The sequence below is a fragment of the Ostrea edulis genome, chromosome 9 (genome assembly GCF_947568905.1).
Source record: "Ostrea edulis chromosome 9, xbOstEdul1.1, whole genome shotgun sequence".
Taxonomy (NCBI): domain Eukaryota; kingdom Metazoa; phylum Mollusca; class Bivalvia; order Ostreida; family Ostreidae; genus Ostrea; species Ostrea edulis.
The window spans coordinates 41,056,701-41,177,456 of record NC_079172.1 but is presented as its reverse complement, the minus strand read 5'-3'; the positions used below and the strand labels follow the sequence as shown (position 1 = coordinate 41,177,456).

The window sequence follows — 120,756 nt, the reverse complement described above, 5'->3', positions numbered from 1 at the left end:
ATATCAGGGGAGGGACTTGTAAGTTGTTAGAACTTGTTCCCAATCCTTTTGATTTAATTGATCAATAAAATGTGTTCAAAACAAAATTACAATCAATTAAAGCAGTAAAGATATTCTACTCAATTTTCAACGCATAAAGTATATGACCAGTGAAGCCCCACTCTGGTACCTGATGGGTTAATTGATTTTACGTTTGTTGGTAGAAGGCTGAATGGTCATTACAATCATGCAAATATTTTGCTTCCTTGATGTCCAGGAGTAAAGAAAAATATTTTTTCTCAGGTAGAATGCATTTTTAAAAATATATATATATAGACGGTATACGATCAACATGGCTCTACCCTATGGCATGAAATTTAAACCCAGTGTTCATAAATTAGTTCTGATAGACGGCTCATTGCCTATTACATGTATAGTCATGCAAACATTTTGTCTCCTTAATGTCGAGAAGCAAGTGGGATGTTATCTGATAGAATGCAATATTTGACAAACTTAGTCCCACCCTGGAGCATGAACCCTGGGACCACGAATTTCGGTTTTGATATAGGACTCACTGCTCATTATAACCATATAAACAGTTTGACTGCTTGATGTCTAGCATCTTCGCTAGCCAAGGGTTTACGATCTAAGCGGAGCGGATCGTAAAGTCTTGGCTAGCGATGATGGATGTCTAGAAGGAATGAAGAAAATTTTCCAAGATACAATGCATGTTCAATATAAGATTATCTTAGTTTCACCTTAGGGCCTGAACCCTGAACCTAAGAGTCATGAATTTCACAGTTTTGGTAAAGGATCCAATGCTCATTAAATCATGCCAACATTTTGACTGTTTGAAGTCGAGATTTTCTATGATATAATGCATTTTTTATATTTATATGACCAACTTAGCTCTACCCTGGGACATGAACCCTGAATCCAGGGTAATGAATTTCACGGTTTTGATATAGGGCTCATTCAATCTTATATCAAAATCAGATCCTTTGATCCGCTCACGTAGATCGCTTGTGTAGCTCATTACTCCTTAAAATCATGCCAACAGTTTGATCGTTTAATATAAAAAAGTAAAGAAGATTTTGTAAGATATAATGTATTCTCCCTCTCTCTCTCTCTCTCTCTCTCTCTCTCTCTCTCTCTCTCTCCTTTATAACAGCAGTGGCGGACTAACGAGCGTTACGGAGGTTGCAGCTCCCCTCTCCCCTTTGGTTGAATAGTTTAAACAAATATGGTAATTTTTACCAGTTTTGGGTCTTTAACAAATTTTCTGGATCCACTACTGAATAGTCAGATTCAGTCGATGAATCTGTAGCATACACCAGAATTTTGGTTTTGAAAGTCCGTCATCACATCGCCTAAAAGATATACACGTGCCTTTGGACACGACTATGCCGGTGTTGTATTGTGGTATTTCCCCCTAGCCCCCTCCGCCCTCCCCCGGGAAAATGGAGATATGGTATCCCCCCGGAAAATGACTATATATTGAGTTTATGTTCTCCTACATATCGTAGTACAGTGTATATGACTATATATTAGGATTCCCCCTTTTATACTCAGAGCCCCACCCACCCCACCTCCGGAAAACGTACTACATAGTAGACCCCCCCCCCCCTTTTTTCATTCCGGTTTACGGCGGACCATTTTCCATATACATATTCTTTTCCATCTTTGCTAGCCAAGGGTTTTGCACCGAAAACCCTTGGCCAGCGAAGATGGTTCTTTCCCTTCTGAAATCAATCCTTTTCTGGCTATTCATTTCTTTTATATCCTAACTGGAAAGTTATTTTCCGAATTCCCTTGTTTGGGATTTTTGGAAATATCTGTTATTCAACAAACAATCTTATTCAGTTGAATGTTATGGAAAACAATCATATATTTAGAATGTAAAATTAGAATAACTTGTTCTTGTAAAGCAGCACCTACTCAGGCAACTTAGAATTTGTTAGTTAAATAAATAGGCATTTATCAGGAATCAAAGTTGTCTCTCTTCATTTGATTAAAAGAGTGGAGTAAAACTCTTTTGATTGCCTACCCCTGAGTGGTTAAATTGCCGCTACTAAGGAACCAACTCGCTCTCTTGGTAGACATATGTTTTTTAACGCCTCATTAGGAGAAAGTGTGATTTTACAATTAAATTGGAGGTTTTTGATCATGGGAGGAAACTTTTACCCCGACTGTTCTCGGGTCATTGGTGGATTAATAGATGTGAAATTCTGGGAAAGTTTTGATTTTTAGAATGCACTCCTAAAACTGTTTTAGCTCACCCGAGCTCTGCCTTATTGGTGAAAGCTTTAAATTAATCATGCTATGGGATATGACTTTAATTTTATTTTTATTTTTATAATTTCGTATGTTTTATACTTTCTCAGTAATACATGATATCGTTAAGCACATTTCTAAAATTGATCTCTATGAAAAAAACATTCAAACTATCGGCAACATACATTTTTCGATACTCAGATCTATGTCAGTACTTGTTGTACAATTAAAGCCCGACTGACTTTCCATAATCTGTTAATTTCTGTAAAATCTAAACCAAAATAGTAAAGGGGGATAATCCTGCTATGGGGGAAGATCTACTTTATAGTAGTTTTTACCCCGACTCTTTCTCTCCGTTATCTATTTTGATTATGTTCGTCAACTTGTTTTCCAACTACGGAATAATTTTAGATGGAGGTCGGTCATAATAAAAAATAAAATAAAATAGACCTGCTGGATTTGTGGATGTGATTTTTGTAAGAAGTTCAATTTAAATACTGGCATTGATCAATCTTAAGAACAGTGGCTTGTTTCGAAGACAACATGCATATATAGCTATATTGAGGTTGATTTTTAACCATTTGCTTCCATGAAAGAATTTCTGGAGAATGGCAAACTCTGTGCAGTGTCAATTCTCCGGGACTACTTTCCCCATCGAATAATGATATTGGAATTGTAGCGTAACGGAATATACTGAGCTGACCGGAGCTTGGGAAAATGACTGTTTTCTACATGTATATTATTTGACGCGCTTGTCTTTTTTCGTAACCGCTTACGGAAATAGCCTAGTAGTCACGATTGGAGTTCGGATCTGCTTTACTATGACGTCACAATTGCCGACGACGTCATTGCATTGTCTGACTGTGAAGGATCAACGTTGTCAACCTAAATTAAAACTTGTTTTAAAAAATGCTAGAGGAATTTAAGAAAAGGTGAGTTAATTAAAAGATCTACGTCGTCTCTTTCAAACTTACATGAATTAAAGTAATATACTGAAATACTAATATTGTATTGTAACAATTTGACACATTGTAACATCTTGATTTACATTTCAATATCTCTTTGCAACATGGATTTGGAGAACTATATGTTATCGCCTTAATTAATGCTTCAAGAAAGTCTAACTATAGTCAGCTAGCATATTTGATATAGAAATTGTTATATGCGGTGTAAAAACGTATCGCTCAATATAATTTTACTGTTTTAACTAGTTTGTAAAACAAATATTGATCAACCCAGTTCAGCTGCAAGATACTTATAATTAACTACATCTGCAATAAAATGCATAACATTTAAATCCTTCGTATTACCCAGTTCAAATGAATGCACATCTTAAATTTCCGTACTAACTGAATTATTTCCATTTTCCAGGTTTGCTGGAATTCCAAAATATTCATGGATCGCAATGTTGTTCTGTAAGGTTAGACAACAAGATAGAGAGGACATGTTACGTAAAGAATTTGAAATATGTCGGTCCGACCCAAACTTCAAATTAGACATGAAGACTCAACGAAGATATTACATGTTCTTGAAACCAGAAGGTACTGTACACCATATTACATGTACTAATCACCCTTTTCCCGTTTATTGAAATATATCGACCGGTCGTATTTAGCATAAACACGATTAAAGAAGAACACGGTGACACGGTGGAAATATTTTTAAAAAGAGTTGAAAGTTGTTTTTTAAAATTTAATTTAATTTAATATATATATATATATATATATATATTTTACATGTATATATATTGCAATGAACACAACTGCCTCAAGTAAAGATATATTCAATACAAAGTATAGACAAATTTATTATATTTTGAATACCCACTTTCGCCCCTACCTGAAGTTGAACCCAAATCGCCTAGCAGCGCGTGACCAGCGGGCAAGACCGTTCGACATTCTAGGAACTCTTAATTAAGCATAACAGCTGTAAATGAAGGGTATAGGGGCGGAAGTGGGGGGGGGGGGGGGGTTGTTGTTCCAAAATACAATAGAACTTACAGTAGATCGATTCTTATGTTATGTCATAAGTTAATTTTTTAGCAAACATCTTTATTTTTGTTCTCCTGTGCTGGTATGTCTATTATACAATGAGTTTCCCTAATATCCTCAATTAATTTGTACATATTCATAGATTAACGTTTTTTCATAACTGTTGACATTAAAGTTATATTAGCTCTAAATCTGAAAAAAATTATTTGGTTGTAAAAATGTGCTGCTATGGTTTTCTAGCACAAATATTAATAATCAAAGTTTATTTATAAACCTTATTTCTGCGATTGAAATAGTAAATCACAATTTTGCACCGAAAATTTTCGACACCAAAATGACGGCTAATATTGCTTTAAAACAAGTTTTATTTTGTTTTACGAAAATGCTGTTTTCTGACAAAGACCTATATGTCTTTTTTTTTTTGTATGTCGAACATCTTTTTAAAAAAAAGTGGCAACATACACATTTTCTTTGGTTATTAATTAGATTAAACTATAATGAGTGAACATTTAAACAGCTTTCCCACTTAAGGCAGTTCTGTTCATTAAGAGTTCATTGCAAATATTTCAAATGCAGTCTCTAACTTGTGTGCCCCCCCCCCCTCCCCCTCAATTCAATCCAATTCTTCATTGTCCTTGAGTTATACAACTCATCGGAATACATTTAGTACATGTACACATTATATCTAATTGAGAAGAACAAATTCCATTCTCAATGAGCGTGTGACAGCGTGGCGAGAATGTCCATCGTCTTATCTAGATGGTCGAGTGGTCTAAATAGCGCGCTGATCAGTGCCCCCTCCCCCCCCCTTCTCTCTCACTATATATATATATATATATATATATATATATATATATATATATATATATATATATATATAACTATAATAACTATACATGTAGTCTCTCTCTCTCTCTCTCTCTCTCTCTCTCTCTCTCTCTCTCTCTCTCTCTCTCTCTCTCTCTCTCTCCGTTGATTTATTTGAAAAAAGGAAAGAACATCTTTTTGAAATGAAATGACAATTGTCATGATTTAATCGTTTTCTCTTTCAGAATTTTTAGGTCCAAGGGTCAAAGATCAGACGCCCTCTCAAATTCTGGAGATGTTGGATTGCATATCGGACAGAATGCAGTATTTCTGATCATAACACTTACTGTAATTTTGGACTTGAGCCGGTGTAAAACGATTACGATTTATATATTGTTCCCTTGATAACTGAAATGGACGATGAGAATGCCAAAATTATGATTTTATTGTAGTCTTACAAATTCATGAAAAAATTGCGAATGATATTTAACAGGAGAAATCGTTCTGCTTGTTTGAATTGAAAAAAAAAAAACAACTTAGCGTGAACCATTAATATCACATGGATGCATAGTAACAAGTTGAGAAAATGGGCCACTTTGTAAACAGAGATTCCTTCGATTAGCTCCTCCACCGTAAATCCTGCAGGAATTCCCACAGGAACGTTAATCCCGTCGTGAGTCTGGCGTGTGGAGGGTTGTCGTTATAGTACGATGACTCAAAATGACACCGGCGCACTAGTGTAAATAGAAAAAAATAAATAAAGTGAATAATCTGAATCTTGATTATTAATTTTTTTTTGTCTTCCTGTGTTTGATAACATGATCACGGAAGGGATCGATTCGTTACACATCAAAGGTACTCAAACTATGCAGACCTTCCGTTATGTCAAACATCGAATGCGGTGATACCACATTGTGTTTCCGGAATGCTGAAATCGGACAAGTCATTTACCACCTTTGCATTTCACCTTCATTATTTGTGCACACATTTGTCATACGCATTGTGTATTGAAGGGGGCGTCAAGACAAACAGCGCGTGCCCGTCTGCTCAAGGTTGGGGGTTGAGATCTTTTCAATTTACAGAGGTGATGTCAAGTGTTTTTCTGGGAACTTTATTCTCTTAAACTTATAACAATGTGGAGACGATATACATGCACAGAAAAGTACAAGATATATAGAGAATATTACATGTATATTGAAGGAATGACGGAGTGTTATTCAGAGAGCGTGTCTCTCTCATTTATGATATCAAATTGTCGATCAAATTTTAAACAGTTGATTCTTGTTTGTTACATTGAAAAGTGTTTCATGTTTCCGAACATTTGATTGATAATATTTTGGTAAACACATAATTCTTTCATATTTTATAAATACATCTGTACATATTTATTTTAATACAAAATAATGAAATCCACCCCCATGTTCATTACAAGTGCATAATTTACAAATTCTGTTCTCTCACAACATGAAACCATATACTTTTCTCGATTGATAGTGTTGTATTCCCAGTTCTTGATCTTTCCAATGTTTTTGCATTTGATATATATAATGTTGCAACAACAAAGCATCCAATCGTCCGCTGAAATCTTCAGCACTCTAAATTATTTCCAAGGAATATATATATCATATCTGTTACAGAGAATAAAAATTCTTCGGAAAACATTTAAAATAAGTTTTAAAGACACAAAGCGTAAAAAGAGAACAATTTAAATATTGTGAAGTTTTAAAAGAACGGTAGCTCTTCCATGATCATGATCAAAGTGGCATATAGGCCCGATGGGCCGTGTGTTTGATTTATTTTTATACTGTCTGTTAACATAATGTCTGTGAATATACACATGTCACTATAAATAAATAAACTACTACTACTACTACCACTTGCTTGTTTCAACGGTCACACTCCTCGGATCATCAAATTTACAATTTTGGAAATGGGATACCTGCTCTTTTCAAACATCCATTCAATTTCAATTTAATACCAATATCATTACATAGATATACACTATGTACCAAGTTTGGCCTTTGTTTTATATTTCAGTAATTTAATGCCTCGTGTGAGACCAAAGACTGAAATAAAAAGTTTCATAGTCTATGTCCACTTATCAACTTTAGGTATTGAAAAATTACTCCACCTAAGGTGACAATCTAGAACTATTTGTAAAAACTATTAAAACCAAGTCCGGATTACAAATCTCTAGATGTGAGAGATTTCGAAACACTTGTCTCTGCACATCACAACCGATATTTATAAAGAATGTTACAGATATAGAATTTGATTGTATATTTGTTTGTTTGACGTTTCGTCGAGAGTTTTTCACTTACACTGAGGCAATTTAGACGTATGCTGTAGAAGTGCCGGTTCTTTATCGTACCAACGCCTGTCGCGATCTCCGTTTTTAAGGTAGCTCCACCCTCATGTGACTTATAAATATTAATGGTTGAAAGTGGAAAAACTGTATCAATTTCCACTTAATACAGCTTAATTAATTCAATTAATAACCAAACAAAATGTATATGATGCCACTTTTTTAAGATGTCAGAAATACAAAAACAGAAGTCTAGCTGAACATGAGAAAAGCACACATTTTCGGAAAACAGAATTATAAAAAAAAATAGGGGGGAAAATGTTAAAGTGACAAAATTTTAATGTCAATAGTTTAGAAAAATTACTTATATATAAATATGTATACATGTAAATTAGTTGTGGATATTAGAGAAATCATTGTACAATAGACATAAGGTGGAGGAAATGCCAGCATAGGAGTTATTGCCCTTGACAACATTTTTTCATTATACATAATGGGTTATCTATGGAAAGTATAAACATTTTTTATTTTATCCAATGAATAAAATCCCTCTGCAAGATATATTTCTATCATGCGCAAGGTTTAATACAATAAAGATTTTTGCAAAAACCTATGTCATCACACGAGGATCAATCTACCTTAAGGTAACTCCATACTCGCAGTTTTATCAGACACAAGTTTAAAAAGTGTATCTATTTCCATTTATTAGAGTTAAAACTAATGGATTATCAAATAAAACACATAAGTCATCACACTTTTTAAGATGCGAGATATACATAAACAGAATCATATATCACTGTCAGAAAATTACAATTTTCCTTAAACAGCGTTATCAAAATTTCATTAAAAATGTTTATGACAATATAATAGTATTCATAACAATTTCATGAAACTGTTTCTTCACAAAAATATACAAAATATCTGTAAAAAATAAAGGAAATCTATCGCATAATGGACTTGATAAAGAAATCAATAAAAACAGAGGTATTGCCCTTGGATTCAATATTTCGAAACTGATCCATGATTATTCATCTATAACTTAGACTATTGTAATAGATTATTTTTAACAAGATTTTTTTTAAAAAAAGACTCCAACAAAGTTTATGTTCCAATCATGCATAAATCTAAATAAATAACTGATTTTGCAAAATCTGATGACATCATAAGAGGGTGGAATTACTTTAAGATCATATATCCGAAAGACTGTCTAAATGCTGAGACCGGTCGTGGTGTCCAAAGTACATTGAGAGGAAATCAGTATAAGAAATCTCAAGCAAATTAGGTGGACAACACCTGGTCTCATATAAAGAATACAAAACTGAGTGTAGGACAAACCCTGACTCCCGGCAACAGCTATTGTAGGACTTGGCCTGAATTTCTCAAAAGAAACTAAAGTCGAAATTTGGACTTAAAGGTATTCAATGTATAACGGAAGGGAAATGAACAATTTTGAAGAATTTAAATCAACATACATGTATTTACATTTTCAACTGTTTTCTCTAATATAACACTAGGCCTATTACGAGCAGTACGTATTTATCACTGTATAAATACCTATACGGGGTCCACCGAGGTCACGGATGTGCGTATGAACATTTGTTAAAAGTAGGTTACCGGTACTACTTTTACTAAGGTAATACACATCTAGCCATCGCTTCCGCTTATAACAGAAGTCTATCAATAGATGAAATCAACATCACAAAATGTATTTATGATTATATTTGTATTCCATGCAGTAGACTTTCATCAATGATGAAACATTTTTGTAAAACAATGTCTTACTTATGTATGTCTAAAATTTCGTCTGCTACACTGACTCCTCCACATCCTCTGCGATGTCAGTTCTTTCAGGAGATTCATCTGTGTCCTCTGTCCTGTCTATAAATGATTTGCCGACTGCCGCCCTGTTCTCCATGTTCCTCCACCTCAGTCTTCTGTTAAACTTCAATAACTGCGTCTTCTACTTTCAAATGTGAAAGCGCGCACCAAAAGTGTAACGTTGCGCAACCCCCTATCGCAGTACATTTTTATAAGTTTTTCCAAATTTCCAATTTAGACATGAGGAATTGTTTTAAGTTATACACTCATGAATTGATGTATATGTCTTTGTTGATATACTTGCTTTCAGGGTATTAATAATTAATCGTCATTTGGAACGAAGCGTTATGTAGGGCAACAATGTGAAATGTATGGAAAAGTGTTATTAACACAATTCAGCAATGGTTATCGATTAAAAATGTAAAAATAAGTAATAAGGTATCATTTAAAAAAATATCTATCGGGATATAAAAACAGGTTGGTACCTTCGGGCTTTATGGAATTCGATCACGTGACCAACCCGTATTTATACCCCGATAAATATTTTAATACGATAACTTATTTCTTAAATAAATGTTTATTGTTAGATAATGGTGAAAAGTAAAGTAGATGGAATTCATATGACTGGTAAATGATTATCAGCCGACCTTTTCGCACTTCTGACTTTTTAAAAGTTATCTGCCCTATGTAAAAATAAGAAAAATCTAATTTTCTAAAAATATGTGTGGTAAATGATTAATTTTATTTCATATTTTCATAAAGAGAACGCGTATGTAACTTTCTACCAAAAGATTTATATAAAAATATAATTTCTTTGAAAAATATCTTAATAAAATATGCTCTTCCCATAGAATTTTAAGTTATATTCTAGGTGAAATAAATCTATGGTGGATTACTTTTATTTGATGAACCCTTCAAAACGATACCATGATTACAAAAATCCCACCACCCATTTACTAGATACGAAATATAATCGTTATACATTGATTACCTTAATGAGATTTTGTTCAAATTTTGACTAATGAAGCAAAAGAAACTCAAACTTAAATTTGAGATTTTTTCGAGAAATCCAAGCCAGGGCTTAGGAGGAGTAAGTTTCCCCTTTTGACCGTTCACACTTTCCGTGAGTCCTAAATTTTAATCAGGCGTGGATTTTTTGAGAGAGAAAAAAACCCCAACAACTTAAGTGTGAGTTTTCATTTATTTCAAGAGTCAAAATTTTAGTCAAATTGACTCAAGCTCCCCCCCCCCCGAAAAATTCAGGCCAAGTAAACGACGTAATCCGTAGTCTAAATCAGTATGTAACGAATCTACATGTATCACTCGTGTAACGGCGTGTCATCGTGTAACGTCGTGTCAGAAGATATCGGCAGATTTATTTATTATATTTGATGATGTCATACAATCCAATTGTCGTCTGGTACCAGTGGCGGATTTAAGGGGGGCGCAACCGCCCCCCCCCCCCTAAAATTTTCAAATTTAAGGTAAATTGTGGTGTCTTGTTCAGAGAAATGAACTAAACGATAAAAGAAGCAATAATTTCTTCCACTTCCGGAGAAATAAATGACAAAATCTTTTGATTTCTTGAATTACTTTATTGGGAGAACTTACAATTTGCGTCATTTTATTTATTTCACCTTGTCAAAAATGATAGAAAATAGTACAAATGGTTAAATAGGAGACATATTTCAAGCCCTATAAAATCCAGGAGCTTCCGGGGGCTTCGTGCCCACCAGGGCCTCGCCCTGGACCCACTGGGGTGTCAAGACGCCCCCAGACCCCGTCTCACAAAATGGCGCCCCCGTAACCGCAATTCCTGGATCCACGCCTGGGTACATCTGCACTTTCAGCTACCTGTGATGATTTTGTAGCGGACAGTATGCAGGGTAGTTGTGAGCTAGCTTTTCTAGCAATGTGGTAGAGTCTCTTGATCACACAAGTTAAGCAACGGCGTGCCTGGGTGACGGCTACTTGTTACAATTTTAAAAATGCTCTGTAGCCTTATTAGTATAGTACCATACATTCTGACCTATGATAGGCGCTCAAGGTCATTTACAATTCGTTAGTGTGCCGGAATAGGCCTATCATGACACAAGACCTGAGTTTTGTTTCACCCTCAATCAACCAAAGGTGTGGTCCTACATTACAAAGAGCAGGTTGGAAAATACTGCATATACATGTACAGTCTGAAATTGTTATGATACTATAATAAAAATTATATAAAGTGAAGAAAGAGTAATTCAACAGATGAACATTATATCACAAGCCCAAGTTTTAACCTAATGAGATTAGTAAAGCTACCTAAAGTGTTTTTTCTTAACAACAGATAGAACAGCTCGGTTCTGTCGCGGTCTAGAATCGAACGCGGAAGTGTCGTAAAAACCCCGGTAAGCAGCAGGTGCTCTATCAATCTTTAATTTGAATGTGATTTAAATCTGTGATTTCTAGAAATGTGAAGTGTAATGTACTTCGATCCACTTGATTCTGGCAATTCATCACCTTTATACATTGAAGTATGTCTATTTTCTTTCCTTTTCTTAATGGACTCGATAATTGAAGCGGTAGGATTTAGCGTTTTTATGCGAAAGGACGGATCTTTCTACGAGGGCGAGTCAATAAGTAACCAGGCTAACTTATTTCTGGTTGAGATCCACCTCTTCTTTTTCAATGTACATGTAATTGCCCTGTAGTGTGATGCACTTAGACCAACGGTGTTCAAGTGCCATCAGCCTAAAACTGCAAAAGTCAGGGTCCCTTTCCATTGACCCAGTCCTCAACTGCTATCACGACTTCTTCGTCAGACCAAAAATGATGTCTACGGATATCCTTTTTCAAGTTTGGGAATAGGAAGAAGTTGCTAGGAGCTAGATCAGGAAAATGTTCAGGATATGGTATTAATTAATTCATGCCCGTTTTGCTCTACAGCATCCATTGCAACTTTGCAAGTGAGGACTCTCGCGTTGTCCTGTAAACAGCAAAACACCTTTAGAGAGTTTATCTCAGCGTTTTTCACGGATGGTTATCAGCTGGTCTAGCAAGTTTGCATAGTACACTCCAGTTATTGTACTTCTCTTGGGTAAAAAGTCTAACATAATAACGCCTTTTGTGTCCCAAAATACTGTGGCCATCACCTTGGCAGCGTCTTCAACTTCTTTGGCCCCAGGCCCTACCCACTGACGACTCTTTATTTACTGGCTCATAATAATGAACCTAAGTCTCATCTTCAGTCATTGGACGCAAAAGAAATTCATCTTTTGACCTAAAACGCTTCAAAAGGCGCTGCATACTGATAATCTGGTTGCCATTTGCTCATCGCTAAGGGATTGGGGACCCAACGGACTGTTAGCTCGCGCATACCTAAACGATCATGTAAGATTGTTGAAACGCTACCATGTGAAATGCCTAATGCCTGCGCTATTTCTTCCACCTGAATTCGCCTATCAGAGTATACCAGATCCCGAACTTTCTTACACATTTCTTCGTCGGTTGCATCCAGTAGGCATCCAGACCTGGCTTCATCTTCTAAAGACGTTCTAACGCGTTTGAATTCCCCTACCCAGAATTTAACCTGAGCGTAAGATGGTACAGAAGACCCACAAACATCGGCTAACTCGCCGTGTATTTCGTCTCCTGTTTTACCTTTTAAATACAATTGCAATTACCAAATTATAGCACGGTACTCAACTTTAAATGAAAAGCATGCCTTTGCATCACTAGCCATGTTTGACATTCAATATCATATTAAAGAATGACTCGATACGCGTGCAATTTTGTACCCAGGTATAAAACATGTATTGAAACAAGGCATGAAAATCGTGACCGTCTCGGTCAATCGGAAATGGGATAGGCTGGTTACTTGTTGACTCGCCCTCGTATACATGTATTAGGAGAGAGACTAGTAAGTTGTTAGAATCCTTCTGATCTATTCAATAAAATACTAGTACATGTATGCTGAAGACAAGACATGTCTGAATGATATGTTGACTACTTGCATTCTCCAGGATCAAATGATTAAAAAATGCGAAGTCTATTTCATCTTCGGGACTTCAAGAAATCTACGCATGCGCATCTCTCAATTATCTCTTTGCTTTAAAAGGAGGTTAATGATAAGAGAGGGGAGGGGCATTTCGAACAAGAAAATGAAATCCTCTGTTTTCATCACATCATTTATTATTTCAACAAATACAACGTATAAAAGTAATAATTTCGTACACTGAAAAATCGCTGTTCTACAGCTAGGAAATAAAAAACCCCAAAAATATTCGAGCCAGCTCGACATTTTTTTCTGGAGAACATTGTTTCATATTGAAATAGTCCACATCTTAAAAAAACCACAATAATAAATAAATATGTCTTTGGTAAGCCAAAGTGACCATGAACTCAAACAGGTTTGCAACCATTTTCTTTCGGAGAACACCTTTTGTCCTTGAAAAAGCTAACTGGAGAAAAACAAAATATCTTTGGCACAGGTTTGTGAATGCAGATTCAGTCTGTTGTTCATTCGTAAGCTGACATCAGGATTCTCTGGGCAGGAAGTATCGCTATAGAAGCTTGAATGTACCTCTGGCACTTTATCTCACGGCAAACCGTCCCAACCTTGTAAGAAAAGAAAGTAAATGAGAAATTAAGATTGTCAATGGAGACTAATTTCACTATTACCACAGATAAATATCTTGTCAAGCAGGCACATTAAATTCAAGACTAGCACATTTCCATCAGAATTTGATGCGAAAGACGACCATTTACAGTGAAAGGTAAATGTCAATGTCATTAACAGACGATCGAGATTGAGGGAAGACAAATAGAGAAGTAAGCCCTAATAAATGCCAAGGCTACACTGCGGGGGAGGTGACAAGAGGCTGTCAACTAAACCAACAAAGCTGGCTATTTAAAGCGGCTGGAAGCTTAAGGGTCATCAAGTAAACAGCTCTCACACCCCGGAATGTAGTGGACACTCTGGTAAGGTGAGCAGCGCAGTAGTGACGCTTTGCCTTCGTAAAAGTGAAGTCGTCATAACAATCCAAAGTTCAATAAAAATCAGATCGAGGGTGTTATTCCTTTTCACTTTATTTGTTTTTCTTTCGAGAATTACATTGACGAGCTCATGTCATATTTCATATCGGAATTTGACGTAAAAGGTCATTTTTTTCCGTCGCTCATCGTAGGTTGGTGATGTGTATTTAAACAATATTTTGGGTATGCGCGTAGTAAGAAATGTCAATAGCATTCACGTGTATTGAAATCAAATAAATATAAAATGGAAACATTATATGGTATTGACATAAATTTTAAAAAGGGGGAAAATATCGAACTTCATTCTGACGTAGTCAAGAAGTGTTTTACTCTTATGTAACAGATAATGCATCGCATACTCAGCTAAAATTTGTTACCACAAAATGAAACAGCAAATAGTAACACGCGTTCTATTTCGTGTTATTAAAACTTAAATTATACAACGGTTTACATTGGATGTAAAAATCCTCGATGCCGTGGGAAAAACTAATTATTTAATTGTATTGCCAAATATATTATTTTAGATTCTTTTAGAAAGAAAAAAAAATAATTATTTCGCTTTTAAAAAAAAAAGATATTTCATCATCTTGATGGTTCAAATAGAGAAATATAAGGAAATGCAAATCGTAGAGAGAACGCTTAAGCTTTTCTGGCAACTCACTGTAATTTGTATATCGTTAATACAGTGATTCTGTACATTTAGATATTTTAAGAAATATATATCATAGTCAGTGAAATCAAATATCAAGACTTGGAGTATTTCTTTAAAGAAGATAATATTAAAATATACTAGTTTTCAATCATCATGAGATAAAAATAATACAAGTTATAGTAAATAGCGCACCGGTCCTCAACTCAAGCACAGAGAGACTTACAACCAGAAAGCACACAAATACATAAGAACTGTTACACCTACATAATTAAGTGCTTTAACCGACTCTGACAAGAGACATTCAGAGTTAAGCTATTTAACAAGACACAAGAGACCGTTCATTAAGCGGGGATTAAATCATTCACATCTTACATATTCTATTGAACCAAATGAATAAGCAAGTGATAGTGTGAAAATCCAGCAATTAGATTACTTTAGTGTTGTAGGGATTTTTATTTTACTAATTAGTCAACGTTAAATAACATTATGCGTAGCTTATCATATATATATATATATATATATATATATATATATCTTATCTTATCTTATATATATATATATATATATATATATATATATAAAACAGAAATCAATTGTATTTTTGAAATGGCCGTCAATGATATTTGAAAGAACGGCATCAGTTTGTTTGAATTACTATATTTGCAGTTTTAACATAATATTAATATGAAAACTTAAAACTGATTGTGTAATATTGATTGATTAAAATCTGACTGTGTAATGTTAACTAAAAACCAACTGCGCAACAATAGCAGAAAACTAACTGTGCATTAACTTAAAACCTACAGGAAGAAACGCACGACGCCTAACATCGCATAGAATGGAAAATCTCGTCGAAGTGTGAAACAATATATATATATATATATATATATATATATATATATATATATATATATATATATATATATATAAAATATTAAATAAAATATGACAACACGTTGTAAAACGTAACCGCTACGTTTTACTACGTGTTGTCATATTTTATTTAATATTTTACCTATCGATTACCGGACACTGAGGCAATTTTTCACATTTGGATATATATATATATATTAGCAATTTTATCAGTTTTTCATTTTTAATTTTCATATCATTTATTTAATTGTCTATATATATTAGCAATTTTGTCATTTTTTTTAATTTTTTTTATTTTTAAAATTTCATATCATTTATTTAGTTTTCATTTTCCTCAAGTACTATTGGAATCTTTGATATTTGAAATGGTTACTATCTTGAATTTAAAAACGTGTTTATTTTTTAGGACATGTTGGGATAATTTTAACTATGACTTAAAGGCAGAGTATGGCACACCTTTGTTCGGGATGTTTCTAGAGCACTGTCCAAGCTTTAGGGTCATGTCCCATCGTATTGCGACTTTCTCATGGTATTAATATTTTACGGAAATTTAACTTGTATATCAATTTTATCTATAGAAATATACACATGAAAATCTTTGTCAAGTTATCTGTACTGTTTAATGAATTTATTACGATGCATCTCCCTGAACGAATTCGGACAGAAATTCTATGTACGCTTAGTATTCATCCATGTGTTTCTAGCCTTTCCCACAATATATCCAAAATCTTTATATGGATTTGAAGGAAATGCTGGGAAAAGATAAAACTTGGACCTAGGACACATTTTCAGACAGATATTTGGTTACCAGGACTTTTTTTCGTCATCAGTGTTGGCGGAATGGTGTGCTTTTTAAGAATGTTTTCTAGTTTTAAAAATGACCAATCTTTTCATCGTTATTCATGTTCCTGGTAGCATCTGTAGAAGTTACAGAAGTGTCCTGTATATAAAAAGTTAATGTCCCATTCTTTAAAAATCATTTAAGATCTACATACGCTACATACCATTTATTCCACACTCGCCGAAATTCTCTTGCGTCTTTCATTAAATGTAACAAGTGCTTGATGTTTTTCGGAGCACTCATGGCTGTCAGGGGGCCTCGTTCTTTAGAATTGTTGTTCGACACACTTCTCTTGTAAGTCGGTCTGTCTCCTCTTTCTATGCAAACCTCAGAACAGAAAATGTCAATAAAGCAGCACGAGAATCGAAAACCGCCATGTCTTTTGATGGCTTTCAGTTTTTTCAGGGATTTTGATAAAACAGCAACTTGCAAACAAGCAACAATTAACAGAGTCAGTTTCCAGGATCTCATGATGTGTTTTTATAAGGTACCCCAAAACGTTCAGTAGAGCTGAAGTTCACTTCCTATATATAAAGCTCATATAACAATTTTCAGTATTTATACTTTTAAGCCTACATTTTCTTTTTCAAATGTCTTTTTATGGTATAGTGGGCGGAGTTTAAGGCAGCATGTCAAATTTTCATTGGAGAACAAATACTACGAAACGTGTGCTCTTGAATACCTCTCAAATTGTCAAATCAATTCCTCTTATCAGAAACGATTAAGCAAACTAACGCTAAGAGTTACGATACGTTTCTGTAAAGGTAATATCAAAACGTCAAACGAGCCAACGAATCACTTTCACTCTCTCCTACCAAGAATTTTATTTGACCTTCAATGAAATATTTCAAATATTGCGGGGGTGCGAGAGAGATATAAAGATTTACGATGCCTTAATTTGTTTGGGTTTAGCGATACCAATCATTTGGTTATTAGTTACTAGGGTGCTGTTTCTGGGTGTTCCCCCGCTGTTTATGTGAGTGAATTACTCTCATGACGGTTAGCTGCTACAAATATGTCTGCATCTGGTGGAAGGAAAGTTCGTTCTCTTTTAGAGGGTTACATATGTCTCCCCGAAACCTATCATTATGTTAAAAGGGCATTAGTTGTCATTTTGTCGCCAAAAATTGAATTCAATCATCTATATCATATATTTCAATAATAACACCAGATTTAAAATTGTTTCAAACACCTTTAAACGTCAAAACAGGCACATGAATTATGTGTAATTTTGATGATTAGATAATTATTGTCTTGCAATACAATAATTCTTCCTTTTATATATATTTCTTTACACGAAAATCGGTTATATAACATAGTTTTATTAGGTTTCTCTGGTTTTGTACAAAATAAATGGTTTTATATATATTCCTATGCCATCGAGAGATTTTGAGGGGAAAAGGTTGCCATCACTTTCACAGCTAACGCGCCCCTTTTAAAGACATTAGCTTCCTAATCCATCTTACCATTACAGAATTATTCAACCTAAATACGATCGAACTTCAGGGGCAGTGTTTGCTCTTTGATTCATTACTATGTGTACATTGGGAACACATTTCTGAGACTACAAGAAAAAAGTGTCATACACGTGGTCGATCACACGCTTGAATGTAAAGACTCCTAGTTATGGGGATTTTTTTCAAAGGGTTGATGAAGTTATTTCACGTGATTTTTAACAGTAGAGAATTTTCATTCCGACACATTATCTGTAAATCAATGGATGCATTATAAATATTGAAAAATAGCAAATGATTAAACGTCCAGGTTGAATGCATTATGGTGCTATAAAAGCATTGGAAGTGGGGGGGGGGGGGGGGGGGGGGGGGGGTCTAGTATAATCCCCGGAGCTGATGTTACAGAAATGACCTCCATACGTTCACTGTTTTTATATAATCTCCTATACTACAAACAAATTAGGCAGTTATTAAGAATATTCATATCTTTATCAGGAACACTTTGAATTAATTAGTCAGTAAGTAATTCATTACAATGGCGTGTTTTACAGAAACTTACACCATTTTACAAATTACATATAGAAATTAACACTCGGACCAAATTGACCTACGTTGTATATGTAATGTCTTTGAGAGTCAATGTATAGAAATAAGAACATCTACATATATGTATATTATAGGATTAAACATTCTTTTTGAAGAATTTATCGATGTGTAAACTCCGGACATTTTACTCACAAACTGAATAAAAGTGCGAAAATGTTTGATTCTTATAATTCCAATTCATTCACTTTATTAACGATTGCAAAAATTTGAATAGTTTCCCCACACCATGTTATTTGTTTTCAGGCATGTATGAATACATCGTGTTTTCGGATTTATTGATGTATAAACTCTTGTTCAGTTTTATTTTTGTCCAATCAAAACAATTGTAATAAATAACATTGGAATTATGCTAATGTAGATTTTAAAAAATTCGTAGATTTCTCCGTTGCTAGATTTTGTTTGAATTATCTATTTAAACTGTCTGTCTTGGATAATTTATGGTTATGTTCACAAAATAGGGAATTATCTATTGTATTTTACGAAAGAAATCCATTCTTGAACTTCTATGTAAATAACAGTGTAGCAATTTTTCTTTTGCTCCTATTTCGTTTTGGTCACATTAACATACATTCAGTCCCCGATTGACTCATATTTATATCGACCTATTTCAATGTTCAGTGACGGAACCCGCATCTGAATATGGCGATAGCTGATTTCACGTTGTTAGGGAGGCCTAGTTCAGCATATTTTTCGACATTAGTTTGAAAATGCTTTGAAGATTTCGGAATCGATAATTGCTGGTGTAATTTGGCGTCGGTGTCTTCCAGATCACAAGTAGTGTTGCGTCATATCCATGAGTCCATTATAGCTTTAATGTGAGAGGTCCCGTTTCACTGAGTCCATTATAGCTTTAATGTGAGAGGTCCCGTTTCACTGAGTCCATTATAGCTTTAATGTGAGAGGTCCTGTTTCACTGAGTCCATGACAGCTTTAATGTGAGAGGTCCCGTTTGAGTGACTTCCCCGGGTGCTACCCCAGTAGAAAACCTTTTTGATAATTCGTTGCTCGTCCATCGTCATCAATGGTTCCAGATACGCATCATGTTTAATTGATGTTTGCCAACAAATTCCTCCTTGAACCCCTATTAGCGGAGTGGAATTAAACGATGAACGCTATGGAAATATCGCATTGTTCTATTTTGGACCATTTCCACACATGGTATTTTGCATAACCCCATAACCCACCACAATATTCTAGAACCAGTGCAACACAATTAATATGAAACAGTTATGGTATAGTTTTCATGTTTTAAATCCAACCTCATTCATGGAATGCAATTTTGATATTATGTATCCCAATGTTCGCCTTCCGGATTTCGCAAGGTTTTCAACGTTGTTTTTAAAGTCAAAATTCAAATGCATGTATGTCTCCCAAGATATTTATAAGACGTTTAAAAAACCAAATGTTTATCTCGTAAGCAAACTGTATAGTGATTTCAATTCGGGTTTTCCTAACATGGACGATTTTTGATTTGTCAGGGTTTCTTTGAATGCACCAATTCTTACACCAAGATCAGTTTAAAACATTAAAGCAGTGTCATCTGGCTGCATTAGAATGCTCAAATTATATTTGTCTATCTGGACTTCTTTGTGTCGTGCTTTTCCAATGAGCAGCCGGATTGTTTATTTAGAGAGCGAATTAAGTGGGAGAGAAATTGTCGCCCTGCCTCACTCCTCAGTGTATTACATGTACAACCGAACCAGTTCGTGTATCGTTCGCATAAATGGATACTTATGTACGGTTATGCGTTTTTGTATAAATATTTGATCGCATATTATAAATTACCACCAATTTCACTGCATAAAGTCTGTATTCTAAATACCCCATGTCAACCGAATTAAAAGCTTTTAGCTTTTGTTAGTAAATAAATGCCACAAAAGTATATATCTATTTTTGGTCACATTGTAAACACATGATCTATCTTCACAGAAAACAATTTGTTCCTCCACAAGGAGCCCATAATTAGAGGTATGTCTATCACAAGTCTTGTGTTTAGATCAGAACTGTAAATTTTAGTAAACTTTAGCTACCACGCACTGCAAATTGACATATCGGCAGTTCAAAGGTACTTTGATAACATCCTCAGATTTAAGGACATCATATGGTAAATCATCTACTCCTGACGATCTGCCGTTATCTAAAAATATTTTAACTACTTTTCTAATTTCCCCAATATCGATCTGTCCATTCAATTCATCATTCGCTTACTAAATATAAAGAGGATCAAACATGTGTCGTTCCATATGTTGTTTTTGATCCATTATGTTGATTTTGAAATAGGAGTCAAAACTTTCAGTGTTTTTGGATTTAATGTCTATACAAAGTTTGGATCTTCTGTTAATTCGCCGTTGATTAAAAAAACCCCAACAACACTCATCTGGTATCTGGTATCCACCGTTTGATAAGATAACAACATTTTCACGGGTTATTGGGTATAGGAGGTAACAGAATCAATGTTTATAACTACTGGGTGGTTCCTTCTATACTTTCTTTCATAAAAAACTGATACTTTCATTTATTTTGTGCAATATGTGACTACATGATTAAAACACCCCATCACCACTTTATCAAACAAATCTATCTGTCCTTTAAAAACAATATATAGACAGTTTGATTTAGATATGACATCCTTTACACCTATGTAATTCTTTAACAAAATATGGTCGTATTGTACCAAATAAATTCGTGTACATAGCTTTACAATTCTGAATTTATCTTTATTTATATATAATTATGCAAAGTAAGCACATTTATAAAATTTTAACAAATATCTTTAATTAGAAAACTATTAAAAGTGTCTGTGTTGAATTATTCTACATTTTCTTTAATTAACTATTGTATTTTCCCGCCAAAATCATGGTGAGCGATTGGTTTATACATGACACATGACATGGACCGGTAGGCAGGTTTGACTAGATTTCTTGGAGAGAAGATAGTTTGTCCCGTGCCATTTGATAGAAAGGTAGTAGTAATACAATAGGAGTTTGGTTGACTTAATGTGTTCAGCATTTGGGTATGTTTGATTTTAATTTATTTTGCGGTATTTATTTGGAGATTCATTTAGTATTTTTAGCCAGTTTTTTTTTTTATAGCTAACAATTTGCATGTTCAATTTTATTAGCATAATACACATGTAAAAGATGTGAAACATCAAAACGGCCTAAAGTCTGTAATGGTAAGTTAAATACTTTTATCGTAATTAGTGTAATTATAAAGTGTAAATAATTTTAATTTAATAGCTTTTAAATTCTAATAGTTACAAAAGTTCAGCAGAGATTACTTTATGAATTAAATTGATAAGTGTTTCAGCTATTTCTCTATTGAGAAAATCCGTATAGATACGCGTTATGAAGATTAATAATTATATTATGATGTTTACTGCAATTTAAACACTTGCTGTGTCTTGTATATGTCGTGCTTATTCAATGTTTTGCCATTACCTTACTTTGTATTACATTCCTATATAAAATATATTGCTGAGTGAACCATCAACCTGTGTTGTCGTTAATATCACGCAACCAAAGTCTACAGTATGATCGTAAATAAATGTAAACTTTTGGTGAGAACAGAAATTTCACATGGTACTTATACTTCTGGGCGTTTATTTCCGTGAACAGTCGCGTACATGTCGACATGTAACCAAGTGATTCATCATACTCCTAATGAAGAATGACACTATCGTCGGAAACCCACGGTCAGTCACACTTCTTTTACCTCCCGTGGGACACAACGCCGACATTTTCGCTGGAAGTTGTGTCTCGGCTTCTTTACCATTCTTTATTGCGATATTCAACCGATGTAAAAGCCCCCTATTTCCAGTGTTCGGGAGCATAGAAAAACATGGCTTTTAAAACAAAGATTTTGATAAGTTACAAAGCTTTCAGCGAGATATTTTACAAGGTCTTTTGTCGGTTTATTTTGAAATTAATTCTATTCAAAATATAAACATAGCTTAACAACTTATCTCTTTCTTCCTTCATCTAGTCCACTTTCGTGACCATTGATTCGTTGAGTTTGCATACCCGATTTGATTTATTCGTACAAAGGCTGCACGCAAATGATGCGTCTGTTGGGTGAACGTTGAGGCACTCTAGAGCATAGCTGTACTGTTCAAGTGAAGTTTTTGACGACAGAGCCCTGTAACGCTGGTCTTTGATAGTGGCACAACAAAACGCACACACTTTCAAGGGCGCCGCCATTACCGAATACCGATAACACTTAGAGTTTCGGGAATACTTACGGCGATTCCCATTGGTCCTCGATAGGTCACGTAAGGCCATGTATTTTAATGAGTTATGCGAATATACCGGCGTTGTGTCCCACGGGAGGTAAAAGAAGTGCGACCGACTGTAGGTTTGGGACGATGAAATGACACTGATTGACTAAATTCATTCGTCGCTGTGATAATTGTCCGTCTCTCTCTCTCTCTCTCTCTCTCTCTCTCTCTCTCTCTCTATCTCTCTCTCTCTCTCTCTGTGTGTGTGTGTTTGTGTGTGTGTGTGTGTGAGTGATGCACGCATATGACTAGATAAATCCTAGGGATGACTTGTCGCTTCTTCAGGGCAAACGAAAACGTTTAACTAATAAGGATACAAATGAAGGACCGGGCGAATATGGACCTAGCTCTGGACGTACCAGAGATGAGATCACTTGTCCAGGCGGAATAAGCACCCCCTGTTAAACTATCACACCCGGTGTGAGTTCTATAAGATAAGTCGTACGTTAAATTATATTTACCGCTAAACAAATTAGATTTAAGCGAGTCAACCAATAACAAATAAGAAACTTGATTAAATTACTGTTTTAAGTGAAAGAATCCGAAGCGATAAAATAATGGTATGATTTGAAAACTCCAGGCCGAAACGAAGTTAGATGAGTTGTTAGTTGTATTACTATTTTAGAAAATAAAATTACCTGAAAGAATTCCGAACAATATTTAGAAACAAAAGGTTGATACTCAAGACCGAAACGAAGTAAAATCAGCTGTACGCTAAATTACAGTGTACTGTTTAGGGGAGGGGGGGGGGGGTGTTACGTGAAAGAATCCGAAACAATACATTAAAGGTACGAATTGAAAACTCAAGGTCAACACCAAAGATGCACATATTGTTTTATTGATGTCAAGTTGTACTTGCACGCAAATCATTGTTGTAAAAGATAATATTTGAAGACTTGTTTTTTGTGTTGTCAAAGACTAAACAATTTCCCGTGGTTTGTCAATAAAACAATAAAATACTTCCTTTGTTGTCTCATCGGGTGATGAAGGTAGCTAGCATTGCAGAAAAAAAATTATAACCCGTGTAAACGGGTTATGTAATTTTTTCTGCAATGATTGCTACCTAAACTAGATTTAAGTAATAAAATGTCATATGGTTGACCCATTCACTACGTTAAACGGAACAGCCAATGCGCTATTTGACCTTGATGACGCTTCATATTTGTTAATAATTACACAAACAGGTGGTACTGAAAAGCCAGATCGAACTAGTTTGCAACAAACAGCATTCATTGTCACAGATGAAAGCAATGTCAATTTCAAAAGAAATATAAGAGAGGGATTCAGTGAATGTAAATATTCTCTGTTGAAGCGTCTTTAATGCTTTAAGGGCAGCGAAATACTCATTGCATGCATAACCTACACATCTGTTCTGTTATGAAGTTCGTAGCAAACTTTACCTTCAATATTTTGATATATAGGCTTCATAGAACTAATATATGGCTAGACGCTTCGTTGTGGTTGCTAAGTGAATCACTGCGTGGTGAAAATGTCTGTATTTTTCAGCATTTATGTACATTTTGATAAACGAAGATTAGGCTTAGTAATTTTTGCATTAAATTATGAAAAACGTCAATTTTTTGGGAAGTGTAGTTTTGATTTCTACAATGAAGGAGAATTAGGAAATTAAAAAAAAGAAGAAAATATGGGGTCGCAATACTTGTTATTGAGCTACAGTGTTCTAAACATGACCTTTTTGCACTTAAAAATTTATTCAATTAAAATTGATTTGCCTGTTGGTGTCAACACATCATGTACAACATAAATCAATCATTACATAAAATAGATACTTAATCATATCTTCTGACACTGCAGCTAAAAAAGTGTATTAAAAAAACCTAGTGTATATATGTCGGTTTGGTCAATAAGGTTAACCAAACAAAATTAATGTAGGACTAATGCAAAAATACCTACGTCCATTTGTAGTACTGAATAGAAGAACTTTTGAATATCTTTTGTGCATTTGAATTATATGCTAAGAAAGGCCTCTCTGAATATCTTTTGTGCATTTGAATTATATGCTAAGAAATGTCCCTCTACCTGAATAGGAGTTCGTATTTAGTGTAGGTAAACGTGTACTGGCTAAGGTGACAGGGTATAAACGGTAAGTTAAACTGTTTGTCAATATTTACCTGTTCAGGTAAGTCCTTTGTGTATAGTGTGATAAATTGAAAAGAGAGATGAATACATTTATTAATAAAGTCACTTAATTCCCCTCCCCCTTCCCCTATGGAATACCTGGAAAAAAATTATGGTTACACTTTTTAAAAAATCCAACACAATACTCACAGCATGGTGATGACAGCAAAACTGTATCATACAGATATACTGCGTAATTTATTTTCAATGGAAAACGCATTTAACCCTGGTCTTCCAATTTCTAGGGAAAATAAATAAATAATTGTAAAAGCGATAGAAATAATGAGCTAGTAATCAAAAACACATGTGCACCTACACGGTATCTACAATCTAAAGGAAAGTTAAAGACCTGATAAACTCCCCTTATTGCACATTGAACTACTCGAAAATATTCTGCATCAACCAAAGCCTGCAGTGGAGGTAAGCTGGGCAATTTATTGGTTTGATAAGCTGGAGATTTTGTTTCTCTCGGATCTAAATTCTCTACGGGTTAAATTCTGTGTACAGTTTGTGTGGGTGTCGAGTCCTGTACACAACAATCATTTCTGCCTCTCGGGTTCTTTTATCCATCGTAATTTTCGGGTATTAAAGGCTGGTTTTTTTTTAATGCAGCAAATAATGCCAGCTTTCTGTGCCTCCCTTTGTCACAATAAACCAAGTAATTGTTTTAGAAACGTTAAAAGTGTGTGTAATATCTATCAGATTCAAAAGTTTAGATACCGATACACAGTGAATATTAATTGCATTACAAGCCTTTAATTATTATTTGATTTTTCAAATCATTTTCGATTTTATGGCAAACTTGTGTCTTGTGGCTTATTCATTAACAGTTGGCATATTTTGCAAGTAAATCTAAACAAACTGCAAGATTGACGTAAATTCAATTTCTTTCAATACAATTTTTGCAATATAATTTTTTCCCAGCAGTATTCAGTTCTGAAAATGTTAAATGAAATGGTAAAAAAAAATTGGTAAACGTGTAGGATTTATCAATGATTACACGTATCCATTGTAATTGACGAGGGGAAATGAAAAATGCTTTATTAGATCACAGAAAATTCCAAATGCAAAAACATATTCATATATTGTATAAAAATACATTTGATTCAAATATATAAGAAATTTCAAAGAAAATGTCTTGTTAGCTACAAAGCACCGTGCCACTAGTGGGTACTTGCAATGAATACGCGGATCCAGAATTTCCCCCAGTAATGTTTTTCAGGGAGGAGTCATACTAGGGACTAACACTTAGTATCTTAGAATTGAAACTACATAAAATAAGTATATATATGTATTTCATCCATCTCAAAGGAAGGGGAGGGGTGTCTTGCAATGTCAGTACTTCAGAAAGTGTAGTCCACACTAAGATGAGGGTTAGCCCATTCGAGGGTGAAATTTGTTTCCTATAAATAACAAGTTCTAAATTTCCTCTCATGTGAGCAGGAGGAAATGTATTATACAATAAAAAGACAAACTGTGTTCACACAACGGTAAATGTTTACCTAAAATCTAGGACATAATTATGATAAGAGTTCTTGTTCAAAGCTTGCTGAAAAATTAATTAGATGCACGTGTAGCGCACTGATTTTCAAAAAAATGGATAAAATCATAACCAATTACTTCATGATCAAATGATTTAGAATCAAAATCGCAACTGAAGATATCGAATAACTGGTGTATATTGTCAACACAAACTGTCAACTAATGAAAACTTTGAACGTCCTTACATGTAGGGAGTCACGTGATAAAGAAAATCTTAGGATGGCCATTCTAACAAACAAAAACATGGAGGGAGAGCTCGGGATGGCCCCTAAAGGACGCAAATTTGATAATTTTCTTTCCAAATGATATAAGAATCTTTGGGAAAGGTATTTGTTTCTGTCAGAAGATGACTATAAATGACATTTTAAAGAGATGGTACTGAAGTGCGGTTCCATTCTTAAGAATCGTCTATTAGATATTTAAATATTGATAAGGATGTTACTACTTGCGATCATGGTAGGGTTCTTTCAAAGTGCACACCTTTGTATAACGACCATTGTGAGGTTTTAGATTATCAATCCTTATGCAAAGTTGAATGTCTTCAAGATAACATTAAACTTGTTTTCAATCCATCGTCTACCGTTACAATGCAAACAAACCTTTAATGTTATAAAGCGATACATTTCGTCATTCATAGTGGTTCTGTAATTCATGGCGTATCCTAGAGTGCGCAACCATTCTAATTTTCTGGAAAAGATGATTCGTTAATTCTTCAGTCATTTCTTCTTAATTTACTTTTTATCGTATCCCAAGATGCCAGATATTTTGCGTATATAAGGTACTACACTGTACTGTACATTTGGGCGAAGAAAAATAATTTCAGCAGACGTTACATTCGAGCGATATTTCAAACTTACGTAAACATTGTACAACAGATGAGCAGATTTTTTTTTTTTAAATTACTGTCGATATGTGACTGAGAGAAGAAGTTTTATGTTATTCGAGCGAATTTATTGAAAATTTTATTGGCATTTGAGCGGACAGAGTTTTAAGACATGTGCACATGTTTTTGAAAACGATGTGTACATTTGAATTAAAGAGGGTTATTTTTAGTAACATTCATCCTTTAAATTGACAATCGTATCTTATACAGATATCTCATTTTTCATCCGCTTAAAAGTCAATATTGTATTCATTTTTAGGATATTCAATTGTCCTGTACTATTCAAAGTTCATAAGTATGGCCACGTGCATTAATTAGGCCATTCGCTCTTTCGTTCCATCACGTTTAGTAGAGCGAAGATGCGAAAGGAAGACATTGCATGTATGAAGGAACAAAACCTCGAAGACAACGGAACAAATGTCGCTCCTTTACCTTGCCCTTTCGCATATTCGGAAGTTGTCGATACGCATGCGTGAAATCGGTAAAAATGGAGTACTATGATTCATGATTCATATATTTTTTTTTACTACAATTTAACACTTTTGTGTATTTTTATACACAAATTTGTAAATATCAAATTTTGAATTCACTTGTTTTAAAATAATTAAGCGATCACAGGGATCAGTGCATTATCATATACATATGTGTAATGTACAAATCGATTAAACTGAGAACATTACTGAACAAATTTTCTGCCTGGAAACGTTGCATTTTATTCCGATATTGTTTATGGATAACATTAATGTCTTTAAGCATTAGTGTAGCCCAGATAAAAGAACTTAACGATTAAATTATCTATATTGATCATATATCGACCCTCAACCCCCCAACCCCCCCCCCCCCCCCCCCCGTAATGGCGCGAAAAAGGGCGTAGGAGCGAGAAAGTGGAGCAGAGAATGAGAGCGGAGTTGAATGAGCGACATTGTTTCGTTCCGTAGGCCGTGAGATTTTGCCCCTTCGGCTTAAGTGCAAAGGAGCAAATAATCTGAGCAGTACATTATAGTTCAGTCATTTTGTGTGCATTGTGTGATTTATAAACACAATTAATTTATTATTCATTATTTTTATATATTTATATTGTTAAACGATGCATCAGACACGTGACACTTGACACTAAACAATAACGGACTGAAGCACTAGAGTGCTTAATATACTACATATGTCTTCGTTATTTGTTGAAATTTGATGTGACACCGTCATTTTATCATTCATTCATCCAAAAATATCTAATCTTCCGCTAATGAAACACCAACCAATAGTTTGCATTGTAATTTCATTTCACACCGCATGAATATTACATATTACGATATCATTATCGTTACTCCCAAGAACGTTTATGATTTCGTGACCATATATCAATAAAAGAGTTGTAAATCAAGTCTTTCTTTGGTATCATTAGTACTAAGTAGGTCTTTTGTACAATTTGCGAAAATCGAGGATTACGTGTGTGTGTGTGTGTGTGTGTGTGTGTGTGTGTGGTAATAAATGCCTTGCGTAATTTTGTGATGGCGGACTTTCTAGCAACCTATACTCTGCCTCCGTCTACGGTGACGCATCGTCGCAAACCACGGTTTTGAGTCCACTCACGCTCCCTCATGGAGAGAATCGATTAGAAGCACCCGTGGGTAACCGACGATGGCGTTGACGGTGAACAAGACGTGCATATGATCATGCTGCCAAAGAACAAGGTCACACTTATCATAGTCAAGGTGAGAAGGTCGAAATTATTCCCGGAAGTGTGGAATCCTGGGGTTGGTTGTATATTGTTTAACATCCTTCTTGAGAATTATTCCCAGGGGATCTCCCTGTTTGAAAATCAAAGTGTAAAATCAATATTATCATTATTTACGGAATCAATAATATTTCTACCCTCCAAATTTTGATCTGTTGGACATTTTATCTGCCACATTTCTAGTTTGTTCCCTCTCATTTCATTTTAATCGAAGTAGTACATTATATGTGTTTCGTCACGTACTGCCAGTCCTCTCAAAGTTTACTGCCTCTTGACATTTTCTAATTTAGTCTATATCGCGATATCATTTTTATCTGTTTAAACTCCCTTCTCAAGATTCCATTCATTCAGGATTACCCCCATTCTAATATTCGGGTGACACCAACCGAAATAGCTTCGCGTACCACATTCCACGTTACCTATTGATGGACCTTAATTATTTTGAAATCGTCTTTCGACACAGCTGAAAGACTGAAGAAACGTTGGTTTACTTTTAATATGATAATATTGGTTTTTGCAAAATCTGTATTCAGTTAAACCTTGCGCATGATAGAAATATATCGTTTAAAGGAATTTTAGTTACTGGATAAAATAAAGAATCGAGTAATATGTTAATACTGAAAAAGTTTATATTTTCCATAAAAAAGTCAATTATTTTCTTATATTTTTTTTATCAAGGGCAATAACTCCTACACTACGTTGGTATGTCTAAATTATACAATGATTTTCTTGATATCCACAATTAATTCATACGGATTTATGAATTAAGATTTTGCATTTGTTGACATTAAAGATGTGTCATTTTAATAGCTTTTTAATCTATGGCATTTTGTTTTGTTTTTTGTTTACATTTTGTTTAATTGACGATTTGTGCGATTTTCTGATGTTGATATAAATACTATATATAGCATACCTGTCCACCTGTTGACCTGTCGACCTGCTGACCAGTATACCTGTCTACATGCTGACCAGCATACCTGTCAACTTGTTCCATGTCCATCTAATCACTTTGCCATTTGATGATAATGAATGTTACAAGAAAAATTAGATTATTATTTTTACCAATATCTACATTTAAAATAAAATGATTTTCATTATCATGTTCTAAGTTTAATCCATCATTCATGTCTTGTATATCAATGTCTTAATAGAAATATCAAAACATCAAAATCAATTCATTGCACATACTAAATAAATATATCAAAAATCGTATAAATCACATATAAAAAATTAGTGCGCAATGCATGGAACTACTTTACCGTATAATATATTTGGACCCTTCTGTTAAGGTATGTCTGACATCTTTAAAAAGTGGCAACATACATTTTCTTTGGTTATTGATTAAATCAATCTATACTAAGTGAAAATTAATACAGTTTCATCACTTTGAGCCATTAATATTGATAAATCACACGAGAATGGAGCTACCTTCAATGCTAATAATCATTTCTTGTATATAATCTCTAATTCGTTTCTTCTAAAACAGGTGATTATATATACGCCCCTTTCTTCTGTTCACAGGTGTCCCTGCTCTTAACTACTTAAGTATGATTTGGACCGGAAGAGAGAAAAAGAGGAGAACGCACTATGATTAACTACGTTTTAAACACGTTGTTCAGCATAAAAACTTAGAAAATGAACAGACTGAGGTAAATTTTCAAACATTTTTTTAAAAATATGTCTTTACGTTCCAACATGATTCAAATGAATATGAAAAAAAGCTTGACGAATGTAGGATGTTAAACAGAACAACGATTCACGATGACATCACGATGTCACATTCAACAATGACGTAGATATCGTACTAATCCAACCAATACGGAAGTTCCGAGTTCCCCAAGAGTTATTTCCCTTTGTCGAACTCTTCCGTAAATTATGACGTAAAATATGATGACAGTGGGTACATTTGCTAATTACTATCGTTGTATTATTTCTTAAAAGATGATATCCAGAGTTTCTGAGACCATCCTATCTCAGGGAAAAGGCAACTTTAGTGAGTTTATGAGTATTGATAACAAAATGGCTCAAACAAATATTGTTAATTGCCATCTTTTTTGATAAAAGCGTCACTCATGTAGAAGAGGAAACGAATAATGATTTTATAGCCAATCTGATGATCTTATTCAAACAGATTATGCTTGATATGGCCAGAATATACATACCAGTAATTGATATAAACAAAAGTTACGCTTTTATTACATTAATCGTACGTAATCGTTATGTACAATGCCAGTCTACGATATAATGTATACATTGTGTACCCACCATACGTCATAAAATGAGAAAGAGTTCGACAAAGGGAAATAATTTTTGTGTAACTCGGAACTTGCGTATTACGTTGAAACAAAGCAGCCATGATTATCTTTAGAGCCGTAACAACTTGCTCACGGACAAACACAGATAATTCTATTAAATGAGATATTACAAAGATCCCAACCTAACATCACATCAAAATAAGCATTATCTGAATGATTGTTATTCATTTATATTGTTATAATTAATCATACCTTATAGCTGTAAACGTCCCCCTTCCGAGAGCCCTTACTTGATAATATAAACATATTGCATATCTATCATTGACATAATTGTGATTGTGATAATACACAACGTAGTATAGACAGATTTTCATTTGGCAGAACGCACGTGTGCGCGTTATCAGTGCAATAGATGTTTAAAAAAAATAAACATTTTAAAAGCTTAACGAAATCACAAAAATGAAGTTTTGAACATCTGTTTCTAAAATTCAAACCTAATTTCATGTGTGACATCACACAACCAAACTACCCCATTACGTGCTGAAAAGCAGCCATCACTGTTTCGTCACATCGACAGACAAACAGAAAATTCTAGAAATTTTGATTTTCTCTAAAATCGCAGATCTATGTGAGAGAATGTGAATATTTAACAGTATCTTATTCTGCAAACTTTCATAAAAAAGGATTAGAGCATAAAGTTAATGCGAGTTTTCCCTTCATAAAAAAGTTAAATGAATATGAAATGTAGGCTGTGCTACTACGTATTAGTTATGTAAAAATTACATAGGAAATGATTTTAAGAAGTACAGATTATAAGCAATTAATACACTACTTGACTTTTTATTATTTGAAATTTCAACAAAGATATACAGGGAAAAGTAATGACTCACATAATTCTCATAAGAAATATTCAGATGATTTTCACGCAAAATATTTTGCAGGAAAATAATCTGGTCATGACCAATTTTGCAATATTTGTATATTGGTTTCAAGTCTGGATTGGGATAGTAACTGATGATAAGAGAATCTGATGTTATAGATAATGGATTTATCAGTTCTGTGTGTTTAAAACATGGAAAGGTACAATGTGATATTTAATAAGGTTTGATTTCCCCTTCGTTTCTTCGCAGTTCAATATTATAGGGTTATTGAACTTATATTGGTGAATATTGGCACGAATTGGCTTTCAAAATGCACGAGCTTGCGAGTGCATTTTGACAGCCAACGAGTGTCAATATTCACCTATATAAGTTCAATAACCCTTTTATTATATAGCTAAAGTGTTTATTGTTAAATTATATCCCTTTTCACTCAAAATACTCCAAAATAGACGAGAATTCATCAATATTGGCATCTAAGGTGAGGGTGTGCAATATCGGCATGCATTTCTTAACTGTTCAATATGTAACCCGTCATTAATGCATGAAGCAAACTGATTTTGTGAATGGGGACAATATAATTTATGTACAGTAAAACATTTGCTTAAGTAAATATCAAATACCGGCTCTGTCAGATTCGGAGGACCGCCGTCTGCCATTTTGGCTTGTTTACGTCGTACAGTAACGTCAATATTGAACGCTCATACTCGGAATGTTTCGGGCGCATACAATTTACGCAATGCAAAGTTAGCGTTCAATAAATTCTCAGGATATTGAACGCTAACATTCTCTAGATTTTACACAGATTTTATAATAGACTATTTATTAGCTATATAATAAAGCATAAATATTGCAACATTTGATATATGAACATAGCACGCACGATTTTTACATGAAAATCACCAAAATGTATATATACGTCGTATAATAGAATACTATATGCGAAAAAAAATTACATGAAAATCGCATTCTTGAATTGAATATTATGTGATTTCCTTCTAACTATGTCGCACGATATTTGCACGAGTTTCGAAAGAAATGGAACAAGCATGGAAATCATGCAGACACCTTTTCTTGTGTAAAACACGGAATAAATGTTATGATAAATATCATACTTGCAAAAACACATAGAATTTTTTTTTTTTTTTTTTTTTTTTTTTATATTTATAAAAATTCAATGTTAAAGAAATGTGCTAGAAAGAGGAAAGGAAAACTCAGAAAATCTAGAGACATGTGAAGTTATAATCTGTTCACGTTCAATAATTTTTGCTGATATCTTGGTTCTTCTGAGAACTATATAAAATTTATATTAATGTTCTCATCTGAAATGAATTCAACAATACAACGACCTTAAACTGCAATTACTTCAACGAATTCCATGATAACTTGATTTGTAGAGGATCGAGAAATGGTAAACATTTTCCGTATGGTGACCAAACATATCACGAGGGGATTCGGTCTGTGACGGCGATTTAACATATCACGAGGGGATTCGGTCTGTGACGGCGATTTAACATATCACGAGGGGATTCGGTCTGTGACGGCGATTTAACATATCACGAGGGGATTCGGTCTGTGACGGCGATTTAACATATCACGAGGGGATTCAGTCTGTGACGGCGATTTAACATATCACGAGGGGATTCGGTCTGTGACGGCGATTTAACATATCACGAGGGGATTCGGTCTGTGACGGCGATTTAACATATCACGAGGGGATTCAGTCTGTGACGGCGATTTTCCTGGCTATAAGTGAATTAAGTGGAATCTTTTCTTTTGCATTTTCCATGATTAAAAATTTCATTTGATTTATTACAAGTGCATAAAGATGTATGTTCCGCGAGATTTCGAAGACACGTCATTCCAAAAACTATGGAACTTGCTCCTTCTAGAGGGAATATTATTTTTTTTACCTTCCACACTTGTAGGCTGTATAGTGGTTCCAAAAGTCGATATGTGTTATGTGAAGAAATACATGGATGCACATATGTTCTAAGTGGACCTTTAAGGTAGCATTAGGGCAACGCGATTCCTCATCTAACATAAGAAAAGAAGATTTCTTCGGATCATTATAAAAGTTGAATTTGATAACGGAGAACGAATGAAAACTTACCGATGAAAAAGAATTAAATTTTACAATGATTTTAAGTTAAGGTAACGTTTCAGACATGCTAGAAAGTGGAACTACGTGACCCGACTACCGTCAGACAGACAGTAATTTGTACAGCTCCCACACACCAGCCTATTTTTTCAATATGTCGCATTTTCTGTAACGTCAGAAGTTGACGGAAGTCAATTGACTTCTGTCTGAACCTAACACGCCCATGATATCTAAGATAAAACTAATCAATACAAATCAGATTGTTATCCTAACAGAAAGTATGATGCCACGGGTACCCGATGTTTAGTGACGTAATTATTGTGCTTCTTGTCATGATAAAATTGCAGTTCCTAAGTGTTCGTATTCTTTTTTTTTTTTTTTCTTTTTTTTTTTTTATTACCCATCGAAGTAGAATCGATTTAAAATAGAGTTATCTAACTTTCCATGGCGACGCTGACTGAGGTCATGTGATAGGAAAACAAAAGTGAGCTCAGCTGATCAGGAGGGCGGAAGGTACACATGTACTTGGAATTTAAAGTACAACAACAAATTTCTTTTCTTCTGGTAAAATGAAATCGAATATTTCTCCAAATGTTGGTAAATAAGTAATACTAAGCTTGTTAAACGTAAATATATACATTGGACGGCCTATGTGTTATACTGTCCAACACACAGTGATACATGTTAATTATGACACATATTTATATTTATAACTCGAAATCCTGAAACATTAGAAAGTACAATCATAGGCAAATTCAAAGAAACAAATGTTGAATATTTAAACAAACATATATAGCATGCGTACAGAATATTAGATTTATGCAAATGGAGGGCAATCTCCAATGTATTTAATTAAACAGAAATATTGCAATTTTAATTTTATCTTCCTCAAATATTCATTAATTCTACCTCACCTGAGCCATAAGTACCGTGATGTAGATGCGAGTCTACTACACAAGTGTGAGCCCATTTTGTAGGTCCGTTGTCTGTCGTCCGCGTCTTTACACGATTTTATCATCTTCTGCAGTTCTAAACACGCAGTCAATTTCAACCAAATTTGGCACAACATATCCTTGAGTGAAGGGGATTCAAGTTTGTTCAGATGAAGAGCCATTTTTCTTCCCAAGGGGAAATAATCAAGAAAAGGCAAAAATAGGATGGGTCGGTTATTTAAGAATCACATGACCAGAAAAGATGGAACCTACGTGAACACTTTCCAAAATAGTGAAGATTAATGTTTTTTCCCCTTCAAATCATGGTTACTGGGCAGGGGTAGGGTGGGGCTACGATAGGGGGTTAGATATTTACAAGGAATATATATAGGGAAAGTCTTCCAAAATTTTCTCAAGAACAACAAAGCCATTACTAGTCATATCAATATGCAAGCATCCTCAGTGAGTAAAACAATGAATAATTAGAAGTTTTCAAAGTCTAGGGAACAAGAACTTTGGTGAAAATATTAGATCAATCTACATGAAACTTTAACTTCGTCTGTAAGCCATCAATATGAAGAGATCTATAAAGAATTAGCGCATTATCTACCAGCACAGCAAAATTAGCCCGGAAAACTATAACGGAATGACAGAATGGCGGACGGATAGGCCAGACCATATTATGGCGGGGGCCAAAAAAAATGTACCATTGAAAACATATTGGAATCAATCCCCAAACTCATCCTTTTTCATATTCTGAGTGATAAATTTTACTGTAACATAACATCTGATTATACCTATACCGCATACATTGGAAACACTGTACACTACTATATTCTAATCGATATAAATTGTACATAGGATTGGTTGGGGTGGGTGGGGTGGGGGTAAAATGGTGATCTATTTCTACTTCTGATTTACAAGCTGTACAATTAAGACTCCACGTTCCATTGTATCCGTAGTATCACTTCGCTCTGCATACATTGTTAAGAAAAAAATAAATAAACCGCCGTCGGCATACTTCATGAGGTGCATTAATTAGTGCTGCATGTAAAGTATGCTGGCATGAAGCATTGCAGTTCACACTCTCATGTGTTTTCAAAAATGACGCGCATTGTTCACAACTGCACTGCATTCGTTTGCAAATAGCTATCATTACAATTTTCGCAAAGATGTAAATATGACATAACAGTAGATCCGTCAATCTCCACGCGATATCAAGTGTGGTCAGTTTACCCTTCTCGCTAGGAGATTTCTGTCATGGGAGGTGATGGAAGGGATTTTTTGAAAATGGTATTTATAACACGAAAAAGTTAATCTAGAACCTTCTAAGCTTCAGGGGTGCGATTCATATTCTTCTTACGAAAGTGCACATTGATTAATTATGACTCATGTCTGCAACAGATATGCATGTACTGATAAATGGTGAAAGTATGATGAAAGTACTCCCTGCAAGAAAAGAATTCTGTGACTGAGGTGACGTGTATTCTAGACGACAGTTACATGTCGAGATTCCCTTCAGATAACTCCTAGTACAAGACTCGTAGGGTTCTGGTAAAAGAAATGTTTAGAAGCAAGTATCCAGTGATGAAGTATCTCTCCTGGTATTAGTGCGAAGGTGTAAAAGTTGTCACTAGTCAATTATGCTGTTTTACCAGAAATTAGGTTACAGAAGTAACGCGCACTTAGCTATAATTGGTGTACATCGTACTCTGCTCACCACGTACTATGTAGTTGTGTACTTTTGTGCATTCCCCCCTTATGTCCTTGTATTTCAAAATGACGCCAAAGTCTAACTGACCTCATTTCTTCAATTAATTTTCCAATACTCTGCCACACCTCAGTAGCACATAGAAAATATTCCTCCTCATGTCGGGAACAGAAACACCTATCAATTGACTTTTTTCTGAATGTTGAACACTGATGTACAAGACACATGCATTTTCTTAAAACTTCAATCAACTAAAAGGATGAGACAAATCGTATAAAATATGGCCTCTCTATTATCAATATTTACAAAAGAGAAAAAACCTTTCACACACCCCATGCTCGTCGTAAGAGGCGACTACATGAGGCGGTCCTTCGAATGAGACTGCAAAATCCGAGGCCCCGTGTCACAACTGGTGTGGGCACTATAAAGATCCCTCCCTGCTCAAAGGTCGTAAGCGCCGAGCATAGGCTTTAATTTTGCAGTCATTCACCGGCAATGGTAATGTCTCCATACGAGGGAAAAATTATCGAGTGGGACCTTAAACAATATACAATCAATCAATTCTTTCTTGGACATGAAAAGGTGTAATGTGAAAAAACTACGACCACCACTGAAAAATTAACATTGTGTAAAGCCCCTTTCACACATTCATGGATCAGGAGCTGGTCGACACCGAATGCAAAATTCTAGCATCTCTGGGTTCTGTGACGTCGCAATGCCGGTGTCAACACGGCCTAATCACGATGCAGACACGGAAAACGCCAGTTTCGCTACGGATAAGCACGGTAGCTACCCGTACGTCCCCGGAAAAAAATTCGGGCTGCGTTCAAGATCGTAGCGGCTACGTAGGCTCGGTAGCGCTATGATCTTGAACGATGTGCTAGGCTAGCTCTATGTAGGGATAACGAACGTTAATTCATACAGTGCGTTCAATATACCTAGATATTAAGCCTAGCCGCTACGATCTTGAACGCAGCCCCGGTCGGTGCCGGCGTGATCACGGAGCGTACGGAATATCACGGTTTCTGCCGGTCCATCCAAGTTTGTTTCACGCGGATGTCCTCGGATTATCACGGTCTTTCTTCCCTGTATTTATCGTGAATGTCTGTGTAGTCATGCTGATGAGCTTAAAGCCAATAAACAATACAATACAATACTTCGGTGGCTCCACTGACTTTTCGGTAGATACACGGACTTCTCGGTTGATACACGGACTTCTCGGTAGATACACGGACTTCTCGGTAGATACACGGACCTCTCGGTTGAAACACGGACTTCTCGGTAGATACACGGACTTCTCGGTTGATACACGGACTTCTCGGTTGATACACGGACTTCTGGGTAGATACACGGACTTCTCGGTAGATACACGGACTTCTCGGTAGATACACGGACCTCTCGGTTGATACACGGACCTCTCGGTTGGTACACGGACTTCTCGATTGATACACGGACTTCTCGGTAGATACACGGACTTCTCGGTTGATACACGGACTTTTCGGTAGATACACGGACCTCTCGGTAGATACAGGGACTTCTCGGTTAATACACGGACTTCTGGGTAGATACACGGACCTCTCGGTTGATATACGGACTTCTCGGTAAATACACGGACTTCTGGGTAGATACACGGATTTCTCGGTAGATACACGGACTTCTCGATTGATACACGGACCTCTCGGTTGATACACGGACCTCTCGGTTGATATACGGGCCTCTCGGTAGATACACGGACTTCTGGGTAGATACACGGATTTCTCGGTTGATACACGTACTTCTCGGTAGATACACGGACTTTTCGGTTGATACACGGACCTCTCGGTTGATATACGGGCCTCTCGGTAGATACACGGACTTCTGGGTAGATACAGGGACTTCTCGGTTGATACACGGACTTCTCGATTGATACACGGACCTCTCGGTTGATACACGGACCTCTCGGTTGATATACGGGCCTCTCGGTAGATACACGGACTTCTGGGTAGATACACGGATTTCTCGGTAGATACACGGACTTCTCGGTAGATACACGGACTTCTCGGTAGATACACGGACTTCTCGATTGATACACGGACTTCTCGGTTGATACACGGAAGTACAAGTACCTACACAGATCAATATGGCGGATTTTCTTCCGGGATAATCCAGGGTAAAATTAACATTTTAAATTTTCCCCGGTTTGGCTTGACCAAGCCGGATGGTCCCGAACGACGCCGGATGCATATATAATGACCCCAATGGAAATAAGCATTCGAGCTTTCATGGGTTATCCTTGGTATATATGTTTGTATTGTTTGTATGTATGTATATACCGAATAAACATTTTGTTTGTACACGGTGATGGCGGATTGTCACGGACTATCATAGATTGACAATCCGGGATGATCCGGCGTCTCATCCGTAAATGTGTGAAAGGGACTTATGTAATTATGTCATAATATGTAAAATATCGACATCATCAAGAACTTGCATGCATACAATTAATTATAGAAGAAGATGTCAACCTAGTTTCCTTCCTCTGAAAGATGTACATGTGAAATAGGAAATTATATGTCATTAGAAATGTGAAAGGTATGAAGGTTTATAAAAAGATGTTCGACTCACGCATAAGAATTAACATTCCACCTCGCTGGACTAGATTTAATGCTAAAGGTGTTTTTATTCCCGCTCATATACTCATAAATTTTATTTCTTTTTCATTGCAAACTGAATATAAGTGTGACCTTTGACAGTATATAAGTGTGACCTTTGGTATGCAGCTTTTCTTCTGCAGACGATAACTGATCAAGGAAGCACGGAATATTCTTCTGTCTGTCTGCATATAAAAAATAGAACCCTACGAACATGATTGTGAAAACAACAATTTTCTTAATTTACCATTTCGTGATCTAGAATTACAACTCTTGCAGCAAAGAACATAGGAAAAAGTATAATGGGATATAATTGATTATGTAAAGTTTACATCTGGTAATGTCTTCAAAAGAGAATTTATGATATCAGTTGTGCTTACGGTTTATTTATTAGTATTTATTCACATAAATACTAATATATCTTCTGATATTGTTTGATTATTTCTCGAAATAAAAATGCTTGATGCTGGGAATCATAGGAGATTGTTTTATCTATAGCATTTCGATGATCCACATCATTGAAATAACGGACGGTTTTCATTGGTGAATAATATCCCTGCCTCGTTGCCATAGTATTTAACGCGACAACGCTAAGCAGAATTCTAACAGAAAACTTGCTTCCGCATTTCTTTGTACCTCATTTATCTGCCAAATTATTTTCCTACAACTGATAGGAGAGAGAATCAAGATGAGCAGCGACCCACAGCCTGATATGCCCGAGGGGTACCTTGGTGCCCAGGAGCGATTTAATGAACTTGGACTTAGCATTTTGTCACACCCTGACCCTGTAGTTATCGCAAGGGACAATCATTTTGAACTGAAACTAAAATACCGAGGACCTATCAAAGTTACACATCAACTGCAATGCTGCAAGGATGAAAAGGACTATTCTGAATATGTCTTTACCCAGCTTAAAGATGGGAACGTGCAGTTCTTGATTCATTTTCCGCTACCCGGCTGGTACAAGCTACAAGTCTATGCTCTTCCACTGTCGGACCCCAGCAAGTCATTGCCAAATGTGTACAATTATCTTCTTCATTGTACAAAGGCATTAAATGCCGCTTTTCCATTTCCAAAGCAGTATGTGCAGTGGAAGGATGGCTGTTACCTCCATGAGCCGCTGAATCTTTGCGAGTCCACTAGACTAACGCACGTCAAATGGCGTGTACTGGTTCCACATGCAAAACAAGTGGCGGTGGTCGTTGACGAGGAATGGCATCATTTGGAAAACAAAGGAGGCCCTATTTTTGAAGGATCATGTAATCTTAACCAATATCGAGGAAAGGACAAAAAAGTTACACTCAACGCAAATTTCGGGGACGATGACAGCAAATATTCCACTTTGTTAGAGTACCATATCAAGTAGACAGTTGATGTTCAACGAAAAACCTAGTATACATATTGAGAAACAAACTAGTTTGCTTTATTTATATATATAAATAGATGGATACATACTCGTATATATTTGGAGTGCAGTGTTTCAAAAGCTAGCGGATATACTGATCATCACAGCTCTAAGAAGCCTGCTTTATACAGTAAGTAACCTATCTTAGGCAAATCGAAAATTGCGAAGTTCTGCTTTCTAAATAGCATTGTCTTTGAATCCACTTCTGTGACATCAAGAAACTGTTCTAGTAACATGTAACTGTATGTAACTGTTCTAATAATATTTGACTGTATGAAACTGTTCTAATACTATTTGACTGAATGAAACTGTTCTAATAGCACATGACTGTAAGAAACTGTTCTAGTAACACGTGCCTGTAAAAAAAAAACGTCCGTGGAAAACTGACTTCACGAAACTGTTCTAGGAACACTGAATGTACAAAACTGTTCTAGGTACACTGAATGTACGAAACTGTTCTAGGAACACTGAATGTACGAAACCGTTCCTAGTAACACGTGACTATAAAACTATACCAGTAACATGACTATACGAAGCTATTTTAATACATGTAACAAGATGTTCTAATGACACGTGACTATATGAAACTGTTCTAATGACACGTGACTGTACGAAACTGTTCTGGTAACGCGCATATATCCAATACACTATGTAGGTGTAAATACATTTGTTTCCATAATTTTAGATTAAGATATATAATATGCCACGAATCCATCATTTAAAAAGGGACAGGTAAAACATAATTAAGATAATTCGATATGCCAGGTGTACATGTATGTAGGAATATAAATAAAGTCATGTTCCCTAGTATAGGTTGATTTTATATGTCACACACCTTTTGACAAAATTAAAAATTTTTTTTTTAATTTTAATTATTTGTTCTTCTTTCCCTGTAGAAAAGAAAATACTGAAATAAAACTCACACTGAACGCTGCGTATGTGAAATTCTCAAAAAATGTGTTCAACACTTCATTCTTGCTCTGCAAGAGAATTTTTGTTTAAAGTGCCCATTGACCTTTAGAAAGTTTGAATTTTTCAAAGAATGAACGGAGCGAAAAATCAGGGTAACTGGTTTTATCAAAAGAATTTCTGTAAATCTACGATTTTAAAGATAATAAAAATTATCGTATTGAATCGGTCGCGATAACACTCATTCAATCCACATTAAAGAGTCATAAAATAGATAGCTGAAATATGTCTGTATGTAAACACACACAAACAGATGTAAAAGACGTTTTTACATTGATCACGTATCGATTTCCCTGATACAGAATCATATTAAGAGGGATCAAAACCGTGATTACCTCTTAGAGGCGAGATGCGGTTTTTTTTTTACTTCAGAAATCTTTTATCACTTGTAAATATAGCTCTCAGACCTTCCGGAAATTGATCAGCGCCGCAAGTGGTCATTCATCTGTTGAACAATCTCTCCAACAAATCTTTGAGAAAATACAAACCTTTTTTCATCAACGTCAGAACGAAAGATAAAGAAAAACTTTCAAATGTTCAGTGACTAGGGCAAGGCAACTCCCAATAGATAGGAAAATATAAAAATACACTATCTTATCCTTGGTGTTGAGGGGGTAGGGTGGATTCCACTAATTAACAGGACGATATTTCGTAAGCTCAGTTTTAGACAAACGTGAGCTGTTTTCAAAGTGCAATATACACCTTCAGACTGATTAGCACCAAATTTGGCACCGAGTTGGGGGAGACTTGCATTGCAATGGAGGATATCACGGATCGTACAATGTCTGGTTGTCGCTTGATCTGAGCTGTCACGGAGAACCTTGTTCTAGCGAGATTCTTGATTTTTATCAATATCCAAACTACGTTGTGTATCCTGCCAGGAAACACTTATATTTTCTTTGGAGAAGAGCAAAATTGTCAAAACAATTACTTTACAGTTCATATGAAAAAAGTCAGGATAAGTATATACAGCTATCTGCTGACTTCCGTGACGTAATAATCTGGTTCCCCTTGCATCAGCGAGAACCAGATTTACAATATGTATAGATGTACATGTAGGTACCCGATCCCACTTCTGGTATGTCCAAGGGTCCGTGTTTGCCCAGCTCTTGGCTTTGTGTTAAGATTTGTGGGATTTATGAGATTGATCAATGTTCGTTTTCTTCACCTTTTTCCATTGTGATAATTACTAGGGTTTGGCAGGATACGGAACAAAGCGTGCATTTAATCTGTCTCGACCTAAGCAAGAAGTTTGAAAACTCCATATCAATCACTTTTCACTTTTCTCTCAAAGTGTTGCTAGAGAGATAAGATACTTTTTTTCTCATTTCAAACTCCTCGAACTTATGCAACGAAGATAGAAAAAATCGTAACTGTCACTTTTACTTTCATTTTAACATTCCAAAATTGTTTTTGTCATTCAAAAACATGCGGACAAATGACATCGGAATGAAGCAAGCGCTTTTGCTTTTAGAGATAGCAGTGATTGCAATCAGTCAGCAAAAGCGTCAACATAAATTGAATGAACAGCTTGTTTTTATGCACTATATACGTACATCCTTCATGACATGGTATGAAATGTATGCATGTCATTACTAAACCCCGGCTCTAGATATCTGGAATCTTGAAGAACAGAATTAGATTCCAAGTAACTTCTAAGTAGAGGTTGCAAACTTTGCAATAATCTGACAGTTCATTCGTATTTAGACAGGTGAAAACATCATGGCAAACAATCAAATATGCTCGTCCAATTATCAGAGCACAGAAAATTAACTCTTAAGAGGGAAGCTAGCTACTGGCCTTCAACGAACACGTGCTCGATCGTTCACTCCAATAAAATCATATTTGATTATTTCCAATTAATCCTTCCGAGTGTCTTTTGTTTCCTCCTGTCAATCATTATTTCGTATATCAAGATATATCTTGTTTATGTTTGTTTGAAATATTTTTATTCTCTCTCTCTCTCTCTCTCTCTCTCTCTCTCTCTCTCTCTCTCTCTCTCTCTCTCTCAATATCTCAATATCGATGCTAGATATGTAATCAAGTTTGTTTTTTTCTTTTTCAGATTCCTGTTTCTACAGAAAATGTTAGACGCAATGCTTTAATGAATGCTGCAGAAGAAAATTCAAGTTTCATCCGCTATCGTTTATGTACATATAACTAGTAGCTGCAATAAATGATAAATGTGTTTTTACTTTTCCATGTTGATGCAGTATCACGTCCTGTAAATATCCACATGTTGAATTCATTTGTGGATACAGATCCCAATATCAACACTCTACCGATATATATACAAGTATATTAAGTAGACTTTTTAAAGGATTATGTCGACTTGACTAGTCTAAATGGCAATATGACTACATCCCTGTACATAACTAAACGGCTACATGAATTACTGGGTCTACATAACTAAATGATTACATGTCTGTACCTAACTAAATGTCTACATAACTAAATGATTACATGTCTGTACCTAACTAAATGTCTACATAACTAAATGATTACATGTCTGTACCTAAGTAAATGTCTATATAACTAAATGATTACATGTCTGTACCTAACTAAATGTCTATATAACTAAATGATTACATGTCTGTACCTAACTAAATGTCTACATAACTAAATGATTACATGTCTGTACCTAACTAAATGTCTACATAACTAAATGATTACATGTCTGTACCTAACTTAATGTCTATATAACTAAATGATTACATGTCTGTACCTAACTAAATGTCTACATAACTAAATGATTACATGTATGTACCTAACTAAATGTCTACATAACTAAATGATTACATGTCTGTACCTAACTAAATGTCTACATAACTAAATGATTACATGTCTGTACCTAACTAAATGTCTATATAACTAAATGATTACATGTATGTACATAACTAAATGTCTACATAACTCAATGATTACATGTCTGTACCTAACTAAATGTCTATATAACTAAATGATTACATGTCTGTACCTAACTAAATGTCTATATAACTAAATGATTACATGTCTGTACCTAACTAAATGTCTATATAACTAAATGGAAGTCGCTGATTTTATCCTCATGCAGAATATTGTCAAATCCATAACCCCCATTTAGTTAAGTACACCTGCGAGTATAACCCATATTTGTTATGTATAGATTATTAGTTATGGAAACACATTGTCAATTACATATATAGCCATTATGTAGACATATAGCCGTTATGTAGACATATAGCCGTTATGTAGACATATAGCCGTTTAGTTAGTTGTGGAAACACACTATAGTTATATAGACAACACAGTGCGTGGTGTTACTGTAACAGCGATATATATGTCACAGTGGCATACATGTATATATTACAGTGATATATGAATATGATAGGGTGATATATTGTATAGGGCAGTGATATATGATGCGGTGAGGTATATTGTATAGGGCAGTGATATATGATGCGGTGAGGTATATTTTATAGCGCAGTGATATATGATGCGGTGAGGTATATTTTATAGCGCAGTGATATATGATGCGGTGAGGTATATTGTATAGTGCAGTGATATATGATAGGGTGATATATTGTATAGCGCAGTGATATATGATGCGGTGAGGTACATGTATATTGTATAGGGCAGTGATTATGATACGGTGGTATAATGTATAGCGTAGTGATATATTGTATAGTGCAGTGATATATATACATGTATAAATATCACATTGCTAGTGATAGTCGTATACTTGTAGAAACAGACACGGTATGCCGGAAATGCAGACGGTTATATTTCGATCTTTATTGTCAAGATCTGTTATCATTATACTGAAAGTAATTCACCTGAACTAGCAGAGATTTCTTTTTAACTAGCATTATCATGATATCGACAGACTATTACTAGAAAGTGACGCAACAGTGATGCAATTAGCTCGTCGCGGTAATTACGTTTAGTTTATGGTAAATATGAAAGGAATGCTGGGAAGGAGACAATGCATGTCAAGAGAAATCACAGACTGCATGTATGCTGCAGTAATAGGGTTGTCACTTAGTCGACATTTACGTATGTTACTCGGCCAAATCTCAAGCGACTCGGCTGCACCTCTACCCCTCGTCAAAATCGAAGATGTAGCCGAATATAAAAACCATCATCTACACATTTCAAAACTACAGGTGATTATCACCTGACAGGTGAAATATTCACCTGTGAGATAATACTCGAGGAAAAATAATTGTTTATTCCGATTCGTGAATATTGGAACATTAAAACTCACCGTTGTCGCAATATTTACGACCTGAGAGCTACAGAACTGCAGAACTCTAAGATGTTACAAGATCCTACGGTGATTAAAAGAAAGTCTAAAGCAATACATCAGACACTTAAACATCTCCGACTCAAAATTTTATCTGGATAGAATACATTACATCGTGCCAACATATTTTCTACTGATCAGTCTAATTCAGTTAAAAAAAGAATAAATAAAAGAAATCGATGGTGTTAGCTTGCCGTAAAATACGAATTATACGTAAAAATTGCTGCATTGGTGATAGGAATAAAATGTGTTGTATACGATAGACACGCAGCATCGTTTTTCGAGGGAAGAGGGGAGGGGGGGGGGGGGGGAGGAGGGGGGGTCAACTGGAGAAGACGTCGACTTCACAATTGTCTGAAAATTCTTGGCAAGCAAAATAAAACAAAGAAAGCAAAAAAATAAATAAATAAAATGAATAGATAAATAAAAACAAACAAAACCAACAAAAAGCAAACAACCTGCCGAAACCTCAAAATCCTACATATCATACAGTGTACATCATTTGAGGGCTGGGGATGAGAGGTGGAGACAAAAGTTGATTCAATTCATCACCTCAAGCTTACTTTTCAACTACCATTCACAGCTACTGTAAATCAGCCAATGAATCCTACATTCCATGTGTGAATTGTTATAACTTGCGTAAAAATGGTATTGAATTCAATGACAAGACTTTGTTTCATAGCAATTCATACAAGTTTATCTTTTGATAAGAGCTGGGAAGTCAACTATAGGCTTTTTTCACAGGATCACCAATCTCTCTTATATCTTTGTACGAGTCTTCTTGATCGTTCGAACATCCAAAGACAAATTAATTTTCCCCAATTCATTCATTTATTTTCAACATATTTCGTCGGCTTAGTTTTCACATGTTATTGATGTGGGGAATGTAAGCGGAAGTCCACCATTTTATAATGGTGTATCGCTCTCCTTAACATGAGCATCTCGCTTCCGCATACATGTCATAAATACAATACATTAGTGTCTAGTTTCTGTATGTGATCTCTCTCCCTCCCTCTCTCTCTCTCTCTCTCTCTCTCTCTCTCTCTCTCTCTTAATGTAAAGACAAAAATGTACTATATTAAGTAGTTATAGGGACACTCATATAGTTTATACAATATTCCTTTTTCGAATTGTAAAATAAAGTTTTTGAGAGAGAACATTAGTGAGGACATGTCCCCACACTACTTGTCCTCACAGATCTTGCATCTTTCACATTCTGTGGGTCACTTTAATGGGGACGTTACTGTAATGTAGATAGGTTGTCCTCATAGTGCACTTCTGTCCTCACAATGCAGGGCAAACGGTTTCAATTGTCCTCACTTTATACACGTTTTATCAGCCCTTTCTGTCTGTCTATCTACCTGTCTGTCTGTCTCTCTACCTGTCTGTCTGTCTGTCTGTCTCTCTCTCTCTCTCTCATATTAAAGTTGTCAGCCCGGGTTATATTAGTATCTGTATTCAATGAGAGGTCATATATTGTGCATATTACAGAGTGTGTTTTAGAAATGTTGAAATCCATATCATATAAAAATTGGTTTAGGAAATGTTAATGCACAACTTCATTACTTAGGAGTATTACCGATTTTTTAATTGTAAATCCTAAGTACTTTAATACAAGGATTTATGCATTATATTCAGAATTCGGACAAATATCACGAGGAGACCATCAAAATAATGGAAGACGTCAGTAAGACACATACAATTCAACAAACACATATTTACAATCTGCAAACAAAGCCAAAATAGCAACGAAAGCCATCCACACGTTTTACCGCCTGAACTCTTTGCTACAAATTCTTGAACGTTTAAAATGAAGATATGAAAGTAGTATATAGGTGGACCTGCACATGCGATGTGTTTGATATTTCATCGATTATTCATTTGATGAGAGCATTCTGGGAAGACATTCTCGATACATCCGCTGTTTGATCTACGTCATACACTGGTCATAGGGAGAAGCTGAACCAGATGCATGCTAGTCTGCACTCGTTTTCATTCCTTATTGTGAATTGATACATAGAATTAAAAAAACTATTATGCATAGAAAAAGAACGTTCAGTTTGGAAACTGTTTTTAGGTAGAAAAACGTCGCATTGAAAGAGATATTTCTGTAGTATCAGAACATTTTTTTGTTTATTTGGTGAACAAGGTACAACCACGGCTATGACGTTGAACAAAATTTCATGTGGATTTTTTTCATTCTCTTACCTCAAATATTAAATTTATATTTTTATAGATCTAAGCATCTTGAGAAAATCCCGTATGATCTATGACGCAATGCACGATAGTAAAACCCTCTGAGGTTTAATTTCCGCAGTCTTTGTTCTCTATGAAGCCACTGAACAAAACGGTAAAATAAAAACCCTGGATACAAGTCTAATACGTAAAAATAGAAGCAATCGTTCTCCTGTTTTATTATCAACAATTGTCCTCTCTGGTTTGGTTTAGTTTATTGAATTGAAACCTTGAGAAACATCTCATAGGTATGGTACAGTTATATAATAATCAAGTAACGATTTATTAGTGAGTATAACCATGTGAACAGAGATCGATGAATTTATATTAACTATATGTACATTGTACATTAAATCTACAACGCGTGTCGCATTAAGATGCACAATCTGTAGCATCCAGAAAATATTTAGCAAGCTTTAATTGGATTCTCTATGGGATGCCTGTCCTTCAAAAATCTCCCTCTCAAAACTTGTAGGCCAATATATTTTGAGCGTGACGTCGTTTGAAATACACTGATTCCGGAAACACTACATTCCCCCTCGGTATAGAGTCAAGTTCTACTTGTACCTTTAACTTTTAAAATCCTTTTATCTGATGGAAGCGACGTTAGTTTTACAGAAACGAAAATGGCACGTATACTATTACGCATCGTCGGTTACCCACGGGTGCTTCTAATCGACGTTAGTTTTACAGAAACGAAAATGGCACGTATACTATTACGCATCGTCGGTTACCCACGGGTGCTTCTAATCGATTCTCTCCATCATGAACGCGAGTGGACTCAAAACCATGGTTTGCGACGATGAATATTACGCTGTCAATCAACACATTTATTAAATTAGTTTTTGTCCAATGAGAGAATTTCTCACCAAAATATCGTTTTTCTTCTCGATAATATTTCTCCCATGTCTGTTTCCTTTTAACTCCGTAAAAAGTTTAGATGTGGTGTTGACAGTTAAAAGATACCAGCGCTTCCTGCATATCTACATGTATGTGTTTATGAAGTGTTTGGAGATTCTGATTATAAATGATGAATATTTGACCATAGACATTTTTTTTTAAAATGCCGTTATAATATGGAAAACAACAAAATGAATTTAAACAAGGCACCATTGTTTAGTTATCTAATAATAAAAAATAAATCACGAAACCGAGACATCTTCAAGTGAAGCAATAAAAACTACATAAAATCTTAATCATATAGGGAACCGTTGAAAGCTTGAATATATATAAATCACTGCACCCTATATTTCATGCTGCTTAAAAACACACTTTTCGTAGTCTTGTTAGCAAGAACTAGATAATTTGATTGAAAGCAGATATTTGAAAAGTTGAGTACTTGTTAATGATGTTGATTTTTAAAGCTTACGGAGTGGTTAACTTGGAAATTATTTTATCGAGCAGAGTTAATTGTTTTTGCACCTGCCTTTACAGAGAGTAACGATGGAAAAAGAACTATGTCTAGAGGAGGAATTCCATGTTCCTGACTCGTTGCACTGATGATAATGGATGAAATTGGCTGTGTCAGTTCGGGATCTGTTTTCTCAGTCTCAGATAAAAGAAGAAAGAAAACACCTCCCAATTATGAAATGTAGTCACATTTGATTTTATCATTACCTCTTGATTATATACTGGACGGATGTACAAGCTTTCCCTTTCAACATTTCAATCAGACACCTGGAGAAATAAGCCGCCACTCATGATCAATTTTGAGTATTATCTGTTCAATAATTTCGCATAATTATATAATTATTTTCTTCCTCCGTCTTTGGGATTGCTCTTTTAACCGATACCTGTGTAGCGTACATGTTCTTTAGCACGAGTAATTTTCTGAATTGTAAAAAATACTAAATATAGATCGCATGACACTAATCGATGAGTGATATAAAACTACACGTACTATTATCACCTCTAGCTATAAGGCATCAGATTATGAACCGTTTTTGTTATCACAATTCATTTTTATGAAAATAATCTTAACAAGATTTCTGGGTTTGCTTCATACAATCTCAAATCATCTCATCAGCAAGATTCCATGTCAAATTATCTCAATCTTTTTTCCCGTTTAGTAGCTGAAATGGTAGATAAGAAAGTTTGAGTGAAGATCACAGGAACAGTAGTTAGTTTTCAATGATCTAATCTTCACAATTTTACACCGATCTCGACGAAATCTCGCTCCAACAGTACGCATAAATCTATACGTCACAATGCTGTGATCTTGTTGATAGTATCGCGGTTCCAGGTATGCCATAAAATATTCTGCATCTCTGTCTCATCTGAACTTGTAAGCTCCCCCTCCCCCTAAAACACGGATCAATAAGGGAATAAAAAAGATTATCTTTAAGTGACTTTCACTGTTGTCGTCAAATGGCCATTACACAAGGTTGACCAAAATTTAAGTCCTGAGATGTTCGTTATGACAAATCACAAATAGTAGATTCCTAGATACACGAGAGAAATGTATTTTTGCGTTATTTCGTGACAACCCATCACTCACAAAATAGAATTACTAGTCCCAACTAGTCATTTATAAAGTTTTGCAACATATATTGATTAATGTTCATGGCTCTTTTAAAATTGAATTATCAGTTAACGACTTTATTGTTGTATTAGCAAAACTTTAACTACAAGCGAGATGTGTATCACTTTTCTCATAATCAGTTATTACATATAGAAGTATATCGCATCACGGTTGGACATGATGCAGCTCTCTGGTTAATCCTAATTTTACCCGGAGAGCTACAGTTCCGCAACTTTAGTCCTTGTTAGTCCCAAAAAGAATAGAGATAAGTTTGAGAGTAAGTAATGTGTTTCAGGAAAAACAACAACAACAATGTTGTCATTCATTTTTGCAGCATGTAAAATAAGTCCAAATGACATAAGAAAACAGTGATCACAGCTTGAACACTTTATGCTTCTCGATAAATGAAGTCGGCGTCACCTAGAGTGCCAATAAGAGGACAAGTTTTAGCTATATTTCTTGTCAGAAATTTATTTGTGATGATTTTATTTTTCTCTTTCGCTTTTATGAAGTACGTTTAATTAATACGAAATATACATACCGTGTAGTCACGTGGTCTGAAGTGAAAGCATTTGATAATATTATGTTCCTAAAGTGCAGGGTTTGCAACCCCAGTTTAGTTTAATATTGATTTTTTTTTGGCCATTTTTGGAGTTTTTACCCCCCCCCTTTGGACGGAAAAGATTACTAACTTGAGCACCCCCCCCCCCCCCCCGAAAAAATTCTCGGTACGGCACTGTGTTCTGTGTAATGTTCACTTCTCCACGTGAATCCAATTTTATTAGGACAAGTCAAGTAGAAAACATTTGATTGTGACGTGATCATATTTTTGATAGTTAACCCCACTAAAGGAAGGAAAGACCCTTTGAGATACTTAAATTACAGACTGCTTAGTCAGTTGATTACCGTGAGAGACATTCTCACAAGTCAAGGTTTTGTGATTACGTACCCTCCACACACAAAACCCTCACTTGTGAGAGAGAGAGAGAGAGAGAGAGAGAGAGAGAGAGAGAGAGAGAGAGCATTAAATAAAAAAATCATTTGGTTTTCCGTTAACTAAGATCTGACAGAGGTAAAACAAAACGTGTAGTTTTCAGTATTTACACCTGCATACCAGTGGTCATTTTCGGGTCAATCAAATCATCATACTCGTGTCTAATATCTTATCATGTCACCATTCATAGATTTTGCTTTTAATATCCAAAATAACGTCCTAATAGATAACGCCGACATTTGACGAGCTCACGATTCCAACTTTGTAATACGTATGGACCCGTTGAGTGTCCTACTCAAATGATGGTTGGGGGGTGGGGGTGGGTCACGTCCCCTCCCGAAAGGATACGATGATACCAGCAACGCTATTCTTGAAAAACCTATTAAAAGAAATTGTATGCATGAACAATATATAATTATTTTATTCGGTAATTGATAGTTTGTCTGAGATTTAGTGACCGGCTTGTGTACAGTACATGTATATAAAACCATGTTTTACATTGTAACACACCCTTTTAATGTTATTCATTGTAATACACAAGTAATATTATGCATGGATTGAAATGTCATTTAGTCCCCTGCTACCCTTGAAATGCTGAACTTGTTAACTCGGATTATGTTTGGCTATTGAATATTGTTCAACCGCAGTCAAAAATTTTATGTTAGATTATGAGTATGAAAATGATAAAAATCGATCTGTAAAACTTGAACTTTTTTCCAAATGGTCCGATATGTCTTTCATAACATTGATATATCATTATGCATGCTGTTTCTTAAGAAATATAGAAGAAATTAGATAAATCATAAGAAACAATGCTAACGACATTCTTTTTAAATCGATCTACACATTTAATGTAAAAATCACAGATAACTGTTCTCTCTCTCTCTCTCTCTCTCTCTCTCTCTCTCTGAATGTCAACTACATGTAATATCGAATTTGGTTTCAATATTTACGTTTATGACAAGGTGCTTATATCAGATACAGACAAAACTTCTATTACATCTATGCATCTGCTCCTTAGCACCATACATGTATAGGTTTCTATCGAATCAAGTGTTTTATGCTTGAGTATGCACTGTTTTGCATTCTGTATAAGGTATATACGTCAAAAGGTTGTATGTATGGGGGGTTGGGGGTTGGGTTGAAAACGAAGAATGTACGGGGTAATTCGTATAAAATCAATATTTTGAAATATACATATAAAGTTTTAGATCAGTGCTTTCAAAAAAAAAATATGCACCACAGGATATATGGTTTATTATAGACACAGGATTGGTTAATGTAAACATTTTTCGTTATAAACATTTGGTCCAGTTTCTGGGGGGGGGGGGGGGGGGGGGGGGGGAGGGGGGGGGGAGCAAACGCCACACTAACTGAGGAAATGAAGAAGAAACTGAGACAAAAATGAATATTGGTATTTTTTTCTCAAGACAAATGACGCGTGTAATGCTTCAATTATGATTTCATAACATTTCTCTAATGGTTCTCTTTAGAAAATTATATTTTCTACTCGATGTTTGAATTGTTCTTTTATTACTTATGAGCTAAACAGGTTGATTAATTCTGCTGCAATTCAATATTTAGAGTTGTTTAAAATTTTAACAGCTATCATGTCATGTACAAAATATCAAGGGCTACGTATATAATTGTTCAAGAAAATAACCTTGGGGATGCTTGGAAATTTCGGGTGTGATTGATTACTCCTTTGGAACTACAGAACGAGCATTTTATCAAATAATTAGAGAGAATGAAATATATGAATTTGACAAAAAATAAAGCAAAACTTCAGTATGCATCTCTCTTTGAAGATTGTACAGTGAAAGCACAGATTAGGATGACGATTTTAATATATCAAAAATTGTTTTAGAATTGTCACATTCCTTTGCATTCTACCCAAGCCGAAGGGTATAATGTTAAAAGAAATCTAAATTCTATTTTTTTTTTAAAATTATCATTATATTTACGTATTTGTTTATTTATTTCTTTAAAGATTGGTCAACAGATATTGTGATCAGAAATGGACCGATCCTTGAAGCTAAAATCGTCAGAAAGAAAGTTGAAAGTAATAAAACGTATAGAATGATCTATGACCCGCCTTTGCACAGGTATAGCAGCGAAGTCAAGATTTCCTTATACGGCATTGATCGGTCATCTTCGGTCATCTTCGGACAGCCAATGCGTCAACGCACTTACTTCAAGTAGGTCACATCCAAATACATCACGCTTCGCTTGTTACACAAGGACAGGAAAATATCATTATCATTTTCCTTCCTATTTAACTTAGAGATACAATAAAAATCAAGTCCCACGGCAGAAATGTGAGTTCTGAATCAACTTTTGATTGGGCTTGTGAGGGATTTACAAATATTTCCATGAGGATATTTCCGCTTCAGTTAACGGAAAACTTAATTAGAAATGTTATTCTCTTTGAAATCAATATTTCGACTTTTTAAACCAAACAAAGCATAATTAAAATGCTGAAAAATGGTTCTATCGAAATGAAATATACCCTTTTGTGAGCCTCAATCATGATGTCACTGGTCCTCGCAAAGTTTACATCCCACAAGGGTACTAACGTAGTATTGTAGCCCCCGAGTGGCTCAGAGGTGTATATAAATATAAATTTATAAGTCAAAAACGAACTATTGGAACAGTGACGAGTGAGACCGAGAGATACACTATTTCAAAATAAGATGGCGAAAAGTTTTCTTTTAACTTATCTAATTGCTTTAGTTGTATTTGGTGTGGATGCAAGAAGAAATATAGCGGTATTAAAATGCGGTAATTCACGAATGTAAGTTTTACAAATCTTTCATATTATATACTGTCATGAAAGGCATTTTATTAAAAGTGCCAGCACATATTTGTCGGATTAATTTAAATGTTAAATTCGTTTATTTTTTCATCGGGGTAGTAGTATAGTTATATATTTACGTTATGTAAAACTTATACGGTACCAATTTTGATGCACCAGATGCGCATTTCGACCAATAATGTCTCTTCAGTGATGCTCAACCGAAATGTTTGAAATCCGAAATAACAATGAAGTTTTAGAGCGAAAATACAATGAAGTTTTAGAGCTATTATAGCCAAAAAAGTGGAGTCAAATTCGTCTAAGGATAAGAGCTATGCATGAAGGAGATAATCCTTAATTTTGATTATATGTTATATAGATATATATTGAATTCACAGTTATATATTTACATACATGTATATGTAATATAGATATATAGGCCTATATTGAATTCACAGTTATATATTTACATACATTTAATATAGATATATAGACCTATATTGAATTCACAGTTATATATTTATATAGATGTAATATAGATATATTTTGAATTCACACTGATATTTTCTTTGGTGATAAATGAAATCAATCTTAGTTTTATATATCGGTTCCTTTCCCTTGCAATATTTATAAGCATTTGAATATCTCTAGAATTAGAATAAGTATTTTTTTGGTTTTATTTCTGTAGCGGAGTGGTGGATGTGAACGAGGACAATACCCTGGAGGTGCCCGCGTCCTGCTCTAAAGGACAAGTCCAGTGGCACTACCCTGACCCCGCCTCACGGCTGAACCTACAGTTTCAGAGGCCACACCCCTCCTACTGCTTCACCAGCCGATACCCGCGCTCTTTTGCAAAGTATTCTGTGATTGAAGACTATGTTCCCATGATGCCATACAGAGGTAAGCTGAACATATCATTCTACGGTTTAACAGTATGTAGATGTAATTTAATGGTCTACAGATTTAATACACTAGTCACCAGTTGATAAACTTCATTGTTGGTTTTTAATTTTTCCACACTTCTCAAATTTCATCCATGGATATAGCCCGCGCTTCAATATTCAACGAATTTACGGACCCCCAAGGGCACAGGACATTGTATCTCTTTAAAATAAATTTCAGATGCTTTAATATAAATATCTTATTTTGAATTTCTCCAGAAACTAGAACTGGGATAGAAAATAACAAGTTTAAGTAAAAAATTTAGTATATACAGATTGCACATCGAGGGAAGTTGATGCAGTTCGAGCCATTCTCACGCACCTTTCTATTTTCAGATAACGAACAATGTATTTCTACCTCCTATGTCCAGCTGGCCGTAGCAACCACGCGCAGAACATACGTGATTTTTGCTGATTTCGAGCTGGAGCCCTGAGGAATGGACACATCTTATTTGATATATAAACTTGTTTTGAAATCCAGTATGAAATCCACACTTATTTTGTACATGAAGAACTTATTTGTATGTTTTTAAACGATACTTTTTTTTGTTTACATTTTTACATATAAAATCGATTTTTATATATGTATACTTTGCAATTTTGTGATTGTTCAATAAAAGTATCATTAATGTATTTTTTGCCTTCCACTTTTGAGTATACTATATGTATTTGTATGGGTGCGTCGAAGCTACCAATTCTGACTTTTCTACGACGGTGAGAGAGCTAGTGTCGGTCTTATTGACACAGGCTGTCGAGGGCGGTCTTGAATGTCTCGACAGTTTTAACGCACACTATATGGTCTTCAAGCTTGTTCCATTTGATTATGGTGTCCACAAACAATGAAGATTTGTGTTGGCTGTAGTTGTTTCTAAGCGCTTGCTGCTATTTTTAACTTGGTTTGAAAGAATGTTTGTGTTTGTAAACACAGTCTCCGAAAGTTTTTAATTCATTTGTCTTCTTGGTTTTCCTTTGTTTACAAAGTTTTGTGGCGGTAGCCCCGGTACCAACCCCTCAACCACTTTATATAACATGACGGGTCGTAAGCTGGTTCTTCTGGTCTGGAGAGGTTGTAATTCCAGTACTAATTCACTAGTATATGGTTTGGAAGTCGCTAGTGCCCAAAGAGAGACAATTCATGTGAATTATGTAACCTAAATTGTATAGAAGATGAATTTCATTTCCTCACTGATTGTCCATTCTATGTTGAAGAGAGAAATATGTTTTCCCATGATATACACAAGTTCAACAATTTTTTTATATACCTTTTTAACAAATAAGGACAACTTTACTTGGTTGATGATTAATGAAGACAAACCAGTAATTGTCAAATCGAGTGAATATTTAGTGCAAACTTTCAGAAAAAGAAGTGATGCTTTAAAACTGCAAAAATCATTATAGTTTATTATTCATATGTTGGTATAATACTGATATTGTCCATTTACTTGTAATACACTTGATTTGCAATTCATATATGTATGCACTCCCCCCTACACCCACATGTAGTTTGCAGCTCATGTACTCTGTAGTTAATGTTGTAAACGTTTTTGAAATTCCCTTCTTGGTGCCCAAAATAAACTTATCCTATCTTAGCTTATGCCTTATAAACACGTTTCAGTTAAACGATCAGCAAACAAACAAAGTATGGAGATAGGGCTGAGGATTAGCGGATATTTCACTTTTTGTCTTGTATTAGGTTTTCAAATGTAATAGTATCACATTTAATGTTCAAAACGCTACCTGAGGTTCGCACCTGCGGAGTGTGTAGTTTTATCATTGTTTTTAGAAGTGTGTTTTTTTTATTTCTACATTGAAGGGGAGATTATACACCTTTTGAAATTACTGGGATCGTAGAGCTTGTTATTGCGCTATATTATGTTAAACATGACCCTTTTACTTCTGATTTATACGTATAAACTCGATTTGTATGTTGGTATCAATAGAACATAAGCAACACAAATTAATCATTACATCAAATAAATTCTTATGTGTGTGTTACAATATAGATATAAAAAGTTTTATGCTAGTACACTGGAAATAAATAATGAGTTTTTTTGCATTTGATATATGGAAAAATTTGAAATTTTAAAAGAATATATTCCGAGTATTGTCAATTTTTTTAAATTGCACATAAATCACAAAATCTTGCTTAACGGAACTTCAAGAAGTGGGAGCAATAAATCAAATTACGAATGGAGTATCGGCCAGAATACTAGAATTTTCGTACAAAATTTCGGGTAAGCTGATATAGACGTTTTTTGAGAATCGGTGTTCTAGCTAAAAAAGTATCAAAGAATTAATTAATTTTGAGCATCAGTTCAAAGTTTCTACTAGTTGTATCATATATTACTAAGTTGAATTGCACATCTAGGGGTATAACTATTGACGATATATTGAATAAAACAGAAACTGAAAAATCACGCAGATTTTAGAACAGTTTGATTAAACAATCCCTCCACCACAAAATATATAGTCCTTTCCAAACCCTTTCAAACTCTGAATCATCATATAATTTTTCAGGCGAATAGTTTTATTAAATGTTTGGAGCAATGATATCAGTATCGAACCAGTGCAGCTGTGCTCAAAAACCGAGGAGCTACAAACTTGGATCACAACAATGCTCCCACTTCCTCAGAAAAACTCCTGAATCCGCCACTAGTAAATATAAGGTTGTTTGTATATGACGATATTAAAACGATCAATGTAGGGGAATTAATTTGTACAATCTTTGAAACTCCGTAGACATTTATTACAATGCGGGGTGTTGTGACTCAACGTAGAGCATCTTTGTTTGGAGTGGAGTAACCATTCAATTTAGTATCTTAATTAGAATCTGTAAGTAAATTTTTACATTCCTGCTGTTTGTGAATGATACAGAACATGTTGATATTATAAAAAGGAATATATAAAACTCAATCAATTCATCATGAACTTTTATTTGTAAATGTTTTAAAATAAATTGTTACATTAGAGTTTCACTTTCTTGCATCCAATGCTATAACAACACAAAATACACAATATGTAGATGTGCAGAGTAATGTCCAGTTGATAACAGCTTGACGGCAGAATATGTCATTTCGTGAAGTTCCGGTTACAGGAATGACGAGTCACAATTGGGAACAAAGACTGAAAGGTGCAACGATATTGGGATATATGTAGAATGGTATTCCAATGTGCAGAAGTTTTTACTTTGTCAATGTATGAGGATGTCAGTTATGTAGAGATACACTGGTCGACACTCTATAAAAATATGTTTCTGATGAAACACACAAATGCACCTTACTTGATTTTGATACATGATGTCCCGAAAATGTACAAGTGTATTGTTTTATGATTGCCTATTTCTGTGTAACTGACGTTCAACGAACACTATTCTATTTTCTGTAGCTGTCTGTATGTTGTTGAATTGTTCTAGTCCAAGTGATTCTTGATAAGAGTGTAACGCCCCGTGTAAGTCCCCCACAACATGCTGACAGATCCCCAGTATCTGCCAGGACAGACCCCTGAGGCATAACCGTACATATCTGCCATCATCACGTAGCAGCAGGGTGTGTAGGTCTGTCAGTGACTGTAGACACTGGGATATGTCACCTAGTCTGTAGTGAGATAACACCAATAACATGTCTGTCAACACAAAGGGGGAAATGAATAACGTACGTTCATCGTTTTGTTTACTCACTTCTTGCTCTAAGATTAATTCCTGAATATAGTGGACTTCACTTCTTAACTTCACATTGTCTACCCAGGCTGTTTTCATTTTCCTAGACAGAGACAGACTACCTACAGCCTCACTGTATCTCTGTCTGTCTACAGTACCGTGATACATGATATAGGGCTGTGATAGTCTTTGTTTAGTGAGACAAGTCACACGGAGTGCTTCATTATATCTACCTGTTCTATAGTAATACAAGGCGAGATACAATGAATATGACACAGGGCCTATCCTTGATGCCAGTTTCAACATGTTACAGACAATTCTGTCTAACTTGTACAATTCTTTAAATGTTTGGTTTGATGTACTATGTACCATCATGAAGGCCGTGTCAATGAGAATCTCAGCTGTATCATACTGTAATGTTAATGTTTGGTAAGGCGATAATGATAAGATTGATAATTTGTCTACAGTTGACAGTAAAATGAAACAGTGAGATAGCTCCTCAGTTGTAGTCTCGAGTTTGAATATCTCCCTCCGCACGGTGTTATCTAAATCTACAGCAGCTTTATTGTGCCCTTCAGCAGAAGGAATCACTAAGGTAAGACTACCGAGGGCTGGTTCTAAGATCGATCTGAGGGTTGGACTGAGTAAGAGACAGGACACGCCCATTTGATAGTACTGATAAAGTTGTTCAAACAAGGAAGTGCGAGCATTACCTACAATTTTGTTTATGAACATATTGTTCTGTGGAATGAAAAAATTCGGGAACACACCACGATAAACGCAGTGAATGAGATATTTGAAACACTTCCAGAAACAATTCAGTAAATTGTTAGGGCGCCACTCAACAGATGCCCCCTGTGTCATCCAGAATACGGTGGTTTTCAGGAAATACGAACACAGCAAGGGTTCCTCCACGCCATAATTGACTATCTCCTTAAGAAATATTTTCAGAAGTCCATAAACCAGAAATTGTGTATGATTCATGGAAGACACAAGTTGTTTTTCGGCTTGAGAAAACGACAATCTCCACTCTAATAAGTTTCCACTAGAAACAATTTTACTTCCTACTGGCACACAGTGGTATCCATTTTCTAAAATTTCTGCGAGCACAGGTTCAGGAGGCCAAGTATGTCTGATACATCTTTCAACCCAAGGTCGTGTCAATGCAGGCCAATGTATGCCAGCTAAACAATCAGCTATATCAAATTCAGTAGATAGGTAATAGGCATTAGCACAAGGGCCGTGACTAATGCCGTTCCGGTAACCTTTAACATTATTAAGGTTTTGTAACGTATGCTGTTGCCATAGTAAACTTGAGACATAAATTCTGTCATTGACTGGAACAGCTGATGATACAATGTATTCGCCTCGTGGTGACGTCAGAAGCTGTAGTTTGACAAATCCAGGCGGTGTATCATTGTCCTGCATCAGTATAATGGCGTGTTTTGTTCTATCGTAAAGTCTGGCCTGCGCGATATCGGTAATTAGTTTATGAGCACAAGACCAAAACATCCAGTCCTGATCCGACGATTGAAACCTGAATCCCTCCCTATAACTACCACTGATCATCGTTCTCAGTCCTCTATATATCTGTACAGGTTTGTTTACCATTTCATCCATGTCCCACGCGTCTCTTCTGATGGTTACTTCTGTCGGTGTCCCTACCTCATGACACAGACCCATGTATAGGGCGTCTGATATACGGAGAATGGGGTCCATTCTGTAGCCTAGGAAATAACAAAAAAGGTGAATTCTATATTGCAAATTGCGCATTTTGAAAGAGTAAAAATTATCTTAACTCGTTATAGCGACTTAATTATCTCGTTATAACGAGTTAGTATCTCGTTATAACGAATTAATTATCTCGTTATAACGATTTAGTATCTCGTTATAATGAGATAATTATCTCGTTATAACGAGTTAGTATCTCGTTATATAACGAGGTAACTATCTCGTTATAACGAATTAGCATCTCATTATAACGAGTTAATTATCTCGTTATATCGAGTTAGTACCTATGGAAATGTTATGGGCCTGTTCTTTCCTGAATTTAATGATAACAATTATGAATTATTAAAATCCGCAAAATTGATTTTATAAAATCTTTGGCTTACACACGATTATTTTATGACTACATGTATTATGGAACAATTTTATTCGTCGTGAAGATGACCAAAAATCCTTATTTCTAGTTGCAAACAAATGAATAATTGACGATATATTTTCTTCTATTCATCAAAAATACTTATTTTCCATTGTCATAAATAAATTTAGATTTCATTGTTTTAATATACCAGAATGGTTTGACAACATGTTCGAGCTAACTCGATATTTGAGCAACAAATCAGTCAGCCTAGATGCAGATGATTTTATTTGAGAATATAGATATATTTATACTACTTATGCAAGGACGTAGAACTAGAGAGCTTCTCCCTTTTTAGCTCACCTGAGTGAGTCTTTCTGATCACTTTTTGTCCGGCGTCCGTTTCTCCGTCTGTCTGTCAGTAAACGTTTTTACATTTTGCAACTTTCTCTCCAGAACTGCTGGGCCAATTTCAACCAAACTTGACACAAAGCATCCTTGGGTAAGGGTATTTCAAGTTTGTTCTAATGAAGGGACAGACCCGTTAAAGGGGGAGTAATCACGATATATACAGAATTCAATGAATTAAAAAATCTCTCAAGAACCAGTTGGGCAGAAAATTTAAATCTAAATGAAAGCTCTCTGACATAGTGCAGATTCAAGTTTACTAAAAGTATGCCCCCAGAGGTAGGGTGGGATCACAATAGGGAATCAAAGTTTTACATGCGAATATATAGGGATAATCTTTAAAAATATTCTTTTTAAGAACCACTGCGTCAGAAAAATTGAAAACTTGAAAGTTCCCTGATAAAAAGTAGATTCTAATTTGTTCAAATCATGTTTCCCGGGGTTAGGGTGGGGCTTGAATAGGGGGTCAAAGTTTACATTTAGATGTATAGGGAAAACGTTTAGATGTATAGGGAACAATCTCCTCAAAAACCACTGGGTCAGAAAAGTGGTAATTTATGTGAAAGTTTCCTTACATAGAATATATTCAAGTTTGTTCAAATCATGGTCCTTAAGGGGGTTAGGATGGGGTCACATTAGGGGATCAAAGTTTTATATGCTGATATATTTAGGAAAAGTCATTAAAACTCTTGAACTATTTAAGCTAGGGATTCTATATTTTGTATATACATTCTTTACAGAAAGACCTTTCATGTGATTCCATGATTTGTGATCTTATGACATTGATCTGGAAGTTTGAGTTACTTTTGATAAAATTCTGACCTATACAATGTGTCCTGAACTATTTAAAGGACACATCTCATGTTTTCAAAGTATACAATATTACATGCATTTTGTCTTCTTTATGCTTATAGTAATTAATTCTAACAGTTCGTTCGCTGAAATTTTGCGATAATTAACCACAATACAGACTTAAATCTAAGCCCCGATTTGAAAAAGTCAAGTTAATTAGGTAGTCAGTCACGTGGTACAGTGACGTCACATGCGCCCTTCGGATTGTGAAAGTACTGCGAGATATTATTAAAAACTCAACTTTTAGGGGCCTAATTTATTTACCATGGGCAACATTTAAATCGATGTTGACAAATTGTCCGAGTTTTATATGTGTTCGCCACCAGTGCACACATATAACGATGTAAATACCCAAATATAGCGAGTAAAGCGTGTATGAAATCGGCAATATTGTGAGTAAATACTGTTTATATGGGTCACTGTCTACAAACTGTTTGGGGATGTTATTCCTTTATACATCTTTAATCGGCGCTGTTTTTCTAAAATAAACAGTGCAATCATTATTTATTTTTGGATTAGACAAATTATGATACGCTAAATTGTTGACAACTAGGCCCTATGCCAAGCTATTGTCACGTGTGCATTTCGGAAAGAAAGAAAAAGACAACACACACACAAATCAATAAAAATATTCAAATTTAAAGTGGTAATCACATTATTTTATTTTGATAGAGCAATCTTATTACTATTTTTGAATTGTGATCTGCACGTCTTTAGGAAGTACGAAGTCAGGGAGCACGGCGTTATATATTCTCTTTAGAGAAGTCAAGAGGCATAGCCTTCATCGACTTCTCGTCGCAAGCATTCATATTTTGATTCTGGAAAACGTGTAAATGCCGGAGTCGGTGACGGTTTATGCTTCGACCGACGTTTCGACTCAGATGTGCCGGGATTTACGCAATAGACAACTTGTTTTCAAACATTTAGCAGTAATGCACAAAACTGTCACAAGGAAATCAACACTTACTTGCTTTTAATCCATTTTCAACATGTCCCCTGTCCCGGGTTTAAATACTTTCTCTTAACTGGTCCCCTATTTTGACAACTCCCAAGACCAGTTAACGTAAAACCTTGGAGTTTTATCTCGGTTTATTTTAAGACCAGATAATTTATAAAATTCGTCAAGTTCTTTCAAAGTTTCTCTCAATGATTCCTCAGATCAGTCAAGTGAACCTATTTACATTTGGATGGAATTCTCTCTATACATATCTACTAAATTTAAAGATAGCATTTTTTCTAGAACAATTTCCCTTGCCTTGGGGTTATTAACATGTAAATAATTGAAATAATCTTTGGTAGTGTCTAGTACCAAATTAAAATCCCCAACAATAATAATTTCCTCGTTGTTTAATTTTGTAAAAGTATCTCCCAATTTCTGATAGAAGTCAGGAGAGTCAACATTTGGTCCGTATATACATATCAGGCTTATTTTCTTATTTTCTGATGGAATGCTAAGTGCAAGTAAATTACCAGTATTATCTGAAATAGGTTGTTCATGAATATCCGGGTACTCAAAATTATTATTAAATAGAATGGCAACCCCTCATGAGTTTGAAGTAAACGAATTGAATCGAGCTTCGTAGCTCCACTCATTTCTTATTTCTTGTTCCATTTCCATTGTAAAATGTGTGTCTATTAAACATAGAATGTTGCAATACTGTTGGCGGTAGTATTGGAAAATGTCTTACAGGTAGTTAGTCTAAAACAGACTATACCCAGGCACCACTCAGGTGTAAAAATCACAGTTTTAGCTAAGTGAGAATAACAATTTCAGAATGTTAGCAAAGTGAGAATTAAGTGAACGTGAACTTAAACCCAGAAAACCTATAAATGCCTCAATAAAGATATAACTTTGTAAGTCAGTCATTACTTTATAACTTAGTTATTGTAAACTGCTATCTACATGTATTTTTATTTATTTTATTATTACTTTTTCCTTATTTTTTTTTTAAATTTTAACAGTCATAGTGCTTCTAAACAATTCTTACTGCTGTGTGCTTAAATTTTTATAAGTAAATGGTTTTGTTTGATTTGTATTTGATTCTTAACTTCTGAAAATGCCTATTTATACAATATGGTGTAAATATGTATATGTGTTTCTGCATGCTTACCTAAAGTTGTGATATTTTGTATTTTATTTTATCTGTGATAGTCGCTTTAACAGCTCTGTAGAGCTCACGTTATTTATTTATGTTTGTAGTACACAGTGCCGACTTTAAATGAAATTTACTTATTTAACATGGTCTTACTGTTTCTATGATTTTTATTTTTTCTGAAATATAAAAGATTTTGTCCATGTATTATGAAAAATTCATAATCCCTGATTTTAGTCCAATCATCACCTCAGGGTCTATGAAAACAAATACCAAATAAATTCAGAACGCTTACATCAATTCAGAACGCTTACATATTGGTATGAGTTAGTGTGGCACTGCTACTCTTGAAATATTTTCTTCAAATTCTCCATTTATTCTCATGTACAGCTTCGATTCCCTATTTAAGCCATCACTAGTCAAATATGAATCTGCGCTACAATGGAATGCTTGTATATTGATATATCTAATTAGTGGTTCAAATAAGAAACTTTTCAAACATTATAATTATATAGTGAATTCCCTACTGACGCCACGTATACCTCTTCCAGGGCTATCATTTGAAGAATTACCAAAGGATGCTTGCATATTAATGGTGATATATCATGATTCTGCTTATCCTGAGTAGAATTTAAAAAAATAAATCCTCTCACATGTATTTGCCAAGTAAACATTCTATCCCCAGGGAGGCATAGTGTTTATATTTTTATTCGGTATATACAATTATACTTGCATACTAAGGATAACTCATAAAAGCTCAAAAGTTTATTTTCAATGAGGTTTTTTGATGCACGAACGTTGGCGATAGGAGTCATTATAAGGGAGGAAACCGGAGAACCCAGAGGAAACCCACGTGTCTGAGCTGGCGCCTACCATATCCTCTCACATACATTACTCTGTTTACCTGATCAAGATATGTATAGGGCTTAGGGCTCGTGTGATCGGTAGACAGGGGATGCTTACTCCTCCTAGACACCTGATCCCACCTCTGGTATATCCAGGGGTCCGTATTTACCAAACTCTTGATTTTTATACCTCAAAGGAGTTACCATAAATGCAATTTTTTTTAGCGAGGATTTGATTTTGGAATTATTAGTGAGAGTGATGAGGTCGCTACAATTGAATATCACTAACAATTTACTCCATATCGGAGGAAATAGCCGTCTTCCTTGGAATTATAAACTCACTAAAATTAGCTCTCACTAAATATATATACTCATAAATTATGGAAAAATGGCCGAATTTCTGTCTCGCTACAAATACCACTTAAACGGTGTGAGATTCGTCAATGTTCGTTATCTTCATTTTTCATACAACTTCTATCAATCAAGGGGGGTCGAACTCGGGCCTTGAGGTTATAAAACTTTTTTGAGCACGTTTTCATACTCAAACTCAAAATCAGTGCTCTAAATCGTACTCATACTTAAAAGTGAAGGTTACAAAACTTTCATAAAATCATTCTTACACTGAAATAGAGCACATGCTCAAGATTGTTCGAGTATGTTTCGAAGTTTGCTCAAAGTTGTACTCAAAACAAACATAGTTGAGTTTGAGTATGAGTACGGTAAATGTTTTATAACCTCCAGGCCTGGTCACACCTGTGATAGGCGAGGGTTCTACCTCTGCGATACCCGGACACCCAATAAACTGCAATCTGTAGTATCTGAGAATGTTTGCATATTGATGGTACTAAATCATGACCTATAAACTCCCATATAAAACTTTGTTTCCCTGTTGTAACCCCACTCTTCCCTAGGTTCATAATTAGAACCTCTACTATATGAGGATGTTTGCATGTTAGTAATGATTAATAATGACCCTGTTGTTCTTGAGGAGAATTCAAAGATTTGCTATTTATCATCATATAAAACTTTGATTCCCTATTGTGGCCTCACCCTATTTCATGGAGCCAAGATGAACAATTGGAAATTTCCATTCATTAAATCTTATCTCTTCTGGACCAGTGGTTCTCGAAAAGAAGATTTTTAAAAGATACCAGCATATTATCAGTAAATCTTTCAATATTTATCTCCTTTTTAAAAAGAATGTGACAGTTGTTAAAACAATTCCAATTTCCCTTTATCCAAGGATATTTTATAGTAAGTATAATTGAAATCAGCTCTGTGGTTCTGGAGAACTTGAAAATGTTTGAAGTTTACAGAAAGACGTACAAACAGACGGACGCTGTAGTCAGAAACGTTCACGTGTGCTGCAGATCAATAGGACTAATCACGACCCTGCTTTTCTTGAGAAGATTTTAAGAAATACATGTACTATAGCTCGATTTGTTGATTTTTTTTTTTATCTCACCCCAAATCATCTCATTCCCTTCAAACATCATAAAAAATGCATGAAAGAGATTTGTTAACTTCGAAATAATTGCATGTTCGTCAAAATTTACACCGGCAGCTATATCATAGAAGCATTCAAATTCAAGGGATTTAATTTGATTTTTTAAAAATGTTTTTTAACTTGGAAATAGATACAGATAAATACATAATCATTATCTTTAGGAAAGGACTTGTTAGAGCCATTGAGGTGTTGTTGTTTTTTTAACAAAATGACCTTAACTACCCCTCTAAAAGATTATTCCTAGATGTCTCCATGTAAAACTTTAATCCCCAATTGTAGCCCTGTTCTGCTTTCTCATTTTACCTGACTAAACATTGTAAAATATTTTCGTTTACATATTCCAACGATTTTGTAAAATGAATATAAAACCTCCTACCTGATTAATTGTGAGATTAATCACCGTTCCTTATCTTCATCTTTCATCTTTGTAATGGATGTGCCAGATTATACCTGTTGAAAATTTTCTAACTATGATTAGACACAAAGAAACATACCCGTTATACTTTCCTTTTAACAATGTATTCAAGATAGTCGTAAGAATTCTCCATTAATAAATACATTGCCGATACACATATAAAGAAAAAATCTTTATTCTTACAATATTTTCTTCCAACTCCAATAATCTGAAAATCATGGGCTTCTCCTACCTGACAAATAATCTTTGTAACTATTGTGTCCGATTATGGTTGTTGAAAATTTCCAAACTATATTTAGACATACACAAAATCTCCTACCAATACCCGATCTACTTTCCTTTTAACAAATTATTGAAAATGGACGTTTAGGTCCCTCTTACATTCCTTAGGAGTAGATGAATGTATTAGGAAAGTGTACTCGTCTGTGTGTGTGTGTGTGTGGGGGGGGGGGGGGGGGGAGGTATTGTGTTACTTAGAATGTGTTCTGGAGAAACTAAAATAACCTTTTGTATAAATGTTTAGTCTTCCCATATTTATGTAGCAATATTCCATTATCGCCTGCATATGTTGTTTTATCTTTCAACTGATTCAATACACAAGAGCTTGTTCTCAAACATATTTAATTGATAATGGACATTTTAAAAAATATTTTTATTCATCTATCTAATTATTGATTTTTTGTATTACCAGTAAGTGAAAATGTTCTGTTCTTGTAATTATTTGCAATGAAACGTGAAGATAATGAACAGTAATCAATCTCAAAACTCCTATAAGCAATACAAAATAGAGTTGGGCAAACACGGACCCCCTGGCTATACCAGAAGTGGGGTCAGGAGCCTAGGAGGAGTCATCATCCCCTGTCGACCGGTCACATCCGCCTTGAGCCCTATAGATGTATCTTGTTCAGGTAAACGGAGTTATGTGTAGTCAAAATCAGTGTGTGAAGAATGACCTAACAATCGGTATGAATTACGCCAGACAGCATTAGAACCAATGATAGGTTGTATTGGCAAACTAGATCGTTTTAACGAAGATAAAATTTGCAAACTTTTTACTTTAAACGAGACAGTTGAAACCCCTGCACCATCGACTTGTTTGTCAGTAGCCTGCCTTGATTTAAAAACTGATCACACACAGAACAAGCTCTTGTGTATCGAATCAGTCGAGAGATATAAACAACAAGTGATAATAGAATATTGCTATATAAATATGGGAAATTGACGATAGAGAAGCTGAAATCATCCCGTTTGTCATAAAGTTGAGTTGTTAGTTTGCCGTTGATATCAACTTTCAATAAAATTTCTAAGTATGAAGCAGAAGTGGACAACTCTGTGGTGTCTTTGATTTCGCGGTCACCCACAGAGGCTAAGCCCTTTTTGGGCCCGAATCTGTGATAGTATGAATATAGATATTTATGGTATTACAGAGTTCGGGCCCAAAACGGGCTTAGCCCCTGTGAGTTCACCGGGATATATCGAATCGACATATGAATGGAAACTATTTATTGTTAATCGATAAAACGTTGTCGATATATATAAATGTCGAATTGAAGGCCACTGCAAGAATGTATTCAAATTGGTAGTTCAGATTCCTCTTACTCTCCTTAAGAGTAGATGAATGTGTTGACGTGTACTCGTTTATGTGTGTTGACGTGTACTCGTGTATGTGTGTTGGCGGGGTAGTGGTTAGAATGTTGCGTACTGGAAAAACTGAAATAGTCTTTTGTATATGATATATTTAGTCATATTAAATAATTACAGGAACAGAACATTCTCCCTTACTGGTTCTAATAACAAAAAAACCCCAATTAAATAGATGAATAAATAAATGAACAAAAAGAAACTTACATTTCTTAGGTTAGAATGAATGTGTACAGTGTGTTTTGTGTGTGTGTGTGTGTGTGTGTGTGTGTGTGCAATCTGATTAAAATAAGATCTTTGATCCGCTCCGTTATTGTTATGTCGCTACACTTTGTGTAGCGACATACAATAACGGAGCGGATCAAAAAGTGTAGCGACATGACAATAACGGAGCGGATCAAAGAATCTTATTTTAATCAGATTGGTGTGTGTGTGGTTTGTGTGTGTTTGTGTTTTGTGCGCGTGTGGGGTGAGGTGTTAATTAGAAGGTTGAAATGGAGAAACTACAATAGCAGTTTGTATAATGTTTAGTCATAACACATAATTAAAAGAACAGAACATTCTCAATTACTGAAAGGTATCAATAAACGAATAAAAAAGATAGCATAAAATAAATTACACATAATTACAAGAACAGAACATTATCACTCAAGCTACTGGTATTAGTTGCTTGATTAGAACTAGACGTGTATCATTGGTGTTTTGTGTGTCATTGGCGACACACAACCATGATTTCAGGTAAACGTGAAGAATGTTCAAGTTACAAGTTTCATTATTCACTCAAACCAACAATAAGTGGTACATGAGGTCAAGTACATGTGATACATTCCAATGGGAAAAGGGATACAGAGAAGAGAAACACAAACATAATCATGTTCACATAAGGAGAAAAAAGGAAGAGAGAAAAAAAAAACCAGAATAGAATATACATGTATGAGTCATGGAGGACAGACTAAATCGTATATTTTTGTTATAAACAAACATAGGATTTCTCATTTTAACTGACCAAATATTCTTACAATATTTGTACATATTCTCATAATTTTGCAAAAATAATTACGAAAATAAAGTCTCCTACATGATCAATCTCATTCTCTACCCAGAGTTCCGTGTATGTGAAGCTTGTGTAACGCGCCCTCTGGTGAGAGAATCGATCAATCTTTGTAAAGGATGTGTCTGATTACAGCTGTTGAAAATTTCCGGATTATAATTAGAGACAAAAACCCACACCTGATCTATTTTTCTTTTAACAATGTGTTCAAGACAGTCGTAAAAATCTCCATTAATAAAAGATAAATTCTTTCTTGTTACAATATTTTCTTTTACATATTCCAATAATTTGACATTCATGGGCTTCTCCTACATGATTATTCTTTGCAACTATTGTGTCCGATTATGGCTGTTGAAAATTTTCAGACTATAATTAGAATAAAAATATACTTCTTTCCTATACCTGATCTACTTTCCTTTTACAGTTATCAATGTATTCAAAATGATTGTTAAAATTCCCGTTACATTCCTTAGGAGTATGTAAATGTCTTACGAAAGTGTACTTGTGTGTGTGTGTGTGTGTGTGTGTGTGTGTGTGTTGGGGGCATTAGTTAGAATGTTGTACCGGAGAAACTAGGTTAGCCATTTATGTCAATGTTTAGTCATTACACATAATTACAAGAACAGAACATTCTCACTTACTGGTTGTAATAAAAAAAAATCAATCAATAAATGAAATGAAATATAAACAGAAAGAGAGAGTAGATGTATATACATGTATTCCTTTTCCATATCAGTAAGAGATGTATGAGCTCTGAAGTATTAGGGACGTATTTTAAAGATCTCTGGCATTGTTTGCACTTGTATAGAGTTAAATCCTAAAAGTTTGTACCAACAGTATTTCTTGAAAAAACCTTTCTTTGCACTATTATCAACTCGACATATCAAAATAAAATGTTATGCATGAACTCTGATATCTAATTAATACAAGTGTTGCCATACCTTTGGTCACAGGGTACGTATTTTTGTCTATTAGTCTAAATGACGAAATAATGGGATGATAGCCTGGTTTTTAAAATACAGTCCAAATTGAATTATAGATATAAAATATCAACCAAACATCCTCCAAAAAGAACACACTTTGACTCGTTATGTTTATTACTTACTAAATAATATATTGATTGATCCCTTTATCTCTACACAATTGTTAAACAAGAGACTCATGGGTTACATCACTAACCGGAGTCACCTTGGTCCTGCTGTTGTTCTCTTAATCTTTAAAAGTAAGTTTGATCCCATATTGTGGCTCGAAACGATCCCAAAGGGTCACCACATAACTGAATTTGAATTCGGAGGACATGGGGATGCCTCAATACCAATATGATTAACATTACCTTGCTGTTCTTGAGAAGAATATCTTTCAAAATAGTTTGTTTCCTTTGTATATTTTGTTAGAATTTGATCCACTCTAACCCCAGGATTATTAATTTGAATTTAAAAACACAAAGTTGAATCAACAAAACTCAAGATCTTTTGCATTTTGATTTAGTGTGGCTCTGTAACTGATGGAAAAGAATTTGTACTTAATTTATTGTATATTCCAATATTTAAAAAACTGATCTCTTATTATGGTTCCACCCTAGCTCTGGGTCCCTAAATTGAATTACGTATTACCTAGAAAAATGACGACGAAAGTCAAAACAATGGAAAATTCAAACGAGTAAACAACACCTCTAACAATAACGAATTATCTCTTTTAAAACTTACATCAACATTTGCAGGAGATTTCCCAGAAACAAATTGATACTAAATTGGTAGATCTAAGTACGATAGAAGCAGAGGACATTGACAGAGTTATTGGCGGCAGGAAAGGTTTTGACTGAAACAAAATTGTGCATGGCATCTGTTCTAAAAAAAAAAAACCTGAGGGGCTACATTCCATTAAACAAGTATGAAACGTTTATTATAATATTTTCTTTGATTTTTCTTATTTTATTTTTAGCGTACATTAAACAAAGAGTCATTCTCCTTAAAGGGGAGATAACCAGGAAATGGCAACAATAGGGTTGACTCATTCTTAAAATCTTGATTTTGAGAACCACTGGGGCAGCAAAAATTTTATTTACAAGATAACTTCTGGAAAAAGTGTAAATTCAAGGTTGCTCAAATCAGGACCTTCGTAGGATAGGATGATAATAGGGGATAAAAATTTTGCATCGAGATATGTAATTGGGAAATCGTCTTTAAAAGTTGTTGATTAAGAATGAAAGTTGATGATAACGAACAGTGTTCAATCTCATAACTCTTATGAGAAATACAAAATAGAGAATTGGGCAAATACGGATCCCTGCACACCCAAGAGATGGGATCAGGTGACTACCGTTAGGAGGCGTAAGTATCCCCTGTCGACCGGTTACAGCCGCCGTGAGCCCTATATCCTGATCAGATAAATAGAGGTATCCGTAGTCAACATCAATGTGCCAAGAATGGCCTACCAATTGGTACGAAACACGTCAGACAGCATTTGACCCAATGATAGGTTGTATTGACAAACTAGATCGTTGTAACAACCATAGAATTTGCGAAATGCTGACTTTAAACGAGGCAGTTGGAATACGCAGAACAAGCTCTAGTGTATCGAATCAGTTGAGAGATATAAACACCATATGCAGGTGATAATAGAATAGTGCTACATAAATATTGGACGTTGACGATAGAGAAGCTGAAATCATCCCGTTTGTCATAAAGTTGGATTGTTAGTTTGCAGTTCATATCAACTTTCAATAAAATATATAAGTATGAAGCAGATGTGGGAACTCTGTAGTGTCTTTTATTTCGAGTTCACCGGGATATATGGAATCGACATATGAATGAAAATTATTTATTGTTAATAGATAAAACGTCGTCGATATATCTAAATGTCGCATTGAAGGCCACAGCAAGAATGTATTGAAATCGGTAGTTCAGATTCCACGAGTAGATGAATGTGTTGATGTGTACTCGTCTGTGTGTGTTGGCGGGGTAGCAGTTAGACTGTTGTGTATTGGAGAAACCAAAATAGCCTTTTCTATATATGATATGTTTAGTCATACTACATAATTACAGGAACAGAATATTCTAGCTTGCTGGTAGTAATAAAAAGAATAATTAAATAGATAAAAAAATAAATGAACAATAAAAAACTTGCATTCCTTAGGTTTGAATGAATGTGTACAGTGTGTTTTATGTATGTGTGGTTTTTGTGTGCGTGTTTTCATACATGCCAACTTTCCCGATTTGTGCGGGATTCTCCCGATTTGAAGCAGTTGAAAAGGCAAATCCCGATATCCCGATCGGGATTGCAAAAATACCCCGAAATCCCGATTTCCTAAAAATATCTCCCATTTTACGACAACAAACCCCCATTTCCAACCGGAATTTGAAATCCCGCGTCATTTCTGAACTGGCCAATCAGAAATCGGGACAATAGTCAGCCATAGCTGTTTACCTGTGTCGCATGGTATCGAGGTGGTGTAATTTACCTGCTCTGTCTGTGTCGGGGTGCTTATCGGACAGTGCGAAGCATGTTTTGATAGTAATTAATCGGGAAGATGGATTTCAAATTGACATCTCCTTTACACAAACGTGATTGACAACGATGATAGTGTCACCACCAAACAATCGGACATTCCCGATTTTTGCCTCTCGCTGACAGCATCCAAAATATGCAATAAGGTACGTCAAATATATATATATTTTCCAACTATAATAATATAAGCTATCCGAATCTATCTGTCTATAGCGATGTATTATATAGTCTATATAGTATAGTATTCAATAGACTTTGTGATGCGTAATTCGCACAAGTCTGTACAGAATTTTATATTAGCAAGTAGCCTTGATTTACAAGTAAAAACGTATATTTTGATGTGTTTTTTTCCTGGTAATTATTTCAGATGTCATGGTTGCAAAGGTTTTGTTCGCCAACTTCATAGCAGGGCAGATCACTCCTTTTCTGGTTGCAATGCAGATTGTTCCACCAGACTCTGCAAGCCCATGATTACAGACAAGCAAGATCGCCTTTGTAGTCGTACCTAAACCCATGTGCTTTAATTTAAATTTACATATATAGACCTGCCAATGTTTATATGGTGCAAAAGGATGTAACTTTAAGTATTATTTGATAATATGTATGTGACTTGTTGTTGGAGAGGATTTTTTGCTGAATATTTTAATAAAATATTTATTTTAAGTTGTGGTTTTTGTTTTGTTTTGTTTTTTTAGTTTTGTTAAAGTTAATGGTCAAACACACTTGATGTTGTGTTAATATATGATACATGTAAAATGATTAGATTGATATTTTATTTGAAAAGACAAATATTTATTTTCATGGTAAAATGTCGTGAATGTTGAGCGTTGAAAAAAAAATCGTCGCGCGCAAAATCCCCCATGGGGATTTTTAAAAGTTGGCATGTATGTGTTTTGTGTGTGTGTGTGTGTGTAGGGGGGGGGGGGGGTGAGGTGTTAGTAAGAATGTTGTAATGGAGAAACTACAATAGCCTTTTGTATAATGTTTAGTCATTACATTTATTACAAGCACAGAACATTCCCAGTTACTGAAAGGTATCAAGAAATGAGTAAATATATAAATTAAAAAAAAAAAAAACATAAAATAAATTACACATAATTACAAAAACAGAAGATTCTCACTCAAGTTACTGGTATTAATTGCAAGATTAAAACTCAACGTGTATCATTGGTGTTTTGTATGACATTTACGACACAGACCCATGATTTCAGGTAAACGTGGGGAATGTTCTCTATGCTACAACAACATGTAGGTAGTAAGTAATTAGAAGATTTTAATTGTTTTAAACTAGAAAATAAATGCAGATAAATGTATAATTGATATCATCAGGAAATGACCCATGAGCTCTATGAGTGATTTGGACTCATTTTAAATCTTTAATTTTTTAAACAAAATGACTTACTATCCCTTTAAGAATTGTTCCCTAAATGTCTCCATCTAAAACTTTAATCCTATATTTGTAGCCCTGTTGTGCTTTTTCATTTTAACTGACCAAATATTCTTACAATATTTGTACGTATTCCAATACTTTTGCAAAAATGATTAGAGCGAGATGAATATAAGCCTTTTGGCTTGTTTCTCAATCTATTTAATGTATAAGACATTGTTTGTAAACATTATTATTGAATTATTTACGAATAAATATTGTTTAAACTAAAGTCTCCTACCTGATCAATCTTGGTAAAGGATGTGTCTGATTATAGCTGTTGAAAATTTCCGGACTATAATTAGACACGAAAACCCACACCTGATCTATTTTTCTTTTAACGATGTGTTCAGGACAGTCGTAAAAATCTCCAATATTTTCTTTTACATATTCCAATAATTTGACATTCATGGGCTTCTTCTACCTGATTGATCTTTGTAACTATTGCATCCGAATATGGCTGTTGAAAATTTCCAGACTATAATTAGATACGAAATACTTCTTTCCTATACCTGATCTACTGTCCTTTTACAGTTATCAGTTTATTCAAAATGGTTGTTCAAATTCCCCTTACATTCCTTAGGAGTAGATGAATGTGTTACGAAAGTGTACTCGTGTGTGTGTGTGTGTGTGTGTGTTGGGGATATTAGTTAGAATGTTGTACCGGAGAAACTAGGTTAGCTTTTTATATCAATGTTTAGTTATTACATATTTACAAGAATCGAACATTCTCACTTACTGGTTGTAATAAAAAATCAACCAATAAATGAAATGAAATATAAACAGAAAGAGAGAGTAGATGTATATACATGTATTCCTTTTCCATATCAGTAAGAGATGTATGAGCTCTGAAGGTTTGAAGTAGAGGGGGCGTATTTTAAAGATCTCTGGTATTGTTTGCACCTGTATGAATTTAAATCCTAAAAGTTTGTATCAACAGTATTTCTTGTAACAGTAAAAATGAGGTTTTTTGCACTATTATAAACGTGGCATAACAAAATAAAATGTTATACATGTACTCTGATACCTAATTATTACAAATGTTGCCATACCTTTAGTCACATAGTACGTTTTCTTGTTTATTTGTCTCAATGATAGCCTGGTTTTTAAAATACTGTCCAAATTGACTTATAGATGTAAAGTATCAACCACAAACCCTCGAAAATAACACACTTTTACTCGCTATGTTTTTCACTTACTAAATTATGTATCGATTGATCCTTTTACCTCTAAACAATTGTTAAACAAGAGACTCATGGGTTAAGTCACTTACCGGAGTCACATTGGCCCTATTGTTGCTCTCTTAATTTTCATAAGAAAGTTTGACCCCATATTGTGAGACATGGTGATGCCTCAATACCAATATGATTAACATTATCTTGCTGTTCTGGAGAAGAATATATATATATATATTATTACTACAGTAACTTGATCCGAAGAGTCGGATCACGTCGAGTTGACGGGCGCGGATCATCAGATCACATGAGACGCGAAGCGTCGAGTTTGATCTGATGATCCGCGCCTGTCAACGAGACGTGATCCAACTCTTCGGATCAAGTTACTGTAGTAATGATAAATTTATTATATACCCCCTTCTTCATTTTAAATCCACATTTATAAGATAATAAATGTAATCCAAATGATCAAAAACACAGACATACCATGAAATTATGTTTTGTATACGCAGGTTCGTTTGTGACGCGTTCAACATTTTCCACAAATAACGTTGCGTTGTTGCATTGTGACGTCATTGTGACGGCATCAGTTTCAGAGGATACTGATACGGAATCAGAAAACCACAGTGTGGTGATCCGGAAAACCGGATCACACGCTGTGAAATCCACAGTATCAAAGAACGATACATTGATGGGTATATCATAAATTTTAAGATAGTTTGTTTCCTTTATACATTTTGTTAAAAGTTCACCCACTCTAACCCCATGATTAATTTGAATTTAAAAACACAAACTTGAATCCACAGAACTTTAAAAGATCTTTTGCATTTTGATTTTTTGTGGCTTTGCTACTCATGGAGTTTGTGTTAATTTATTTCCCGTATATCCAATATAAAAAAAACCTTATCTCTTATTGTGGTTCCACCCTACTTCTGGGCCTTGAATTGAACAAAATTGAATTTCAACTACCTGAATAGGTTTGTATATTAATTAACTAATCATTGCCCTGCTGTTGTTGAGGTGAAAGATTTTGAAGATGTTTCCCTATACGCGGTGAATTTTCTTCCATGGTGTTTAACTTTGTGACCTCGTAACGTGGACACATCGTGATGATTCAGGGCTAGATTGTAGCCAACATTATGGAATCAAAACGGGAATAAAGAATGAAACAAATCTTTCGAAAATCACAACAGCTGCAGAACAGTAGGACCAAGGTGATTCAGGTGAGTGACGTGGCCTCTTCTTGTCGATTAAGTATATTCCTGAAGGACATATTTAAAGCTGTCGGATTGCCCTGTTTAGCTGTGAAAGTGATGACAACCTTTTTTCCCCTTAAAATCTTTCAATGAGATAGGAATATATGATTAATAAAAAGAATTATTTTGTACAAAAACAAGAGGAACCTAATAAAACTACATTAGATAACTGTTTTTAGTGCAAAGAGATATATTAGGAGGAATAAGTATCTTGCAAGAAAATAGTTATGTAATCACCAAAACTACATTATTCATGTGTCTGCTTTGAGGTTAAAAAGTGTTTGAATTAATTAAATACTGGCGTGATTACGGAATTATTTGATATAAAGCAATTTTCATTGAATCCAATTTTTGGTGATACAATGACAGGTAATACCCTTTTAATTAGATGACGATATCGAGCTAGGTGATTTGTAGGTCGTCAGACAAAAAAATCAAGGTTAATTGATCCTTTTAATGATTTTTATCTAACGAGGGGGCTGGAATGTGCAATAACACACACTTTTACATCAATAATTTATCTAGAAAACTGCCCGGAAATTTCCTTAAAATAATTTCTGTTGATGAAAGGCGAAGATAACGAACAGTGATCAATCCCATAACTCCTGTACGCAATACAAAATAAAGGGTTGGGCAAACACGGATCCCTGGACATACCAGAGGTAGGATCAGGTGCCTTGGAGGAGTAAGCATCCCCTGTCGGTATAATTTTGATGTTTTAACTGGAATTCTACATTTGCATAAACTGGTCATTATCGAACACTTTTCTGTAAAAATGACTTCCCCACATAATTCTTCTAACCTATTTTTTTTTAAATTCAGTAATTCCAAGTATGGATGCACGGATTTCTTTCAATCTATATATTTTGTATGTTAATTTTTCATCTTATGTGCTTTCCCTGCAAAAAAACCACACACACACACACACACACACACACACACACACACACACACACACACACACACACACACACACACACATATATATAATATATATATATATATATATATATATATATATATATATATATATATACATATGCAATCACCATCGACGAAAATTTCTTTAACTTTCACTAGGGGTTTGCTTGGGGTTTGCTTGCATGATATCTACATATAGACTATGGGCTAGTAAAGGTAATGGGACCCCCCCCCCCTAGGGATTTTCGCAAACAAGTATTTTTTGAAAGTACATTGTCCCTAGATTATAAATCAGGTTGTTTGACATTTCTACGTGGGGGCGTTTACGAGTTTGGGGCAAAATACATGAAATTTGTAAAAATGATAGCCAAAAACTGGAAAAACTTTTCAGATCCGATATAGATGTCATTGACATTTGCAAACAAGTTTTTGTTGAACGTATAACCCTTTGTTTATATATATACTTGTTTGACATAAATATATGAGGGCATTTGCGAGTTTTGGGGCTAAAACATGATTTTTTTCTTTAAAAATCGACAAAAATAGAAAAATCCTTCAGATCCTATATAGACGACATGGACATTTGAAAACAATTATTTTCTGAAAGTCTGTAACTCTTTAACTATAAATCAGATTGTTAACATTGAGACCTTTTAGATTTTGGGGGCAAAAACCAAAAATTTGTAAAAATAATAACCGAAAACGGGAAAAAACTTTTCACATCCGATATAGATGTCATTGACATTTACAAACAAGTATTATGTAAACTTATGTAACCTTTGCTCTACCAAGCCCCTATCTTTGTTCCTCACGAAAATGTTAACAGCTGTGAAGGAGAAACTTCAAACTTACTGTGCGACTACATATGCCAGAAGTGGTGTTAATCAAATGTGGATTCTTAAAAATTCTAAAAAACTTTTAGTAAAATTGAAATCACAGAATTTTCCCCAAATCAATAGCATTAAAACCTATGACTTTTCAACACTATACACAACCATTCCTCACGATAAATTAAAGACTAGACTTTTTGACATCATAGACAGTTGCTTCTTCAACAAAAACGGAAAACGGAAATATTCATATCTAGTGATCAGTCATTCAAAAACTTACTTTGTTAAACACCACTCTGATTCCACGTACAAGTACTCTGAAGTTGAAATAAAAAATATGCTAGAGTTCCTCATTGACAATATCTTCGTGGTCTTTGGTGATCAGGTCTTCCAACAGTCTGTTGAAATTCCCATGGGCACGAATTGTGCTCCTTTGTTAGCTGACCTGTTTTTATATTCATATGAAGCAGAATTTATTCAAAAACTTCTACGTGAGAAGAAAAAATCTCTCGCTGTGACCTTCAATTCGACTTTTAGATATATCGATGACGTTTTGTCTATTAACAATGATAGCTTTCATTCATATGTCGATTTGATATATCCCTGTGAGCTCGAAATAAAGGACACCACAGAGTCGTCCACTTCTGCTTCATACTTAGATATTTTATTGAAAGTAGACATTAACGGCAAACTAACAACCCAACTGTATGACAAACGGGATGATTTCAGCTTCTCCATCGTCAACTTCCCACATTCATGTAGCAATATTCCATTATCACCTGCATATGGTGTTTATATATCTCAACTGATTCGATATGCAAGAGCTTGTTCTGCGTATAGTCAGTTTTTAAATCGAGGTAAGCTACTGACAAACAAGTTGATGGTACAGGGATTTCAACAGTCTCGATTGAAGTCAGCATTTCGCAAATTCTATGGTCGTTATAACGATCTAGTTCGTCAATACAACCTCGCATTGGGTCAAATGCTGTCTGACGTGTTTCATACCGATTGTTAAGCCGTTCTTGGCACACTGATTTTGACTGCGGATAACTCCGTTTACCTGATCAGGATATGGGGCTCACGGCGGGTGTGACCGGTCAACAGGGGATGCTTACTCCTCCTAGGCACCTGATCCCACCTCTGGTGTGTCCAGGGGTCCGTGTTTGTCCAACTATCTATTTTGTATTGCTTGTAGGGGTTATGAGATTGATCAGTGTTCGTTATCTTCATCTTGCATTGATAAGATGTTTGACATAAATAATTGGGGACGTTTACGACTTCTGGGGCTAAACATGATTTTTTTCTTTAAAAATCGCTGAAAAATGGAAAAGTTCTTCAGATCATTTATAAATAATATGGATCTTTGAAAAAAATTATTTTTTGAAAGTAAGTAACCCTTGAATTGTGAAAAAGATTGTTTGACATTAATGCAAGGGGACCTTTTCAAGTTTTGGGGCAAACTCATGAAATTTGTAATTAAAGTATTGTTTAAAAATGGAAAAACTTCGAGAATCTTACAAACACAATATGGACATTTGCAAAAATGTATTTTGCATTAAAGAACTTAACCCCTTGTTTATATATTAAGTTGTTTGACATTAAGGCGAGGTATATGAATTACTGAGTTATTAGTAAGAGATATTCTTGCATGCAATGTTAATACAGAATTTGTAATCGCATTGCCGTTTCAAACTAGTTTCAAACTATTGAGTCTGTGAGTAACTTCTACAATCGGCCGCGACAAACCTAAGTTGTTAGAACAGGTAGTGATAGTTCCATCGCCAAACGCTCGGCATCAGGTGTGAATGTCACGAGTCCTCGGAGATGACCTTAAAAACGGATGTCCCGTGTCGCAGTAGGTGTGGCACGCTAAAGAACCCTCAGTGCTCAATGGCCGTAAGCGCCGAGTAAAGGCCTAAATTTGAAGCCCTTCACCGGTCTTGGTGACGTCTACATATGAGTGAAAAATTCTTGAGAGGGACGTTAAGCAAGATACAATCAATCAATCTACAGTGACATAAAATGTTTGATAGTGTAATTAACTTAGTACTTCTCGTCAGATGGTGCATAATTATTTTAAACGTGAGGTGCTTAGGCAATGTCCATTTGCCATCCATAGCTGAGACACATATGTCTTGAGAGTACGATTTGGGAAACCTTTTTGCCATTGAAAATAAGATGGGTTGTCTGATACGACTTGAGAGAGACATGCAATGATATATTATATCCACATGTATTCAGAGATGATGGAGAGGTGGCCATGGTAAGTTATTGCATGGCAATTTTGTGGCAGTCAGAAATCTGCCTTTTGATTATCATAGCAGATTCTTTGACTTGAAAGGACTAACGCAAATGTAGACTCAATTCAGTAGCAACATATGCAGATTATATAAGTTCGCCTTTGGAGTTTCCCGAAATTCAATTTTGCTACCAAATTTTCTTTGTGTTTTTATTTAGGTTTCAAGTTTTATAATCATTGTTATATGAATCAGGATAAATGACAAGTATCTCTCTCTGAGCTTTGTCATACTTTCAAACACATAATTCTACACGATATTTATCTCCATATATTCGGAAAAAGTCAAATGCCTTTCCATGTTGCTCAAGAATCATATCAAATTTAGGTTCTGACTTGTTTAGATCATCGGACTTAAGTGTACGTTTTTCTACAGGTTGGATAAAAAATTCCCCCCTTTAGCACCAAATCAATATACTGAACTTTACTTATAGTTGTCCCGTGGGTATATGGGTTAGAAGGGATAGGTCCTCGGTACCTTTTGCTTTTCGTAAGTGGCGAATAATGGGACAAAAACCCATTATTGTTACGTGGGAATCCAAGTTAGAATAGGTCCTCGGTACCCCTTTGCTTATCGTAATAGGTGATTAAATGGGGTGGTCCTTTGGATGAGATCGAAAAATCGAGGTCTCGTTTCACAGCAGGTGTGGCATGATAAAGATCCCTCCCTGCTCAATGGCAGTAAGCGCCGAGCATATAGGCCTAAATTTTGCAGCCCTTCATTGGCAATGGTGACTCCTCCATATGAGTGAAAACTTCTCGAGCAGTACGTTAAACAATATACAATCAACCAACTGATTTATTGTGTTATAGTCACTTTTATTGTATGCAGAGTTTTTTAAATGGCTTCTACTGTTTTTATCATACTTAACAAGTTTGTGTATTTTCCTTGTACTTGAGTTTCTTCATTACAGAACAGACATTTATGGACGGGGAAAAGTGTCGATAGCGAATACAGGTTGAGTGAACGTCTCTTAGTCTTGCAGTTCACTTGACTCGGCGCAACTTCGTCAATGCTCAAGTTTTACTTCTAGTAACTAATTAATATTTGTAAATTATTATAACACCAGCGATAGAAACCATGCAAGGCACCATTTAAAGCTAGTAAACAATATATGCCGTTATCATTCTTGGGACTCTGTCTTATGTGACATCTTTATAAGTAAGCTGAAAATAAAAGGTGTTCAATATTACATATTACAATATATTTATCTATTTTACTATTGTAGCTTAATACAATTCATTAATCTAAATTATTCATAAATTAGTTTATTTATTTGTAATATGTCATATTCTCAATAGTCGAACCATTATTTATCAGGGTTTCCCCCATTTTTGCATTATATACTCAAAAGTAATCCATGTGCTTCCTTTTTATTGATTACATGTATATATATTTATGGGCTTCCATACATTAGATATATCGTGTGAGACTTGGAAATATGGACAACAATTTTTCTGTTGAAAGTTATATTTACTAACTCAAGATTGCATATATATCATTTAAAGATAAGGTCTGTGGATTATAGTATCTAGGAATGAACCGTTTTTCATACTGTTTATTTAGTATTGAACATGTTAATAGGTACATGTTATTTTGGGAATGTAGTATACACTGTATTATTTCGTAAGACATGAATTTGTAGACATTTAAAAATATGTACCACTTTCCATAATACACTGTCTTCTATTTTTTATACGTATTTCTCACAAATATCTTCTCTGCGAAGTCCCAATCCCGTTGTTTGTGTTTACTATGTGTCGTCTTTAATGCGGTATGGAACACCGTAACTTATTTTATACACACTTTCAAAAAATCATAATGTAGAAAAATCCCTATAGGGGGTGGGTGGGTGGGGGGGGGGGGGGGGGGGGGGGAGGTAATGTGTTACTGGCCCATGGTCTAATACATATAGTACTAGAATAAATGGAATTTGTCTATATATTTTCTAAGAAAATGTTACACATCCTAATACAGCGAATGTACAGGAAGGCATTAACTATCACCTAGAATAATTGTACTTCATGATCTACCTACGAAACATATCACAATTCCAATGGACGCAAGCTACATATAAGAAACAGAGTACACTTTGTCTAGTCCATTTCCACAATAAAGGAGAGAATTTTTATACACTGCATGTTAAATAGTTCTAAGTACTCATAAAGCTGGCATACAAAGCGTTGCAATATTTAATCCTTTTTTTCATTTTTATTGCATTTTAAATTTTCATTTGTAATGTATTTTCCATTTGTATTGCGTATTTTACATTGTATATTGTTTCATTTGTATTGTGGAAGGTGAAGATAACGAACAGTGAAAAATATCATAAATCCTACAAGCAATACAAAATAGAGAGGTGGGCAAACACGGAAACCAGGATATACCAGAAGTGGGTTCAGGTGCCTAGGAGGAGTAATCATCCCCTGTCGACGGGTCACATCCTCTGTGAACCCTATATCTTGATAAGGTAAACGGATCTATCCGTAGTCAAAATCAGTGTGCCAAGAACGGCCTGACAATCGGCATGAAACACGCCAGACAACATTTGACCCAATGATAGGTTGTATTAGCAAACTAGATCGTTATAACGACCACAGAGTTTGCGAAATGCTGACTTTAAACGAGACTTTTGAAACTCCTTCACCATCAACTTGTTGGTCAGTAGCCTGACTCGATTTAAAAAACTAATCATACGCAGACCAAGCTCTTGTGTATCGAATCAGTTGAGAGATGTAAGCACCATATGCAGGTGATAATGGAATATTGCTACATAAAGATGGGAAGTTGACGATGGAGAAGCTGACATCATCCCGCTTATCATAAAGTTGAGTTGTTAGTTTGCCATTAATATCTATTTTCAATAAAATACCTAAGTATGAAGCAGATGTGGATGACTGTGGTATCTTTTATTTCGAGTTCACAGGGATATATGAAATCGACATATGAATGAAAGCTATTGTTGTTAATAGACAAAACGTCGTCGATGTATCTAAATATCGCATTGTGGCAACAAGTGATTTTTTCTTCTAACCTAGAAGTTTTTTTAAAATAAATTCTGTCTCATATTAATATTAAAACAGGTCAGGTATGAGATCGAGGTCAAATCGTGAACGTGATCGGGACAATCTTATCAGTACATATGTGATCGTATCTGAACGGGTGTCCAGATCGTGACCCATCGTGTCAACTGAAATTTATCTATCATGACTTTGACGTATTCAACTCACAACATCTCGCATCAAAACCTGAAATTCCAGAGAACGTCCGCGATCAGCTACAAATGGTCAATCGTCTGGTTCGTGTTCCCGATTTGGGACGATCGTGTTCGTGTAGATATGTTCGTCAATCTCATTAAAATCAGATCCTAGGATACGCTCACAATCACTATCAGGGGTACAAACCCATAGGGGGGGTCATGTTAGCATGACCTTTCGCTTGGAATATTCATGAGAACTATCAGTAATCAGATTGTGCTATACAGACAATGATGACTATTTAGGCGGTTCCTGGAAATTCGTAAACAAAGTGCTGTAATCTCTCCCCCGCGAAGTTTATTCCACACTGTAAAATTGTATATTCTCGCATAACGAATTTTAACCTTTCGCAATAATGCCCAATTAATCTATTCCGTTCATACAAACAAAACGTACGATATGAAATACACCCAAATTAAATTAATTGTAAATTCCGATTTATGTATGAATAGGGATAGGTACGATTTGAATAGTTTTACTTAAATAACGCGAGGAATATAACGCCAGTCGACGTAAACGGTGCATTGTGACGTCGCATCTAGCTGCGATATGTTTTCTTTCAAACCAAACAATCGCAGCCATTTTCCTTGAATTGTGAACACCGACAATTTCCAAAACGACGCGCTGATTGGCTGACATAAAGTTCATCTGAACATGACCCCTAATCGGGTTATGTCAGAGTATACAGCGCAGATCTAAGAAGTCTGATTTTAATTAGATTGATATGTTCGTATACGTTATGATACGTGTAATCATTAACCGATGCGCTATGTTGCGATTGGATAGAATTGTGATCGCGATGTCTTTAACGATCAGGATCGACGATGATCATGGTTTGAGCTTCGATTGTACCCCGGCAGGTATATTTACAGCCTGACTGAACATTGACTTCATTATTCATTACTACATCTAGAAGGTGAACAATCCAACCCATAGCCACTAAAAATGACGGAAGTTGAGATTGATGACAACGTTGATTTGCAGCATTATTGTTTGCTTATATTATAAATACCGTGACAGATCGAGGGGCATCGCAGCATAGCGTTGCGTTTCTCTTGTAAAAGATTGACAGGGATTATGACGATTTGGAAGCACTATTAGCTGTGATATGTTCGACTTTGTGACGATGCGATGCAATACAATGTAAAACTTATACGGTACCAATTTTGATGCACCAGATGGGCATTTCGACAAATAATGTCTCTTCAGTGATGCTCAACCGAAATGTTTGAAATCCGAAATAACAATGAAGTTTTAGAGCTATTATAGGGGGAAACAGTGTGCCAAATAAAGTGGAGTCAAATTCGTCTAAGGATAAGAGTTATGCATGAGGGAGATAATCCTTAATTTTGAAATTAATTTCTAAATTTTATAACAGCAATTAATTATACACCCGTATGTTCAAGCTAGTAACGAAGTACTTAGCTAATGGGCTGTAGAGACCCTCGGGGAACTGATGCGATTATAACGACTAAAAAGTAATGACGTTGATTTTTTTTAAAATGTGATAATCAAACAATTTTCTATAATCAACAACTGACGTCAAGATTAGGTAAGATTTGATAGGATAACCACGATAATTCCACGATCAAGACCACGATTTCAGCCGTGCCACGAATCGTGATAGTGGGAACCTAGCAAAAATGTTGAATTGAAGGCCAGAGAAAGATATTTTACTTGTAGGAGGTTTTGAATTTTGCTTCCTGAGAATGCCAAACGTGAAAAAAACAAAGGAACCGACAAATCAGCTAATAAAGGAGCACAAGTGTGCAATTTGTGCCCATGGGAATTCCAACAACATTTCATGTAAAGCTGATGACGTCCATATATGAGTAAAAATTCTTAAATGACATGTAAAGACAACAAACACGGAATCAATCAATCAACATAACAATTACTTGACTAAATCGTACTAAATCTCTACCTCATACACGTAACAGATCTTATCAACTACATATTGAGTGCCTACCTCATACGCATAATATATCTTATCAAGTACGTTTATTAAGTGCCTACCTCATACACATATCTTATCTAGTACTTATTGAATGCCTACCTCATACACGTACCAAATCGTATCGAGTACCTAACTCATACACGTAACAGATTTTATCAACTACTTATTTAGTACCTACCTCGTACACATAACATATCTTATCAAATACTTATGGGGTACCTACGTCATATACGCACTAGTACTCACAAGTTGAAATTAAGAATATGCTGGAGTTCCTCATTCACAATATCTTCGTGATACGTTCTTCCATCAGTCTGTTGGAATTCCCAGGGCATGAATTGTGCTCCTTTGTTAGTTGACCTGTTTTTATATTCTTATGAAGCAGAATTTATACAAAAACTTTTACGTTAGAAGAAAAAATATCTTGCTTCGGTTTCAATTTCACGTTTAGATATATCGAAGACATTTTATATATTAATAATAATATTTTTCATTCATATTTCGATTCGATATACCACGGTGAATTCGAAATGAAATACACCACAAAGTTGTCCATTTCTGCATTGTACTTGGATATTTATTGAAAATATTAACTGCAAACTAGCAACTCAACTTTATGATGAACGGGGATGATTTCAGCTTCTCCATCTTCAACTTCCCATATCTATTTAGCAATATTCCATTATCACCTGCATATGGTGTTTATATCTCTCAACTGAATCAATACGCAAGAATTTTTTCTGAGTATGATCAGTTTTTAAATCGAGACAGGCTACTGAAAACAATGTGATGGTGCAGGGGTTTCAACAGTCTCATTTAAAGTCAGCATTTCGCAAATCATGGCCGTTATAACAATCTAGTTTGCCAACGCAACCTATCATTGGGTCAAATTCTTGGTACACTGATTTTGACTATGAAGAATTCCCTTTACCTGATCGGGATATAGGGCTCACAGTGTGACCGATCAACAAAGAATGCTTACTCCTCCTAGGCACCTGATCCCACCTCTGGTATATCCAGAGGTCCGGGTTTGCTCAACTTTCTATTTGTATTGTTTATAGGCGTTATGAGATTGATCAATGTTTGTTATCTTCACCTTTCACGTAACAGATCTTATCGAGTACTGAGTACCTACCTCATACACGCTGGTTCGCTTTAAGGGATAAATCAAAGACACCACAATTAAAACGCCAATAAAAAGACCGGCCATGACTCCCACATTGTACCATATGTACTGAAGTCCATAGACATACGCTTCCGCCGGAAACCCACGCATCATGATAGAGGACTCGAAAGACACCACCAGGGACAGAGTAAGAGGCAGAATCTTCATTCGACAGGGGATACTTACTCCTCCTAGGCACCTGATCCCACCTCTGGTCTGTCCAGGGGTCCGTGTTTGCCCAACTATCTATTTTGTATTGCTTGTAGGAGTTATGAGATTGATCACTATTCGTTATCTTCACCTTGCATTTGACGGTTGCCGACATAAATACTCAGTAGCCGTGCGCTGTCTACCTCCTGAAAATGCATAAAAGATTCCGATTCCTAAAGAAATGATATCATCACCGACGCTCCAAAAAACACAATAATCTGCAACTCCAAAGTCCGGATGACTGTACATCTTTCAGAAATAATTTTTTTCCAGCATTTTTTTTTTCAAGCAATGAGTTTGTTAAAACGGTGTTTTTCACGAGTTCGTGATATTTTCGACATCATGTAATCTGAATGTTGCCTTTTCTGGTTTATTCAAATTCCATCGTGGTTTTAATATTTAGTATTGGCAACGAAAGCTTGTTTCAGCGTTAATTAGGGCAACTTTTAAAACAAGCAAAGCTTTCCGTCTTTTACATATATGCTGTAGAGGCATACGATACTACACAGTGAAATAAATACATGTCTGCATGGATACTGGTACTGAAAATTAATGCAAATATAGTGCAAATTACATTTTTATACTTTTGTGGACATATCAAAAAATGAAATCTTAATGTACATGTACATAAACATATTAGAATATATAAATCCTCTTAAAGTTGCTTTTATGAATTAAAATGTCAGTTGCATTTAGTGTAATAATTTTCTTCTAAAGAAAGCAAAGAGTCAATAACATTAGACGATTTTTTAAAAATTTGATTGTAAGATCGTGAGATCAGAGATCTTGTACAATTGTTACGTTGTACTTAGATTAGATCAACACCAATTATCTCCCTTGCAAAAAAACCCCATCATTTCAACTAATGAAAATAGTATAAATTTTAACATGATGTATTTTTCACAAAACACTATTTAGAGGAATTACATACCCCGGAGACAGAATTTCAACTTCCAAGACGGTAACAAGCATATGTAACTATCATAAAGTGAGATCAGACATGCAGCAGAGTTTTTCAAATTAGGGCGGGGCAGACGGAGAAAAGCCTGATTTGATATTTGTCTTTGTTTGAAAACTTTTGACAATCAAATAAAAGGCCCATAGGCCACAATGCTCACCCAAGTCACATTTCTGCTTTTAATTTTAAAAGATTTGTTGCTCTCCTTATTCCCATGAACTACTTTTATCTTATTCTATGAACCCTACAGGGTCAAGACTTAACCGCATTTGAATCTACATGTCTACCAGTAATCACATCCTAGCAATCAATTATGTCGCAGTTGATCTTGAGATAAAGCTTTGTAAAGGTGTTTTTCTTTACCGATATTTCCAATATAGAATTTGAACATTATATTGTGGCCCCACCTATCCATAGGGGTTAATTTGGACGGATTTGAACCTTTATTGTGTGAGGAATCTTCAACTAAATTTCATCTTTTCTAGCCCAGTGATCGTTGTGAAGATATCTAATTGATCCATCTAATTAAAAAAAATAATAAATTATCATTTCCCCTTCATTTGAACCAACTTGGATGCCCTTTGCCCAAGGGATACTCTGTTCCAAGTTTGGTTAATATTGGTTCAATGGTTCTGGAGAAGAAGTGGATAACCCTTTACCTGATGGAGCGCACAAACATGTTCAGATCTCAGATGTCAAATATGCAGATGTAGCCCATATATTAAGAGCTTTAGTAGTGCTGTCACGGGTCACAGAAACAAAATATTGGGAAACTTTTCCTGCAAAAATAATGAACGCATCTTTCTCATAAGTTGAACTTTCTCCAGAAATAATACGTAGGAGAAACAACAGAACTTCGCACACGAGTGAACAACATCGGGCTTTGTGAAAGCTAAGGGACGATTTACCGGTATTTTATTGAAAGTAGACATTAACGGAAAACTGACAACTCAACTGACAAACGGGATGACTTCAGCTTCTCCATCGTCAACTTCCCATATTTATGTAGTAACCTTCCATTATCACCTGTATATGGTGTTTATATCTCTCAATTTATTCGATACGCAAGAGCTTGTTCTGCGTATAGCTAGTTTTTAAATCGAGGCAAGCTACTGAAAAACAAGTTGATGGTACAGGGGTTTCAACAGTCTCGATTGAAGTCAGTATTTCGCAAATTCTATGGTTGTTATAATGATCTAGTTTGCCAATACAACCTATCATTGGGTCAAATGCTGTCTGACATGTTTCAAATCGATTGTTAGTCCGTTCTTGGCACACTGATTTTGACTACGGATAACTCCGTTTACTTGATCAGGATATAGGACTCACGGCGAGTGTGACCGGTCGACAGAGGATGATTACTCCTCCTAGGCACCTGATCCCATCTCTCGTGTGTCCAGGGGTTCGTGTTTGTCCAACTCTTTATTTTGTATTACTTATAGGAGTCATGCGATTGACCACTGTTCGCTATCTCCACCTTTCATCAGGATATGACTGTCATTATAATTTGTAGCAAAGGCAAAACATTAGAAATGTAAATACATGTATTATATAAGTTTGTATTTAAGTTGGTGTATATTATATACTGTTCTTTATCTTCGCCTTTCACTTATCATTACTACACCAGAGCCAAATTTCAATCACATATGGTCTTGAATCAATTACCTCTTGGCAAATAGACAAAAGATTATTTAATGGAGTTAGTTTATTCATACGGAAATGTAACAATGCAAACGCAACTACGTTAAGGGCTTCCATAGTAAAATGCACAATAATCATGGGGTGAAATTTCACCTCAAATTCACAGGTATCATTATACATGTTACGGTTAAACACCGAAACGATACTACCCATATGTTGACTGTGACTGAACTAACGTAAATTCCCCTCATGGTAATTTCCCATGACGTCAGTAGAATATCACGTAACACTTTATTTTTGGAAATCAGCAAGAGGCCCTACTTGTGAACAAAAGTTCAGGTTCAAACGGGTAACCAGCTGAATTTGTATTGATATACTCTGAAAAAAAATAAAAATTCTTAACATAAAAAAAGTTAGGAGCAAATGTATACTAACCATGCTGTAATTTAACAACATATCAACAGTCATCAGCGAATTACCGGAGTTGTCCACATTCTTATATATATAATACCATTGATATACAAGACAGAAATTGTTCTCCGCACTTTTCAAACGCATAGATATATCTAGATTATATATCAAAAAAACTCGTATTGTTTTTTTTTTTTTTTATAGCAGATGAACCTGAACTTTGCCACTGTTTATGTAGTATGAGATCATGTACATGAGGGAATTTTTAAACGCATTAGTCATTCAGATTAGGGGCGATTTCAAGGTCACAATATCATTTGAATATCACCTTCGTGCATACTACACCTGTATATATTAAAAATGGAGAATGGTTTGATATCATACAGTAATGATATACATAATCATTTGACAAGAGATGTTTTCACGTATACAGCTTATCACTTGGTAACAGCAGTAAATAACGACAAAATATTATGACACTTTCCCCGCGATACAGCTATCAGAACATGTACGCCGTGACGTACTTTTTCATTGTGACGTCATATGGTGCGAAGTGCACAGAGGTACATTTATAACAGCACTGTGGTTTTTCTCGGATAGCCTTAACTGAGTTGCGAAACTGATAGCACGATGTCCTCCCTTCAATATACAGTGCTTTATTCAAGGTTCTTATGGCATATTCAGTAGAACAGACAAATAACGCCACAAAGATTTCATTTTACGTAGCGTTGTAAAATTGCATGCACACAGTACTTCAACCGCAGAAAAAAAATCATTTTACAGTTGGAGGACGAGAGTCATAAAATTTTATATTTTGACCTATTATCTATCTGAATCAGCTAAAAAATTGAAAATGGGTAAAAAATGTCATACGGACCCTTTTGTGTTGGGCGCAATCAATTGTTTTAGGGGGTTTTCATAATGACCAATGGCACGTAGAATCATCTTCCAAAATATCATGCATGGTGGAAGTGTCATCCTCAAAATATTTCAAAATTCAAACCATCTGAAATAAGAAAAACAACTTTGTTTTAAGATTAACTACAAACATCTATACAATATTATAAACAGCAACAAAATAAATGGCTATTTTCTATCTATACGCATGTTTTCGCTTTGTACTGATCAGATTTCTGAGTTTGTTTTTATACCAGTATAAATGGAAAGCACATTTCCTACACAGCGTTATTAATTCCCGTATTAAAGGGAAAGAAAACTTTAACCACATTGTTGCTTTTATGAATAAAGTATTACTTACTGATATCGTAAATGACAGTCTTTAACAACAAAAATCCTTGCTTAACAATTAAATCAATATTAATCTATCATATATATTAAATTACCCACCGTTAAGAGAACGGCAATTAAAGTTTAATTGATGACGTCACACCATCAGTTCCGGTTTATTTCATTAGCAGCATTGTAAACATGACAAGTCACGAACAGTTAATTTTGGAGCCGTATAGATTTGAGCCCGTTCTTTCGCAAGAAGACATTAAGAAAAGAAGACGTTCAGTCGAGTCGCAGACCAGGTAGAAGGTACACGTTTCTTCATACAAATGTCTCGAACCTTAATTTGTCATTACGCAAATGATGGATCCACAGTTTACATAGTATTTTCTTTCCAGATGACTTGGTTGGGTCAGCATTTAAAAAAGACAACAACACCTTTTTTCACAACCCCCCTTCGCACTAGCGAAATCAACCGCTTGACAAGAAAGCATCAACCTATTTACAATGTATTCGTAAAATCTACCACATGCACATCTTTGATGACCTTGGGATCTCATCATAACAGGAATAGACGGTTTGACGTCAAATTTATTGATTTTTGTGGTCTTGAATACAAAAGAGTTCCACATCATGGCAGCCTCTAAAGATAGCGGGAATTTAGATTTTTATAATATAATTAATTCTATCATTTATCATGTAAAAAAAATTTGGGTTGCCTTTCCCTTTAAAGGGACTGGTTCACGACTTTTGATAAAAAAAGTATTTTTCATTTTCGATGTTAAACATTAAAAATATAATTCATTTAATGTTGACAGCCAAAATGTTGACCTTCTGAATGCAAGTTTAAAAGCAATATTTTAACCTTAAATCCGTGTTATGTAAAGAAAGACTCGAATATTTTATGTATACAAACAAACAAGTGAAATATTGATTTTATAATATAAAGCATCTTATTTTTGCATAGTCACAAATTTTGATTTTTAGATGACATATTTTACCTTAAAAATGCTTGAAATGTGAAAGATATGATAAACTTATATCGATATCAATTTCTTTTTAAAATTTTGTAAACCATAACACGCCGCAATCTTTGTTTAGAAAACAAATAACAAACTCTCTAAAATGAGCTTCTTTGATAATTTATAACCATAATTATTATGTTAAATCTTTTAAACACATTAGACAGTAGATTTTGATCATTAAAATTAAAAAAGATTTTGGGGAAAATCATGAACCAGTCCCTTGAACATAAGAAACCCAGGCATGTCAATTTGATAGTTCTATGCCTTCTCCTGCAGAAAGTGTTCTAATTGCACTTCTTCATTTGTTTCAGTAACATCTGACATCACATCCGCATTATTGGTCAGGGGTGAGAGATAGTCTTTGTCGTTTGTACCGATGTCTTTCTCCATATTCGTAAATACGAAATGTTGTTGTGTATAATCTTTCAGCAGTTCCTCCCGCTGAAATAGAAAACTACTTACAGCACTGTATTTTCAATGTCATTTTGTGGTTTCCATTCAAGAAAAAATAAATCATGCAAAACATGACCTCCATCGCACAAAATCATCATGACTAACTTATACAATAAGCGACCAATTTGTTTGCGAATATTAAACACTTTTAAAACGAAAGATCTACTTCTAATTGATTGAAGGGAATTATCAAATTAACTTTTCTAATTATATGTCAAAGAGATATCTGAACCTTATGTCGAAATTTTCGTTAGTTTGATTTGTTCCGTATCGTGGTATCATGTAGACATCGAGATTCTGTTTAACCTTGTCATCACATAAAACATTACTGACACTATACAAAGTCTGGAAATTACTTTGCTGGACTCCTAAGCTTTAGATGCGTCAAATCTCTTGACACACACACAAAAAAAACCAACCAAAATATTAAACGCAAAATTTTTACATAGATTTTTCTTTTACTTTAGCTCCAAAAAATCATTAAATGGTGTGTTTACAGTTGGATCCCTTTAAGAAACAGTTTTCCGGACACGTTGTGTTTTCAAATGTTACAACTTTTAAAAATAGATGACATTCAAAGTGAATAGTTTTGTGCAAACTGATACAGTGTATACTATCTTACAAACACGATGCAAGATCAGTAAATTCACATGTAATACTTTATCGTAGAAGACCAATTATGAAATTGTTTAGTAAGTTGTTAACCTTGTCAAACGGTAGTCCAGCGTAGAGTTTTTGTCTCAATGATTTTGGTAAGAATGACATGAAAACGTCAAAAAATGGTAACATAAATCGCACATCCGGTTTGTGACCATTCGAATGATCTGAAATGAAATTACAAGTAATACTTAATAAAGGAGATGCTAAGTAACAAAACCGACATTCTCTCAACAAATATTTTCTTTGGTGAACAATCTGGTTAAGATTTGCAAATAATACCTAGAATCAAAGCACTTAATAGACCAACAGCAAGGCAAATAACAATCGCTATGGCCGCAAGCCACATGTAGGAGATGGCGTATAATTTGTCTAGTCCTTCTCTACAATATAAAATAACTAATTAGATAAATAAAAAAGAATACAACACCATTGCACCTCATTGTTGTGTAAATAGCATAAGTTCCAGATGATAATATGAGACAGAAACAAAAACACATTCTTTATGCAAAAAATGTAAATTATATACACACACAAAAAAAGAAAAGATTCACCGAAATAGTTTTTATTTCAGAACTTTTCCACTCTTACTTTGAAAAGGAGCAACTATGTATGCAATATTTGCCGCGTATATCTAAGAAATGAATTTCATTAACACACTTCATGAAGCGTTGCAATTCATACCCACAACCGATATATTCAGCCCATGTAATAAATAGAGGATATTCAAGGTTTTATGGTTGGATTGTATTCACGGGTGAAATAAATTCTATATATACAACATTAAAAACATTGCATTTAGTGTAAGGTGAAAATAACGAACAGTCATCAATCTCATAACTCCTATAAGCAATACAAAATAGATAGTTGGGCAAACACGGACCCCTGGACACACCAGAGGTGGGATCAGGTGCCTAAGAGGAGTAAGCATCCCCTGTTGACCGGTCACACCCGCCGTGAGCCCTATGTCCTGATCAGGTAAACGGAGTTATCCGCAGTCGAAATCAGTGTGCAAAGAACGGCCTACAATCGGTATGAAACACGTCAGACAGCATTTGACCCAATGCGAGGTTGTACTGACGAAGTAGATCGTTATAATGACCATAGAATTTGCGAAATGCTGACTTCAATCGAGACTGTTGAAATCCTTGTACCATCAACTTGTTTGTCAGTAGCTTACCTCGATTTAAAAACTTACTATACGCAGAACAAGCTCTTGCATATCGAATCAGTTGAGATATATAAACACCATATGCAGGTGATAATGGAATATTGCTACATAAATATGGGAATTTGACGATGGAGAAGCTGAAATCATCCCGTTTGTCATACAGTTGAGTTGTCAGTTTGCCGTTAATGTCTACTTTCAATAAAATATCAAAGTATGAAGCAGAAGTGGGCGACTCTGTGGTGTCCTTCATTTCGAGCTCACAGGGATATATCAAATCGACATATGAATGAAAGCTATCATTGTTAATAGACAAAACGTCATCGATATATCTAAAAGTCGAATTGAAGGCCACAGCGAGAGATTTTTTCTTCTCACAAAGAAGTTTTTGAATAAATTCTTCTTCATATGAATATAAAAATACGTCAGCTGTTTATTACATTTCCTTATATTTTTCCTCGGGATTTTTATTTGTCCCTGTATAAACACTGATAAATAGAAATCACTTGCACCGCGCAAAGATATCGATGAAGCGAGAAATCGCCATCTTGGTTCTTATGTACTATACTGAATGCAAGGTGGAGATACATGTATGTGTAGGCTATATATATGTAGGCATAATGTTTACTTCACAGCCCAAGATCGACTCTTGAGTCACTCGGATAGAAAGAAAAGTCATGTACCAGGAAAAAGCTATATGATTTGCAGTATTTGCTTTTGTAAAAGTTTTAAACTACATTAAAACTTCCCATAGCATGCAGTATTGTCGCAAATTAAATCCAACACAGTAAAATGCACGCACACAGTCAACCGATGTGATCTGAAGTCATCTGGTACATTTTCCAAGACAGGATGCATTTTAGGCCTATGTTTTCATAAGCGGATCAAGCAACCCCCCAACCTTATTGAATCTTGAACTATTTTGGGGTATTTGAATTAAAAACATGAAAAATTATTTGTAGATAACATAAATTGAAGGCGGTCTTGTATATCGCGGTTACATATTGCTACAATTAGTCCCGGTTGTTATTTTCACACTGTAAAAATAACACTTTCGTCATTTTCACAGTGTGAAAATAACAACTGCAAAAATATCAATTTTCATTCAATTGATAAATATCAGTATTTTACAGATGAAATGTAATAAAAATACACACGGTATATAGTCTTCCGTAGGAATGGCGGCCACGCTGGATAGGTCTGAAAAAGGGGACTGCGTAGACGTTGAATTGTTGAACATATTGAACGGGACCGAGTTATTTCCAACCATGTGAACACAATTATCATTAGGTGGCATTTCCAACCACGGTTCCCGCCGAAGTGTTTTCGAGAAATTTTTCCCCATTGAAATCCAAAATGTAACTACAATGCTTGCTATTCCTCCGCATAATGTAGACTGAAAAGAAACAGGGCAAACAGGCGGTTTGTTAATCTTAAATAACATACATTTTTAAAGAATAACATTGTACTGAAATTGAAATATTGAGAAAAAATTACCTTCGTCGTGGACCACGGAACAAATACTGCAAACAAAAACATTCCGGACAAACTACCATTAAAACAGCCAAGAATTGTACTGGAAATCTAGAATATAAACATCAGTTTAACTACCATTAACACAGCCAAGAAATCTAGAATGTAAACACCAATATTAATTACGTATTCGATACTGGGGATATGATGTAAACAATAAATACAGATTGTATACCTGAGATACGGGTCCTTTGATTTCTGCTATCATAAATGAGACGGCAATAGCAAGTGAACCGTTGAGAAAAACTAAAACAAACAATAAAGTAAATAAAGTGTTAGATAATTTTATTACAATACAGTTATAGAAAATCTTTCCAAACAGAATTCTAGTACTTCCTATAAGATAACACAGTACATTGATATAGAGTTCTGGTTATTTCCATCTTATAGCAAACTGAAAGTACGTGTAAAAACAGTATTCAGGCACCTGGACCCTTATTCACAAAATATCTTACGACTAAGATCAAAATTTATGAACACTGTAATTTTCTTATTTTTCATTTCTTGTAGATTTTTTAAATTATTAATATGATTAATATGTAAAGTACATCCATGGTTTATAAAACTTTAATACATACTGACGGCCTTGTAATCGGAATTTGATTATCAGACAAAATTATTTTTTCAGCTTAGTCGTAAGATTTTTGTGAATAAGCGCCCAGATCCCACCTCTGTTATATCCGAAGGCCCATTTTTGCTCTACCCTTATTTTTGCATTCTTTATATGAGTTCTGACAGTGATCACTGTTAAAATTACCCTTTCATCCATCCCTCGAGTACGTCATCTTTCAATTCACTGTCCACAATACATAGACACGTAAGATAACATTAACTAGAAACGTCTACTACTTTATCTGAAATAAATTAGTATCTATCAATTATAATTTACCCGAGAGCTTGGACAAGATAGTAACTCGTGAATCAGGGATGGAAGGAAAGATCTGCTTGACAACGTCCTCAGCGGTCATTGCTGCTAAACTACTTAAACCAGAGGACAGGGTACTGAAAGAAATATTCTGGTCAGTTTTCATTTGTTGTTTTAAGAACGTTTGAACTGTTTCTTTGAAATGTCATCTAATTTAGGCATTTGGATATGTAAACTATTTGGCGGATGAAGAAAATTCCCCAAAAATAAAAGCGTGAAAATTCCTATTCATATAAATGAAACACCTGTTAAACAACATTGCATCTAAAAAGAATGCTAAAGTTTCGAACTACTTCTTGGAGAAAAATCTGTCCAATCAATTACCCAATAGACGATAGTCAGGCAATAATGTTGTATCTAATATTGCAAACGAGATATTTCAGACATGTTCTCTAGTTTACTTATTGTTCAACAAAGATCTGTCTTTCCAAAAACTTCATAAAGAAATGTCATGAGTATATATTCCTCTCGTGGCATTCAGTGAAAATGAAATGTAATCAACGTGGCTATAAAATACATGTATGTATTCACATGTAACTTTATATTTGAACATGATATCACCTTAATGAGGCGCTGAATAAAGAAGCCATGAACAATCCGGGCATTCCTGGAAGATTTTCGAAGATCTCAAGAACCATATAAGGAATGATCTATCAAAGAAAAACATTTATGAAACTGAATGTCAAGGTCTATTCTTTGGACTTATTGATTTCAATTTGGGTAACTTCATCCATATAGTTACACAATATTACTTCGTATATTGCCTCTTCTTGATGAACTACTGTCATGGTGAACAGTTATTTACAAAACGTTGGTTTCTCTGTTATACGATCATTCATCGCTTTACATTCCATTCTAAGAATGTTTCACTCATATACAGACATCCACAGGAGTGGATGAAACACCACAAATCTTGACTATGTACGGCTCTGAAGGCAGTAGCCGTGGAGGTTTTTTTATCGTGCCAAACCCATCAAGGTTCCATTATAAAGCGACATCCAAAATATCCGTAATATTCACATTTCTTGCCCTTCGCAAAGGAACGTCACCTCCTGTGTCAAACGTCTTCGTCTTCGGTTTGACTCGACGTCATTACATGTCTTAAACATCTTTGTCTTCGGTTTGACTCGACGTCACTTACTGTGTTAAACGTCTTCGTCTTCGGTTTGACTCGGCGTCACTTCCTGTGTTAAATGTCTTCGTCTTCGGTTTGATTCGGCGTCACTTCCTGTGTTAAATGTCTTCGTCTTCAGTTTGACTCGACGTCACTACATGTTTTAAACATCTTAGGTTTGACACGGCACAGGGTCGAGAGTCGTACCTGGGTATCCCAGTGATGAGGTGAGTGCTCTAACTACTACACTACCGTGACTATGGTATTAATACTTTTCCTAGGCATCTCGTCTCTCCAAAAACAAAGCAAAAATTTGTGTTCAAAGCAGAATAATGAAACAGGAGTATGTGATATGTATTTTGCTATGTTCCATATGCATACCTGGTTGGGGTTCTTGATTTGGCCAGAAGTGAGGGGGTCGCAGCGTTTCGTATAATAGTATGCATAAGCAACAAGTCCTTCAAATAATGGCAAAGAGAGGGTGATGCAAAACACTGGAGCGGCTATCAGAAGTATTCTAGAAATATAAATACAATCTTCAACATGCAGATCCTTTCATGATATTCAAATGTGAATTAAAGTCACGTCATCAAATTGTAATTGTATGTTTGCATCATTTACATAAGAAACTTGTCTCATATTTTGCGATTGTAAATTTTGTGGATTTATCTTATCAGCAAAATTTCGCAAAAAAAAAAAAGGACAACTACAAAATATACCTCTTATACGGGATTACCAATTTCGGTCATTTTTCTATGGCATGTCCAACGTTGCAATATTTGATCTTTTCCATTTGTATTGTATAATTTTCCATTTGTATTGTATAATTTTCCATTTGTATTCTATATTTTCCATTTGCATTATATAAGTTTGCATTTGCTTTGTATAATTTCCATTTGCATTGTCATTTTTTTTTTATTTGTATTCTATATTTTCTATTCATATTGTATAATTTACCATTTGTATTCTATATTTTCCATTTGTATTATATAATTTTTTCGTTTGCATTGTATAATTTCCATTTGCATTGCAAAATTTTTCATTTGTATTGTATACGAGGGATTGTTTGTTTTGATTTGTTACGAAGGATTTCATTAGTTTAAGTCCCACTTATATTTAGCCGTCACCAGCTGTAGGCTGCAAATAGACCTACTATGCTCAGCGCACAGTGGCGTAGCAGTGGGGGTTCTTTAACGTGCCAACGTCAGTCGCAACACGGGGTGTCTGCTTTTAAGGTCACATTATCGGTGATTCTCACTTTTGAATAGCCATGCGTTTGGCGAAGCATTAGCTATATTTACGTCTACGGTTTGATGTAGCCATGACACGACTAGAACTCGAGCATGCGACCTCACGGTTACGTGCCAAAGGGTATATCACTGAACTACCGCGACCGGTTCCATATAGGACTAGTTGAACATACATGTATGTAGCTAGCAATGAGGAATCTTGTGCCGGGCGACCCCCTTCCCTTCACAAATATGATATTTTGTTTATTTTGTATAGAAATGTCGAAAAAAGCATGACTGTACGTTTTATTTTGTCAGAACGCACTTTTTGCAGGGGACTTCGCCCTCCCCCTGCACCCCACCCCACCACCACCAAGACTTTGCCCTGGACTCACTAGGGGTCTTAAGACAGTCCCCAGACATCCAGCAGTTTACTGCATCCTTTCGTTCAGAATTATTTAGATCAGCCAGTGACTAGTTTGAATGTTCTGGTCAAAATAGACGCATAAAAGCAATTAATGGGAGGGGCGGGTCACGCCATTGCAATTAGCAAAATACGGTACATTCCTTTGAAACGTGGCTCTTGAACTTGACCTCTTCAACATCTCGTGCATTACCAAATTCGATAAACGGTAACTCAAGCTTATTCCAATGAATAGTTGTAACAAACCATACTCGATGTTAACAATTGGTGGGGACCCAAGGTCCAAGTCCCCTGAATCTACTGAATTCTGACTAAATAAAATGTTCATGCTTTTCTGGACAGTTCTATAAAAAAAAAAATCATGTGGGGGGATGGATTCACCATTGCTAGCTCCTGCCATTGCCGCATCAAACCTAAGACATAAACATAGGTAGTGATTGCTCCTTTGCCAAACGCTCGGCATTTAAAAGTGAAAATCACAGGTCTTTCCGACATGACCTTAAAAATAGATATCCTGTGTTGCGGCAGGTGTTGGCACGTTAAAGAACCCTCATTGCTACGGTCCTGTGCGCTAAGTACGTCTACATCAGTAAACAATTCTCAAAGCAACGTTAACTAATGAAATCCTTCGTAACGAATCAAAGTAAACAATCCCTGGGATACAATACAAATGAAAAATTATACAATACAAATGGAAAATATAGAATACAAATGAAAAATTATACAATACAAATGGAAATTATACAATACAAATGAAAATTTATGCAATGCAGATGGAAAATATAGAATGCAAATGGAAAATTATACAATACAAATGGAAAATATAGAATACACATGGAAAAATATACAATGCAAATGGAAAATATAGAACACAAATGGAAAATTATACAATACAAATGAAAAAGATTAAATATTGCAACGTTTGACATGCCATATTTTTCATGGAAATGGTGCTTGTTTCATGATACAATTGACATTTGCAAAAACTGTCTCGGAAAACAAGTAGATACAAAAGAGCAAAAACATTATATTATGTACATTAAGTATGTATCCCCGGAATTGCACGAAAGCCTATTAGAATCAAGCCATAATCGAACAAAAATAAACAGAAAGGCGTAATAACGCAAACTAAGGCGTTATTACACCTTTCGGGAAGACGTAATAACGCAGATTCAAAGGCGTGTCAATGCAAAAAAGACGTAATTACGCCTTTTCAAAGAGTGTTATTACATCTTTACAAAAGGCGTTATTACGCCATTCGTTTTATAAAGGGGTATTAATGCCTTTTAGCGACAGGCATGATAACGCTTTTCCCCTCGCAATTAAGCCTTTTAGCGTTAAAACATCTTTCAATCCGCGTTAAAACGCCATTTTGAAAGGCGTAATAACGAATATTTGCGTAATTATGTCTTTTGTTTTCGTTATAACGCCTTCCATTCTCCTTTATTATGCCTTTTGAAAGGTGTAATAGCGCCTTTTTGAAAGGCATGATACAACATTTTCGTCTTATAACACATTTTCACTTCACGTTAGTACGTCTTTTGTCGCGTTATAACACATCTCTGGTTATTTTCCCCCATAGTTTGATCCCAATGGGCTTTCGTAGAATTGAGTACCACTATAGTTAACATACTTTTTGGCCCTGCTCTTCGTGGGTGTTGAGGATATCCGCTGTATAGAGGATTGATTGAAGCCAAGACTTATGTTTTTAATCGAATTCCCAATAAACAATGTCCAGAACGTGTGTCGGACAAACGGATTGGGGTTAAAGCTGCAACACAATGCATCCGTTGATTATCTAGTATAATAAACTTTTCTGTGTCATTTATCAATGGAACAACAAGATTGTCTTATGGCCATCGAGCAGCCTTTGCTATTCTATTTTTATGAATTTAGCTTTAGAGTGTTTGCACTTTTCTTTTTACATATAGTTCTAAATTATCAATATTTACATCACGCGTTAGAAGCATTAATTATATGCTCATGAGAGTGCATTGAAATACCATCACATACTCTATTATATCTAGTCTTTTTGTAGCTTTGTTGATATTGAACACATTTCCTACACCTCCAGCAGAGATGGTTCCCTAAAATGATATTTCAATTAAACAAGTTATAAACTTTTTAAAGATTTGGAAAACATCACGAAAAGCATCAAACTATCTCATTCTTGAAATTGTTTTCTACAGGTTTGAAAACCATTGTTTATCAAATTTTCAAATGAAACTATGACCTCATTAAACTGGTCTGTATTTACCTGAATTAAAATGGCCGCTATCCCCGTCATCATTACCACGGTCTGGAAGACGTACGTCCAAATCACTGCCTTTATTCCGCCCTGAAATCAATACCCCAAATGTCACCAAGACTCTAAATATTCTACGACCGGAGCAACAAATAAAGATTACGAAATTTGAAGACGGATATTGCGTTCCCTTGAACAGATAGTAATCATCAAATTGAAAGAACAAAGTTCTAAAAATATCTCACAATGGATGTGTACAACATGGCTGCCAAGGCGACTGCCAGGACGGAAGCCCAATATGGTAAGTCTGTGACTTTAAAAGGAATAGAAAGAAAAGTTATTCAACGTTTATATTTTTACGTTTTACTGACTTTGAAATTAATTTTCTTTTTAAATAACATTAGGTCTTATGAAACACTTAAGATCTATTAAATATAGGAATAATTTTAATATCGATTTTCGTTAGAATCGAGAATGAAAGTGAAGATATATAGCGAACAGTCATCAATCTCACAACTCTTATAAGCAATACAAAATGGAGAGTTAGGCAAACACAGTCTCCTAGTTAAAACTAGACTGTTGAAAGTCCTGCACCATCAACTAGTGTGTCAGTAGCCTACCTCGATTTAAAAACTGATCATACACAGAACAAGCTCTTGCATATCGAATCAGTTGAGAGACAAACAAGTTGATGTTACATTGGTTTCAACAGTCTTGTTTAAAGTCCACATTTCGCAAATTTTATGGTCGTTATAACGATCTAGTTTGCTAATACAACTTGTCATTGAGTCAAATTCTGTATGACGTGTTTCATACCAATTATTAGGCTGCTCTTTACACACTGATTTTGACTGCGGATTACTTCATTTACCTGATCGAAATATAGGGATCGTAGTGGATGTTACCGAACGACAGGGGATGCTCGCTCCTCTTAGGCACTTGATACATGTACCTGGTATGTCCAGGGTCCATGTTTGCCCTTAATTCGGTATTCATTATGGGAATTATGAAATTGATCGCTGTTCGTTATATTCACCTTTTCATGCTAATTGCGGTGTTTAAACTGAGTGAATTCAAATCGACTTATTTCCCAAAATCAAATTGTTTGCAGCGAATCTAAAGCAAAACGTAATCCTTTTTGAGTCGACGAAAATATCAAGAAGTGACAATTTCGCGGTTTATCGTAAATTCAAGGTTCACACTGGATTTCCCGGTTTACAGTATTTTGAATTTATTCGTTTGTATTATTGTCATACGTTATGGGAAATGATAGCCTCTACAACAGTGCTTTCTACAAACCTGACTCCAAAGCAGTAGCGGGACCAAACAGCACAATGCCCATATAGAATATCTGCAAAGTAAACTCCAGTATTGTTAATTAGGAACATACATCATATAATGTTTGTAGTTTGCATATGAAATGAAAATCAGTTTTATGAAATTCAACTTTTAAGTTTCGTTTCACACAAATCAAAACAAATTTCAAAGTCAGAGCCATACTTGTTTGTTAAAACGCTTACTCCTTGAACATTTAACATTGTATTTTATTTACTATTAACATTGTATTTCATTCTTATGTAATACAGGGTCCCTTGTATCATCGCGAATATTCGAACCCATTTTGATTGAAAACGCAGCTCCATATACTAGAAGGAAAGAAAATATAATAACATTTAGTAATTAATAGTACCTTATTCCATTCAGTAAATGAAGGACGATTTTTTTTCTATATCTGACACTCTCAATAGTCGAATCCAATTTGATGCTGAACAACGATTTTCCTGCTAAATTATAGATCTCGAAACGTTCGTGTTTGTAAAATCCTTCTAGGTTGACCGTGAGTAATAGATATGAACCACAGTGATCGACTCCATGAATTTGACGTCCCAATAGCTGACGTGTCGTCAAATTCAGAAAAGGTCTAAGGATGGATTTTTGTCGACATTAATTAATTCATTTAGGAGAAATGAGAAGTTTCACGTAATGCACATACATGAACATTGCCTTCGGTTTTAAAGATGTAATCAACAGCTGAATAAAATATCCCTTCATTCCCTCTTTTGGAATAAATATTAATGACATTTTATATCATTATGAATCTTTATTTTGTTCCAAATGTATAATGAATGTCCGGATAATCTCTCATTTTACATTTTCATCTGAATAAATGACAAGCCGTGCATCTTTTTAAAATTCTTTTTGAAAGCCAACTTTTTTGTTGTACATGTTTTACACTTTGTTCTGTTTTTTTTATTTATATATATATATATATATATTTTTACATTATTTTGCTTGTCATAAGAGGCGACCTTCAGGTAAAACTGCAAAACCAGAGGCCCCATGTCACAGCAGGTGTGGCATGATAAAGATCCTTCCCTGCTCAAAGACAGTAAGTACCAGTCATAGGCCTAAATTTTGCAGCCCTTCACCGGCAATGATGACGTCTCCATATGATTAAAAATTCTCCAGTGAAACATTAAAAATATACAATCAATCTGAAATGATGTTGGGAATTTTAATGAAATCGACAGCGTATTAAAATATCACTTCATAATTTCAAAGTATTGAACATAATCCCAGTTTGTCACAAAGTTGAGTTGTTACATGTAGTTTTTCGTTAATATTTATTTTCAATAAAAAATCCAAGTACAAAGAAGATGTGGAGGACTCTGCAGTGTCTTTTATTTCCAGATCACAAGGATATATCGAATCGACATATGAATGAAACTTATTATTGTTAATAAATGAAACGTCGTCGAAATATCATTTTTTTTCTCATGTAGAGGCTTTTGAATAAACTTTGCTTCATAAGAATATAAAAACAGGTCAGTTAACAAAAGAGCTCAATTCTTATCCATGGGATTTTTAACAGACTGTTGGAACACCTGATCACCAAAGACTACGAAGGTATTGTCAATGAGGAACTTCATCATATATCTAATTCAACTTCAGAGTATCAGGGTGGTTCAAGTAAATCTTTGGATGACTGATCACTAGATATGAATATTTCCCTTTTCCAATTTTGTTAAAGAAGCAACTGTCTATGATATCAAAATGTTTAGTCTTTAATTTGTAGTGAGGAATGGTCGTGTAGAGTCTTGAAAAGTCATACATTTTTTATATAATTTATTCGATTTGAAATTTACATAACGTTCTTCACAATATTTTATAATCCATGTTTGATTTACATTACTTCTGGCATATGCATTGACACAGACAGTACATTTAAAGTTTCTCCTTCAAACCTGTTAATATTACGGTACATGTAACTTTATATTCATCCATCCCATTGACTGGGATATTAAATGTGTCTAAAACTGTAGCATGATTTTGATGATATATTTCAACATTTACTGCGTATTTGAATGTACGTATCCAGTTTCTTAGTGTATTGCCTTCACGAAAATTCTCAACTTAACTTTTGTTGCTTTTATTAAATTCAACAGAGGGGGAATTGGGTTGCAGTCCCGTAACCCCATTATAGATCCGCCACTTGTTGATCTCATTGAATCCTAATACCTACCTCATACACGCTGGTTAGCTTTAAGGGATAAATCAAAGGCACCACAATTAAAACGCCAATAAAAAGACCGGCCATGACTTCCACATTGTACCATATGTACTGAAGTCCATAGACATATGTCTCCGCGGGAAGCCCAAGCATCATGATGGAGGACTCGAAAGACACCACCAGGGACAGAGTAAGAGGCAGCATCTTCATTTGACGGTTGCCGACCAAATACTCGGCAGCCGTGCGCTGTCTTCCACCGGAAAATGCATAAAAGATTCCGATTCCCAAAGAAATGATCACCGAGGCTCCAAAAATACAGTAATCTGCAACTCCAAAGCCCGGATGACTGTCCATCTTTCAGAAAAATGTTTCCCCTGCAATATTTATCGAACAATGATTTCGTTAAAACAGTTGTGACGATTTTTTTTCTCGGGAGTTCGTGATTTGAATAAAATTTTCAGATCAAGTAATCTGAAAGTTGCCTTTTTGGTTCACTCAAATTATTCAATATGTAGGGAAATTGTGACTGCACATTGCATATTCGTTTATCCTTGCTCAGTCAGACCGTGATCAAACTTATTATATATTGATATGGACTCTTAGACCGAAGCGATAATACAAACCCAACGCACTTTTTTTCTCGGGAGTTCGTGATTTGAATAAAATTTTGAGACCAAGTAATCTGAAAGTTGCCTTTTTGGTTCATTCAAATTATTCAATATGTAGGGAAATTGTGACTACACATTGCATATTCGTTTATCCTTTCTCAGTCAGACCGTGATCAAACTTACTATATATTGATATGGACTCTTAGACCGAAGCGATAATACATACCCAACGCACTTTTTTATACATGCATTTTGCCTTTTTCCGGATCCATGTGCTATAATTGAATAAAATCTGTATTTTGTAATACCTTCTTTTATTCTTTTCTTCCGCATTACGGATATTGAAACCGTTATTTCGTCTCCAATTCCATTGCGGTTTTGATATTTAGTATGACCATTAAGGGTTTGTTTTCAGGTCAACTTGGGCAACTTTTTAAAACAACTAAAGCTTTCCGTCTTTATGAACAATTTTTAAAAAGATAATAAAGAGGCATACTATGTACTGAAATAAATACTTGTGTATACGGGCACTAGAAAATAATCCAAGTATAGTGCAAAATACTTTTTACACACATAATCACAATCGCACACACATACATACACACATATGGGCCACATTTCTCACCCGAGTCACAATGACCGTTTTTCTTCGTTATAAGATTTTGCCCCGAACACTTTTGATCTTATTTTATGAACCCCACCTTAGCCCCACAGGAGCATGCCTCAACCGAATTAGAACCAACATGACTAAGCATAGCCTAGCAGTCAATGGCAGATTACTACATATCCCTATGTAAACCTTAGATGATGTATTGTAGCCCTACTCTTTCGGGGACCAAAAAATTCAATCTTCACTTCCTGCTAATGCTTCCATATTGATATGACTAATTATGACCCAATCGATCTTGAGAGAAAGGTTTTAAGTTTTATTTTCAGATATATTGCCAAATAAAACCCAAGGAATACTCTTTGCCAAATTTGGTTGATATTGGCTCAATGATATCTGGAGAAGAAGTGGATGGCGCTTTACCTGATGGAGGGCTCAAACATGTTCAGATCTCAGATGTCAAATATGCAAATATAGCCCAGATTGAAATATTATTGTACAATAATATGTTTTATGTCATCATTGTATCAAACAATCTATTTTAAAACTGATTATATTTTTAAAACTTGGTTTTTATGTTTATTTTTAACCTGTTGAATTATCACCGAGCTATTTATAAATCGTGTGTCCTTGGCCTCATTGATAGCCAATGAAATTGCAGATAAATGATCACCTGATTGTCACTTTTGTTTAACCCTGTATGAAGAAGGACGCTTTTATGACACAAAGAGATTGTTTGTTCTATAAGTTAATAGACGGGAAAGTTAAAGTTCTGGCCGTGAACTTCAGTTTAACTTAAAAGTAATGCACGCGGGAAGATTTGTTCTTTGACAAATGCGGTTCCACTAAAACGTAAGTGTGCAATTCAATGATTTATTGGACCATGCGCCCAAGGTACTGCCTACCCCAAAATGGCGGATCCTGTTGTTGTGGGCATCATCGGACATTCCTATGTAAAACGTTTGGAACGATTTATACTGCAAAATCCTGTGTATAAAAACTTGTGTCTGAACGAAGGTCGTATTAAGGTGTGTTTTCGAGATCAAGGCGGCTTGTCGGTATGTGGTCTGGTTAACTCGCCGAGATTGTGCACGTTTCCGATAGTCCCATCATTGTGTTTCCTGGAGATCGGGGGTAATGACGCTGCTACTCGTCCAGCTAATGTGATAGCTCAAGATATTTGGTCATACACAAACTATCTGATACATGTTTTGGGAGTTAAAAATGTGATTATCGGGCAGCTACTACGGCGGGACCCATGGAAATCTCCATTGGGCTACAATACCGAAGTACTGCAGATCAACAAACACTTAGATCAGCTAACTGCCAATCACGATCAGGTCCACTTCTGGAAGTACAGAGGGTTTGGGGACAACTTGTCGTACCTGGGGCGCGATGGTGTTCATTTACAAGAAGTTACGAGTGAAGATTCCCCAGCACCTATGGTGAAATACCCCAGGAGCATAAAATATGCAGTGCATAACAGAGTACAGAAATTCAAGGCCAGTTATCACTTATAGTAGTTAAGAATGGCATTTGTAACGAATTTCAGGCCTATATTCTATTTCGTTCAGGTCTGAATCTAATGTTGTTGAATATACAAATATGTTTGTCATGTGCTCAGCTTTAAAGTTTCTAGGTACTCTTACTCTGATACAGGCGTTTTAAGAATTTTAGTCTGTACAGAATTTGCTTCTAAATCTCTGAGTACTGCAAGTCTACTTTCACTTGTACATTAATGTACAGGGTTTGTAAGATTTCTAAGTCTGTATTCTGTTTCAAGCCTACTTCTAAGTATTTGGGCATGTACAGAATTTTATGAATTCTAAGTTAGCAGGATTTTAGTCTGCTTGTAAGTTTGATCTGTAATACAGGAATCCACACATATACAGATTTTTAAGATTTCAATGTTCTTATTCTGATACATACCTTTGGGTTGTACAAAGTTATAAGATTTCTAAGTTTATATTCTGATACAAGCCTTCTAAGTATGTAGCCTTGTACGGAATTCTAAGTTTGCAGTTAGCCTGCTTCTATGTAATACAGGAATTCACATCTTATAAGGTGTACGATAATTCACATGGCTATAATTTTAAAAGGGTATTTTGAGCTGGGATCAGTTCTAATCCACTTGCCATACAAGTTCATTTTAAGCTAGCGAAGCAGGACATCTTATATTGAATAGCTCTATAGAGTTATAACAAAATTTATATAATTTTCAGAGAAAACCAGGCATAAGCGGGCGTCAGTCAACACGCAAAAACCCGTTTCAAAGAGAAAGAAATCTACGGGGGCATCGGCGACGAATGCCGAACCTGTTGAACAAATCGACTATGATTTATTAGCTGCCGCCATCCTAAGACAAACACAGAACTCGAGCAACAGCTCTATGACTCAGGGTAGCAGCTACAGTGTGGATCATACTAATTTATCCGTGTGTGACATAAACAATACCAATGTTGACGATCAGGAAGTGTCTCCATTGGATGTTGCCACTCAACAAAGAGTAAATAACACTGCAACTAAGAATCCTGCATGCCTGTCCCCACCAACAGAGTCACAACAATCTTCAGATTCAACAGCATCTGTGGCTAAATTGGTTAATGCGTTATTGAATCAAGACGCAGGTGAGCCAGCAACAGCACAAGTTAAAAATGTAATTTCTTTGTCCGATGGGTTTCCTCTCGGTGCTGCAACATCCCAACGCTTAAAAGCTAAGGTCTGGGCAAATCAATTTATAGATTTAAGTTTGTTGTTGCAGCGTCGAGAGGAACCTATATCCTTGAGTATCACAACCGGGTCTGTGACAGTACAGCAGGGACAATCAAAACCAAAGGCGCACGGGTATCTTAAGGCAGGTTATGAAATTTTACTGGGATAAAATCCGCGAAACAATGTGACGTCATAATTGAAATAAGTATATCACTAAGTATATATTAAATTCCGATTTTATTTTTTATTTAAGTTTTATTTATGCATAACATAAACCATGCAGCTACTAAGATCCAACGAAATTCGAAATGCTATACTGCTGTTGTGTAATTTCTGTCTGATCGATATGAAAGTAAGCTGATGACGTCATGACTATACATCGAGTGACGTTGACACATGCAAGGAATTTGTTTATGTGTGCCATGCAAATATCGACAAAATGTGGAGTATTTGAAACATATGACATGGGATATATGGAATATATATGTGAAACGCTGAGAATTTATTGATATTAAGAAGGTATGTTGATATCATTCATTGACAATTTTGTTTAACGGAGAAAACATTCCATTTAGCATGTCGATCCGATTTTCCTCTGTCACACACTGAAATAAAACTGCAAAAGTAGCACATTAGGCCGCATACTTTTAGAAACATTTTATACACCGTGTGAAAGGTCATAAACTAATGTACACGGCAATTACTGATAGAATTGTCTGTTAAGAAAACTTTTAAAGAAAACTGCATAGCATCAGTGCAAAATGTAAAACATGGGCTAGATGGTTTCGTGTTTAAATGTTCAAAAATTATTTCTTATTGAAAGTGGTAGGATTCTATCAGTAATTCTGATATACTATGGATATTTTACCGTCATTATCGCCAGTTAGACCAATATTTAAATCTTGCGATAATGTGCTACTTTTACATTTTCTATTAAGGTACCTCCATGATCTATTTATAACAGTCATGCAATGACGTCATACGGAAGCGCATGTTTGTCATGTTGTTATGATACAAAATGTTCTCATGTGAACAAACCAAAATAGTTTTTAAGAGTTAGTAGCTCCCTCTCTCTCTGTGTGTAAGACAGATTTTAAAAAATATGCAGTTTACGTGCATAAATGAAACATGACATGCCTTAACATATCCGCACGCCACTGTCTATTCAACAGTGGACTGACGCCTTTTTTATTTTCATGGGGATTTACATAGAAAAGTTCCCAGACCAAGCCCCCCACCTCTTAAAATATTGTTACTACATAAGGGAATTGAGTAAACTTTTAGGAGATAAGGCGTGGAGTTTATATGATGAAAACTTTCGTTTGTTGAAACAGTCCACTGACTTGCCATGGCAAAAACCGGTCGAGGAATTACGAATCAAAGCTGCCTCCATTCATTATCAGTTACAGCAGCCCTTTCGTTCAAGCACAGGCAATAAGCCTATCAAATTCTGCTACGCATTCAACAATGGGAACCAATGTATCCACAACCCCTGCCCTTATACTCACAAATACCAAGCATGCTCCGGTTCCCATGCAAGGGTTAACTGCAGGGTTAGAAAACAAAAACAACCAACAAATTCAACCGCTAAGTCCTCATCAAGCACCCAATCAGCTTCCTTCTCCAGTCAACCCAAAAAGTTTAAGTAGCTTTCTAGCTAAATATGATGGTAACCTTGCTTCTTACCTCATAAATGGCTTTACTGATGGTTTTAGATTAGGGTGTATATCTGCCCCTTCACCATGTGTACCCCCAAAACCATAAATCCACTTTGGAACACCCAGAAATTATTAAACATTATATACAAGTGGGTTTAAGCAAAGGACGTATTGCTGGCCCATTCTCACACAAACCATTTGAAAATTTTGTTGTATCCCCATTGGGATTGGTCCCAAAAAGCAATACCAGAAAATTTTGGGTAATTCATGATCTTTCTTTCCCAAAAAACCAATCAGTCAATGCTAACATACCAAAAGAAAATTCGGTAGTGCAGTATGATTCTATAGATCAAGTAGTTCATTTAGTTCAAAAATTTGGGCACGGTTGCTTAATGGCAAAGACAGATATTGAAGATACATTTCGCATTATCCCAATCCACCCATCTGATTATTATTTGTTGGGGTTTACTTGGGAGGGTCAGTTCTATTACGACAAATGTCTACCTATGGGGGCGAGTAGTAGCTGTAATTTTTTTTAATCTTTTAGTACAGCTCTGCAATGGGCAATGGAACATGTTTTTCATGTCTCTGGGATATCGCATATTTTGGATGATTTTTTCTTTGTGGGGCCCCAAAATTCGCTTAGTTGTAGGAATGATCTTGCCAGTTTTTTTTTTTTTGTTTTTTTTTATTTCTGTGCAAGTCGATTGGTGTACCGATCAAGATGGAGAAAACTCGGGCACCTACAACCAACATTGTCATTTATCGAATAGAAGTAGATTCCACAAAAATGGAGTGTCGGCTCCCGTTAGATAAAATCCAAAAAATAAGCGACAAGCTGAACTGAATTAAAAGGTGCAAAAAGGTCACATTGAGAGACATGCAATCTATCATCGGTCTTCTAAATTTTGCTTGCTCTGTTGTGGTACCAGGTCGTACATTTCTTCGTCGTTTGATAAATTTGACATGCGGCGTAACAAATCCAAAATTCTACATTAGATTGAATAAGGATGCTAGGGCCGATTTAGACACCTGGGCTAAGTTTATTGACCACTTTAATGGAAAGTCAGTATTTTTGGACAATGTTTGGGTAACATCAGACCATCTCAGCTTATACATGGATGCTTCTGGTGCTTTTGTATTTTCAGCTGTTTTAGGTGCACAGTGGTTTGTATGTGAATGACCAATTGAATTGGAGGATTATACTATTTGTGTAAAAGAATTGTTTACAATTGTCCTTGCTTTAGAAGTGTGGTCAAGCCAATTTCAAAATAAAAAGGTTTTGTTCCTATCAGACAATATGGCTGTGGTAGAGGTCATCAACAAGAAATCCTGTAGGGATAATTCCTTAATGAGATTGCTTCGTAGACTCGTTTTAGTGTCATTACGGTTCAATATCCATTTTAGATCAAAGCACATACCTGGGAAATTGAATGTTACAGCTGACAGATTATCCCGTTTTAAATTTCAGGACGCCTTTCGGGAAACACCACATTTACACAGACAACAAACAAAAATTTTCCAGCGGAATTGCTTTACATTTAACAAACTCAGCACATAGACTTCTACAAGCTTCATTGGCCCCATCAACAAGGAAAGCATACCAACACTCATGGCAGCTTCTCCTTACCTGGGCCAATTCCATATCATTACCTATACCTTCCATTACACTGTGTAGTTTTATGGGTCATTTATTTAAAACCGGATATTCACCAAGCTCAATAGCATCATACATTTCAGCTTTGACATACATCCATGAAATTTTAGGATTGCCAAATCCAGCTCAGTGTTTCTTGGCGCAAAAGATGCTAAGAGGCTGTTACAAATTAGGTCCAACAGTAGACACTCGTCTACCAATTACTGGTGAAATTTTAAAAAGCATAATAAATGCATTGAGTCATACAGTTCCTAATCAGGCCCAATCATTATTACTAAAGGCTTTATTTCTGGTTGCATTCCATGGGTTCTTCAGATTGGGGGAATTAGTTGTTACATCAAAAACACAGTCAGTCAGAGTCATTCAAAGATCAGATGTGCATTTTGAGGCAGTAAATGGCAAGCTGAAGCAGGTGCAATTAGTCCTCCGAAATTTCAAAACGATTAAGTGTGGGTAACCACAGATTATTACCCTAGAAGCATCAGTCAATACTAATGCATGCCCAGTACATGCTTTATTCAACTACCTGAAACTATCGTCATTCCGGTGGACCTCTTTTCCAGTTTTTAGATGGTTGTCCTGTGTCTTATTCCTTTGTAGCACAAAAGTTGAATCAAGTTATAAGATTCATTGGGCTCGATCCAAACCAATATAAGGGTCACAGCTTTAGGATTGGAGCTGCTACTCATGCCTCTAAGCTGGGGTTTTCTGAAAATGCTATTCAGAATATGGGTAGATGGAAGTCTGATGCTGTCAAACGTTCCATCCGTTTGGGTTCAGTTCCTGTCACACTTCATTGAAGAAAATTCCTTGAACACATATTTAGGGATTTACAGGTAGTCTAGTCATTAGTTATATCAGTATTAGCATACTATCCCAGCCCGTTAGTAGTGCAATTTTTGTCTAAATTCCAACCCCCTTTTTCATCGTAGTTCAGATGATGTCTGCTACCACCCCCAGGGTTTGTAGTTCAGATTATGTCTGCTACCACCCCCGTGATTTGTAGTTCAGATTATGTCTGCTACCGCCTTCATGATTGGTAGTTCAGATGATGTCTGCTACCACCTCCATGATCTGTAGTTCGGATTATGTCTGCTACCACCCCCATGTCATGAGAGTTCAAGTGTAAATATCCTATATTTATTAAGAACTATGTAGTTGCTTTCGTTTGCTTTTTGTTGCTGGCCACCTGACAAATCAGTTAAGGTAGAGACCGATAGCAACCACGTGATCAGTAAAAATCGTGTATTTTCACGTGAAATTATTTTTCGGAATTCCGTACATCGCCATAGAGTAGTTGAAAAACAAAAAGGGGTTCCGAAAGTACAAGTTGTTGCTGTGACTGAATCGATGATTGAGAGGGTCGTCTCGACGAAAGATATCATAGAAATTTGGCCATAGTTTAGATTAGGAATACGTCAATGTAATAATAGTGGACTAAATGTTTCGTCCCTGCAGAATGACACTTTTTACTTCACGAAATTCACCACCATGCATAGCTGCGCTACGTAAACAAAGTTGTTGATGTAGCGTGATCGTGATGTCCGAGTGCTGCGAGTTTCAATACTGTTTATGTAGTCATTGAGAGTTTAAACAAAGTTTCTTCTGAGAAGAGGAATTCGATGGATGCATTCAACATGGACAACGAAATCATAATTTCATTTGGTAAGTGAAAAAAATGGCAAATTGAATTTGTATTCAACCCACTTTTCCTCTGCTATTTCACAATGCGATTTTATAATAACATCTATAAACGCACAATTTGGAGCGGTTTCATTTTTTGTGCATTTATGTATTCCATATGTGCCCAAAATATAACTCCTACATGTGCATGTAATTGCAAATGGATGTCATGTATATGCCAGATTTGGAAAAAAAATAGGGCTCTCACAAGTTTGAGGGGGGGGGGGTGTTGCACTAAAATTCTATTTGGTATAAATGATAGTACTTATAGTATCTTGAAATTTCATTGACCTAAGAGATATTTCAAATCTGGGGTTTCATGTTTCATGCAAGCATGTAGGTCTACAAAACTTTATTTAAAATATTTGTAAAATCACAAGCCCCCCTCATAGGCAAATAAATGTATTGTATGAAAATAAGATATGTATGTCCTTCTCTTGACCCACACTCCGTAAAGGAGACAGGTCTGATAAATCTAGAGTTGACTTGTTTTGATATTATTAGAATGAACTGGCAGTTTATGAAAACATATCTGTCATCTCATATTGTAATATGATAATTATGATGTTTATTCACCTCATCAAGGACCCGGGGGTGGGAGGGTATGCACAGTTTAAATAGAAGGTAACTATAACAATATGAAATAAATAACAATCATGCAGATGTACTACTACTGCAAGAGTTCACATTGCTGCACTGCACACATTTAACATACATGTAGTGTTACATATGTAATACTGATTTCAGACAATCATGTGTAATTTTCAATATATCAGCATTTTAAAGTTCACTAAACATGCATTGAGACACACAATTTCAAAATTGACATTGTCTAACACAGTATAATTAATGATTAATACTGACTGTGCAAATATTAATTATGATGATTTTTTTCTAAGCATCATCCTAAGGACCAGTGCAAGTTGAAATGGGCTTCCAGCCAACAACTTCAACAGCAATTTGCCATGAAAATCAGCAAGAAAGGTACAATATTTTCTATCTTAGTAAGATAGAATTTTTCATTTTAACACCAGACATTTATAAAGAAAACTCTTAGTATATTAGATATTCATCTTTTTTTCAATATTTGAATATACAGAATATATTTTTTATAACAGGTACTTCATTTACATTGATGTCATATCCCCTGGACCCCACAACTTTACAGGTTACAGAGAAAATTCAAGAACTTCTGCAAAATGTGGGACTTGGATAGAATCAATAATGTATTTGTGAGCCCAGAGCAATGGATATATTGTGCAACATACTAAAGTGTGAATTTAATGGAAAACAAGTACATGTACTCATGTATTACATGTCTTTTTTAAAGACAATAATATTGTATAAATATAGAGGAGGTGTCATTGTTGATTATTCTAAGTTTTTGATATATCAAAATCAGTAAACATTTCTAAATGAAAATAAAATACCAATTTTATAACTTTAATCAATGTGTTTGAATTTCTCATTTTCTACCCCACCCCCACCCCACCCCACCCCCCTTACACACACTCAGTGCATATATACTGTGAATGCAATATGCATGCATTCTAAGTTATCCAAGCGAGTTTTTGTTTCAGTGTGAGACTACAAGTAGGACTCATAAACTTATGAAGAGACATATATATTTGTGAGAGCAAGATAGCTGATATGAGCCTTGAGATCAATGGGTCGAGCCGCGGTGGTGGTCTAGAGGTTAGAGCGTTCGCCCCGCATGCGGAAGGCCAGGGTTCGAATCCCGGCCGCGACAGACCTGAGTTGTTGAAACAGGTAGTGACAGTTCCATTGCCAAACGCTCAGCATCAGGTGTGAATGTCACTGGTCCTCGGAGATGACCTTCAAAACGGATGCCCAGTGTCACAGTAGATGTGGCACGCTAAAGAACCCTCACTGCTCAATGGCCGTAAGCGCCGAGCAAAGGCCTAAATTTAAAGCCGTTCACCGGTCTTGGTAACATCTCCATATGAGTAAAAAATTCTCGAGAGATACGTTAAACAAGATACAATCAATCAATCCATGGGTCGATTGGGTGGAAATCTTTCCATTGATATTAAATATAAAGTTGTTATTTAAACATATTTGATGCACTATGCTGTATAATCATATCAATTTCTTATAATAGGTAATCGTGTCTGGTTATTATAAAAAAAATGTATGAAAAATAACTAAATATTAATGCAATCATTGCGAGTGCAAAAAGGTCAATCGCAAGAGCACATACATAAATGCATTGGCGGATATAAGGGGTGGGGGGACGGGGGCAACCGGCGCGAGCCCCCCTAAAATTTTCAAGTTTAAAGTAAATCGTGGTCTCTTGTTTAGAAAAATATATACGATAAAAGAAGCCATAATTTCCTCCACTCTCAGAGAAATAAATGTCTGACAAAATCTTTTGATTTATTGAATTACTTTCAGTGGGAGAACTGCTACTTTTTTCAAAAACCCTTAAAATTTGCGTTATTTTATTAATTTCACCTTATTAAAAATGACAGAAAATAATAAAAATGACTACATAGGAGACATATTTTAAGCCCTAAAAAATCTGTAAAATCCAGGAGTTTCTGAGGAATCGCCCCCCCCCCCCTTCAAGGCGGCCCCCAGACCCCTGCCTCATACAGTTGCACCCCCCCCCTCTCCCAACTTCAATTCCTGATCCGCCCCTGAAATAGCTTATAGAAACCTTCTTATTGTCATGTTGAATTTTCAAAGAGGTAATTTGGGAATGCTTAAACATTCTAAGTTATAAAAAGGTCAGTAGTTTATCTCTGCTGGCTGAATCTTTCTTCTCAATGCACCGAGTGCAATTCATGACGTCTATGTTCCTGCTCATTCTTTCTCCTCCATACCATGCAGTATATTAAAGGGGTTGGGATGTAATGGAGACATTTGTTTTAACAAATATAAATTGTATTTCAATTTTTTGTGGGGATTTTTATTTGGGAAAACTCTTGATATTAATCATCAAATATGATGACGTATGATAAATCTATATTCTGAGTGTAAGTGCACAAAGGTCAACAACGAGAACTACAACAAAATATAAGCTAAAATTTGAAATACATACTTTCTGTATTATATTTATTAATTTAAAAAAGGTATTACAAAGAATCTTCGAATTTCAGCAAGCTGTTTTTGATGGATTGTTTACAACATCTTTTAATAACCCTTTTTCTTACGAAAATGTGTAGTTTGTTAAAAGGGGGTGGGGTTAGGAATTTTTTGCTAGTTTCATATTGAACCCCATTATGGTGTATAATTTTTTTCATATATTTTACTTACTAATAGACTGACCACTTAATGAAATAAAATAAGAAATTTGATGGGTAATTTTTTTGCAGCTTAAGCAAAGGTATGACCCTGTGTACAAATATTGTGCACTGTTTTAAGGTAATTGGCCAATGTAGCTCTGTTGAAGTAATGTTGTTGCATGTTAATAATGATTGCTGAACTTGAAATTGATGTGTAATATACAATTATGTGAAAGGTTGTTTGGAACCATATATGACAAGTTATGATCCTTTTTACAATAAAAATGTTATAGCTCTATTTGTATATTGCTCTCTACTTATTTTTCTTCACTTTTTACGCTTTACAAGGACTAAAGAAGGTGTTGTTAAAATCGCCATATTTCTCAAAAACAAGGTCGATTACCTACATTGATTTTTTATTATGTTTTATATCGAAGCTTCATCATAAACATATATCAAAATAAAAAAAATTCAATGGTTAATTTTTTTAGCATCAACCTATCAATCTCTACCTTAATCACAAATTTTCAATGTGTTTATGTTACCTCTCTCGACAGAATTTTTTCTGACATTTTGATAAGCAATGTATGTCACCAGTCCCATCTTTGTCCTTTGGGTGGCGGAATCCAATTTTCATTGGATTTATGGCGGAACTTTGTAGATGCCACCTTAAGTTTTACAAGTTCTTGGTTTTTAACTATTGTGTGTAAATATGTTACCCGATGATCCCCGAATTTTTTATATGTGCTTTAACATGTTTTTATACTTATACATTATTATGTACATTGTTTCTCTTAAGTTCTAGGGAGATCCCACTGTCTGTCATAGCATTTGCTCAATAAGTCGGATTATGTTTGTCGGGGATCTCCCTATTAGTAATGTAGTTGATTTGTAGTAGTTTATTACGTTCGTCATTAATAAATGACAATTTTCATCCAAACTGATGTGGTTGTTTTCTAAGGTAAAAATTAACAAAGCTGCAGGTCTAAGATGGAACTGGAAATAATAAGTTTTGGAGTTATATGCAATATTGGGAAATCAAAAGATAAATGGAGGACATAAATTAAGAGCTTTAGCAATGCTGTAACGGATCGCAGATACAAAATATTGGGAAACGTTTCCTGCAAAACCAATGACTGTAGATCTCTCCAAAGTTGAAATGTCCGCCAGAAATGATACGTTGAGCATCACTGAAGAGACATTATTTGTCGAAATGCGCATCTGGTGCATCAAAATTGGTACCGTATAAGTTTTACATTATGACCCCTGGGTCGAGGCCTCTGCTGGTGGACTGTTAGTCCCCGAGGGTCTCTACAGCCCAGTAGCTAAGTACTTCATTACTAGCTTGAAAATACGGATGTATATTTAATTGCTGTTATAAAATTTAGAAATTCATTTCAAAATTAAGGATTATCTCCCTCATGCATAGCTCTTATCCTTGGACGAATTTGGCTCCACTTTTTTGGCACGCTGTTTTTGGCTATATTTAGCTCTAAAACTTCATAGTTATTTCGGATTTCAAACATTTCGGTTGAGCATCACTGAAGAGACATTATTTGTCGAAATGCGCATCTGGTGCATCAAAATTGGTACCGTATAAGTTTTACGTAAAGAAACAACCGAACTTCGCACACGAGTGGAAAACCACCGGTCTTTTGTGAAAGGTAAGGAA

The 120,756-nt window shown here is 35.2% G+C and overlaps 8 protein-coding genes and 2 long non-coding RNA genes across 13 annotated transcripts; 6 read left to right on the top strand and 4 right to left on the bottom strand.

The window, feature by feature from the left end:
* Window positions 1-13,330: 13,330 nt before the first annotated feature.
* On the bottom strand, window positions 13,331-35,618 carry LOC125660404 (uncharacterized). Of its 2 annotated transcripts, none has more exons than XR_007364321.2 (4): window positions 35,334-35,618; window positions 25,179-25,269; window positions 16,717-16,880; window positions 13,331-13,770 (listed from the first exon to the last, which is right to left on the bottom strand). It is a non-coding gene; the product is annotated as an uncharacterized LOC125660404 (long non-coding RNA). The 2 variants fall into 2 exon arrangements; XR_007364322.2 differs by lacking the exon at window positions 35,334-35,618 and adding an exon at window positions 30,099-30,261.
* A 4,125-nt stretch (window positions 35,619-39,743) lies between these two features.
* LOC125659686 (uncharacterized) lies at window positions 39,744-44,256 on the top strand. Its single transcript, XM_048891428.2, has 2 exons — window positions 39,744-41,227; window positions 44,132-44,256. Exon 1 carries the CDS (start codon window positions 40,381-40,383, stop codon window positions 41,056-41,058), a length of 678 nt encoding a protein of 225 aa, XP_048747385.1. The 5' UTR covers window positions 39,744-40,380; the 3' UTR covers window positions 41,059-41,227; window positions 44,132-44,256.
* A 10,412-nt stretch (window positions 44,257-54,668) lies between these two features.
* LOC125657958 (uncharacterized) lies at window positions 54,669-56,469 on the top strand. The gene is made up of 3 exons (XM_048888930.2): window positions 54,669-54,895; window positions 55,584-55,795; window positions 56,173-56,469. The coding sequence occupies exons 1-3, from the start codon at window positions 54,795-54,797 to the stop codon at window positions 56,268-56,270; spliced, it is 411 nt and encodes a 136-aa protein (XP_048744887.2). The 5' UTR covers window positions 54,669-54,794; the 3' UTR covers window positions 56,271-56,469.
* A 2,280-nt stretch (window positions 56,470-58,749) lies between these two features.
* On the bottom strand, window positions 58,750-75,844 carry LOC125657948 (uncharacterized). Of its 3 annotated transcripts, none has more exons than XM_048888911.2 (3): window positions 75,561-75,844; window positions 67,656-67,729; window positions 58,750-61,218 (listed from the first exon to the last, which is right to left on the bottom strand). In XM_048888911.2, the coding sequence occupies exon 3, from the start codon at window positions 61,208-61,210 to the stop codon at window positions 59,162-59,164; it is 2,049 nt and encodes a 682-aa protein (XP_048744868.2). In that variant the 5' UTR covers window positions 61,211-61,218; window positions 67,656-67,729; window positions 75,561-75,844; the 3' UTR covers window positions 58,750-59,161. The 3 variants fall into 3 exon arrangements, with proteins under 3 accessions (XP_048744868.2, XP_048744867.2, XP_048744871.2); XM_048888910.2 differs by lacking the exon at window positions 75,561-75,844 and adding an exon at window positions 67,927-67,963; XM_048888914.2 differs by lacking the exon at window positions 75,561-75,844 and adding an exon at window positions 67,878-67,956.
* A 17,909-nt stretch (window positions 75,845-93,753) lies between these two features.
* Window positions 93,754-104,742, bottom strand: LOC130046361 (sodium-dependent multivitamin transporter-like). The gene is made up of 14 exons (XM_056150740.1): window positions 104,700-104,742; window positions 103,646-103,713; window positions 103,413-103,493; window positions 103,169-103,242; window positions 102,789-102,926; window positions 99,884-100,019; window positions 98,950-99,038; window positions 98,353-98,465; window positions 97,639-97,709; window positions 97,428-97,514; window positions 97,088-97,326; window positions 95,045-95,145; window positions 94,811-94,929; window positions 93,754-94,093 (listed from the first exon to the last, which is right to left on the bottom strand). Exons 1-14 carry the CDS (start codon window positions 104,740-104,742, stop codon window positions 93,911-93,913), a joined length of 1,542 nt encoding a protein of 513 aa, XP_056006715.1. The 3' UTR covers window positions 93,754-93,910.
* A 202-nt stretch (window positions 104,743-104,944) lies between these two features.
* Window positions 104,945-107,273, bottom strand: LOC130050530 (sodium-coupled monocarboxylate transporter 1-like). Its single transcript, XM_056150739.1, has 2 exons — window positions 106,924-107,273; window positions 104,945-105,046 (listed from the first exon to the last, which is right to left on the bottom strand). The coding sequence occupies exons 1-2, from the start codon at window positions 107,263-107,265 to the stop codon at window positions 104,945-104,947; spliced, it is 444 nt and encodes a 147-aa protein (XP_056006714.1). The 5' UTR covers window positions 107,266-107,273.
* Window positions 107,274-108,690: 1,417 nt separating this feature from the next.
* Window positions 108,691-110,350, top strand: LOC125658662 (uncharacterized). The gene has a single exon (XM_056149215.1). It carries the CDS (start codon window positions 109,038-109,040, stop codon window positions 109,644-109,646), a length of 609 nt encoding a protein of 202 aa, XP_056005190.1. The 5' UTR covers window positions 108,691-109,037; the 3' UTR covers window positions 109,647-110,350.
* On the top strand, window positions 109,732-111,007 carry LOC130050529 (uncharacterized). Its single transcript, XM_056150738.1, has 2 exons — window positions 109,732-109,765; window positions 110,349-111,007. The coding sequence occupies exons 1-2, from the start codon at window positions 109,732-109,734 to the stop codon at window positions 111,005-111,007; spliced, it is 693 nt and encodes a 230-aa protein (XP_056006713.1).
* Window positions 111,008-111,980: 973 nt separating this feature from the next.
* Window positions 111,981-115,352, top strand: LOC130050528 (uncharacterized; the record flags this gene model as incomplete). Its single annotated transcript, XM_056150737.1, has 1 exon — window positions 111,981-115,352. A coding segment is annotated over one exon (507 nt), but the record flags the coding sequence as incomplete, so codon positions are not given.
* An 8-nt stretch (window positions 115,353-115,360) lies between these two features.
* LOC130050145 (uncharacterized) lies at window positions 115,361-117,283 on the top strand. Its single transcript, XR_008798560.1, has 2 exons — window positions 115,361-116,820; window positions 116,955-117,283. It is a non-coding gene; the product is annotated as an uncharacterized LOC130050145 (long non-coding RNA).
* The last annotated feature ends 3,473 nt before the right edge of the window (window positions 117,284-120,756 follow it).

Coding starts and splice junctions, on each gene's coding strand:
- LOC125657948 (XM_048888911.2), bottom strand. CDS start 61,210: ATGGACCCCATTCTCCGTATATCAGACGCCCTATACATGGGTCTGTGT.
- LOC130050530 (XM_056150739.1), bottom strand. CDS start 107,265: ATGGACAGTCATCCGGGCTTTGGAGTTGCAGATTACTGTATTTTTGGA. Junction 105,047..106,923: donor AGCTAACCAGCGTGTATGAG/GTAGGTATTAGG, acceptor CTTTCCTTCTAG/TATATGGAGCTGCGTTTTCA.
- LOC125657958 (XM_048888930.2), top strand. CDS start 54,795: ATGGCGAAAAGTTTTCTTTTAACTTATCTAATTGCTTTAGTTGTATTT. Junction 54,896..55,583: donor AAATGCGGTAATTCACGAAT/GTAAGTTTTACA, acceptor TTATTTCTGTAG/CGGAGTGGTGGATGTGAACG. Junction 55,796..56,172: donor TCCCATGATGCCATACAGAG/GTAAGCTGAACA, acceptor TTCTATTTTCAG/ATAACGAACAATGTATTTCT.
- LOC130046361 (XM_056150740.1), bottom strand. CDS start 104,742: ATGGGCATTGTGCTGTTTGGTCCCGCTACTGCTTTGGAGTCAG. Junction 99,039..99,883: donor AAATCAAGAACCCCAACCAG/GTATGCATATGG, acceptor TTTCTTTGATAG/ATCATTCCTTATATGGTTCT. Junction 97,327..97,427: donor TTCCGTGGTCCACGACGAAG/GTAATTTTTTCT, acceptor GTTTCTTTTCAG/TCTACATTATGCGGAGGAAT.
- LOC125658662 (XM_056149215.1), top strand. CDS start 109,038: ATGGCGGATCCTGTTGTTGTGGGCATCATCGGACATTCCTATGTAAAA.
- LOC125659686 (XM_048891428.2), top strand. CDS start 40,381: ATGAGCAGCGACCCACAGCCTGATATGCCCGAGGGGTACCTTGGTGCC.
- LOC130050529 (XM_056150738.1), top strand. CDS start 109,732: ATGTTTGTCATGTGCTCAGCTTTAAAGTTTCTAG. Junction 109,766..110,348: donor CTCAGCTTTAAAGTTTCTAG/GTACTCTTACTC, acceptor TATAATTTTCAG/AGAAAACCAGGCATAAGCGG.